This window comes from Electrona antarctica, assembly GCF_951216825.1.
Source record: "Electrona antarctica genome assembly, chromosome: 14".
Taxonomy (NCBI): Eukaryota; Metazoa; Chordata; class Actinopteri; order Myctophiformes; family Myctophidae; genus Electrona; species Electrona antarctica.
The window spans coordinates 11657461-11801639 of NC_136795.1; the positions used below are offsets into that span (position 1 = coordinate 11657461).

General features: G+C 42.6%; 2 protein-coding genes across 2 annotated transcripts; one reads left to right on the plus strand and one right to left on the minus strand.

The window, feature by feature from the left end:
* Positions 1–5833: 5833 nt before the first annotated feature.
* On the plus strand, positions 5834–76036 carry LOC306936684 (ras-related protein Rab-26-like; the record flags this gene model as incomplete). The annotated part of the gene is made up of 9 exons (XM_079520286.1): positions 5834–6010; positions 11412–11522; positions 45783–45824; positions 50607–50673; positions 57007–57059; positions 72257–72322; positions 72718–72774; positions 75422–75498; positions 75937–76036. 9 exons carry the CDS (start codon positions 5834–5836, stop codon positions 76034–76036), a joined length of 750 nt encoding a protein of 249 aa, XP_079376412.1.
* Positions 76037–94433: 18397 nt separating this feature from the next.
* Positions 94434–101908, minus strand: LOC306936916 (FAS-associated death domain protein-like). Its single transcript, XM_079520582.1, has 4 exons — positions 101778–101908; positions 100649–100678; positions 100145–100171; positions 94434–95035 (listed from the first exon to the last, which is right to left on the minus strand). Exons 1-4 carry the CDS (start codon positions 101875–101877, stop codon positions 94752–94754), a joined length of 441 nt encoding a protein of 146 aa, XP_079376708.1. The 5' UTR covers positions 101878–101908; the 3' UTR covers positions 94434–94751.
* Between the last annotated feature and the right edge of the window lie 42271 nt (positions 101909–144179).

Here is a 144179-nt window from a genome sequence, read left to right on the forward strand (position 1 = left end):
TGACTTAAATGCACACATTTTCGCTTGGCAAATGCAGACCGTCTGACATGTTTGATAATATCACAATTGTTTTATTTACTATGTATGTTAACCACATACTGTACATTTTGTTTAACCTTGTTTAAAATAGGATATCTACAAGATCACAACACTCCTTATTTGTTCAGAATCGGTGGAAAAAAATGCAACTTAATCCAATGGACATCGTCTCTGTATATCCAAAACTGTTACTTTTCAGGATTCAAAACTGTGTACTCAAATGTGCTACTTTTGATACTTTTGTGTGGCGCTGTAGTATGATCAAGTAATTCATTAACAAAAAATAAAAGCCTCTTAAAAAATAATAAGAGGCTTCAGCCCGACAGCAGCTATATTTAGGATACCCAACATTTTAATTCTCCTCACATCGCTGAAACTTTGACAAATAGAACACATTTGCATGAATCCCAGACAGTGATAATGACCATAACATATTCATATTGATTTATATCCTACATCTTTTTCATGAATTATTTACATGTTTTTTGGGAAAACTCGTACGTACGGTGGATGTAATGAAATTAGCTCACTTTGGTATTGGTACTCACTCAGTAAAATCCTCAATGTTGATTTAACTCAGCAAGTGTACAAATGCAACCAAATGATGTGTGAGTTAAAGTAGCACTGGGGATTTTACTGTGTAGTAGAGCATATCATGTTTTGATCTAAGGTTGTGGTCACACTGAACTTTATTTCTGCCATATGCGGCGAATTCTGCCAAATGCATTTCAATGAAAACGGAGTGTTTTAGCGGAGATTTGCGAATGGCAAAACTTGTTTATGTTGACGATCTAGATCGAGTCCATCATTTAAAACAAATGACAAGCTTTCTAATACAAGTTATCTTATTTTTCACAGGTGGCGTTTGCAAGTGAAATGGACGAGTTGAGTTGATAAGGTGGAACATTAATGTCATTCTAAAATACTTTTAAGTAGCAAATGTCATTTGACTTATAACCATATATTTCCATATTTTAACCTTAACTCACCCCAATCATTCATTGTTGGATTTCAATTAAAGTGCAGTACAGCTTGAGTTTTTTTGTCTGAATTTAGCTGATGCCCGGTTGGTTAACATTTCATGGATGTTGCTCATCTCAAATCCCTTCTCAATTATAGAGTAGTAATTCAGCACAAAATATTTATTATTTTCCACCTCGTACGAGATAATGAAATTATTTTTTGTTGGTCTTCGGACGACAAAAAGAAAATAAATGTACAGTAATTCTATTCAAACCTATAAGTCTAAGCAACAATACAATGTATATTGTAGTCCTGCTCATGCTACAATAAATGCACAGTCAATGATATTCCCAAATATGTATTACATTATGTCCTCTGGCACATTCAACAATTAAAATCTCTGTTTTATGCAAGTCATCCTCTCCCCCCCCCCCCCCTCCCCTCTTCCCTTAGGACTGAAGATGTCTCAGAGAGCCAGACCGTTCCATGCAGTGCCAGTCTATCAGTGGTCACTCTTGCCAAAGGCTGACAGGCTGGGGTGCAGGCTGGCAGAATGCCCCCAACCCCCCCTGCCCCTCCTCACACCACTTGGCCTGTGGGCAGCTGAGGAGATAGCGGGCCCAACGCGCTGACAGTTGCTGGGCCTTTGGTCATGCGGCTGGCCATGGGCTTCTGCGCACCATGCATCAGGCCCATGCTCAGGGCACCTGACCCTGGGTAAACTGACAAATGCCTGGCCCTATAGGGCCCGCCAAAAGCATGGTGTGTGTGACCCAGGTTTAGTTTAGTTGTGACCTTTGAGCAGTGGGCGCACATGCCGTGCGTCCAAACATAACCACACACTCTGTCTGCCTTATGTCACCATCACTTGCATCAAGTTGAACAGTTTGTTTAAGCACTTGATTTGACCTAAGTTAGCGAGTTCCAACCTGCAGGCTTGGGCCCACCGGTGGGCCATGAGGATATTGCAAGTGGGCCCCCAAATAATTGCAAAACACTCAAGACTTTATTGATAACATTAGTATAAAATGAGTAAATAAAATATTCTACTGTATAATACCCTGAACAATTAGTTTTCATTGTGATAGCGATAAATAGGAACTTACATACTGCATTGATCCATTGATCCAACTAGAACACAATTGATTGATCATTACAATATAGATGCTCTGAAAATGCACACGGTCCAATATTATGATCACTTAACACGGCAGCTGAAAGGCTGGTCAGAATTGCTTTCAAGATTTTCAAGTGGGCCCTGGTCCATAAACGGTTGTGAATCACTGACCTAAGTGCTTTGCTCTCATACGCCCTCATGTCAATGTGTGCTTGCAATATTGTCATGGAAATGGCATGGACATGGCCACTTATGCTCGAGGCGGGGCTCACGGAACACTGCGTGTTGTAATTCATTCCTAATTAACATGTTGAAATCATGCAATTTGAATCGTTCTTTGTCCTCGTTGAATCACCAAGTTTCCTTAACATACAACGCATACAACACCACCATAACTTCCTGAATGTTCATTCAACTCACTGAACTCAGAGTGCAGTCAGTGCAGTAGTAGTGGACCCGTGATATGCTGTGAGTGAGCTTGTAGATCTTTATTCGCTATCTTTAAAAAAAAATATATATACTGTATATTCTTTGCCAGTAATGACATGCCCAACATTTTTTTTGGTAAATGAATGCCTAATAATATTTATTGTACAAGATTGTCATGCTAAATTAGTGGATTTATTTTATCTACAAGCTTGTAGATCGGCTGTTTTCACAATTTCATTTCCAAGAAAAAGAAACATACAGTATGTACTGTACATTACAAGGTTTCCACCAGACAGCAACATGGTATATGTAACTGCATTATGGTCTTATGCTGGGCAACACTCTCACTACTACGCATATTAAATTCATCTTGACAAGGCTGTTAATTTCTCTGAAACCAGGGGTGGATTCCGGGGCCCTCCCCTACCCTTGTGCCCTATTCCCTCCAAAATGCCCAGCTGTTGCCACGGGAGACAGCTGCGTTGGGAGCGAAACCAATCTCAGCTGTCGAGGAGGGGAGTTGTTGGCGGGGTGTTTGACAGAGTTTAGGGTCTGCAGTCCCTCGGGCCAATGTTGTCTGAAAATGCTGACGGACAGCAGTTTTAAGGATGAAGACTGGAGAGTCTTTCAGCTGTCTTTATGTTTACAACCAAACCCGCTAACTTGACCACTGAACAGGGGTCATCACTGAGGCCAACAGAGAGGGGCGTACCCTCGCGTTTCTATAACGCCTGATGTGGCACCGCTGCATACATTTGTTGCATTCTTTTTAATTAACTTTTAGGGTTAGAAAAAAAGAAAGGGAGAACGGGAAATCGATTTTTGTTTAATGTTAGATTGCCTACCTCACTGCCTACCGCAAGAATATAATAATTCATATTATATGAAAAATGGACAGTGGTTTTATAATAGAAATTCACATTGAATAAACCACAGTACGACGCTCCGTTGCGTTTTGCAATAAGTCCTAACCTAACCTAATACAGTAAAGGTGCTACGATACAGCATTGTATTTTGATGTCAATGTTTGCCCACACCTCCCCTTATTGTTCACAGTTCATGACCCATGTCTATAATTTGTGTTATGGTTCAGCAACTTATTATACTGCAGACCGAGTAAATTGTCAATCTACTGTATTAAGTCTGCCCTGAAGGACCCAGAACAGGTTATTTCAGTCTAGACCCTGCTATCCTTCATGCCACACTTAAGGGTCTGAGCAGAGGTCGTACCAACATCTGGATTTGGCATTCTGTTGTGGTTATAAGAAGCCCTGTTCCATTTGCTAGACTACAATGTTTGAGCATATTCTAATGAGCTCATGGCACAAGCACAGGAATGCACTTATCATAACATGTTTTGCATATAGGCCTAGTTAGTGTAGATTCAACTCCCCCCCGCGCGCACGCACGCGCACGCACGCGCACGCACGCACGCGTTATAAAACTATTATAAAACCACTGTCCATTTTTCATATAATATGAATTATTATATTCCCGTGGCACGCACACGCACACGCACACACACACACACACACACACACACACACACACACACACACACACACACACACACACACACACACACACACACACACACACACACACACACACACACACACACACACATTAGGGCCAGGGTGTGACTACACTTTTTTCATGACTGAATTTAAAATCATCTCCATTTGCTGTTCCCCTGTAACCCAGACTTTCTATCTAATGTCTCCCTCTTGTGGAGATCAACGTACATCACACCACCCGCTGGTCCACCTGTGACTTTGAGAAATGTGGAACATGTCTCTTGCATGCAGGTTCACACATGAACCAGTTGAACAACCCTTAAAACCACAGCATGCCTATTCTGGAGGGAACATCCGCAAAAATAGCAGATCTATTCTACAGTGAGCTTCTAGATCAGCTATTTCTGGCAGAGATCCGATTTGGTGTAGACACCGGCCACCGGGAAGGGACTGGAAAACGCGGTCCAAGTAGGCTTAGCTATAGCTATAGCAGTTTGTAACTCAGGTCCGTTTTACAGAGGAGAGGGTATAGTGGTTAATGAGCTTTCACGGTTGACGGTTCTGATATTTATTGAAGTATCTGGTAGCCTACAGTATAGGCTATTTAAACAGTAGACTAGACTCCTCACTCCTGCCTACTATAGTCTATAGTCTATCATGAATTCATGATTGAAAAGTAGCCAAACGCATTTGATTTCAGCACCATGAGGAATGAACAGCGACACAAACGCGCCTGCACGTTAGTTTGTGCGTGGTAAAGGTCTTTGTGGTGATGTAGCCTATAATTTGAGTCAGTGTGTAGCCTACACTACACGTGTAGCCTAAGTATAACCAAATGCCCCAACTTTACTCAACTGAATAATAGAGTAAATTTAGAGTCTGTTTTTATCAATCAGCAGCAGTTGGTATACTCTTCCATTGGATACTCTAACTTGTCTGTCTTACTTTTAACAAACGAGCAGTTGAGACGAATAACAGTCTAAGACCATAATATCCATATCCATAATCCATAATGTATAAATGATGGATACAGGGTCAGGACAGATAGGCCTTTTCGGGGAGGGGTCAGAATAAATTATGGACTTAGACTGTTATTCGTCTCAACTTCCCGATGCTATTATTGCTCATAAGCTCAGTATATTTCCCCCTGGGGAAGCGGGGAATCCGTCTCGGCAGTGGTAGAGGAGATTTTAGCACATGAATTTACGGATTGCGGCTTTAACGCTGACTGGGGATTTTACGGTTTACGTTTTGAGCCACCTCGCACCGCCAGTTCACATGCACTCACTCGACTCAATGGTTTACCATAGCTGCGCTCTGTGCGCTCTGCGCGCGTTTGCAAATGTGGAGATGGTTGAAAAGCCAGTTGCAGCTGATTCCTGGCACTACTGATGATAGTTGAGGCTTCGGCTGTGGTCCTGAAGGCAGCAACGTGTCAACAGAGAGACGAAAGCGAGACAGATCAACCGATCGAGTAGCCTAAAAGGAGGCGACGGGGCATTTTTCTTCTTCTTCACATTTTGGCGATTCGATCACCTCCACGTGTATTATGATAAAACGAGGATGATCAAATTCACGTGCATGTGAAAAGGTACTACAACAATTAGAGTTATAGGCTACCCTCTGCTCAACTTCTGGACACCCGAGACTTAAATTCAGCTGTTGTTTTTTTTAAATACTGTGAGTGAGGTTTTTTTGTTTTTGTGTTTTTATTAGGCTACTATTGGAAAATCCATCTCTGACCAGCGTTCATAATCGTGTATAAGAAATGTCTCGTAAGAAGACTGTCAAAGGCAAGCATGCCAACAGCAGCCCCACAGCAGCAGGTAAAGCTAACGGTGGAGTGAAGAGCGCGTCAGGAAGCCTCGTCCAAGCCAACGGTGTGGTGCACCCCAGCAGACCTTCCCTGAGCAACAGCAGCGAGTTCTATGACATCGCTTTCAAGGCAAGTAATATAGTGATTGGAATCTAAACCCTTTTTAATTGGCAAGCCATTAAACCACTTAAATCCTACTGTATTATTGGGGGGACATGCCATGGTTGCCATGGTGTGCTCTTTTTATGCTCTACACAAAATCTCTTAAGACAGAACAGGAACCCCTTTTGGGGTTCTCTAATTATTTCTAAGTACAGCATAAGAAACATATCGGCCTCAGTCTTAAATAACAGCTCACACTATTTTTTTTTTTTTTTAAATTGCGATTTTTATTTTTTTTAAGATATTTTTTCTGCTTTTATTGATATAGTATCAAGTGGAGATATAGGAAAGAGGGAGAAGGGGAGAGGCATGCAGCAAAGGTCGTCATGAACGGGACTCGAACACGCAACGTGCTGTCAGGCCAAAGCCAATACCCCCAGGGACCCCAATCTATTGTAAAATCCTGGGAATTTAACTATAATGGGAGTACAAATGGAACCTAAATAATGGACCCATGAGTGCATGTGGAGGTACACATCTCTGAGTAGCCTATAGGCCATCTATTGGCTCCTTAACACAATCAGCGCCGGGATATCTTTCAAAATAGCAGCTCGGGGTGCTGCGCAGATATGGCAGCTTTTACTCTGAAAGCCCCACCCCTTCCATTCCGTACAAAAAACGGGAGAAATAATGTTGCTTGCTTACCTCGCTATGATTACAATAAAGTCGCTCGATAATCCCTCGCATTAATATTTTAAACGAGAGGCATGTTGAAGTCAGAAATGAAGAGCTTAGTATATCCATCTGGTTTGATTGATTGATTGAAATATTTATTAACACAAACTCAATACAAAGACTGTTAACTGTGAGTGGACGACCCAATTAAGCATTACACTTGTTTACAAGAGGGTCCACCATGTTCAATTCATCAAAACATTTAGAGACGTACAAATAGACACTTCTATATAGTCAAAGAACAGAACAGGAATTCATCATAGAGGTAAAAAGGGAAAAGAGACATATACAGTGAGGGGAAAAAAAGGGGGGGAGGGCGGTGGGGGATTCAGATTTTTACGGGGGCCAGTTTCGAATTGCAGCCGTCCATAGGTGCCCTTTGAGAGCGGTTTTGAAGGAGTCAAGGGATTCGCATGTCTTAATGACTGTTGGTAGGGCGTTCCACATTTTGGTGGCATAGGAGCGAAAAACCACGGAGAGCTCCCTAGATTAGGAGATATGATAGATTTCTGAGCAGTAAACAGGGAAGTGAACGGCAGCGCGCATGCGTGAACAGCAAGGAGTATGGTGCAGAAGGAGAGGCCAAACCCCCAAAAAAAGAAAAAAAATCTGAATATTTTTCTTTAGTTTGTGAGGACGTGTGTACACCTCCTCACAATCCATTGGTTGGATTAGCTAGGACAGCTCCACACGTCCTACGGTCTAAATGGGTTAATCATTTAGCTGGGGAGCCTCTGTATACCAGTGCTGTATCCATTGATTACCTCCTGGTTTCACTGAGCTGGCCCGGAGGTTTTATCCCCCTCTGTCATTATATCATACTCTGTAGAGCAGTGGTTTTCAACATGTGGGTCGGGACCCCCAGCGACATGGCTGTCAGTTCCCTCCTGATGTCACGTCGCAGTCCCAACGTCCTCAGATTGGACTGAATCGCTGAAAGTTTGCATAACGTCTTCAGACTAGGACTTAAGTCTAAGATATACATAGGTCTGTTGTCTCTTCCGAGGAGGAAGATACGATCTCCCACCATGCAACAGTACATCCTAGACTTCGGACACGGGCTTACCCCCTTGGGCTCAACCTTCTTCCAGGAGAAGTTCTCTGGACTGAACTTCCGCAAATCATTGAACTTCAATATGTACAGCTCTCCATTGTAGGTGAAGGCTGAATGACCGCATCTCCCTCCTTCTGGAAAGAGCTGTCCAGAAGGTGTGTTCAGCCAATGGTAGGTCTCTGTGTCAAACACTCTGATGTTGGTGTCCTGGTGGCCTATGCCTCCAAATACAAACATCTTTGTCCCGATGACGGTGGCAGAGTGATGTGTTGAAACAGGTGTAGTTCCTCTGGTGTTAATCAAAGACCAGACCATGGTGGTGGTGTCCAACTTGTAGGTGTCATTAGTGCATCTTTTCTGGGTCCATCCTCCATGGATGTACATGACCTTTCCAAAGAGACAGGCTGAGTGGTGCCTCCTCCCCTCTGGTACAGTCCCAGAAACCTGTGGTTTGAACCATCTGCGGGTGTCGACATCAAATGCATAAAGATGGTTGTAGTACTCCTGTTTGTTGATCTTGCAAGTATAACTCCCTCCCCAGATGTAGACAATACATTCTATTAGCACAGCCGTGAAGCCCTCACAACTGGAGGGAACCTCACAGTGACGTTCATTTCCAGCTGTCACTGGGGGAGGTGTTTCTGGGGTCAACTTACTCCAGTTGACCCTGGGGGACACTGGGGGAGGGATCACTGGGGGAGGTATCACTGGGGTCAACTTCCTCCAGATCAAAGACACTGTGTTGAAGACGTGCACATCAATCTTCTCCTCGTCGCCACAACAGTCACCTCCAAAGGAGTACACATAGTGTCTCACTCTCACAGCAGTTTGAGTGGTTGTCTCTGGGCCTCTCAGACGCAACTCCCAGCGCAACATCAGTCACTATGATAAATCACATTGGTCAATCATATATTATTAGTCAAGTCCTGCTGTGTAAAAGCATGACATATATGTCTTTGCTTATATTGGTTGAGAGGCACAAATGTCATGCAGAGTTTGGCCAATCCGTGAAACCGGTGGTTTGGGTTGACCAATCAAGGAAGCTGATCTAAAGGAAAGTAAGCCCTGCAGCCCAGCTCTGATTTTGGGGCGTCTCCTTGACATGAAAACGTTTGAGAACCACTGATTTTCAGAAAACCGTTCAAATCGGCCTCAGGTCTTAATTAAAAGTGTAAATGTGTGAATGCAGAACAAGTGCACATCATGAACACAGAGGGTCTAGTACTATATATGGCCTAGGATTCACATGCAGTGATGGAAAAAGTACTCGCGTATATTTGGTGTTATGACTTATTTATCACAAAGTATACTTGTAACCTCTCTCACTTTCTGGTCTTATATGTAAATTATATAAAATCAAATCACACCTGTGTGAAGTGAGGGGTGCTCTTATCATCATACATCGCCTCATTCCGACCAATCACAATTTCACATCTCCCATCATCTCATTCCGGCCAATCAGATTAAGAATTTGTGTCCTCACCTTCGTCTTCAATGTTTGTGTTTACGCAATGTTGGTGTTTACACAAACCCTCAGAGCTGGACATAGGAGGGGCTAGCACCCCTCAACAATAGCTGATCTACAAGCTCGCATGCACCTCGCAAATGCAAGGCATTGTGAGTTGTGAGTAGATCAGCTATTTTCACAATATTTATCTGTGGAACCAAGTCATAATAAGTGTATTTCCTCAACTCCTACAATTCCAAGTGCTTGTCAGGGTGGGGGGTCCCAAGTTCAGAATGTGATTATTTTGGGGGGTCCCCAGTTCAGAATATGATTATTTTGGGGGGTCATGGCCTGAAAAGGTTGAGAACCACTGCTTTATAGAGCAAGTTATTGTTCACCATGCACCTTGCTGTGTGATGTAATCAATTTGAATCTTGCCAGTGAATTTTACTGTCAATTGTTCATCTAATAATGTTTTTTTTAATTAATCAGACATTTTCACACACATGTGTGTTATTGCTGATTGGTTGAATGCACTTATTGCTTGACAAAAATAATGTGGTGAATTAAAATTAGATTTGACATTAAAGGCAAGCAAGCACAAATTCAAAACTAAATCAAAATAACAAAAGTGCTAGGTTAGAGTTAGAGTCTCTCTCTCTCTCTCTAATCAAGCCGTCAATAGTTTTTCCACTCAATGTCCAGAGAGGAGCTTACAAGCGCCATAGATCAGACCAGAGAATACACAGCCTTATCAGCTAATGTCTTTCATTATTCCCAAAAGAGAAGTACAAACAGACTTGATTTGTAGGACAGTACACCGGACGCCGCTGATGGATGAGGATTGTGTTGGGCGAGAGGGTGATCTGTACAGTGTTTATTTTATTGCATGCCGCTCTTACGCAGTCCGTATATCATTCCCACACCGGCCAGCCAGCCAGCGGCAGCGCAAGGCAGGCTCGGTGATTAACAAGGACAGACATGGCACTTCCTCTCTACATCCTCCTCCCTGCCAGCGAAGAGAGAGAGAGAGAGGGGTGGGCGGGGGGGGGGGGGGGGGGGGGCTAAGAAAGTATATAGAAGAGACAAGAAGCTTGAAGGAAATTGGAGGAAGCAAGCGAGGAAGGAAGTGGCCTCAGATGTTCAACATCTGTCTGCGCCGGTGCCACCTGCTTTATCTCTCTCCGGCAGAAAACCTACAAGCTCACAAAACACGTCGAACTCAGACTTTATTATCCCCCTGGTCGTGTTTCTGTCTCAGCTAACCTTGTAATAACAGTAATCATATCATATCGGGTCTTTAACCACATGAACCATAGCATCCCTATTCTAGGCATGTCATAATAGGCAAACATACACTAGGCGAATACTCGGCTTGCAACCACTGATCTTGTAGACCGGGCTATTTTGGTAAAGATATTTGGTAAAGATATCGGCTATTTCTGTATATTATTATATTTGGTTTAGAGTGAAAAAAAGAGTTAACCAAGTACAGCTGCAACTCAGGTCCGTTTTACAAAGTATTTAGTGTTTAAAATTAAATACATGTAGTTTGTATAAGTGCATGCTCTACAGCATGCACTTATACATCCATGTCCACACACACACACACACACACACACACACACACACACACACACACACACACACACACACACACACACACACACAACAGTACCAGCACTAATTCTGTTGTAATGGTCCTATAATGATCTAGTTTTAATGAGGTCATGATAACGAGATAGTGATATCAAAGCATTAAGTAAATGACCAGATGTTTGATGAAGTCTTATTAACTTAGGCTTCACTTGCAATAGTTTGTTATGTCTGTGTTGTTTTTATTTTTCCACTTTGATTTGACACCTATAACTTCATCACTGTGTACACAGTGAATCCCCACTGTTGTGTTAAAGTGGACACAAATAATGGAACTGTAAGGGAGTTGAATGAACACAAATGTTACTGTCTAGATAACGACACAAAAGTAGATTAATTTCATCAACCAAGGTCTTATTTGGCCTGTACTATAATGCTGTAACATAAGCATTCCACTCTCAATCGTTTTCATTCTAGTTTTGGAATGAGATTTTTAGGCTAATGTGTTTAAAATGACTGAAAGATCGTATAACTTGACCGTACTGTACTATATGCTGTACCCAACTGAATCATTTTGTTTGGCCTTTGTGGTCCAGGTGATGCTGGTTGGAGACTCTGGCGTGGGCAAGACATGTCTCCTAGTGCGCTTCAAAGATGGAGCCTTCCTGGCTGGGAGCTTCATCTCCACTGTGGGCATTGACTTCAGGGTGAGTTTAAACCGACTAAGTGTGCACGCACGACTTATGTAATAGTCTCTGTGTCAATATTGTACAATACAAATTAGACCTACTGTACCTAGCAATGCTAAATGGGCCTGCTGGTGCAATACCCAAACTCTGGGGCACGATAGAAAACATAAGGTGCACTGCCTAGTCTGCTGTTTTGTCATATTGACTTATTATTTAATTGCACTGTGGCGCTGCACTGTACGACATAACACAGGTTTCCCATTCTCCACTGCAGAATGTTTGAGCTTTATCTCACCGGTTTAAAGTTACGCACATCCATTTTGCAGCAGGTGCAGGACAACATAAGACACACACACACACACACACACACACACACACACACACACACACACACACACACACACACACACACACACACACACACACACACACACACACACACACACACACACACACACACACACACACACACACACACACACACAGCCTTCATACAGCAATGCTGATACAAAATTCATCACTAATTAACATCAAATATCTATAATAAAATTGACATAGGCAACACTTTCAGAACTCAAGTTTGTGATGTCAATGTCAATATACAAATTATCATTCAATATACACAACAGCAACACAGCGAAATATTATTGGTGAATCAACAATGATTCACCAGGGTCGGAGACACTCTGCTGCGCGTCGTGTCTCACTACGCCTCTCAGCCATTAAAATACCCGGTAACCTGAGACCTCTTATTGCTTTAGTAACACACTAAACAGGGCATCAGTATTGGAAGAGAGTGAGGTGAGGGAAGATAGCTAGGGATCAAGGAGACAGGGATGGTAGGGAATTGGAATTACAGCACCGAACCGATTGCATTTGAATACAAGTAAAACTGCAGGTTCACTCATTCCATGGAGATGAAGGCTGGTCTGAGGTCTGCCCTCTGTTGTAAAGGGAAATGCTCCTATCAGTATGGCTTTGATCAAGGTTATCAATGCTGTGACCGAGTCGTATTCCCTGGAGGTCGAACGTAGCAGGCATTATAGCATGCTGCTTAACTGAGCAAGTGGGGGGTGAAGGTCAGTGCAGACAAACAGTAAAGTTGGGGGGTGGATTGAAGAAAGAGTTGGCAGAGAATTTGATCGCTGCATGGTTCTCAATATTTATCCATGGGGTCCCCAGATTGACATGGCATAGTAGCGCTCCAACACAAACACTCTGACATGAAGCTTCAACTGACACAAATCAATGTTTGTCCAAAACACACAATAACTCTCCCACCAACGATATGTGTTCATTTATCTTCAGCCATACAGACTCCATTTGACACAAATCAACACCACTGCTGTTTGTCCAAAACACACGTTTCTACTTCCCCACTTGTCCTAATGTTAGTAAAATAATGAACACATCAACATACCTGCAAGTTTCCTTCATTTTATTTCCTTCTCTTGTAACCGGCGGGGATGCGCAAACAAAACAACAAAACAAAATAATGTTGACACGTGACTCTGCTACTACCAGACCGGGGGAGACGGGAGAGAGAGGGAGGGGCAACTACAGCTGTGTCTGAGCAGAGCACCGTGGTGGAGGCAAGCAAGTTGCATTGCAGGAGGAACGCGTTCAAAAAAGAAAAAGGGGGCTTGCTGCCTCGCTAATTGTGTTGCCCTACGCATAGTGCGTAGTGCGCGTATACCTAACGACGGGGCTGTTTATGGCCGATATGGCTAATTCCGATTATGCTACCGATGAATCGTGCATCCCTAGTTTCCATGGTAACTTATGTGGCATTGCTTTCATGAAACCGAATCAAGCCTCAACATATCCAGGTTAACTAGCAAAATTAATCTGGCAAGATTAACCTGTTTTCATGAAACCGGTTAATCACTGATCCAATATATTAAAACAGGATATCTGTTAAATCCCGGTTTAATCCCTAATCCAAGTTTCGTGAAACAGGCCCCTGGTGAAGGTTTTCCCAAATTCTGACTTGAATGAATAACAAACCACTAGCATACTGACTCTCTACACACAACTCTAATGAAGAAAACATTTAGCTTTGTTCAGTGCACGTGCAATCTGTAGTACAGCCAATGTCAGTTGTCAGTTGGAGTTGCCATGGTAATAGGCGACTAGGGGTCTGCTTAAAACATATCGTCGGGCAGAAACCTTGTATCTCCATATTTCAACCTTTTATGTATTTTCTCGTGTCCCACAAATGTTGCAAAAATATAGTTCTACAAGCTCAAAATGTGTCGCAATGTCTGCAAGGTTTATAATGTAACCAATAAAAAACGAGAGCTTGTGACTAAACAATAAATGGATCCATTGAAACACACTAAACACCCTCCCCCCGCCTCTCAGTAATGTTTTTGGACATACTGTACAAGGTTTCCACCCGACAGAGACGATATCCTGTGATTGGCTAAGGACTAAGGAGTGGACGATCAATGCCTTTGTTGCCTGATTGCCTGGCTCGTGAAGCACTCGACTCATAACAGATGGAGCCCTATGAGTGATCTCCTGCCTCCATCAGAAGGCCTTAAGCAGCAGTTGAATGGCAGAGGGTGGGCAACGGGAAGTAAATCTCTCTCTATGCTGCCATTGACATTTCTTTGTTCAAACAGAGGTGCAAGGGAAACAGGCCTGTGATGATTTCTTTACTCTGTAGCTCAACACTTGACGCTTTGTCATGATGACGTCAAATGTTTAAGCTTCCTCCTACGGGTGCAACCACACATTCGCAGCGCCTCCACACACAGTCAAGCGGTTTCAAGTCCCATCCACTGCCATTATAAGGGGAAAAACGGAAACGCTTTGCCAGCCTTGCCCACGCTACAAGTTGAAGCGGCACACTGGTGTGAAAATGCAGCAACCAGCATAGTTATATGGCAACCAGCTGCTTAAAGCCCCGGAAGTGACGCCTGGGCTAGCGTTTTTGAGGGGCACTAGCCCCTCCTATGTCCAGCTTTGAGGGTTTGTGTACTGTAAACCCAAACATTGTCCTAACACAAACATTGAATGCCATTGACAATGAATGGCCCGTTTTGAGTGTTTGTGTAAACACAAACATTGAAGACAAAAGTGACTGGAATGAGATGATAAGAGCGGCCCTCACTTCACACGGGTGTGATTTTCTTGAAGCCACTTGACGCGAATGTCTGGTTGCACCCAAACACATACGATTTGGAGGCAGATAAAGAATCACGTCTTATATGAAAAAGAAATATTATTTAAGCTTGTAGATCTGATGTCTTTGTGGCTAATGTTAAACCCTATATACTTTGTTGACCGGAGTCCCCCAGGGATCCATACTTGGTCACTTCCATTTTCCCTCTACAGTACACCAAAATAGCCTACAAAATTGGCTGTTGCAGAGCTTCTATTGACCAAATGTTCACCTATTATTGCAGAATGTTCGGCAATTGTCTGTTTCTCCTTTATTGTCTCAAAATGCCCCATCTCTCTGAGCTCTAACCACCCAGAGTGATTTAGCTCTCTTTTTATGGATTGTTTTTCTGGGCTTCATTTGAAAAACATGTAGAATAGGAGAACTCCTCTTAATTAGTGAAAGTCAAGGTACGCTGTTTTCTCTTCATGGAGTAGAATGTCACAGGGGGGGGGGGGGGCACAGAATTAACTCAGAACTAGAAGAGCAAATGTTTCCCAAACTGTGGGCCAGGGCCCAGTGGTGGGCCATTAGGATATTGCAAGTGGGCACCCAAATAATTAGGAAAACACTAAGATTTTTGTGGTTATATAATATTCATTAATTAAAAACTTTACGTAAAAGTTGAATTGATCTAGATTCTAGATTAAAGCACGATGCGCCGAACGATGTGCAAGCACACGTGTCATGACAGAGAATACATTAAGCATAACTATCAGCTTCAGGGGAAGTCTGCTTATTACTAAGCAGCCTTGATTGTGAAAATGGGTCATATTGGGTCAAATGGGTCATATTGATAAAACAATATAAAACAATACTGGCTTGATTTCTGGTATTCATGAAGCCTATTTTCTGTGAATAATTGCCTTTTTTCAGAGCTTGGCACCGGATATATCAGTTTAAACAAACATAATTAAAATAGATATATTTCTCCCTTGTTACATTTGCATATACCGTCAGTATGTGCAGTATATTTTTGCATAAATAGTGTTATTAATACCCTGCATAATTAGTCTTAGTAATACCCTGATTTAATCATTTATTTTTAAATGTTAAATCTACTCACAGTTGAGATAATAAGGAGCTGGCTGCTGCATATACTCAACAGGACCTGTATCACTATTTTGTAGTACTTAAGGTACTTTCAGACGGGCATCGATTAACGCAGACGTTGTCGCCTGGATCAACGACAGTTTGCTCCAGGTCTGCTCAAGAGGGGCACGACAATGCAAGTGTAAAAAAGAAGAATCCAGGTTTAGTTAGTCGCGGGGCGTGTGCATGTGCGCGACAATTTCACAGGACCGCGCCCACATAAATACGCTTGCGTTGTCGCCCTCGACTTCTCTGCGCGAAAAAAAAAACGCAGGTCTCATTGAAAATGAATTACTAGGCGCGTTAAACGCTGCCTGTTTGAAAGGACCACTATTTGCACTTTTCTGTTCTGTTTTTCTGTTTGTTTTTTTTCTGTTCTTTTCTGTCCTGTTCTTGAAGCAAAGACCTTGAAACGTTTGACCCCTTCTATTCAAAATGATTCAATCATCCCCTTGAGAATTATTACTGCATTGTGTGAAGAGTTCCCATTACGCACTCACAGTTACTATTACTGCTAACCCTAACACTGATACTTTAGCCTATCTACAAGCTACGCAATGCATCGCGATGCAACATGCTTGTCATCAGCTTCTAGATCGACCATTTTTGGCATGGATCGTCACATGCATGGCCTAATATACAGTACATCATTATACAGATCTTACAGTGTAGGATTATGCACCAGCATCTCTACAATAACCGGGCACTCTTTGCTGAAGGGTAAAATAGCCATACCAATCCATTACCCCTACTGTGACACCTTCAGAGCCCATCCAGATGTCTTGAATTACGCAGTCCATCGACACTTCAACACATTTCAAGCACTCCATCTCAATATGCTGCATGCCTTACTGCATCTTCCACTTTCAGTGACCATTTGAAAACGTCCACAGCTTAATTGCTCCCATCCATCATAGTTTGAGATTGATAAATGCTACTGTCATTTAGCTTTTAAGCCTATTATTTCGCATTTTAACATAGAATCAGAATAAACTGTATTAGCACAGGTTTTCAAGTGTTAAACAGTGGGTGAAATTTGTTTTTGTGCAAGCTCCATATTTTTTTGTTATTTCCATAAGAGAAAAGAAGAAGAAGCAAGGGAAAGAGGGAGAGAGCTTAGAGTATATATTAATAGAGACGGCACCCGGAGGAAACCCTGAGGCCAAATGGACATCGTTTTTTTGGTATTGCAGCGCTGGCCCAAACACATGAACGCTCTGGTCTGTTGACTATCATTGCACACATTCATGATGACACGTGAACGCTGTTTCATACATGAACGCATGCAATGATAGTCAACGGTAGCACGTTCATGTGTTTGGGCCCAATCCATCCCAGAATGCACTCTGTTCCTACCCGGAAGGAGGAGTGAAATCGCCTCATGCGCTTTTGAGCAACTTAATGCAAGTGGATGGGAGGAGAAATCCGGTGCCATCTCTATTAATATATACTCTAAGGGAGAGAGAGATCGCTCCCTCAAGCCAAGTTTGAAGTCGGTCAGTCTCATATATGCACATGACCTATTATGTCTGGGTTATAGTGATCCTGCCTACAGTATATGGGTGTAAGGGGTTTGTTAAATGGTTATGTCTGAGTCAGGACCCTTTTCCACCGGGGTGGAACCGGTTCCGTTATTTTTTCTCGCCTCATTTGGTTCAAATCCCTAAAAGTTGGTTCAGATTTGCCATCGACCATTAGTGGACATTTGACCTGAATTCCCCTTTCATTAAAGGGGAATTCAGGTCAAATGTCCACTAAATCTTGTCCCCACACGTCTCAAGATTTGCCATTGACAATGAACAGAGAAATTAGGTCAGACTTTGAAACCAGATTTGAAGCCAAACTAGTCTAAACAAAATCACACCCGTGTGAAGTGAGGGGCTCATCATCATACATCATCGTGCATCATCTCATACTGGCCAATCAGAATGCCTGTTGCCTGTTATTAGTTAGCTCATTTGCTCGTTTACATATGCGTACATTTTCCCTTCAATGTCAATGGTGTTTAATGTTTTGATGTTTAATTTACGTCATATTTAGCGGAATTCTGACCTAATTTCTCCGTTTGCCATTGTCAAGGGCAAATCTTGAGACGTGTGGGGACAAGATTTAGCGGACATTTGACCTGAATGTGTGGGGACAAAAGCTGTATAAAGAACAATCACACCCGTGTGAAGTGAGGGGCACTCTTATCATCATACATCATCCATTCATTGTCAATGGGAAATTAATCTTTGTGTAGGACAAAAATAGACGATTTGCTTGTCCGGAGGGAACGTTGGAGGGGATAGCGCCCCTCAAGTGTCATGTTCTTCCAGAAATAAGTGTGTGTGTGTGTGTGTGTGTGTGTGTGTGTGTGTGTGTGGTTGTGTACATGTGCGTGACGATACTTGTGAGAGCCAAATGTCCCCACAATCAATCCATCCATCCATCTTCAACCGCTTATCCGTAGTCGGGTCGCAGTGGCAACAGCTCCACCAGAGAGCTCCAGACTTCCCTCTCTACGGGGATCCCGAGGCGTTCCTGCCAGATTTTTGGAGATATAATTCCTCCATCTCATCCTTGGTCTGCCCGAGACTGTGTGGAATTGTTTTTCCAGGTTCCAATAGATTAGTTATAATAGATTAGTTACATAAATAAATAAGAATATCTGTACCACACACCTCAAGGTAAGCCTTGGGGTCATCTGTACTCTGTGAGTGGACCTATAGCTCCTAGCTGTCACCATTATTCTTCCCCTGCCCTGAGCGACAGGCTTCCAATTTGAGCGGCCGTTTCATTCCAGTCACCCACGAGAGAGGATAAATAATTAAATAATAATGAGCGAGGATAAGAAGCCAGATATCAAAAGATCTGTTGCATGATTTGCATCGGTATGGTAATCAGGTGGCTTGTCTGTTTCCGTTTAATACCTGAGGAGGGATGTCAAGCGCTCTCATAAATCTTTCATAATCTCTCAAAAAATGATCGTTTTATATTTTATCCTGATCCTAAATGGTAAAAATGGTAAATGGTGCATTTATATAGTGCCTTTATCCAAGGCGCTTTACATAGATTGTGCATTACATTCACCCATTCACACACACATTGACACACCGATCGCAGAGGAAACCATTAGGGGTTCAGAGTCTTGACAAAGGACACTTCGACACTATACCTCTGGGGGAGCCCGGGGTCAAACTGGGAACCTTGCGCTTCCCAACCGGCCTCTCTACCCCCGAGCCACCGCCACCCCGATCCTGATTCTAATGTCTCCAGTCCATTTTGTCTGTTTCTTTGTGAATTATGACCATGCCTTTGTACACGGCCGTGCCATTGGTTGTCAATTGCTTCTAATGAGCTTTGTTTGATGGCGAGTTTGGCGACTCAATGCGGACCCTATAACCCAGAAGATCCTAAACAGCGGCTGACAGTAGTCCCGCACGCGCACTTGAAGAGTATCGTCCCATCAATAAAGTCCATGCTAATAATACATGTAGGTGTAGGAGGCATGGGTAGGAGGTGTAGGAGGCATGGGTAGGAGGTGTAGGAGGCATGGGTAATCGTGATTGACACAATGTGAGGTCTCAGAGTCAGTATGTGGATGCCAGAGATACAGCAACTGACAAGTGTCAATGAGGGATAAGAATGCATTGGCATGGCAGTGGCTTTGTGCACGTTTATTGTGCGCGCGCGCGTGCGTGTGTGTACACACATGCCCATTTAGTTGATGTGTCTGTTTGTGTTTAAGGGATATCTCAGATTGATATGCATATTTATTTACTACTGACTTCAGTAACACTTCTTGCTCTAGCCTATAGCAGTAGGCTATACTCAATTCATATTTACATGTTTGCTGCACTATTGAAGTTGTGCTCATGACCTGAGCACAGATTGCACAATAACCTCCCCTGAAGTAATGTAAATACTGTACAATCACATCTTGTATACCAGTGGTTCTCAACCTGTGGTAAGCTCCCTCTGGTGGTACACAGAGGAATAGAAAAATTGACAATGTAATAATATCATATAATAGTTCTCACTGCAGCTACATCGAAATATGATGTGTGTCATGCTGATTGTGACAGAGGACCCAACAAACGGCATCCTCATGACATATCAGACAAAAAATAAAATAAAATAAAAGTTTCATCATGAGTCAGATCGGCGGTGCGCCGTTGATGTGAGGACTGGATAGCGACCCGAACGATATGGTATAATACATGTGAAATGAGGACTATAGATGTGCAATAGGCATAGTAGTTGTAGAAAAACATGTATAGCACAGATACTATAGCAGCACACGAGTTCGCTCACCTACACTTGATGTGCCTGTTTACGCTGTAAGGGCACAGACTACAGAGGCCTTGGCCTGTCTTTACTTTCTCAGGTTTCACACCTCAATGAAGGTGAGTTGCTGAGGCGAGTACTAATAGCTGAGGTGCCATTTTGACTCACAGCGGGGCAGCTTCAGAGTTCAGACATCAGAGAGTTGGCTCAGCAGGGATGGCTGCAGACCAGAGGAGGTGGCGCTGGCATTGCTATTTTCTCCTTCTTGGCCCTGCTGCTGTCAAGCCTTCAAGGATGGCTCTCGGTTGTGTCCGTCCCCTTTAATCAAACCCTCATACTGTCTACTTCGTAATTTGAGGTCCCCCAGGGCTTTATACTATACTTGGTCGGCAACCTTTTTTACCTCAACATCAACTTTCCTACAAGCTTGCAACTCGTTGCAAGCGTATATAGTTGGGGAGGAAGTTTTAGGGGGCGAGCCCAACTCGTTTGCGATGGTTTTTGAAAACCTTATGACCATACCTAACACCATGCCAAAAATCTAAAACAGAAAGTAGCTCATAACATGTTTACGGTGGATTTTTGTGAAACAAAAGCTTTGCAGATTGAAAGAGGATAATTCAAGCTTGGCATACAGCTGCAATGTTGGCGAGTTTAACGTTGTTTAATACAAGCAGATCGCAGATGCAAATTGGATGAATGGGGAGTCAATGGAGGGTATTGCAACTCTAGATTCATCCCATTATTAAAAAAATCTAGACTTGCAAATTGCGGCTAACCTTCAACATCAGCCACAACACACATACTGTGGATCCACACCAGTCTTCAAATGAACATTTGGAATTGATGGCCGTTATGTCAGAGCCAAAAACCTCTCACTTTAAAGAACATGCGGCAACCTCACACATAAATTAAGTCAGGAACCAGAACCATACGTTCAGTCATGAACCAATACAGCACAGCTGTCGCAACTCACAACCTTCCAGTGCCACAAACAGTCACTAAACATGTTTCATTGACACGCAGTTATTTCCCAAAATGACAGCAATAGTACAACAGCTTGAATCACATTAGTATACTACACACAACATACAACACAAGCAGCAGCAAAGGAAATAAATAAACAAGCAGCAGCAGCAAAGGAAATAAATAAACAAGCAGCAGCAGCAAAGGAAATAAATAAACAAGCAGCAGCAGCAGCAAAGGAAATAAATAAACAAGCAGCAGCAGCAAAGGAAATAAATAAACAAGCAGCAGCAGCAAAGGAAATAAATGTGGTGAATTATGAATCCATAATTCTTCAATATCTCATGTTCTCTTACAAAATGTGACATGTGTTTACATGCAGTAGACCTATTTTAGCTCATCCTATTTGGAGGTGTCGTCCGAGATGCTTGTCTCAAACTTCAAGCACTTGGCTCGGGACCCCCGGGGTGTGGATGGCTCTTCAGTGCCTTTTGTTTGAGTTCAGTTCCTGAGATCCTGGTTCACACCTAGGGCCATCAAATGCTAAACATGGGTTCAAAGTGGCCACTCAACAAATGGCTGATCAATGCGTAAGCTGGGGTTGACTTCAGGGGAACAGTGAACACGCCTCTATTCTCACCTCTTGTCTGTGGAAATGTACTTAAACCGTTAGATTTCTATGTCAAATTGTCAGTCGATCCGAGGCCGTGAGGCTGGAGGAGCCTATGCCATGTCTTGCTATGCTGTGTTGTCGAAATAAACATCAAGGAACATCTAATCTGCTGTCTGCTGCCGTCTCACAATTATCTCCGCTCTCCCGTTTTGGTTAAGTTTGTATGGTCTCGTGTCCAAAATACACGACATGTGGTGCCTAGAAACCGGTGTCTATGGTGCGTTCCAGCGCCAGACAGGAAGAATCGGCGGCTTTTTATTCAGTCTAATCAGCGAGTTTTTGTGGAAGACGGCAACGACGGGTTCCAGCGGAACGAGGACGAGGATGACGACGGACCGCCGCGATGGGGAGTGTTGCGCTACGGGGACATGCATCGCCGGGGCCAGCCGCTGGACGGGTGGACAGCGGTGCATTCGGCGAAGCGGACAGCCACACGGGAGGGGCCTTTGATCATCACCTTCTACGCTGGGGACGGCGAGCGGAGGAGCGGTGCAGCACGGCACGGGGGCACCAGCGTTCCAGGGGGAGAGGGGATCGCTCATCCCGACGGGGAGAGGCGGCCACTCGACGCTTGGCGCGGCGGCGGTTTCCACTTTCCATGGCCGGCTGACGACTCAAGCTGAGGGCCTTCACGGACCTGAGCAGGGGTCTGTGATGAAGATGTTGCCTCGTTTTCCCATCTCTGTTGTTTCAGAGCTGGGAGGGGGGGGGAGGTGATGATGAGAGAGTTTGCTTCGAGAACTTTCAGCGACAAACAGCGGTGAACTTTTTCACAACTTGATCCGTGGCTGAAGCGAACTTTGAGGTAACGGAATGCAGCAAACAGAAGAATTTCCTTTGTTCATACGGAGGGGAGATGCACTTTCCTTCTCTCTGTTTACAAAATTGTGCGTCGTGTTTGTTTCAACATGAAAAAATAGGCCTCATGTTGGTATGTTTTTGTCGTATAATTAGGTAAGTTGGTTCATAAGTAGCCTAATTGTGAATCAAATAGGTGTTTTCCTTGAGACGTGAAGAGAATATTAATTAGTTAAATATTGCTTAAACTCTGGCCTGTTAATGTATTTATCCTTTCTTATTATTGGTCAGGGTAAGTCCGGAAGACTTGTTTTGATTTTGGTCCTGTGAAACTCCAAAGAGAGAGTTTCATGTGATTTGGTGTGTATGTTCTATATACCTTAGTGGAGCAGAGTTTTATTTAAAGCATTATAAACGTATAGATATGTTATGGCACGTCCTAAAATTCCTGAAAGCGGCAATGTCTTGTTTAAACGTCAGCTAATTGTAACTTACTAATCATTTTCCATTATTCATTGTTTAAGATTACTTGTCAGGATAGTACAGTTGGCAGTCGTTTGGTGCCGACAGTGTTAAAAGTCAGGATAGTGATTCAATTACAGGGTAATTAATTGGTAGTCGTGTAGTGCCGACAGTGTTAAAGAGGGTTTAATTTGACTCTGGTTCTCTAGGGCTTAAAATGCGATTTTCTTTGTTTGTGCGCAGACGTACAAACTGAGATATTGGTCTTTGCTTTTGTCGAAGTTGACGAGGTGACGGCAGTTTTCATGTTCATTGTTCTGTAACATTTTTAGCCATAAGAGTTTGGAATAACACAAAGAGAATCCTCCACTGATACGAAATTGTATTTGAACTTACTGTAATGGAAACCATTTATGACTTATCCACTGATACGAAATTGTATTTGAACTTACTGTAAATGAAATCATTTATGTCAAGTTGTGTAACCTTAAATGTCTGTGTTTGAAAACCATGTTGGGGTAAAGCTGTTATTCTGGTGTCTTAAAATGTATTGTTAAGCTGAGGATCAAGGGGGGTGGTAACTGGTAAGATAATTATGGTTTCATATTTCATAGTGACAGACTAGAGTTTGTCAAAGGGGGAATGTGGTGAATTATGAATCCATAATTCTTCAATATCTCATGTTCTCTTACAAAATGTGACATGTGTTTACATGCAGTAGACCTATTTTAGCTCATCCTATTTGGAGGTGTCGTCCGAGATGCTTGTCTCAAACTTCAAGCACTTGGCTCGGGACCCCCGGGGTGTGGATGGCTCTTCAGTGCCTTTTGTTTGAGTTCAGTTCCTGAGATCCTGGTTCACACCTAGGGCCATCAAATGCTAAACATGGGTTCAAAGTGGCCACTCAACAAATGGCTGATCAATGCGTAAGCTGGGGTTGACTTCAGGGGAACAGTGAACACGCCTCTATTCTCACCTCTTGTCTGTGGAAATGTACTTAAACCGTTAGATTTCTATGTCAAATTGTCAGTCGATCCGAGGCCGTGAGGCTGGAGGAGCCTATGCCATGTCTTGCTATGCTGTGTTGTCGAAATAAACATCAAGGAACATCTAATCTGCTGTCTGCTGCCGTCTCACAATTATCTCCGCTCTCCCGTTTTGGTTAAGTTTGTATGGTCTCGTGTCCAAAATACACGACATAAATAAACAAGCAGCAGCAGCAGCAAAGGAAATAAATAAACAAGCAGCAGCAGCAAAGGAAATAAATAAACAAGCAGCAGCAGCAGCAAAGAAAATAAATAAACAAGCAGCAGCAGCAGCAGCAGCAAAGGAAATAAATAAACAAGCAGCAGCAGCAAAGGAAATAAATAAACAAGCAGCAGCAGCAGCAGCAAAGAAAATAAATAAACAAGCAGCAGCAGCAGCAAAGGAAATAAATAAACAAGCAGCAGCAGCAGCAAAGGAAATAAATAAACAAGCAGCAGCAGCAAAGGAAATAAATAAACAAGCAGCAGCAGCAGCAGCAAAGAAAATAAATAAACAAGCAGCAGCAGCAAAGAAAATAAATAAACAAGCAGCAGCAGCAGCAGCAAAGAAAATAAATAAACAAATAAGGTACCCACCTTGAGCCGTCTTCTACTTGACTTCAGTTTTGTAAGTTGTGATGGCCATGCAGGGTCAAACTTTGGAACCCATGGATGGAGAGATAGGCCCCCCTCTCTCTAGTTCCTCGCCATCCTCCCCAGCCTCATTCATTCTCCTGCCTGCCATCTTCCCACTCTTAGCCTAGCCCCCAATACAGACGCTTGTTGGTACCATGATATTTAGCATTGCACATAGCATTGTGGTATAGTGGCCAGGGACTTCTGTAGGGAAGGTATTTAGCATTGCACATAGCATTGTGGTGTAGCACAGTGGCCAGGGACTTCTGTAGGGAAGGTATTTAGCAGCATGCACATAGCATTGTGGTATAGTGGCCAGGGACTTCTGTAGGGAAGGTATTTAGCATTGCACATAGCATTGTGGTATAGCACAGTGGCCAGGGACTTCTGCAGGGAAGGCTTCGATGTCCAGAATTCACATGATGAGCCCTCACATGATGAGCCCTTGCGTGAATCACAGTCATCACTATTGTCAGTCATTCGATGCATTTGAGTGATCTGTGACAGTTAAAAATAATGAGAAAACAGAAAGGGTCACATTGGTCTGCCTACTTCCCTACATCTCCTAACCTGACTCCGCCAGATGGGGCAGCAGAGAGTACACTCCCCAGTGTACTCTCTGCTGCCCCATCTGGCGGAGTCAGGTTATACATCTCCCTCCACACAGCTGATTCAAATGAATGATCAATGGCTCTTGACACTGTCTTGCTCTTAGCTGTAGCCATAGCTGTCCTGTGTTTCATTCTTATTGGCTGGTGTTGTAAAAAGTGTTGCCAGAGAAACAAGTGGCCAGGTCTGTCCAAAAGAAGCAACTATAGACTAAGTTTTACTACTGTACTTTACATTGGCTTTTCGAATTACAACATGTTGAGAGGTTGTTGTAGATTTGCTATTTTCAAAAAATATTGTGAAAAAAGTGAAATATTTTGAATATTTTTGAAAAATGTTATTAACATAAATGTTGTATGGGGCTATCTGGCAAAATATTTTCAGATGGAGGTTAATTACAAAAACAACATTAAGAAACAAGCCTAAATAAGCAACTACACTTAAAGGACAACTTTAGTTATTTTTTTCCAACCAAGGTTCATGTTTTAGATAAGTAAAAGATGAGGGTTACATTTTTTTCATTTGTTGCTTTCTTTCGTTTTAGAGATTTTGGCTATTTTTGACAGGGCGGGGGCATTCGAACATGGGGCTAAATATGTATTTTTTTTTAACAAAATATTATAGCAATTTATTTTTTATTTTTTACTATAGTCCTACTAGATGCCATAACATTACACCTGGCCACAAAAGATCACGGGATCTATTGAAAATCCCATCTGTTCTTGTGCAACGTAGCTAGAATCCGTACAATACTTTCACTTCCCGATGCCGAAACGCTTTCATCACCTCAAGAATAGATTACTGTAACGCCCTTTTCTCCGGTTTACCATCAAATAATGTTCTTAGACTAGTCCAAAATGCAGCAGCTAGAGTACTCCCCAGAAAAAGGAAATTTGACCACATCACACCAACACTCATAGCACTACAATGGCTGCCCATACAGGCCAGAGCCGACTTCAAGATATATCCTGACCTATAAAACCTTAAATGGAGCCATGATCTTACATGTCCAGTTTAGTAAAAATATGCATCCCTCCAAGACCACTACGCTCTCAGGATGCCGGAAAACTTACAGTCACAACACATAATAAAAGAACGGTTGAGGGCAGAGCATTCACACATCGTGCCTAGGGTTGGGATTCGGACCCGGGTCCATTTCAGACCCGGTTCCGACATTGCGGATCCGGAGCCGGTTCCATCGTTTCTTTATTAACGGTTCCCCAAACGGATCTCATCAGTCGTCATTTAGCTCCGCTGTGTCTGTGTGTGCATGCATGCGTGCAAGCAGAGCCTGGGGTGACGTCACCCCACCTACACGAGTGAGTTAGGTCGGGGTACGCCCACTCTTCTGTGCATTCAGCGACCGGCGCGGAGCGAGTGGGACAGTATGTCGCACAGATTTCCAAAGTGTGGTTAACAGAGAGGGAAATGACTGAGGCTGAGCACGCAACGTGCAATAAATGCGACGCTATAGTTCCCTGCAAAGGTTGTTGCAACTTGTACCAGTTGCACCACGTCCACATTGAGGAAACATCAAAATCAATATGCCTACACGAGTCCACAACTCACGAGAATAATCTAGGCGCGTTTGTGAGCCATGCGGAAAGCCGTGCCCGCTCTCCCCGCAGCTCCACCACAGCTGGCGGGGGACGATCTGATGCAAGGCTGGTTTACTTTCCCCAGGCTAGTAACGTAATAGAAAATAAAAACTACTAACGTCTACAGAGCTTTTCATTAGGCGTATTGTACAACTGTTGTTAATGGTGTTAATTTAGAACGCCAATGACTCGATGTCTTTCTGTCTGATATTTTATGAATCACGTTAACTATAGAGCCAAATCAATTTGTCTGCACTTATTTTTACAATTTATAAGCAACTCAACTGCTTTTGATTTGGCTCTAAATTAATCGCGTGACTGTTGAGAGCCCAGCGTTTAGGTGCATATCTCCATAGATTGATACTTTATAAACAGTTTGCAGAAAAAAGCACAGGAACGTAGCCTACAGTTCAATACAAGGTCTGCTAAGAGGATTTTATAATCCAAGAAAGCACTATGGCTTGTTTCCATTAGGGTAAGGGGTCCTTCATATTAAATTAATCTGAACATTAAGACAACATTTGTCACCACAACAATATCATTATTGCAATGTGTACTGTATATTTAATATACAGTATAGAAATTGCAATATATATACACAGTACAAATTGCAACAATGATATTGTTGTGGTGGCTAGCTGCTGGCAGCAGCTAGCCACCACAACAATATCATTGTTGGTGGTGGTGGTGAAGTTTAAATAATAGTGCCACCTCATAATTGTAAAGTGCATTTTCAATAATTGAATGAATTAATTTGTGTTTATTATGTACTTGGTTAGGTTAGTTATAATATAAGCATAATCTATGACAGAAAAAAAAGGGGAAAAAATAATATTAGGATCCGTTAAGGGAACCGTTAGGATCCGGAACCGTTAAGAGGGATCCGGGAAGGATCCGGAACCGTTAAAATCCTAACGAATCCCAACCCTAATCGTGCCCCCTGTCTCTGGAACACTTTCCCTCAAGATGTCAGAGATGCAAACTCCCTGGACAATTTTAAATCAAGGCTAAAAACACATCCGCCTAGTTTTATTTTTGATGATTTATAGCTATAGCTATTTTACTATGTTTTACTATGTTTTCTTATTGCTATGTTTTGTGTCTTTGATATGTTTTTGATGTATCGCTGCTGTAAAGTGCACAGAGACCCCTTGCGTGATTTTGTACTATACAATAAAATAAACTGAAAAATGAAACTGAAACATTGATATGTTGTATACTAGCCCTTACCCGTTGTTAGATATTGCCCCCCCCCCCTTGTGGCCACATGGGGTACTGCGCCCTGGGTGTGTTTTCGCATTTTTAATTCACTAATAAATTCATTATTAATAATTAATGTGTAAAATCGAAAAAAGGGCTTCGTTAAGACCTCCATATTATTATGGTCAATGCCTGTGTGAAAAGCGGGCGTGATTGGTGCAGGCAGTGAGGAGATACGGCAGTGTTTCTGACAGACACACACACACACACACACACACATTCAGACATTCAGACATTGTCAGAATTATAGTATGATGATGATGATGATATACAAATATATGTGCATGAATGCATTTTGGTTATAGGCGATTAGGCACTGCAGTATAAATACACCATGTACCATTTTATGTAAATGCCTCCTGCAGCCTACACCGTGTCCGTGTCTACTCTGAGGCTGACCTTCCCTGGTCAACACCATGGGCTGCCTGCTATGTTCCACCTCCAGGGAGTAAGACTCAGTCACAGCATTATGAAACAAATAACAAATGCCTGGGTAGTGTGGGTACAAAGGCTACAACAATATTACCGTATTAGCCTTGATCAAAGCCAAAGTATGATAGGAGGATTTCCCTTTGCAACAGAGGGCAAACCAAAGACCAGCCTTAATCATCTCCACTGCCGTGCATGGTATGGGAATTGGTTTTCCTTTTTACTGTACAAAGCCATGTCTCCTTATATAATAGAGACCTTTTACAGAATGCTTGGAATGCTTATTTATCTACAATGTTAGAAGAAACAATGGTTGCTGTGCAATAATTATTGCTATGCATTGATGTAAAGAGAGAGAGAGAGAGAGAGAGAGAGAGAGAGAGAGAGAGAGAGAGAGAGAGAGAGAGAGAGAGAGAGAGAGAGAGAGAGAGAGAGAGAGAGAGAGAGAGAGAGAGAGAGAGAGAGATAGAGATAGAGATAGATAGTATATAGATAATATACCACTGCTCAGAAAATAAGACATTACAAGGCAGCCATTCTGTAAGAAAGATAAATAATATACAAACTTTCTGTGCAAGGCCTCTACACAGCATACACGTGTATTTCTGTTTAAGTGATACCACAGCCCCTGAGGCTATCACTGTCCAGGTATCCTTCATTGTCTACTCTATAGGGTGAATAATTATAACTGACTGCACTAAACTGCATGAACCTGTAATGTTAATTCTGTTGAATAATTCAAATATCTGTGGTCTGTGGTTGATCAGGTAAGCGAGGCAGAAGCCATCATTGTGTGTGTGTGTGTGTGTGTGTGTGTGTGTGTGTGTGTGTGTGTGTGTGTGTGTGTGTGTGTGTGTGAGATTAAGCTTGCAACAAGAATTGGTGTGGAGAGCTACTGTATATGGCAGAGAACGTGTCATTAACTGAACTACAGATAGGAAGAAGCAGCTGTCTGTTCTGGTCTGAATATCCAGGGTTAGAGACTGTCCAGTTAGTGTAGGGAAAACACTCACTTGCACGCACATACGCACGCCCACACACACACACACACACACACACACACACACACACACACACACACACACACACACACACACACGCGCAAGCGTGCGCACACACAAACACACACACACACACACACACACACACACACACACACACACACACACACACACACACACACGCGCACACACACACACACACACACACACGTGCGCATGCAGAAACACACATGCTTGCTACACTTCCTCAAAAATATAATGGAGGCCTGGGCCGTGGCTCAGCGGTCCAGGCACCTTGGCTGGTAATCCAGTCTGGCAGTGTGCCGCGGGTTCGACTCCCGATCCCGATGGCCCTCACTGCATGTCAGCCCCCCCCCCCCCCCCCATCTCCCCACCCCCTGCCAGCCTACCCTCCATCCCTCCATATAAAATAAATAATTGCAAAACCTGCCTTTGAGCAAGCACCATTTGCAGGGTTTTGTCATCATTGTCATCTGCAAGTTAATTCACTACACACAGCTATAAGAAACATTTTTCAGTTTTCTTTCTCTTCAAGACAAATGATGAAGGGATGTTACAGTATAAGGCTAGATGAGACTGATGACAGTGATGAGACAGTGATGAGACTGATGACAGTGATGAGACAGTGATGAGACTGATGACAGTGATGAGACTGATGACAGTGATGAGACTGATGACAGTGATGAGACAGTGATGAGACTGATGACAGTGATGAGACTGATGACAGTGATGAGACTGATGACAGTGATGAGACTGGTGACAGTGATGAGACTGCATCTGGTTGCTATCTGTTTAATATTGTCACAGCTGCATCCAGTAGTGTTGCTGTGACTGGTGACAGTGATGAGACTGCATCGTGTTGCTATCTGTTTAATATTGTCACAGCTGCATCCAGTAGTGTTGCTGTGACTGTGAGCCCAGGTGGAATTATAAGAATCATTGCACCAGAAGTATTTTGTGTTTTTTTTTGGTCTCTTCCTACAAAATATTTGGGAGAGGCGCTTAATTCTGCGTGGCTGGAGATAAATCACAACCTGAGATACTGTTTCTGTCCCGTACTGGGTGACACTCATTGTCAATGAAAAGCACACACTATGAGCGTGAGGAGGACACAAACCATGAAGTAGCACAGTGATGCTGGCATTCGACAGGCGTGATGCCGGCTAATGAGTCAGGAGAACACACAACAGGTCTCTCTCTGTCTCTTGGAGCCAAAACTAATACGTTATTACTTTTCAGGAAGTCGAAAAAAGAACACGTGTTACGACGGATTCAATGTAGTTTAACTCGCTGCTTTTTGCACTTTGTTGGTTTATTAGTTAAGTAAAGTTATATTTAAAGCTGAACACCCACTGCCTCAACCAAGGACAGTTCCCAGAGGAAGCGCACCTGCTTTTCTTTCTTTACCTGGATTCAATGTAGTTATTATTGTAGTCACATGTTGTTAATACTTTTCATTGGTTCGATACAGTTAAAAACAACCCACAGACAGTTGAATCATCTTTCTTTAGCATCTATTGTTAACTATGTCCCCATTATGTCCTATTCACTAAAAGTATGAAAAGAAAACCCTGGTAAGTCTTCGTCCATAATTTGTCATTGTGTGCGCCTATAAAATATTGGATGGGCCCTGAACCATTGTTTGGCAAGAGATGAAAAGCTGACAAGCAGCAGCGCCAGCATGCGAGCGAACGATAAGACTCCATCAGAAAACAGAACAGTGACAGCGACTACAAGCCAAGATTAATCTGTCCTCGCTGAAAACGTCCACTCCCCTTTGATGCCTGTTCTTTGCCCATCATTGTCATTGACAGCCCTTGACAATACTGTAGGGCAACAATACTGTAGGGTTCTCAACCTTTTCAGGCCATGGACCACCCCCCAGCTATATTCATTGCAGCTATTTTCACCGATTTTGCCTCTTTCTTATATTATTTGAGAACATGGCCAATGTTTGGCCAGTTTTTATAGCATAGTTAGATGATTACCTTTGATGCAGTAATGGTCTTTTTTCTTTCCTTTCTTTTTAATTTAATACATATTTTAAAATGAAATTGTCACTTCACTGTCATCTATGGGAGACCCACTGCTGTAGGCAACAAAGAGCACACACCGTAGCTGACTGACTGACTCTCGTTTCACCATCATTTGCTCTCCTGCATGCCTGCCTGCCTGCCTCTCTGAGTGGAAGCAATTAAAATGCCAAGCATAAACACTCCAGTGAGCAACATTCATGATTTTTTGTTTTTTTGCTTTTTCTGACAGTGAAATGAATTGGATTAAGATGAGGTAGAAGCTTTCAAACCATTATGCTATTGGGTGGTGTCCCTTTATGACTATCTCGAGGCCACATTGCCAGCTTTTCATTACTATGAAAAGCTGTTGTTGTTGCACAGTTTGTTGTTTGTTGTTTTAGGCCAACTATGGAAGAAAGATAAAATACAAATTAAGGCGCAGAACTTGAACTTGTTTATAGGCGTAAAGGTTCCCACACATTTCATAAGAAAAGGAAAATGGCAATCACTTCGCAGAAGATATCAAATCTCCAAATGCTATCAAATACGTCCAAATGAAATATGTGAGAATGGAGTTGAGTTAGTCTGTACAGTAGTTATACTGTACATAAAGTGATGGTGTCAGTTTAATTATAATTGAGTGCATTAAAAGTCATTTTCTCTCTCTCTCTCTCTCTGTCTCTCTCTCTCTCTGTCTCTCCCCCTCTCTCTCTCTCTCTCTCTCTCTCCCTCTCCCCCTCTCTCTCTCTCTCTCTCTCTCTCTCTCTCTCTCTCTCTCTCTCTCTCTCTATCTCTCTCTCTCTCTCTCTGATTTTCAGGCTGGACATGTACTGTACGTGTAGCTCCAAGAGTCTACAAATGGTTGAAATGGAACCGAACTGGTTCGATTTGCCTTACCCCTTATCATAACTAAAGTCTTTTGCCATGTTTTACTATGTCGATGTAGATCAGCAAGTTGAACAATTTCAATTTTTTTTTTCCAAAATAGTAGAATATGGCTAATAAGTTTAGGGATAAGGGGTAAGGCGGCGCACAAGATATAGGGCTATTAATCTCTAAGCTTTGTGCCAAGCTTGGCAGGAATGATTGTGTAGAACCGTGCTTCTTATCTCTGTGTCTCTGTGGTTCAGTGTCTGTATGCTTGTGCATGCAGTGGTATTAAAAGTATTGGCATCAAAATTTAAAACTATACCTTTTTATTAGAATTATTTTATCCATACATCTTCAACCGCTTATCCGTAGTCGGGTTGCGGAGGCAGCAGCTACACCAGAGAGCTCCAGACTTCCCTTTTTTAATCTTTTGAAAATAGCAGATCTACAAGCTCACTATGCGACACATTGTGAGCTTGTAGTGCGTGCGTGCGTGCGTGCGTGTGTGCGTGTGTGCGTGTGTTGTGTTGTGTTTGTCTTTTGTTTTATCATTTAGGGTCACGATTCTGAAAAGATTCACAGAGCTCCAGACTAACCTTTTCCACTTATAGGGTGCAGCCAACCATACTGGTGAATACTTTGCATACCGGTAATCTAGTTTTGCATTCATATAAAGAGTCACCTGAGACTTTATGTTTGGAAATTATTTGAATCAGAACATAATAAGTTTCTCTGCCACATCATATTTTTTAAAGAAAACATAGAAATGTTATCAAATAATATCAGCATGTATGCTTGAACTTTGTCTTATGTTGTATTTAATTGTGTTGGGTATTTGACCATGTGTTATTATGTTTAAACTTTATACTGCTGCACAACCAATTGCCCCACTAGAGACAGATTGCATAGGGCTACTGACATCGGTATTTGAAAACAGTGAGCAGACATGCCAATGTTCTCTGTAACTGTAACTGTGGTCAGAGGTGAACAATGGTCAAATAAAAGGTGTCTACCTTGCCGTTTCCCTAGCTACGGAACGGATTCTGAGCAAAGCCATTGATTTATTTTAGAAGCCATGAAAGCCATAACAAAAGTCAAACTTAACTGGAGTTTATATCAAATACAAAGCTACATTCTTCTCCATAACGTTCCGCTTGTTTAATATCTTAAAGATGGAGTGCCACAATTTTTTTATTTTTCCAGTTTTTCATGTGTCTATGAGGTGACGGTACTTCATTAGACACCCTGGAGTCATTTTTATGTGCAATGGTGTATTAACTTTGTATTTAGGGTTTCTTCCTGGAGGCTGAACCCTTGACAGTCAAACGGGCCAATGAAATAAACAGTAATATAGTGACACCACACAATCAGCTCCTCCCCTAACCCCTCCCCCTTTATCATACAACTACAGCTGTGGGTGCGGCTTCAGTTCAGGTGGATCACCACCCATCACCACCCACCAGGCAAACCAGGCATACTTAATGAACTGGTGGGCGTGTCCACATAAAAGCATGATTTTAACAAATACTGTACACTTTTTGGAAAAAGTTCTTCCTCCTTATATTATAATAATACCTGATGATCATGTTTTAGGGTGGAAAAAAATCGTGGCACTCCATCTTTAATTAATATTTTAGATTTTGTGGCGGCTTTCTAGCCAGCAAAATGGCAGAAGGGCGATTCGACACATACCATCAGAGACCTAACGTTTATCAGCATCGCCTCGCTGTGGTATAAACATACAGTAAGTGTGTCCCATGTTAGAACCAATTCAACCAAATAGGTCTAGAAGGAATTAATGTGCATGCAGTCTGAATGCTGCTGATGGTCACTTTGAAGAAGGAATGAATGTGCATGCAGTCTGAATGCTGCTGATGGTCACTTTGAAGAAGGAATGAATGTGCATGCAGTCTGAATGCTGCTGATGGTCACTTTGAAGAAGGAATTAATGTGCATGCAGTCTGAATGCTGCTGATGGTCACTTTGAAGAAGGAATGAATGTGCATGCAGTCTGAATGCTGCTGATGGTCACTTTGAAGAAGGAATGAATGTGCATGCAGTCTGAATGCTGCTGATGGTCACTTTGAAGAAGAAATTAATGTGCATGCAGTCTGAATGCTGCTGATGGTCACTTTGAAGAAGGAATGAATGTGCATGCAGTCTGAATGCTGCTGATGGTCACTTTGAAGAAGGAATGAATGTGCATGCAGTCTGAATGCTGCTGATGGTCACTTTGAAGAAGGATTAAAGGATTGTTTTTACGCGTTTCATCATCTGATGATGAAACTGCAAGCAGGGGAGTTCAGGTAACGAGAGGCCAGTGAAGTAGGAAAAACACGACCTTCAACCACAATGGCTAAGTGCCAATACCAGTGCCGGGGGGGAAGCCTAATGATCATCATACAAAATGCATGCAAGACTAGTTCATGTACAATACTTGTTTACACAACTATTTAATTACTAAATGTCGTGTGTGTGTGTGTGTGTGTGTGTGTGTGTGTGTGTGTGTGTGTGTGTGCGTGCGTGCGTGCGTGCGTGCGTGCGTGCGTGCGTGCGTGCGTGTAGCCTGGCATGGCCAGACAGATATCACTGAGTTACAGATATTAGTCTGGAATCTCTGTGTGGAACCTGCATTTCCAAGGAGTGAATACAAATAAAAACATGCCTCTGGTGATAAACCCAGTCCATAGTTGCATATTGATTGGTGCCCCACAACTTCAGGGGCAGGGAAATCCAATCACAACCGAGCAGGGCTAGTGTGTGTGTACACTTGTATTATATATTTATAATGGATAAATGTCCCCACCACAAGTGTGTGCGTGCGTGCGTGGCTGCGTGCGTGCCTGCCTGCGTGCCTGCGTGCGTGCCTGCGTACCTGCGTGCGTGCTTGCTTGACTCACCTCTGCTTGGGGCTGCATTTGTAGTTAATAATGAAATGCAGCTGTGCCACCTGCTGCCATAATGTCAGCAGGATGTAGAGAGGCCGACCCCAAGGAGAGAAGCATGAATATTTAACAACAGAGAGAATCAGTCGGGGGCTGAAACTATGGGAACAGGTGAGCATGGCAAGTGGACGACAGAGAGAGCGAGACAGAGAGAGCGAGAGCGAGAGAGAGAGAGAGAGAGAGAGAGAGAGAGAGAGAGAGAGAGAGAGAGAGAGAGAGAGAGAGAGAGTAGGGCTGGCAATATGACTTCAAATCAATATCACCATTATGTCAAACCTTTTCCTCACTTTCTTTAACGTTGCCAATCAGGACTAGGTCCCGACTAGGAGCCAAAGTCGTCATTAAATTTGAGTAAGACATAAGTGAAAAAACAAAACAAAAACAAATAAATCACACCCGTGTGAAGTGAGTGGTGCAATTCCGTGTGGAGGTCGACGGCGAGTCAGTCAGCCACAGATTATTCACTGACTGGATCATTTCCACACCCACAACCACATGCATATCATTGTCGGGTGGAAACCAAAACTGTTGCTTTTCAGGAAATGGGAAAAAATAACCTAACCAAATGTAGTTGTTCTTTAGTCACACGCTCTTGATCGTGTGGCATTTTCAAATGTCAGATACAGCAGATCTACAAGCTTGCCGCGCGACATGTTGTTAGCTTGTAGATTGGCTAGTTTTGCTGCTTTTGTGTGACACTGTTGTATGACAAAGTATAGGGCATAGATTTACGAAACAAAAACAGTTTTTTTGGTTTCTGCCACTACACAGATTCATACCGGTATACACTTTAAACTGCTGCCATATCAATTTGTGCATCACCGCAGTCTTTAAGGAGCCCAGGAAGGAATGAGTTAAGGCCAAGCCACCCCTCACAACATTGTGACAAATCATTTTATGTACACAGTAAAATCCTCAATCGGTCCATTTGTACACTCACAAATGGATACATTAACAGTGATCATTTTACTGTGCACTTAAACACTAAAACCATGAAGACTAAATATGCAGTCAACAAATAAAAACTAGACTAAAATATTAGGGAGTCATTTTAGTCATTTTATGTTTGGTTGCACTCGGGTATTGTGCTTTGAAAATAGCAGATCCGCCAAAATACATTTTTCTCAACTTAAATCAACTGTAGATTTTGTCAACTAAAATCACATGGTATTTAGTCGAGTAAAACTAGACTAAAACTAAAACATTTCAGATGGCTAAAACTAAATGGGAATTTTATTCAAAAGACTATGACTGAATCAAAATTTGCTGTCACAATCAACACTGCTAGAAACCATGATGGATCCATCCAGAGTTTATTAACACCTGTCATAGATTCCTTTCTCTGGTGGCTGGTGGGGTGACATGATTTCATGACTCCCCAGTTGGTTCCCATGCTGAATCAACAAGCTGAAGGCTGAAGTTACCAAATTTAATTGGCCTTAAAATGGTTTATTATTATCAACTTAATTTGAAAAAAGCCTTCATTTTATGTTGGTCAGTGTGTGCTAGTTTGTCATTCTGACTAAATCCAAAAGATGAAAGCATTAGACATCTAAAATGGATAAACAGGACAGGTCACAATCTAATTTGAATCTAATGTGTTGATGAAGAGAGAGAGAGAGAGAGCGCAACAATAAATGTTTACCGTCATTCAACCAGTGCGCTCTTAATATTAGCCAACGCAATGTCAATGAAATGCACGATTAATGCTGGAACTAGCAGATCGACAAGCTGTGTGCGACTGTGCGTGCGTGCGTGCGTGCGTGCGTGCATGCGTGCGTGCGTGTGTAACTTACAAGGTCCATTGCTTTTTCTATTCCTCCCTGTCCTCAGATTCACCGGTTCACCAGACTGAATAAGTCGATAGCAAGAATGTTCCGGCTCTCTGTGCGGCTGACTGTGCAGTCAATAGCCATTTTGGACATCGGTCTGGGGCTTTATTAAGTGCAGAACAGCCACTAAGGAGTGCAAATATCGATTATTGGGTTCATTTTGGATAAAGATAATAATACAAAAAACATTTGAAATGATGTGGACTTTGAGGATCCAGACAGAAATAGCATGACTCAGATGTGGATCTGAGAATTCATATAAGCAGCCTGCGACATTGGCTGCCTATGATGTTAGTCGTCAATGACGTATATGACTGCAACTTTGGGCAAGGTTTCAGCCCCCTTGACTTTCATTATCTTATGTTAAAATTGACTAATGGGAGGGTGGGCCAGCGGGCCGGCGGACCTCTGACGTCAATCTGATTCAGTTATATAAACAAACCACGGCCTCTAGTGAAATTAAGTTTCATAATGTATACTATAAAGAAGTATACAATGTAGAGAAAAACATATTGGAAGTACAAATTCTGTGGCCTACTGGCAGTGTTGTGCACAAGAAATTTGGCACTAAGCGAGATCAGCTCTGGCCTCTGGACAGCGTGCACACACACACACACACACACACACACACACACACACACACACACACACACACACACACACACACACACACACACACACACACACACACACACACACACACACACACACACACACACACACACACACACACACACACACACACACACACACACACACACACACACACACCTTGTCCATTCATAAGGTATGCCAATTTATATGTAGTTTTCATCTCTAACTTGATTGTAACCTTGACCTTCCAAAAATGTACCATGTCCTTGGGGCATGCAGCCTTGTGATAATTATCTCGAGAGTTTGTAAAAGGTAGAATATCTCAAACTTCAAAGATGAATAAAATAATCAAATTTCAACCATCTGGCTTACATCACAAGAAAGAACATCAAAGATCCTCAGGCGTTTCTGCATAGAGCCATCCTCAGAGAGACTGTTTGCCGATTGCATTTTCTGTGATGGGAACAAAATAAATATGCTACATGTAAATGTATTTTGCCCTCGACTTGAAGTTTGAGATGTGGCACCTTCACCCTCATATCTTTTGGAACATGTTTGTACTGGATAACGGGTTCTCAGCAGTCCGCTGAGAATACTAATGTTGAAATATTAAAAAAAGGCAAAAGGTAAAAAACCTATAGCCGTAATGGAGAGTGTACAGAATAGGAACAGAGAATAAGCAAGCAGGACATACAGCATACGACACAGAAGTACAATATGTGCAAAGTACATTATGGTTCAGGGGGCACAACAAGAGAAAGAATGATCGAAAGCTCTGTTGTGACAAAGAAATGGTTGTTTACAGTTTTGTCCTTGGGGGCTGTGATTGTTTTTACTCTACTGTAGGTAATGGGAATTGGATAATATAAGACTGCTTGATTAGTTGGGCAAGGCCATTTCCAAACTTTATATAATGAAGCCAGAACAGAGGCCATCATGCCCAGAGGACGCCGTCTGCATCACGAGCCACAAACTAACTTTTAGGACGATCAGCAACTATACATGAATTCTGGCCAGTTTGTATGCAACAGGTGGCATGATGTATTGATGAGTCTCCTGAATGGGGATTTATCATTACCACTGTGTGCACCTATGCCAGGGATTCTAATACAGTGGTGGAAAAAAGTACTTATTTTTTTTACTCAAGTAAAAGTATCAATACTGCAATGTAATTACTCTGTTACAACTTAAGCAAAATACCAACGTATTGGTATAAAAATGTAATTAAAGTACCAAAAGTAAAAGTAGCCTAGTCATTACGCAGAACGTTTTCAAATCTATAAAATGTATAACAATCTTTCGAAAATAGCAGATCTACAAGCTCACAACGAGTCACATCACGACACATTGTGAGCTTGTAGATCGGCTATTTTCAAATAGCCAAAGTATGTATACTGTAGGGCTGAAGTTGTTAAAGGGACACTTCACCATTTTTGCAAAAATATATATGTTAATGACGTTTAGAAGATGTAACACTTTCCTGGGGGTCTTTATGTGTGTAATATGAGGTTTTAGATATTTTAGATTTTAGCAGTGAGCCCAGTGTCTCTGATGTCATGGACACTGGGCTCACTTCCTTCCTGGACTACAATTCCCATAATGCTTTGGTGCACTGCTCCTCCTTGGATAGGGGGAGGTCTGTTTTACTGAGACAACATGTAGTCCAGGAAGTAAGTGAGCCCAGTGTCATGACATCAGACACTGGGCTCACTGCTAAAATCTAAAATAAACCCACATATTACACACATAAAGACCCCCAGGAAAGTGTTCTAAATCTTCTAAACATCATTAACACATATTTCTTTGCAAAAAGGGTGAAGTGTCCATTTAATATATATGTTTTGCAATAATAATCCAAATCTACAATAGTAACTAGCGATTAAAGACAAGTTTTCAAATAATTGTAGTTAAGTAAAAGTACAATATTTGACTCTTGATATCTAGTGGAGTATAGTACTGAAATTGGGAAATACTCAAAAACTTTCCTCAAAATGGTACTCAAGTACAGAGTAAATGTACTCAGTTACTATACACGGCTGGTCTCCAGTGTATTATTTGTTAAGTTCACTGTGCGTAGGGGATTGGACAATGAAAAGTTGCCTTGCTGCTTGTTGCCTGCTGACCATGCTGCTTGTTTCAATCCTGCTGACCAAGCTGTGTTCAGGGTCTTCTCACAGGGCTGTGTAATGAAGTCCCTTCAGTGGTTCACATTTTCATGTCAAGGACAAGGACCACCATTTGAAAATATTGTGCGTCAGCGACTCCCGTATAAGAGAAGATTTGAGTAAAACAAAAACAAAAAAACATGTTCACATTATTTTGTCCAAGATTTTTCAAAACATTTCAAAGCAATGTCATGTGATGCGTTGTGAGCTTGTAGATCAGCTATTCTTTTAATAGGTTTAAAGAGGTTGCACAGATTTGTAATGCTATTGTTGTAATGTCATGACTCATGAGAGGTAGAGCGCACTAGTTCAGAACAAACTCCAGGGTTCCAATGAAATAAGGTTTACTTAATGAACTCAGGCCAACATGAGGGCAATTCACAAAATCAGAGCATACCAACTTACACGCACCTCGACAGTGGGTGCAGGGCCAATAAGGCAATTATGGAAGGAGGTAGGGCCCGCACACCATTCTTTTGGTAAAGAATTACTTCATTGAATTAACAAACGACAACGTTTCGATCTTGATAGATCTTCACAAAATTCGTTATTTCGTGAATTGACCTGACAATTCACAAAATAACATCTCCTGAACGGAGAATAATGATCTTTAAGTCCAAAACAATGTACAAACTACTACTTAACATAAACACAGTCCTTTCGAGTCCTGGGGTCCATGAGCTCCTTCCATTTTTTTCCCAAGTGTCAGAGTTTGGGAGTGCTCGTTGGATATCACTCAACAGCCCTGCGTAGGCCTACCACCTGTTTTGAATTGGCACATAATGCAGGAGGCAGCAGGAGTTTGCTTTACTAAAAACGAGTGCTTCCAAACTCCAATACTTTGAAAACCTGCAAGGAATTCTTTGACAGGAAGTAGCTCATAACAAGTCTACAGTGGATTTTTTATGAAACAAACACTTTGCAGATAGAAAGTAGCCTGATTATGGGCAGGGGTCTATGGGCTGGATCCAGGCTATAGATAGAAAGAGGATAATTCAAGCTTTTCGCACAGCTGCAATGTTGGTGAGTTTGACGTTGTTTAATACAATCAGATTGGACTTTTCTGTTTGGATGAATGCGCTGCCAATGGGAAATTGCATCTAGTTAGCGCCTTCCCGGCAAGTTGGCCGCGGTCTGCATAAGGTCAATGTAATTTAGTTTCCCAGCTCTACCTCAATCAGGTGCCTCAAGCACCTACACCTGTGTGTTGAGGCCCTCTGGGAGTTGTAGTTGTTGCTACTGTGGCTGGGGCGACTGTGGCTCAGGAGGTAGAGCAGGTAGAGCAGGTCGTCCAATGATCCATGGGTCGGCGGTTCGAATCCCGGCTCCTCCTGTCTACATGTCGAAGTGTCCTTGGGCAAGACACTGAACCCCAAATTGCTCCCGATGTGCTGGTTGGTACCTTGCTTGGCTTCCGCCGCAATCGGTGTATGAATGGGTGAATGTAATGCACAATCTATGTAAAGCGCCTTGGATAAAGGCGCTATATAAATGCACCATTTACCATTTGCTACAGCGGGCATTTTGTGTGTGGGAATGTAGCACCTACAGTATCTACCACCTATCCCCTTGTGATGACACAATAAATTAATGCATTCTTCTGGTGACCACCTGTAAAGGTCATTACACACTGGCGAATTAGCGACGTGATTTATTCGTGCGAATAATTCGCCTTTTTTTAAAACCAATTGAAGTCAATGCAAGCTTCCACATCAGTGGCGAATGTGCGAATGTGCGAAAATGCGACCGGTTTCGCTCTTTATTTGTTCGCTCCGGTGTTCGCTCCGGTGTCGAATTTTTAATTCGCGTCGCTAATTCGCCAGTGTGTAATGACCTTGAACCCCTCAAGGACCGCTGAGGGTTCCCGGACCCCTTCTTTGAGACTTTGAGCCTATAAGGTGTCACGTCACTAGCTAGAAGAAGGATGAGGTGAGCCATTCATAGAGTGCAACAGCAGTGGCAAGCAGTGGGTGGAATTAATTCACATAATGACAAAAAAGGGAGGAAGGGGTAAATCTACTGAAATTGGATGTGAGTGCACGTGCGTGCTTGCGTCCGGCCGTCCATTTTAACTCGGAGAGTGTACGATGGGTCCACTCGTACATACACAGCGAGTCAAATTAACTTGCTGGATTTTTACTGTGCAGTAATTTGTATTCCAGTGAATTGGCTACACCTGCTCTATAAACACTTACAACTGTTACAGTACTCCGTCCCTACAGATATCAATGTTTTATTGGCTGGTCTAACACTCTCAGGGCCCTTCTGAAATCTCTTCACATTCTCGCTGAAAGCTCTTCATACATTTGTAATGCAAACGTTCTTGTGGCACCTCTAAGGTATAGGCTACCATTTTGATTAAAAAAAATCCATGTTAGTACCTGATGCCATGTTCTTTCTGTTCTGTATTAGACACAGCATGAGAAATTACGATAACCTAATACAGGGGTTCTCAACGTTTTTGGCCGGGGACCCCCGGAAATGCTTTGGCAATGTCTCGGGACCCCTGCCCCGCCCCCTCCCGACCCCCAATATAAATTGACTGCTACAATAACCTTAACCCATTTTGGGCGGGAACCCCTTTTGGTGTTTTAAGCATTGTTATAATTTAGCTATTTAAAAATAGCAGATCTACAAGCTCATAGCGCGCCACCGAGTGGCGCGCTATGAACTTGTAGGTCTGCTATTTTTGAAAAATCGTGAAAATAAAATTTAAAAAAATATATATATATATATATTTTTTGAAAATATTTTGGGGACCCCTCAAAATAATTTGGCGACCCCCCGAGGGGTCGCGACCCACGGGTTGAGAACCCCTGACCTAATAAGTATAGGTATAACCGTATAATGGGTCTCACTGGTTACATGCCGGATGATGCCGGCATTCGAAAGCCCGATATTCCGACGCACCAGCATTCCAATTCGCCCACATTACTAACCCTGTCCCTAACCCTAACCCTAACATGGAACGCACACGGAAGCCACGTAATCGGAATGGCGGTGCGTCAGAATGCCACTCTGTCCCCGGTCAGACTTTGCTCACATTCCTGGCAAAAGTGTATAACCTCAAACAATGAAGTGCTAATTTGAATCATTTTAGTCAATGTTTATGTTGTTCATGGTATGTGTTCTGATTGTTTGATCACAGTACTATCAAAACTCTAATAGTAGCCTAGCTGGGGCCTTTAACTGAAGACAACCAGGTCTTAATTGAAGACCAATGAGTCTAGGAAAGTGGCAGGAGACAGTTTTAGAAGAAATCTCCATGAGTAATGGAGCTGTTTTCTGTGTTGAAACGCTTAGAGATACTAGACCAATCACAATTCAGCATTGGTTCTCAAGCTGGCTATTCAGCCACAGGACCGACACTGTTCCTATGTTGTCATCATATGCTAAACCCATTCCTTTGCTGCCATGTGGATATAATAAAATGAGTTTTGGTGTCCTTGGCTGTATATCAGGCTAATTTCTGCCCTCTGCAATCTGACACATCTTTCAGCAAGTCTGCTGAACCTCCCCAAGAGCAACCATCAAGGCCTGGGCCGTGGCTCAGTGGTCCAGGCACCTTGGCTGGTAATCCAGTCTGGCAGTGTGCCGCGGGTTCGACTCCTGATCCCGACAGCCTTCATTGCATGTCACTCCCCCATCTCTCTCCCCATTTCCTGTCAGCCTACTGTCTGTCCCTCTATAAAAATATAAAATAAAGGCGTAAGCCGCAAAAAAACCATTAAAAATAAAAAAAAGAGCACCCATCAATAGCCACTTTTCTAGGTGAGTGAACATTTGTCAAGTCAAGTCAATTTGTACATTTGTACATTTGTACATCTATAGCACATTTAAAAACAACCAAGGTTGACCAAAGTGCTGGACAGCATAAGAACAAAACATATACAATATAGATGCACAAAAAGATACAATAAAACATTTTTTCACGAGAAATACAAACAAACTGTAAAACACAGCAACACATAGTTAAAAGGGGAGGAGGGGGGGCATAAGGTATTTAAAACGCCAGGGAGAACATTAAACGAGATTTAAAAATGTCCATAGAGGGTGCAGCTTTCACAACTAGTGGCAGGGCGTTCCAAAGTCTGTGTGCAGCTACTGAGAACGCCCGGTCGCCTTTTGATTTCAAGTGAGTGGGAGGGATCTTCAGGACCATCTGGTCTGCTGATCTGAGTACCCTAGTGGAGTCGGGGGGAGTGATGAGGGCAGATATATAGGGAGGTGCCAGGCCATGAAGGGCTTTAAAAACATTAAAACCTTAAAATGTATTCTGAATTTGACTGGCAGCCAATGAAGGGAAGCTAGGACGGTGGTGATGTGGTCTTGTCTACGGTTGCCGTAGAGTAAGTTGCAATAGTCAAGTCTTGATGAGATGAGGGCATGGATGACTTTTTTCAAGTCAGGTGTGGAGAGGAAGGGCTTTATTTTGGTGATTTGTCTGAGATGGAAAAATGACCCTTTTACTACGGCGTTTATCTGTCTGTCGAATTTAAGGTTTGAGTCTAGTATGAAGCCCAGGTCTTTTACGTATGGTTTGCATGAGAGTAGTGGACAGAGGTGGGTTGCAATAGTGCTGGTTTTGTGTGGGGGGCCGAAAAGGATAACTTCTGTTATGTCGTCGTTGAGCACAATCAGATTGGACTTTTCTGTTTGGATGAATGCGCTGCCAATGGGAAATTGCATCTAGTTAGCGCCTTCCCGGCAAGTTGGCCTTGGTCTGCATAAGGTCAATGTAATTTAGTTTCCTCAAGCACCTACACCTGTGTGTTGAGGCCCTCTGGGAGTTGTAGTTGTTGCTACAGCGGGCATTTTGTGTGTGGGAATGTAGCACCTACAGTATCTACCACCTATCCCCTTGTGATGACACAATAAATTAATGCAGGTGAAATGACATGTCATGTTTTCTGATGATGGGGCCTAAGGGGAGCATGTATAGGGAAAACAGCATGGGACCAAGAATCGACCTCTGGGGGACTCCGCATGAGAGGGGGGCAGTGGGAGAAGACCCTTTAAGAGGTCTTATTCTATAAACTGTACAAGTGGATAAATAACAGTTTGTTATCTAACATGGAAAACTGTCATCCTGTACAACCCAGAGTAATGCCAAACCACCTCCTTGCAATCGATGGCAGAAAATATAGGCTCATTCATTAATTCCCTCTGTCAATGCAGACCTACCTCTGCCCTGAGACACTGAAAAGGTGTGTGTGTGTGTGTGTGTGTGTGTGTGTGTGTGTGTGTGTGTGTGTGTGTGTGTGTGTGTGTGTGTGTGTGTGTGTGTGTATGGGGGGGGGGGTCACCTGGAGGAGAGACATGCAATATTGATGCAAGGAAGAGCAGTGGAAAGTGTGGAAGGGAGATGAGAGAGGAAGGGTGCATGTGTGATGATGAAAGTCAGTTTCTGATCAGTATAAATTATCAGTGAAAGGTGTTTACAATACAGGTGCACAGACTTCGTCAGTGGCGTGCACAGACATTTAGAGGGGCAGGTGCTCAAGTGAAAAAAGGGCACTTTGTGTAGCGTGTGGAAGATTTTGGGGACTAAATAATATATTAGAATATTTTTATCAAGAATTGATCAATGTCACCATGGTCCACATACTGTACAGTGTACACTGTACAAAAAAATATGTTTTTATTTTTCAAAAGGGCACATTGCCAAAAGGGCAAGGGGTGCTCTAGCACCCCCTAGTGTCTATCTGTGCACGCCACTGGACTTCGCTGTACGCAGTCATTTTGAACTGAATGGATGTTTTATTGTGAATCAGGGATTGCTAATCCAGCATAATCGCTGATGTTTTCTCTTAATTTCTTCTCTGTGTCATTGTTTTCTCAATTTCTAGAATAAAGTCATGAACATCGACGAAGTCAAGGTGAAGCTGCAGGTAAGAGATCTTATGGTAATTTTCATCCCGTCGATCATTCTCAATACATTGCGTTGCTTCACTTGCTGGCATGCTATCTGTAAGAGCAAAATTAATGTCCAGGCCAAATCAAGCAGTTCCCAAGCCTTCTAAAGCCAACCTTCAAATCCTGTTTTCGAATCCTGTCTCCTTAACCCCAGAAACCCACAGGACGCAATGCAGCCCAAGGGTTCTCAAAGTGTGGTCCGGGGACCCTTGTGGGTTCTTGACTGGGTTCCATGGGGTCCCCAGCTAAATGATTGATAGTTAGAAACCAAATGGAACCTTACACGTTTGTCACTCTGAGAGTGTGCAAACTGGACTCTGTCGGAGTTATGGGGGTCCATGCCCCTAATGCATACCAGTCTGCGGTTCCTTGAAATGAAAACGTTTGAGAAACCATGAATTGTATAGCCTAGTCTGACTTACCTATCTAATCAAACTATATGAAATGCTGCTCCTATGTCCGCTTTATTATTCTGTAATTTTCAGTTAGAAACAATAATACAGCCCCTAAAAGTTAATTTAGGCTTTGTTGATCATGGACCAGTCTTTGTTTTGGCCGCATCTCTCTCCTCCAGCTCACACTGCATTCAAACATACACGCCCACTTGCATGTCTCACTGTGGTTTGTGTATTTGTGCCTAACTGAGCTGGTAATTATGTAAATAGTCCCTAATTAACTTAATTAGAGGCTGACAGAGGTTGGTGGCGCAACTTCTCCTTCTTGTGATTAGGTCTATCACGAAAACACTCATTGCACAGGGCAGATAAATTATGCATTCTATACTGGCAATGCAATACTCAAAGAACTATTGACAATGTTAGATATTGGGCCATAGGAAACCTTTGGTGTGAGGTGGAGACTGATGGTAATAAACTACAGAGAACTAAGGCCCAGTGAATCTTTAACCTGGTCAACTTAAACCAAACCCTTCTCTCCATGAAGGGTTTATTGTGCTTTATTTGACTCTGATTTCATTCCATATATGTTTCAAAGGACACACTGATGATGAACAAAATGTACAAAGAAATGACTGACAATGACCGGTGCCAATAATCAATATAATTACTATGGCTAAAACATGCTAAGCATGCATCTTTTGTATTTCAAATTAGACCGGTCACAATGTTTGAGATAATCTTTTATTTATTTATTTATTGCATAATGATAATCTTTTCTGTTATGACTCGAGTGTGGTGTGACCCAAAAGCACAACAAGGAGAGGCAAAGCAGAGTTAAAGCCTCCTCGGGCGGATCTTTTATTCACAAACACAGGGGGCACTGAGAGGCCAGGGATCCGTAGGCTGCTCCACAGAGCTCGGGTCATCGGAAACTGGAGAGGAGAAGAGAAGGGGTTCACAGAGGAGAATATAATGCACAGTAATGGCGTGATGTTTAACTGGCTAGCTCCAAACACTGAGAACCATCTGGCTGTCTAACATTACCAACCTATACTGGTGACGAACTGGCGCCGAGCTTCAGACAGGGCTGGCTCTTGTAGACTCACCAGCTGATTGCAGATGACGCTCAGGTGGGGAGGTTGTAACTGGGAGACAGATGTGTTGAGAGGTGCTGTGGACTGCTCTGCGTCCCTCTGGTGGCGCTGAAGGTCACAGAGCACCCACAGCACACAGATGTGAAGTCGAAGGGGGGTCGAGACGTAACACTTTTCCATGTTAAAAACATTTCATATAGCCTATTTAAAAAAACAAAATAAAATATATTGGAAATGGCAGATCTACAATCTCTTTTTTCTTCTTCCAAGTACAACGGGGGACTTAATTTAATTTTGTATATTTTTCTTTTATTTGTTTCTAAAAGGTTGACACATTTCAGAAATCGAAATAAGGGACACTAATTACGGCATAATACAAACACAACAGGTCTTACACCTGCATTATTCATAACATAATCACAAGGAAATGCAATGCTTCAGCCATTCCACACATGTATTGTATGTTTTGTAGTTTGAAATTGTCAAATGTTTCCAAAGTATGAAAAAGTTAATAAAATAATGCTTTGGGAAATGAAATAATGTGTATGTAATGTAAAGTATATGCATGATTTGAACCTGCTAAATTTACCCTTCAACGTATTGTATATTCCATAATGACATCCACAAGTAAGAGTTTTAGGCATTGAATGTCAAATGTTCAAGCATGTTCAAATCGTGTATACGTTTCCTTATTTCAGTCCATTTTCCAAAGCATACAGAATTCAAGTGCCTGCTCTTCCTTCTGCTTCTGGAGTTTCAGCGACCGCGCTCCTAGTGCCTGCCTTATCTCAGGCGTGCGTGCCATGCATGCGTCTGTAGTTCACGGACCTCGAGAACTGTCCAACTGGCCCAACTTCAAACACAATATATGGGCATATATAAAAGGGAAGCAGACACAGAGAGAGAGAGAGACAGACAGACAGACAGACAGACAGACAGACAGACAGACAGACAGACAGAACGGGCACTCAGTCCTACTGTAAATTGGATCAATAGTCAATTTGTGGCCCAGCATGCAGAGAACGAAAGGGGGGAGAGATATTTTTCATCTCCTTTAAATGCCATTCCTCATTACTGCCACAGGGGGTCTTCTTTCATGCACTGGCCCCCCCAGGGTGGGGCTTAGGAAGAAGTACTGGCATCAAAGCTGATGAGAGAGAGGGAGAGAAAGAGAGAGTTGACATGTTTCATATATAGACAGGTGAGGTCTCATGGCAATTCTTTTTTTTTAAGATATTTTTTTGGCTTTTTGCATTTATTGATAGACAGACAGTGACAGGAAACGCGAGATGCGGGGGAAGACACGCAGCAAAGGTCATCGGGATCGGGACTCGAACCTGCGACACGCTGTCAGGCTTACCAGCCTAGGTGCCCAGACCGCTAGGCTGGTCCGGGCCCTCATGGCAATTGGAACACAAACCTGGGTAGTGCAGTCAGCTCTCTCTTTCTCTCTGATGAAGTGATGCAATCACTTCTGCATTCAACTTGGGGTTGAACTGTTGATTCAGAGTGATTGGCCATATAGCACAGCTGAGCTCACTGATATAATATTCATGTTCAACATTGTGTAGCCACTGCACTGCCTCCAGCAAGATGGGGAGACATTAAGGACACAGGCACTCTGCAGAGCCAGCTCTCATTGCAAGTCTCAGGGTGTGCACAACGTGTCTAGGTTTATTGTCGCTGTCAGGCAGAAACCTGACTCAACTTATGTTTTTGTTTTGTTTTGTTTCGTAAATGAATGCTTTTGCTTGGCCATACAAGAGTGTTGCACTAAAGTAGAGAAAATAGCCAGGGTAGAGAGTGAGAAGAGTGTGGTCTACATGTATGTATACACTACGCTATGCGGTCATCACATCTAAGGCTCTATTTTCGTCCATGCTTTGCCTTTTTTTTTACTATTTTGAAAAACATCTTTGAATAGCCAATCTACAAGCTCACAACGTGTCGATGTAGATTGGCTATTTTAATTATTCAAAAATGTTTTTCCAAAATAGTAAAAAAAAAAAAAGGCAAAGTAGTTTAGGAATAAGGGGTTTAGCATGGACGAAAATAGAGCCCCTAGGGCTCCATTTTCGTCACCGCTAAACCCCTTATCCCTAAACTTCTTTGCCTTTTTTACTACAGTATTTTGAAAAACATTTTGGAATAGTTCAACTAGAAAATCTACATTGACACGTTGTGAGCTTGTAGACTGGCCATTGATGTATATTTAGCACCAAGTTACCCAAATTGTGTCGTTAGCAGTGATGGTCGTCGAAGGAAGAAAGGAGAAGACCAGCAGGTTGTCGTCACATTCTGATCAGTTTTATTGAACAGAATAACTCAGTACAAGGCTTTCCACGGGCGGAAGGCCCCGTGGAATACATGAAGTCACATCATAGCTAATCAGTGTGGACTCTGCTAGTTTCACAGCGTCTGCAGTATTTACTAGCTTCTAAGTCCCGCCTCCCTAGAAACTCACAGGATCTTCCGGTGGAGGGGGAGGAGGGACACAGAGCATACAGCTCATGTAACACTCTATAAGTTTTATACCAAATAAGACTAATTCAATATCTATACTATATATGAAGTATGCCGAACACATGTAATGAAATTGTTCAAACTATATTGTTAACCAGTCTAAATGATTAAGCACAAATACACAGTGTAGATTCATCAATTCTGGAGCAGAGAGCAGGAAGCTCTCTGCAACACACACACAGCTGTTGGTTTAACAGTTGGAGATAGGAGCTGTTCCTATCATTAGGTCAGAAACAGAACCCCCGACCCCCTGGGGTGCCTGGCCGCATTCTTAACAAAAGGCTTTGTTTTTACAGACTGGCTGTAAATAGCTCTAAGCCGTTTTTACTCTGTGCTAGTCACCAAGTTTCAACTTACAGAGCTCCTCTTGTGTCCTGTGCAAACTGACACTGTGTGTCAACTGTCTATTAAAATATCAACTGATTGATATATACGTGTCCATGTCTATAAAATATCCATCACCATTTTAACTATTCAAAAATGTTTAGCAAAATAGTAAAAAAAAAGGCAAAGAAGTTTGGGGATAAGGGGTTTAGCATGGACGAAAATAGAGTACTCATTGTACCCACCTGTCTGTGTGCCCATACTGTATATGGAGATCCATGATCCACAATGATCCATGATCTATATATACAGTATGTATGGGCATGCTGATATGATATGGAGATTCAGATTCCTGATGTCATAAGTATATATGCACTATTCTAATTAGCCAGGATCTTTCTTCTTGCCTTTTGTGCAGATCTGGGACACGGCTGGACAAGAACGCTTCCGCAGTGTTACTCATGCCTACTACCGTGACGCCCATGGTGAGACACGCACGCACACACGCACGCACGCACGCACGCACGCACGCACGCACACACACACACACACACACACCTTGTGCATACAGCAGCACTGTCTTCCACATTAAAAGGCATTCCATGTCACCCATCAAGCATGCACTATACAGATAAACATTGTTTTAAATATATGTCAAGGTACATCATCATTCATTTGCGTGGCTTTGTATTTTTGTTCACAGGTGTGAACGGCTTCATAGAACATTAAACGTTTCCTTGCATGTTCCCTGTGTCATTTAAGGCATGGATACCCATCATTTTTTGTCTTTAGTGGTTGCGTGAGAGGCACAGATGACACAATAAAAGGTATAACATTTGCATTTGCATTTGTTTTTCGCCCATAAAGCTACTACTGAAATGGAGTATATGGAGGTTTATACTTAAGCACGATGCTCTGCATCGAAAAGAAATGTCTAGGTGTTGACTAGATCAGTTATGCTTCCACATAGACTGGCCCTCAAGGACAACACACCTTTACATCCTGAATTACTCATAACACGTGGGATGTGTGTGTGTGTGTGCGTGTGCGTGTGCGTGTGCGTGCGTGCGTGCGTGCGTGCGTGTGTGTCTGCACTTTGGCTATTAGTGTGTGCGGCCACTTGTATATACCTTTTATATTGTTCTGCCGTGGACCGGCACCACTACAAGGACTGCACGGAAGCTTGCCAAGTTTCTGCGTGCGTCACAGAAGGGGACCTTCGGTATAGGCCAATCAGAGGCAATGTGAACAATTTGCTTTCTCATGCCAATAGAGCGTCGCAGTCCCGCCTCCTACCCTGGACCAGGAAATGAAACCCAATGCATTATTCTCATAGACATTTTTTAAAGTATTTATTTAAAGACGGTTACGCCGCGGACAAAGTCAACAAAGACAACTCATGACAACACAAACAATATTTTGGACCAAACAAATAATTACAAAGAAGAAAAAAACGGCAGGTTACAACACTTTTTTTGTTGTTTTTCTTCTTTGTAATTATTTGTTTGGTCAAAAATATTGTTTGTGTTGTCATGAGTTGTCACGACTCGAGTTGGCTTTGTCCGCGGCGTAACCGTCTTTAAATAAATACTTTAAGAAATGTCTATGAGAATAATGCATTGGGTTTCATTTCCTGGTCCATGGTAGGAGGCGGGACTGCGACGCTCTATTAAAGCTCCTTTGGATTGAATTGATAAGTCCCGGAAAAGAAGCGCTGTGATTGGCCAGTATACAGTAGTCACTTGAGTCAAGTTGAGTGGCCGCGATGCAGCTTGCCTTCCGCACTTCCACTTGACTTCCGCCTTACAGTGCAATACAGGTCGCTCCAATGAACTGCAGCGGCCAATGAGGCGTCTAGGTTTATCTATGTATGCGCGCAGACCCTCTTCTTGACAGTGTCTGCGGGCGTTTCACGGCAGCGGGATGGCGTGCATCCTGTCAGCGCGTTGCGCTCGGTGCTGGAGAGAATTGTCGCTCGTGCTCAATGGCTGCCATCCTCCACTCTAACATGAAAGGAGACAGCAGGGTGCTTAGCCCGGGACTTTTAGGTGTCACCAGTAACCACATCACAAGGAGGGGAAGATGGATATATTGTGAAAATGTTTGCGCTTCGACAATAACAAGGCTGGCTGCCGAATGTGACATCTAGTTTGTAAAAGCAAGCGCGGATCGCTTTTTCAAAAGCCCTGAAACCAAGTTTCCGCCTGTGCCTCTGGTGGTTGGGTTGGTGTGTGGGATGCGACTGTGCACGTGTGTACATACTGTTCGAACCTGGCATGTTTTCTTGCATGCCTGATTATATGTCTGATGGTGTGAGTCATGTTTTGGCTGCTAGCCTGTCTATTTATTATTTATTTTCATTCATTTTTATTTTATTTGGGATTTTTATTTGGCTGAGAGTGTCGCAAAAACAAGTATTATATCTGGGAAGACATGGAGGTCAACGACAACTAGGTGGCGGAGGCATACATCCGCAATGCAGTATTTCAATTCTTTATCTTAAAATGTGTTTTTTGAAAGTGAAAATATAGTGTGGACATGCCGTCAATCTACTTGGAGGGGGACACAGCTTGCACATTGGAGGGCTCCAATAGCCACTTATTTATTGTTGCACAGAAGTGAACAAGAAAACAACATGTAAAGGAGAGTATTAAAACAAAACGTTGACGCCGTCAGGTGTCTCCAAAGAAAGACGAGTGGTGATGGGGGGGAGAGAGAGGGAGATAAACTGAGAGAAAAAAGACAAGATTTTTTTTCCCGTAAGAAGCATTAAAGGTATATTCAGTGATTTGACTTAATTCAAATATCACTTATTTTTCCTTTTTTTCTGGATAATCCTCCCTACTATAGAGTGTGCTGACCATATAAGGAGTTCCTCCCTGTCCCCAGTGAGCCCCTGGGGTCAAAAAACCCTAGTTTTGGTTTGGGCTTTGGGTGGCAAAGCCTTCATCCAATCAGGATGAGAGGGGCCTTCCTCCAATCATGATCGAGTGGGGAGGGCATTGGTGCACGTGCTGTTGGTCTGTTGTACTTCCCCCACTGTAGAGCGTGTGCATGTGCACATCTTGTTACCGGGTGGACCGTTTTTTTTCCCAAATCACTGAATGCTCCTTTAAGTGGTCAGATGGGTGGGGTCGCAAACGAAACGCTTTCAAAATGCTCAAGTGGGCCCTGACTGGGAAGAAGTACAGTATAGGTTCCGGGTTAAGTCCCATGCGGTTGCTGCTGCCTGCATCAAGCTTCACTGAACTTCAGCCAGCAACAAAATGCTCACATAAAACGCCTCTTGCCGGTGGGCAGCGCTGCGCTTTGTGTGCTTTACATATTGCATTTTTTGTAGTAGAAGAAAAGATGACGTGACCATCAACTAAAGAGCATTTTCTTTTCTTCTTTGTGGTCATTTTTCAACCGTATGTGAAGATGAAACAACTATTTATGTATGAGGACAGAGAGATGAGTGATGGAAAATAGAGGGTAGGATGTCCTGAGGCTAACCAGAGGAAGAAGGCTAAAACACTTCCACTATTTGTTCGCGCCCATCCAAGGCTACTCTGTCAGCACCAACAGCAAAGCATTGCAGCACAGATAACACCGCAAGCGTACACACACAAGTTGTCTCTCTCTTTCTGTCTCTCTCTGTCTCTCGTCATCTCCCTCTCCCCTCCCGTTCTCATTACCACGTGCACACTAACCTGCACATGAATACGCTTTCTACCAGATTGTGCCCCACCGTTTCATGCTCACACTCTCTCTCTCTCTCCTGCACAGCACACAAAGAAGAATGATAAATTGAGCCGGGCATTGTTATTCTGTGGACAGGGTTATGGACCCTCTATCCACAGCTGATGATCAGCGTGGGAGTATATGCTCTGGAACTGGCTCTCAAAGAGGAATGATTAGAGTGTTTATTTGTGTACTAAAGATTATATGATATCATCACATGGGGGGGGGATAACAAAATATCAATTAAAGCTTATTATTTTGATTGTGTCATTGTTCTTTGTCGTTCTACTCTCCTTACATACATGTCTACATTGGGTCTCCATTTTCTTCTTTACCCCGCCGCTCCCGTATGGCTCTCCCATTTCTCTCAGCATCTTTGTTGCTGTGTATATCCATTTCTGTGACCAGATTTGACTGAGAGACTGCCATCGCGCAAATTCCAGCTTTTCACCAGAGGAGAAAAACTTTTTTTCCCCCCTTTTTTTCAAAATGAGTTAATAGCATAGGCAGACTCTTCACATACTAGACAGTGTCAGAGCTGAAATCGACATGTAAATATGAAATAAATGCTTAAACATGTAGCTAGGTGTAATGTTAGAGACCACAGAAGTGAACCTTTCAAGCCTGTTTTCTCAACTCGCTGTTTTCTGCAAGACATTACTCTATAAGCCATATCTCCAAAACTGGTGGGTCAAACTGAACAACCAATATGTCAATTTGAAGCTATGATTCCCTGCTTTCATATTACATGAAAAAACGAAAATTCAAAAAAATCCAATGGCAGTCCCTCAGTCAAATTTAGTCACTTCTGTTCTCTCTCACTTTCCCATTCTGTTTCACGTGTGCCGTGACCATATTCTCACCTCCATTTCCACTGTTGTTGTCGCTAAGGAGCCACTACCATGCCTCCAGCGAGGTTTTTGGATTATTAGTCTAATAATACAGCAATTTGGAAAGACTCTCAGCTGCACACAACAACATCTGCAGGTGATCATTATTACCGATAAGAGAATGATCACTCTGTGTAATGATTTGTTTTGTATTTTGTATTTTCTCGCCGGAGGTGGTGTTGATTGATTCCACAGTGAGCTGCCTTAAAGAGAAACTCCACTCTGGGTCTATGGAATTGTTTGAAAATTTCCTTCAGAGTCAAACGAGGTCGTTATTGTCAATCCAGACATTCTGTATACCGGTAGTATAATCAATACACCCAAACCAACTCTTCTATATAGTGGTTCTGAAACATTTGCATTTGATGTATGTACTGTAGTTGGCCACAGACCCCCAGAATTTGTGCCAGGGACCCACATGAGGATATTATATTTTTTATTTTATTGTATACAATTCCAAAAGATTTCAGACTTTTTATCATTATTTTTTCAGCTCTACGATCTTTTCTCATTTCTAAATATATATATATTCAGTTGTATTTGATTTCATTAATATACAATTTGTGTTTTTTTACATTGCATTTCAGACTTTTACACTATACATGAATGTTGAGTACTGGTGTTGTTGTTTTGCTCTGTATCTGTTCTGTAATTGTTGTCATGTATCTGTTGTCTGTCCTGTCTTATGTGCAAACTTCAATAAAAATACTTGAATAATAAAATAGGGCTAAATGCTGGGGACCCCCTAGAATCCTCTTAAGGGATCGAGACCAATGAACCAATGTGGTGAATGATTTAATGTTGTACTGCAGTGGAATTTCACTTTTAAACAGTATGAATGGGCCCAACAGAATATGCCTAGACACACGCACGCATGCACACACACACACACACACACACACACACACACACACACACGCATGCACGCACACACACGCTGTGCTATCTGCACCAGCAGTTTATAATCTCTTCTTGATATGATATAGATAATAGCCTAAAGACCTTTAAGATACATACAGTACATTATCAACATGTTCAAAAGTGTTGTGAACATTCGGTATGTACTAAATTAAAAAAGACAGCTGGTGTTTACATTTGAAACTGTGTTCCTTATTTTGGAAAGATGATGACTTCTGCTCTGTTACACTGAACAGACCTTCTAAGATGATACAACACCAAGGTCTATCTTTTAATGAGCCGAGGCTGCAGTGATTTGAACAGGGTGCTCTCAGGCCAAGAGAGAAGACAGCAGGCCAGCAATTAATGGATCATTTTATTTCCACAGGGTGGTTACATGGTTATATAATGTCTCAGCATGTAGCGCAGCATGCTTCTCAAAGTGCGGTCCGGGGGCCCCCAGAGGTCCTTGAGGGGGTTCCAGGGGGTCCCCAGTCAAATTATTGATAGTTAGGAACTCCTGGGGGCGGGAGTGGCTCAGGGGTAGAGTGGCCAGTAGAGAAGCCGGATGGGAACCATGAGGTTCCCAGTTCGAGTTCAGAGTTAGTGTCGAAGTGTCCTTGAGCAAGACACTGAACCCCTAATTGCTCCCCATGTGCAGGTTGGTGACTTGCATGGTTTCCTCTGCCATCGGTGTATGAATGGGTGAATGTAATGCACGAACACATTTAGCCTATGTGTCAACGTACAAGTGAAACCTAATGGTCCATCAGAGTTAAATTAACACTGTTAATACTACAGTGAATTTTGGGCGTCCCGGAGATCAAAATGGTATCAAATGGGGGTCCATGGCCCAATGCTTGAAATTAAAATGGTTGAGAATCACTGCTATAGCCGTAAAAACCTTCTTCTATGGGGGTCACTGGCACAAAACCACTGAGGTAGAGCAGTTTGGGAATCAGGCGGTTTCTGGTTCAATCCCTGCTCCTTCTGGTGTAATTTATTTCATGTGAGAAAGAAACTGAACCCCTGAGCCATGCCAAGCTCCAATCTCCATCAAGCAGGTTGGAGCATTGCATGACTTTGCTGCTGGTGTGTGAAGTTGTGTATGAAATGGAATAAAATAATTTGGAATAGAAAACGCCCCTATATATAAATGCAGATGCATTTAGCCTACCAAAGCCTTCTTCAAATGAATTCAGGAAGCAATTATGAGAGCTGATAGCTGACAACTCTTCACGTCATGGGTTTTGAAGAATATGCTTTTCTCTCAATGTCTTTGTTTTTTGTCATCTCTTCTTTTCTTAGCTCTACTGCTGCTATACGATGTCACCAACAAAACATCTTTTGACAACATCCAGGTAGGATAATTGTCAGTAATCACCACAAATACAAAGCTGCACCCTGCATTCCGTATGCTTTTCATGCCGTATCCAGGTGTGAAACCTGTTTACCCAGTGTGAGTGCTGAATGTTTAAAAAAAAAAATTGTATTCCCATACATTGACATACATACAGATTGGCTCAAAATAATGTCTTATTCACACCGACACACACACAAAAAAAGTTATCGCTGTCGGAAAATTACATCTCTTTCTCTCTGCCCCCCACCCCCACCCCCGTCTCTCTTTCACGGTGCCATGATTGAGTGCACAGACACGCACACAAATTCTCCCTTTCTGTCTACTGCGGTAATGATATACACAGTATGTCTTGCATGCAGGGAGATGTGTACTTTACTGTGGAATTGCTTCCCACTCGTCCTGCGGTGACCCTGACCCACTCCAGTTGAAAACACAGTGGGATGAATATGAATCAGCCTTAGGGGTGGGAGGGGACACACAGAGTAAAAGGTCCAGAGAAGCGAGAGAGGAACACAGCAGGGTGGGAGAGGAAAGAAAGAAAAGCCCCGATTCACATGCTTGGTCGCACGGCGGTGACGCACGCTGAACATAGCCAACATAAGCGGCGACAGAGACACAGCATTAGGCTGAAAGAGGGATAGGAAAGAACCGCGTGGCGAGTGAAACTGAACGCGCGGCGATGGCGCCATGCAGGCTTGCACGATCTTTGTGTGCACGATCTTTGTATTTTTTCTGTTTTTCATGTGTCTATTTTTCAGCTACCTCGACCACGTGTGGTTGTTATGTGCAATGTTGATGTCTTCCCTTTGTATTCAGGGGTTTCTTCATGGGGACTGAAACCTTGAGGGTCAAAAGTGTCAATCAAAAAACTGCCATTTTGTGACATTCCAAAATCATCATATGTACCACAACAGATGTGGGTTTGGGCAACAGGAGGGGTGGGTCGTGGGGAAATGGGGGGGGGGGGGGGGGGTAGCGTTAGTTCGACGTCCCAATAATCCGACATTACTAACCATACCTTTAACCCTAACCGCATGCGGAAGCCACGGGCAAGTCTTTTTTTTGCAGAAAATAGCAGATCGACAAATGCAACGCGGTGTGAGCTTCATGGCGATCGATTGGATATTTTCAGCTAATAAAGCTGGTTAACCTGAGGGTCCAACGGTTGGCATGGCAACCCTCTGTGGTGGTGGTGGTGGTGGGGGGGGGATTGACAAGCTTTTAGAGCTTGTTCCTACTGTGTCCCTGAGGGACGGACGGTTGATCCGTCCATCCATTTTAGTCTGACGTCCGGTCCATTCTTCCTGTTTGTTTTTTATTTCTCTCTCTCTCTCTCTCTCCCCCCTCTAATGGTGTGTGTAGGCCTCCAGGGAGAGAGGGGACAGAATATACAGTCGTTCAGTGGTTCTCAAAGTGGGGTCCGGAGAATCCCCAGGGGTTTCCTTGAGTGGGTTCCAGGGGTCCCCATGCAGCCAAATGAGTTATCATCGCATCACAATCCGTTCAACCACTTTAATCCTAGTACATCAGCTATTCTTTGAGTGGTGAAGCCACTCCAAGGAACAGCAATGTGTGTCCCCCTTTTTTTTTAAAGTGTAATAATTATGAAACATTTTAACAACACAAATCTTTTATGGAGGTTCCTCTCCCAAAATATTTACAGATGGGGTTCTGTGGCCAAATATATTGAATATGTCCTTGACGTGATAAAGTTTGAGAACCACAGAGTAGAGTAACCGTGCTGTCCTGTTTTGAGCAGTGGTGGGAAAAGTATTAATACGTATTTGGTATCAACTTAAAGTACCAAACGTAGAAAGTACTCATTATGCATAATGTCCCGTTTCACAACTTTTACAAAATGTATACAAATCTTTTGAAAATAGCAGGTCTACAAGCTCAAAATGTGACGCATTGTGAGCTTGTAAATCTGCTATTTTGTAAATCGACTATTTTCAAATGGCCTAAATGTATAGGGCTGAAGTGGTTAATGTATGTAATAATGTATGTATTCAAAGAATTATAGTGGAGTAAAAGTACGATATTTGCCTCTGAGATGTATAGTGGAGTAGAAGTAAAAGTACAGAAACTTGGAAATACTCGAGTAAAGTAATAAAAATACTTCGAAATTGTACTTAAGTAGCCTATTGCACTCGAGTAAATGTACTTAGTTACTTTACACCACTGCTTTTGAGCCATCTTCTTGGGGTGTGCTGCTCACTTTCAGATGTGGCTAGATTAGATGGAAGAAAGAACGCAGCAGACAGGCTTTATACTGAAGCTAATCCATGTGTGGCAGCAGGATGATTAATATCCGCTCATAATGCACTCTGACAACACCGACACGGGTTCCAGATTAGAGGAGACAGAAAAGTGGATAAGAATTACCTGGTCACTCATGAAAAGGAAACCATTCATTAGAGCCAGTTTAACCCATTAAAGGCCTGACGTCGAAATAAAAAAAATGTCCGCTCTGAAAGAATATATACATATTCAAAGATTTGTGCCGTATTTTTACGATTTTTCAAAAATAGCAGACCTACAAGTTCATAGCGCGCCACTCAGTGGCGCGCTGTGAGCTTGTAGATCTGCTATTTTTCAATAGCTAAAGTATAACAGAATGCTTGAAACACCAAAAGGGGTTCGCGCCCAAAATGTGTTATGATCGTTCACTGTGGATCACATCCCATCTCTTTGTACGGGCATATAGGATAATATTAGATTTCCTACCGAACCCATTTGACCCACTGCTTCGACCGGCACGCTGAATTTATAGCTCAATCATTAAGCTTTGGTCTTCCGGTCTTCTGCTGTACATGGCAGTATACCTTTGCTTTCTTTTAATGGCGTGGTGCATGGTCCCTATAGAGCGTTGCAGTCAATCATTTGTTGTCATGATTTGTCACGACTCGAGTTGGCTTCGTAGGACGCTTAAAAGGTCTTTAAATAGATACTTTTTGAAATGTCTATGGGAAAAATGCATTGGGATTCATTTGCTGGGCCTGGTGTCGTCATGAAAGTGGGCGGGACTGCGACGCTCTATAGGGGTCGAGCTGCCTAGAAGAGAGTTCTGTCTGTCTGTCTGTCTGTCTGTCTGTCTGTCTGTCTGTCCTTCCACGTCCGTTTGTCTGTCTGCCCGTGTCCGCATCCCTCCATATTTGGCCAAGCTAGACAGAAATCCACAGGAAAGCTTTCGCTGTTAGCGGATTCTGTCTGGATGTATTTATTTGAATGGCAACCCCTGGATTTACATATAGTTATTTGTTGTCAAAAGAGATTTTACTGCTTCGCTTATGTTTTGGCTAATAGAAAATGCAGAGTATGTTCCCGGCACATACATTTAATCCCAGTAATTTGTAACCATTTGAGAAGTTCTGTCATAGAGAAACCTGGTGAGTGGTGTGAGTAGAGAAACGAGCACAGGGTGCAGATAGAAAGACGTAAATATGCAGAGAGCACCACAATGGAGATGAAGTGACAAGGATGTGCAGAGAGCACCACAATGGAGATGAAGTGACAAGGATGTGCAGAGAGCACCACAATGGAGATGAAGTGACAAGGATGTGCAGAGAGCACCACAATGGAGATGAAGTGACAAGGATGTGCAGAGAGCACCACAATGGAGATGAAGTGACAAGGATGTGCAGAGAGCACCACAATGGAGATGAAGTGACAAGGATGTGCAGAGAGCACCACAATGGAGATGACGTGACAAGGATGTGCAGAGAGCACCACAATGGAGATGAAGTGACAAGGATGTGCAGAGAGCACCACAATGGAGATGAAGTGACAAGGATGTGCAGAGAGCACCACAATGGAGATGACGTGACAAGGATGTACAGAGAGCACCAGTGCACCACAATGGAGATGAAGTGACAAGGATGTGCAGAGAGCACCACAATGGAGATGAAGTGACAAGGAGACTAATACATTATTACATCGTCTCAGTCGGTTATGGAAACCTCATATGTCCAAAACCTGCTACTTTTCAGGATTCAAATAAAACAAAGCACGTCTCCAGCTTGCACTCGCAGATGATATCTACTACTTTTGATAGTTTTATGTGATGCTGTGTATACGAGAGTAAGTAGATATCCAATATAACAGCGAGCCAGACTTAGACTTGTGTTCATACAATTGAGAGGGGTGGTGTGAGCATGCATTTCTGTGCACTTGGAAACTGCATTATGTTTGCCCTGAAAGCAACAATGCACATTTGAATCAATAGGAGGAGCTCCCCCTCCCACCCACTCACACAATGTTGTAAGGCCTTTTTATACCCTGCCACTTATTGTCACTTTCATGAATAAAGAACATGTCAGTCACATGTCACTCGATGACAGTAAAAATAGACGATTAAGAGCTGTGGCAGAGCGTGAAATGGTAGCTTTTTAAAAGCATCTCTTTCGACATTATAATCCCCATGCCCACGCGCTCTCTCTGGCTCTGTCTCTCTCGCACGCACGCACGCACGCACACACGCACACACGCACGCACACACGCACACACGCACACACACACACACACACAATACGCATCAGAGCAGAGTCATCATTTTAGGGTGATAAATGTAATCTACAAGTACACGTGTGGAGATGCGGTTGTGCATGAGCTTGTAGATCTGCCATTGTTCACCATTAAAGATTTGTTAAATTGTTTTCCCCAAAAATGTTTCATGCCCAAAATAGACACCAGGAAAACATGGATGGCATGGACTGAGATTATAGACTGTAAAAATAAAAAAAAACAATCTGATTGAATGATGCAGATCTAAAATCAGATTAATCTACCAAAAAAAGACAACTCAAGAGAGCGCGCCTACTGTACCTGCTTGTCTATTTAAACTTATCTGCCTACCTGCTCATTCCTGGCTTCTCCCCTGCTGTGCTGACGTGTGTCGCTTGCTAACCTGCTGCTCATGAAGTTTTGCAAATCCCACCACCTCCCCAGCATCCACCTGTAGGCTCTGTTTCTACATCCCCCTGGGGGTCTTAATTCATTCTTCAAATGTCCATGCTACAGGGAATGAATAGAGACAGAGCACTGATGCCAAATTTTGCTCAATAAATATATAATCAAAATTTATTCTAAAGAGTTGTCTGACTGAAATACACAAACAACTGAATTTGAGGTTAATAGGGGATGGCAACTGCCATACCCCGGGCACCCCAGGTGACAACCCTGCATCAGAGAGACTGAGGCTTTGCCAATGATGGTCATGCTGTTACCTCTGGGTACACTGCAGTGGACACTGGACAGGCATTTGATCAATAAGGGTCCTTTAGAACAAAAGGCTCTTTGAGAGGAGAGACTCACTTCAAAGTCACTATCTGCTCTGATAGATGACAGGACAGGTGCTCAGATGAGGATACCATCAAAACCAGCGTAACCACTTTAACCACATTTTATACTTGGGCCATTCGAAAATAGCTGATCATCATCAGGTATTTTCGAAAACACAAGCTCTTTTCCAATGAGGGTCCATGGACAAAAATTATCCGTAGAATGCGAGCTAGTTCAGGCAGAATTACTCGAGTTTACACACATGACATACACATTACTATGTGGGTATATACTATACAGTGTTCTGCAAGTCTCATACGTTTGTGGGTCGGGTTGGACGGGTTATTTAACACTTGTGATGTCCAGAACGTCCACACACGTCTTATCAAATAAAACGGGTGCGTCTTTTTTTATTGATATAAAACGGGGTCGCTAAAATCATTTTTTTGGAAACGCCCATTGCTAGGCTAATTTCTGACTTCATGATGCATTTCGGTTACAATATTAACGAGAGATCAGACTTATACTATCACAATGTAGTAATGGAAGATTTTGGGGGGAATGGGAAGGCAGGCGTTTTCATAATAAAATCTCCCTCCTCTGCTTGGCACTCTAGCGCCTTTATTCTGAAAGATTTGTTGGCAACAGCAGTGTTAAGCTCGTCTGTGTTCCTTTTGCGTACCGTATGTGAATATGCATCCGTGGTTTGTTGTTTGTACCAGTGGGCTCTATTAGTTCTGTTCCCCATGGAGCATTATCTCCCTGCTCTTAATGGTTATTGATGGTTATCTAATTGTGCTGAGCAGGGAGAAAAACAATGTAGCAGCGCCTGAACACCAAAATTAAATATGATATATCCACAGTCCACTCTGTTTATTCACATTCCATAATACATATTGGTTCATTCTATTCGTGAGTTATCGGACTGAAATATATAAATTTGCAGGGTCCTTGACATAAACTGCTTCAGAAGCACTGTTATTTCAAAGAGAGTGGAGGAGAGAGGCAATTCTAAACTGTTTGTTTCCCCTGGAGGCAAACAAACCATAACTCCGCAGAGTGCGGACAGACACACAGTTTGACATGTCTCTCTTTGTCATCTTTGCCCCCCTTTCCTCTGTTCATTCTACACTCCATTATCCTTCAGTCAGTGAACACTGTACTGCTGCCTATTACTGCAAGGAGACACACCGGCAGGCTACAGCAGATGACTCCCAGTGCACCACCGCTGGCTAACAAGCACTAATACATGTTAATGAATGCTAATGGTGATGAATGCCCCTCTGAAGCTGTAGCAGCAAATCTTTCACTTCACCGCTACTCCCCAGAGTGCTTCCGCCCCTCCCACGCGAGATTGTAGTGCCGCGGCGCAACAAGTGGTAGTGAAAATGATAGTAGTAATAGTAGGCTAATAATAATAATACAAAGTGACAGTCAACTTCTCAATGCTTGTCGCAAAATTGTGCTAATAGTGGTGAAAAAAGTTAATCCCACAGTCTTTACTGACATGCAAGGATGGCAAGGTCTACTGAGTTAAGCGTAAAACACACATTTTGACTCAACGACCTACGGTTCAAGAGTCACATAGTATAGCTATTATTATTATTATATAGCTACTGTACCACACACACCAGGCAGACTCAGACCTCCTTCGCATTCTGACTTTAGTGCAATCTATTAAAGGCCTGCCTCCCAGGACAGATGCATTCCCAGCTATTGTGGGAAATATAACGGCTGAATGTGAAAAATAGCCTATGAAATCAATAAGACAATTTATTAGTCAAAGCTTACAGGCTCAAATTATTCGAATAATACATACGTTATTCATTTTATTGGGCACTCTTATAGTACTACCGCTGTCAAAACCTTTCCACATGGGCTGGATTTATTTAGCTTTGTTGAGTAGAAGACGGAACATTGCAGGATCACCCTGATCCATCATCACTCATGTGCACTTTGTTTCCTAAGTCTTTGATATCGTCACACTGAGTTTGTTACAACTGTTCATTACATGGCTTGGTTGAATGCTTGATTCTGATTAATGGCCAGTGACATTGGTCCTCATTCACAAAGGAGAAATACGCCAGAGTGTAACGGAAGCTTAACGGAAGCGTATACAGATGCGGGAAATTCCGTCCGATCACGCTACGTTGTTTTGCCGTGCAATTCAAAGAGCGGCGTGTACCACAGGTACGCAGGTGTATGTCATAAAGAATGCGAGCGGGTGCCAAATGATCGGAAAATCACCCGACAACTTCATTTGCATTGATCCACGCCCCATTTCACACCATAAAAGGCGTCAAGCATGACTCAGCAGACAGCAGTAAAAAAAACAAAAAAGAACTATAGGCCTTACAGCTCAAACGAAATAGAGGTCCTCCTGACGGAATGCAACAAAATAATGATATTTTCCAGTATAGTGGCTTCACAAATTAAAATAAAAATGATTGCTGGAAAGAAATTAGGCTATATTATGAAATTAAAAGAAAATGATCTGACCATGTCAAGCCGGAGCGACGACCACCACCTGCAGTCTCTTTTTTTACATCCATATACCATTACATTTGTGCGTGATTCTTTATATTGTCTATAGCCTACCATTAAACTATATAAATCATTTTCCCAAGCTTACAAAACGGTGAACGCTGCTCCGCACCGCTGCAACAATGTCAAGCTGACTTACGGTATAAAATGCAGCTTGGCCATATTTATTTAAGTTCGGGACCAAGGCAGCAAGCTAGCGTATACTTGGCAATTATATTATAAAGCCTTTTCTTTTCTATTGAACAATTGCTCACTCACACCTTTGCAGAGGTAAAACATATATCCGATATTTTTATCAGAGCTGCATTGATTCATGCGGGGAATAGATTAATATCATCTCACTGTCATCTGTCTGAATGCCATGTGGAGAATGGATTTGTTCTGATCATGGACACGTAGGCATAGGCCTATAGCTATTTAAAATTTCAACCATATACGGCGGGTAGCCTCCTCTTTGTCAGATCTAAGTGCAGGTTCATTTATGATGATGTCGTCACGTCATATTAAAATGATTCGCGAATTTCGCGGGACATTTGGCACCAAACTTGATTGATCTCATCAATGTAGTAGCCTACAGCCTAGCTATAAGTTCCCCATATTATAATTAATTAAGGTGCACTGGCTTAAAACTATGACTGGCCGAATTGCACGCGCTGATGCAATAATGTGGACTTCTATTTTTTTATAGGGCTAATTAGCCCTCGTGACTGCTGTCTGTCTGTCAGACCGGCATGTCTGTGAACCATAGAAATAATCTGTTCTGTCCGGGCCGGGCTCACCGCACCGTTATATTCATTTTCCAATGAATTCGTACAGTGCAGAATGCAGATAAGTGTATGTTCTTATTATAATTGTGAGTTTGTTTTTTAACATGCAGCGCGAGTCCGCGAGAGCCGATCTACAAGCTCACAACGCGTTGCACTGCGAGTAGAAAGCTGTCAAGTGCAGCGCAATCGCGCATGCTAGAAATATCCTAATAAATAAATAAAAAGGTGTCGGGTTTGCAGGGGCAGTTTCTGTATGGGACTCTAGGCTAACCTGCCTCTAGAATGCATGCATTTAGGCATCCAAGTGATACTTGGCTTTTATATAAGCTATCATTTTTGTATGTGCTGACCAATGTTTTGGACACATTCCTACATATTTTATCTGAGATTTGGGGACTTTTAATTGATTCAGAATGAAGACTAAAGCCTTCTGAATAAATCTACGCAAGCAGTACACGACCCTCTGAGCTGGCGCAGCTTTTAGCGGAGATTCCGACCATCCGACGTCACCGTCAAGTTCACGTTCAAGTTCATGAATTCCCACGTAATGTGGGAATCCACGTAAATGCCTGTCCGCTCACGCTCCGCTCACGTTACGTAACGGTATGAGCGTAAACGCCGTTGTGAATGAGGACCATTGTGTGTAAAGTAAACACAACACATTATTCAAAACTGTTTCCCATTTGTCTAAACTGCAACTTTTTGAACACTGGACTAAAGAAGAAGACCTTTCTGTTAAACATTGCTGTGCCTCAGTTGTTTCAAAGTCTAGACAAGACTTTCACTTTGTCTCCTGGTGCTGTCCTTAACTCTTTGAGAGTTTCAAGGATTTCTATATAGTTTTTAGACTTCTCTATGGCAGAATGGCGTTTTTGAATGATTTATTGAAAATTCTCTGTTGTGAATGTGTGACAACGAAAGACCTTCAGAGAAAGCTTGGCTTGTCTGCTTCCAGGAAAAAAATGAACTGAATTGATAAAATGTTTAGTTTTTGTGTTGGAAGCCATTTAAAAGAGCCTGCATTTACACTGGGTAGTGTTTCTAGGACAACAAAAAAAGTTATGCCCGGTTGAAGTTTTATTTTCTAAATAACTTTTTTTCTGCTGGGCGTACATAGCCATGCAATATCTCATTTTAAAGGGTGAGTTGTCTAGTTCAATTAAAATTAAATAAAAAGTTTCTCACATGTACCACTGTAGATATTTTGCCATCTATAAATAGCATGGTCAGTCATGATCAATCTGACCTATCCAGCTAAAAGTCCCCCTAGCTCTGAAATGGAATATCATATAAACTAAATTCTTTTTTGGGGTAAAATTAGACATTCTAACGCACATTTTGATATATACCATGTTTACATAGTCTTACCAGTACCTTGTCTATTCATGCATGTATCTCAAAAACCTGTTGTGAAGAAACAGTTTTGATAAACACATCCAAGGACATTGTTTTGATATGACTTTGTGCCCATGATATGTATCAAAATATAGACTTGAATGTATACTGTATTATAACAAAAAATTGGGTTCTTACCATCTACCGTTACAGAGTAAATCACAGTTGAAACTCGCTTAGTCAAACCATAAACCTCAGAATAGTGAACAAAATAGCCATGACAGGTCTAACTCATTGTAAAAGCGTCTTTTATTTTTTATGACTACTAACATAATACAATTATAATAAATATTACAGAAAATAAATAGGCCTACATACAAAACAGTTGTCCCCAAACTCCCCAGTGTCCCCAAACCACTGCATTCCAGTTGTTCTTGACGGTGTGTGTGTGTGTGTAGGCTAAATTTAAAAAAAACAACAACTGAAATGAATGAATGCATCCGGTTCAGTGTCGGAGAACTCCATCGCAGTCTTGACTCTTCGTCTTCATCATCATCCTCCTCCTCCTCCTCATCTGATGTCAGTTCTAAATATATAAAAATAAACATTTAGCTGTAGTCAGCCCGGCCAATGGGGGGGGGGGGGACGTAGGGACAATGACAATGAAATGAAAGGAGGGAGGGAGCAGCGAGTCTCGCTGTAAGCACTGGACCAGGGCTACTCCGCCTGGAGAAGGCGACTGGGACGCGTATGGATCAATACTACTACCACAAAACTCGCTCAAATAAATAGTACTGCTTTCAACTTTTTCTGCTAGAAAATCGCTCAGGCGAGACGGCAAAACAATAAACTATGAAGACTCCCTCTGCCCCCACTGTTCACAGGGGGTGGGACCAGCTTCCAATGGCAACACGTACACGTGTGTCACGTGACACGGGTTTTCTGGGTAATGTAGTTGGAATATAAGCTCAGGAATTTAAACAGCGCTTCGGAGCATATTAATATGTTTAGATTAATCAAAAACTAGAAAGACGCCAATTGGCGTCATTGATCATTTACGGAATTCTGATGAAGACGCCAATTGGCGTCTTTCACCTTCTAAGGGTTAAAGGAACGCACTTCACCCCTTTTGCAACCAGATCTTATTTTAATTATGTTTTGGAGACAATAAACACTTTCCTGCAGGTTAACCTCCCACGGGGCAGCACACCTAAACCTAACCTTAACCCATGTCTAACCAATGACTAGTCTAAACTAAGTATGCACCCCAAATACAACGAGCCTGGGCATTGGGGTCAGGAGGTAACAGGGGCACGGCCAAAAAAGTTTGGGAACCGCTGAGCTAGAGACAGACAGACAGACAGACAGACAGACAGACAGACAGACAGACAGACAGACAGACAGACAGACAGACAGACAGACTCTTGAGCATGTGTATAAGTTAAGTAGTAGTCAGCATTAGAGTTCTCAAGTCTGGGTGCTCATTGGGAACATGACATAAATATGCAGAAGCAAAATAAAGCGCTTTACATAGATTGTGCATTACATTCATCCATTCACACACCGCTGGCAGAGGAAACCATGCAAGCCACCAACCTGCACATCGGGAGCAAAGGGGTTCAGAGTATTGCTCAAGGACACTTTGACACTAACTCTGGGAGAGCCTGGGATCGAACTGGGGACCTTACGGTTCCCATCCGGCCACTCTAACCCTGAGCCACTGCTGCTCCATAGGAGTCCTGTCTACTGTGACAATCAACGCCATTGACCCCCGTTTGATACAATATTGTTTATCTCTGGAACCCAGTATACACTGAAAGATCACTGACTATCAATAGCTTGGGACCCCCTATACTCAAGGACCCCTGACCCCACATTGAGAAATACTGTGGTTCTGTATTGTGTTGCTGTATTTTAGCATTGCAAACATTTCCCCTGTTGATATTGATTAGATGCACTATGTGGAAAAAACATTGAGCAATCATTCACGCTGACATTTCTCTGCAAACACAATTATGTGCTATAGGGAGAAACAGAAATCACAGATGCTTTCGATATAATGGAAATTGGGACGGAGATTAGTTTGTCTGGGTTTCATAGAGTTTTAAGTCTGGGTTTCACTGGGTGGACAAATGAACCTAAAAGGATGATTATGTTTATACATCTCTTTTTGCTAGTTTTTTTTGCAGTAACAAAGTACATTTACTTGAGTACTGTACTGAGCAAATTGTTTGAGTATCTGTATAGAGGGTATGCGTGTGACATCATCATCAAACCAGGAAGTTATACAGGAATGCCTACTGAGTGGCTAAAAACTATACTTTCTGGCCTTGACAGCCCATGCATCCAAACAGAAACGTCATATGTAATTGCATTAAACGACATTAAACAATGTTAAACTCACTTCGCCTGTCACTTTGCCACTCGATTTCCCATTCACTTTATGCATGCGCATACCCTCTATATCAGGGGTTCTCAACCCGTGGGTCGCGACCCCTCGGTGGGTCGCCAAATTATTTTAGGGGGTCCCCAAATTATTTTCAAAATGTTTTTCAATTTTATTTTCACGATTTTTCAAAAATAGCAGACCTACAAGCTCGTAGCGCGCCACTCGGTGGCGCGGTATGAGCTTGTAGATCTGCTATTTTTCAATAGCTAAATTATAACAATGCTTAAAACACCAAAAGGGGTTCCCGCCCAAAATGGGTTAAGGTTATTGTAGCAGTCAATTTATATTGGGGGTCGGGCGGGGCGGGGGTCCCGAGACATTGCCAAAGCATTTCCGGGGGTCCCCGGCCAAAAAGGTTGAGAACCCCTGCTCTATATTGTAGGCTGAAGCGTTATTCATAGTATGGATTTTCGGTGTTTTTTTAACATGACGTCACGAGCCGCGGTGAAGAGAAAACCACAGCCACCGCCCCAGCCCTACTCTCTGTTTTTACTCACCACCGCTCAATGTTATTTCAGCTCCGGTGGTCACCTCACCACCGAAGATCCAGACTATGAATGAGCCTTCAGTATTTGTGTTTTTTTTACTCCTTTTTTTGTTCACTCCACTACATTTCAAAGACAACTATTGTGAATGAATCCCTTAAGGACTATTTCAAATATAGTAAAAAACAGTAGATCTGCAAGCTCACAATGCACATTGTAAGCCTGTAGATATGTTCATTCAAATTGATTTTCTTTTCTTTTTTTGTCTGGAAAAATTTAGGGGGGAATGGACTTTTGAATACTTGGGTATTTTTCAAAGCAAGTACTCCTGCAGTACTTTAACTCAAGTGTAGTTGACAGACCAACTTTCACGATTTGACTCAGGTACCGAGGTGGAGTATTTTTTGGCCACTGGTGGATATGTGGCTAATGAATGAAAATTACATCTGCAACTCCTTTTGCTACAGTTTATGGTAGTGTGATGCAAGGTGAATGTTCAGAGATGGATTGCTTTTTTTTATCTACACCATAACACGCTGCCAGTGGCATTTGGCTACCTGTGCATTTGGCCAGAGATCCTAGTATTATTCTTGAATAAAAGATGAGCCTAGGCTGGGTCCCAGGGCCGTGGTGGTCAGTAATGCTGTTTCAATTGCTCTAAGCCAGGTTGGTCTCTGCTCTAAACCCTGCGGTTCTGCAGGGCTGGCCCTTGGCCCCCGAGGGCCAGATTGCAACTCTATCGTCTCTGTCGGGTGGATACCTTGTATGTTCAAAGATTATATGTAGCTTGCGATGTTAGTTCCGTTGTTTTTTTTCAATCGCACAAAATTAAATTTGTTTTAATTTTACGATCTAATCTAAAGATGGGTGTATTTGGTTACAAACTCTATATATCATTTAGCTGCACGGGGACCACCTGGAACCCCCTCAAGGGCCACTGGCGGTCCCCAGACCACTGGTTGAGAACCACTGCATTAGACGGGTCAGAGTGTGAATTGAGGGGCTATAGTAGTTAGTGGGAAATGCTGAGGTGAGATGGTTAGAGTTCGATTGGTACTGTATGTGGACGATCATGTTTGTCAGTGATATATGGTCACTATTATACAATTAGAGATATTATTGCACCCTAGGCAGTAACAGCATTCCATAGATCACTGTAGAGTTACACAGTGCACATTTCACACATGCACTCTCACGCGTGCACACACACAGCCACACACCCACACACACACACTCATGCACGGACGCGCGTGCGCGCACACACACACGCACGCATGCACGCACGCACGCACGCACATGTTCAAAATCACTGTGAAGACAATAATGATGCATTGTGTTGAGATGAAGGGTGTTATTTTGGCAGTGGCAGAGAGATCTCTGTCCCTGTTGATTAGGTGTACTTCTTTACATGGATGGATGGAGTGTTATTGCTGTCACAAAGCCAGCCAAGGTCGTAATGATGTGGTATTGGTTGAGATGCCATTTCACGCCGTTTCTGAACATGGGGTTGAGAAACTACCAGGGGTCCAAATTGGACCGTACGGGTCTGTACCTGAGTGTTCCGTTTGTACACTGTCAGAGTTAAATGAAAACTGAACATTTGACATTTGAGTGTGTAGATTCTGGTCCCAAAGATGAAAATAAATAAAAGGTTCCACTTATACACTCAGAGTTACTGACCTGTAAGGGTCCATTTGGACCCCTGGTGGGCTCAGGGTGAGAAGAAGCTGTGTTCCAGTGGAGCCAATGCAGTTTAATCACAAGCTCTTGTTAATACTTTGCTTTGGTTAAAAATGTATAAAATCCACACAGATGTAACCACTTTCACTTTCAAAACCTTTCAAAAATCTCTCTCTCTCTCTCTCTCTCTCTCTCACCTGTCATTGATTCTCTGGCGGTGTCCTTTCCATCTCCTTGCCCTCCCGGCAATTTCTCCTCACCCTCCCACCTGTCTGCACTCTGCAGTCTTATCTCCTCACCTTTCATTCCTGTTCATCTTCTCAATGCCTGTGTCACTTTCACCCTCTGTCCCTTCATATTATTGAATTTAATATGTCCCCACACGAACCGGTCAAGTCCCAGATGAGATGTTCTTTTTCTCAGCCATTCTTTGAGTTCTGCATATTGCATTTTTGTCTCTGCGGAGGGGCTTTAGGATTAGGATGTACTTTATTATCCCCGCCAGGCCAAAGGCCTCCTTTTTTTTTTGCTCCTGTGAGTCTGTCTGTCTGTCTGTCTCGCCCGGCAAGGAAGAACCTTTGTCAAACACCTCACATATTCTAATCTTTTCTAATCAAAACTCTTCTCATTCTGTGTTTTGCTGTGTTATCTCCAGGCATGGCTGACTGAGATCCATGAATACGCTCAGCAGGATGTGGTGCTGATGCTGCTGGCCAACAAGGCAAGGCGTGATGGGAAATGTCTGTGATTTGAGACACAAAGTCAATGAAGGCACAAACATATCTGAGCATCTGTAGGAGACAGGCGACGGAGCGCTATCACACACTTCAGTCACAACTGAATACCCTTCATATCTCTGCACAGCATAATCCTCTAAGTTAAATTACTGTGTAGCTCTCAGTCGATCACAGAAATGCCACCTGCATACTTCAATTTTTATAAGACCCTAATTAACATGCTAATACCTTAATCCGTGACACATTAAAAATGCAGCATGCGTATCAGCTCTTAGCATTAGAGCAGATTTAGGAGCATTAAACAACAATGTAAAGTCAGGGCAAATGTCATTGTAACATTAACATTATGTGGATGAATGTGTGTTCCCTTTGTCATCAGGCCGATGCCACGCATGAGAGGGCCGTAAAGAGAGAGGATGGCGAGAGGCTTGCCAAGGTGAGGCCATGGGTACTGAGCTCTGCTGCAATGCTTATGAAACAAACTAGGGTTTTGGCATACACAACCAAACACTCACTATAAAAATATAATGATGACTATAACTAACTATATTATTCACCACTGTTGTCGTTATAGTTGTGTGAACTCCGTCTTCTACTTGAGTTATAATGATTTTTAAAAGTTTATCTTGATAGGGTTAGTAGTTTATAGGGCTACAGTGTGGTATAGAACTTTGTGTGGACACTGGACAGCCCACTAGGGACTGTAGGTTAACAATACAAACTGTTCTGCAACCATTGCACTTTATTTGGCCACCATCAGCACAGGGCCATTTATTTTGTGCCACTTAACAAGCATGCTTCAATCTCTCTCACAAACTGTGAACTCAACATTTTTGCCTCTTTCTTATATCGTTTGACAATTTGGCCAATATTTGACTGTCACAGTTTGTAGAAGATGTTGTAGGACCCTGCAAGCTCATGAACTAAACGCAGGAGATGACATATCTTAAGTATACTAATAAAATACAGAATGTAACAATGACACAACTTAAACACTCATACAGTACACTTATGAACCAGCACTGAACACAGTCAACACACACAGAAACAGTCTATACACTCACCAGCTCGTCACCAAACCAGGCTCAGCTGGTCCTCGCAGGTGACAGAGAGCAGGGCAATCGCACTCAGAGGCAAACATTCACATGGGCCAACTATAGATAATAATAATAATAATAATATTTGACTGTCACAGTTTGTAGAAGATGTTGTAGGACCCTGCAAGCTCATGAACTAAACACAGGAGATGACATATCTTAAGTATACTAATACAATACACAAAGTAACAATGACACAACTTAAACACTGCAAACTGAACTCTGGAAAACATAACAGAGAACCTGACATACAGTACACTTATGAACCAGCACTGAACACAGTCAACACACACAGAAACAGTCTTTATACACTCACCAGCTCGTCACCAAACCTCGCAGGTGACAGCAGGGCAATCGCACTCAGAGGCAAACAGTCACATGGGCCAACTGTAGAGGAGGCCGTGGTCATGACATTGACCAGCTATTATAAACTAGTATAGTTTGTTGATTAGTATTACATGGTCTTTCCACATTTTCTTTGTTTTCTTTTTGAGGTATTTAAAAGGTCTTAAAAGTCATTAATTTGTCTCTTCACTGTCACCAGGGGAGTGGGGAGCTCTCTAAAGTCATGTGGGAACCATGACTGAAGGGGGTTTTCTGTGAGATGATGGACATTGCATAGGAGTAGGACAGCAGAAAGTCTATTCCTTCAGCCCTGTCAAAATCACTATTTGATTTTGTATGTCTTTATACTATTACTATTGATTATATGCCATTCCAGGAATCTGCACTGTTGGCAATAGTAGTAGATAAATGTGAATCCCAAAGGCCATACATCTCAGATGTTTTGCTGGTCTGCAGATAACAGGTTTTTGACATCTTGCTGTGTAGAACCTGAGTTTAAGGTCTTTCAGAGGATGTACTGTGCGCCACTGCCATCTGTCCCGGTCCATTTCACAGTCATAAGCTCACAGATAAATCTCAGTGCAAAGCATAAATGCAATCAGCAGAGACATTTCTTTTACCGTTATCCTCACCGGCTTTTTGTCACATAACTCAATAGTATGCAACCCAAATGCATTCCCCCCCCGGCAACAGATGCTTTAAAGTTACTTAAGGCTCAGTGCCGGCACAAGATAAATATCATATTTGGCTTTGTTATTACCGCAGGTTCAGATGAATAGAGCATGAATAGAGCATGAATAGAGCATGCAGGCACTGTCTGGGAGTCACTTTATCTCGTTCAAGTTTGATTTAGCCCACTAAAACAGGGAAAGTATCTGATCCGTGTACATTTTAGCATCGTTGGCTATTCAAAAATAGCAGATTTGCTATTTTTGAACATTTTCAGAAAATCTTGAAAGTGTGAGAACTACTGATTCAGAAGGTATTTGTAGAATCGGCCTCAGGTCTTACTGGGTTAACCTAAATAAACAATTCAGTGCATTTCTCATGTGAAGGTCTGCAATAGGCTACTTCCCCACAGCCCTATCATCTCACAGTCTGCATTTCTTTCGTTTCACTGCCTGATAATGAGAATAAATTTGGGAGTTAGCGGTCTAATGAAAGCTATTCATCAGAATAAGTACGCTGGTGTGTTTTTTTTTTGGTAAAAGTGTGGGGTTTTTTTTATTTTATTTTTATTAGATGCAGTTGTGAACAATAGCCAAGTAAGATAAAATACATATCCATTGGCCAATCAAATGGTTCACTGCAGCTCAACAGTCAGTGTGAGGGGTGTTCAGGAGATATCTGTGAGCTCTGCGTGTAAAGGCTTGAAGGCCATTGTCTGTGATGGAGTCCACCACATGCTCTGGTAGGCTGTTCCACACCTGGACAGCAGTGTGGAGAAAAGTTCTGTCCAATGTCCGTGTTTTGGAGCCTGGGGGGGTCGAGAGCATGTTCTGGTGTGGCTGTGCATCGGCGGGTGTTTCGCCGTCTGGTGTAAGGTGGAGGGAGCATGTCCTCGAGGTCCCTAGGGCAGTGGGGGGTGTGCATTTTGTTTAATTATATCTCCCTTAACGAGCATTGTTACGACTTCCACAGGAGTGTGGGATCCCCTTCATGGAAACCAGTGCCAAGACAGGCCTCAATGTGGAGCTCGCCTTCACTGCTGTGGCCAAGTGAGTATCTGTCCCATAAGTTCCTCTTTGTGCCGCAGCTGTTAACTCTGTAGTCAGACAAACAGCAACAAACAGCAACACACACACATATATATATATATATATATATATATATATATATATATATATATATATATATATATGTGTGTGTGTGTGTGTGTGTGTGTGTGTGTGTTATGTGTTGCATCCTCTGCCTTGAACATTGCAAGACACAATCTTTTCATCTAATTAGCCCTTCACTAAATCCCACCCTAAAAAGCGATTGTCCAATGCCAATCCATATAGTTTAGCAACGGTTGCTATGCAGGTCAAGCTTTCTTCGCTGCTAACGTGCCTATTGGACAAGGATGGGTTGGGGAGGGACTTAGTGAAGGGCTAATTACTCTATTGTAGACCTGACAAATCTCCTCCATGGCTCTCTTTGTTTTGACCTCCCAGGGAGTTGAAGCACAGGTCCATGAAGGATCCCAGTGACACGTTTAAACTCCAGGAGTATGTGAACAAGGAGATGAAGGGCGCAGGCTGCTGCAGATCCTAGACCTGTTCCAGTTGCCGCCTGGGCCTGTGTGTGTGTGTGTGTGTGTGTGTGTGCGCGCGTGCGTGCGTGCGTGCGTGCGTGTGTCTTTCGTATTCATACATGTTCCCATCCTTTGATGATGCTGGCTGCATCTGGCCTGAGATAGGGATAAGAAGTCAGCGAGGTCTTTGGTCTGTTCCACCCATTCTCTATCTACTGTTATGTCTGGTGACATAAGTGAATGGGCTAACAACTGGGTGGAAACGATTAATAATTTATAATTTTCAATTTAGGCATTTAGCAAACACTCTTAAGAGATAAAGAAATGTTAATAATATCATTGCAGTACCAATGCAAAGACTTAAAGGGCGGTCCTTCATATTGGTTTTAAAAACATTACGCATATGTATTAGTGCTGGTTGTCTCTGCCATTTAATTCAGATTTCCCCAGGCCTGTTTAGATATCTCTGGCCTCGGTAACCAGGGCTTTTATTTTCGTTCGCGTTCGGCTCAAAAAATGAAAGCCTGGGAGAACGTGACACATTTCCTGGTCTAGGAAAGTAGGAGTGAACTGCACTGTGAACTACAGTGCAGAGGGGCGTCAATTTCCTCCCCTGATTTCTACCAGGGAGGGGAGGGGCGGAGGAGGGCAGGGGTGGGGGCTAGGATCGGTGAACCAATATTCCCCAGCGCAAGTCTCAGCTGACCCGCCCCTCTATAAAAACACGATGGCTAGGATCTCTCTAAATCATCTGTCTACACCGGACTATACACGTTGCATAAAGTGCACCGACGTATATTCTGACCCACCTCCTTCTGCAGTTGTGAATGTACATCCAGGCTTTATTTTGTATTACTATTTATTAAATGAGACTGACTGTAGGATACCATTTTACTATAGCAACCCTGGTTGTTCCACATGTCTGGTGATTTTATTTAAACCTTTACACTTGATCATTTTGCATAATGTATTTTGTATCATTGACCAGTCAATATGGGGATGAACGTCACGTGCACTCACAGCACAGTATTGTGTTATACAGTATAGTCTGCACAGTACATGGTTCAATATTTGTCATTCAAAAGGCTCCTCCGAGCCGCCTCAGCTCACCAGCATTACAGCTCCAACAAGCATTTTCATGACAAGTTTCTTAGTTATGTGTCAAATAAATGTACATGGCTGTTTTCTATATAAAGACTTGACATAAATTATATTACCGTTTGATGTAAACAAGCCAGGTGATACTCTAGATTAGAATACATTTGAAGCAACTTTGAAGTATATACTGTATGTCTAGGTCAGTGGTTCTCATCCTTTTTAGAACGTGACCCCCCAAAACAATCATATTTGAACTGGGAATTCTCTATTGTGGAAATAGCAGATCTACAAGCTCACAATGAGGCAAGAAGTGTCCAGTGTTTACAGTATAGTTTGATGATTACTTTTGATGCAGTAATGTTCTTATTATTTTCTTTGGTGAGCCCCCCAAAATCATGTGGGTCCCTGAGAACTACTGTTCTAGGTTCACCTATCGTTTTCAGAACCATAGTTGGGCTGTAGATTCACACAGGTTCAGGTATGTTGTACATTTAGCCAAAATACTGTGAGGCTGGGGGCATGCAATCCCCCTTCCTTGAGTAAGAAATCAAACTTAAATACCATACTAATGTGATATACCGGTAACTATATACTTTGAAGATAGTCGATAGTATACGTATACGTGTATATTTTGGAGGAAATTGTCATTTCAAATAACACTGTAAACGTACTAATAAGAAGAACAACAACAACAATATATTTTTCTGCAAATATTGGAATGCTTTATCTGTATGAATGATGTGTTGATTACATGTTGTAGTCACGATACAGAGCTGGAAATCTGCAGACATTATGAGAAAACCACAGGATAAGCATAATTGGTTCACCATGCTATGAGAAGTATTGCACAGCATCAAGGAAACTAATACATAAATGAGTTAACTGATTCTTGTTTGTAATATATTAAATGTTGTATCGTTCGTATTGCACTAAGTTGTACAAAACATTGGTAGGCTGCTTTATTCCTTGCTGCGTATTTTGGGCTTCTATATTTTTAATATATGGTAAGGGTTATATAGTACTTTGTTTTGCTGTCTTCGTCCAGTGTTGTAGTATTGCCTGTTATATAAAACACAGGTTTCGTGGGATTCTAGGGTTGCCAACTGTCCCTTGAAATAGAGAGTTGTCCCTGATTTGTTTTTTGGACATCAATCAATGACTCACATCTTACAAGTTCAAACAGCTACATAATACTATAATACAGGTTGTTAATATAACTGTACACTAGTGTGTGTACAGTGAGATTTTTCTGGTTGTCCCTCATTTATCTTCGAAATAATGGACGCTAGGGTGTCCCTTATTTGAATATCTGGTATTTGGCAACCCTAAATTATTTGGGACACATGTTTAACTATATTTCTCCAGCGACTCTCAAGACTCAATGTTTACATGCTGTATAGTTCTTCAAACATGATGTTGAGGTATTGTATTATTGTATCTCTTTGGGTTTTATTACATTTCAGCGTGATGGAGTTTATTGTCAATTTATGTTCACTAATAAAGAAAGTAAGCAAGTATGGGCTGGAGTTTTTCCCAATGTTGTGTTATAAAATCTCATGATGTCCCATCTCTATTAAAGGCACTATGCTCATCTGCACTGACTATGTTCAAAACTTTACCATTGTCGCCCTCTGCTGGAAAAAAAGAAGAATGGCAAGAAAGTACTGAATGTTTGCATTTGCAATCAGAAAATGTTTCATAGTTTTCAGAGAGACAGAGAAATACTGGCAGAAACATTGTAATTTTAATTTCACAACATCTGCTTTGTTATGTTCAACCCCGTTTATAAAACACAACAAATAATGACGCTCTCTGCTAAGCTACATGTAACATTTGTAACCATTATTAATAAATAAAATCACTGATAAGTATACTACTGTATGTATACGGATACATATGTGACGAAAATAATACATCCACTTAGGTTTGATATACCGTAATTATAATATCCTATTTTGGCCTCCCCTGGGAGCCAGGTGAGAACTGAGAAGACTTCATCTAATGATAAAACTAAAGTAATTAATTTGGGTATACCCACTAAAATGTTATTTGTAGGTAGGTGTGAAGTAGCTGTTTTTTGTGGATGTGGATTTCAAGTAGTATTTTTACTAAGTGGATACAAAATGACAAGGTGGCTTCAAATAATACCTTTTCATTTAAAACAAATACAAAATAAATATACAAAGCACTTTTCCCTCACATCACACAGCAGCAGCAGCATATCCCCAGTCCTACGCAAAGTGTCCCTAATTCAAACACACTCTGGTCAGGACAATACAACTGTTTTCAAGTAAGTAATTCACATCAAGCGGCAGATAGAATAATGACATACATTCATAAGAGTCCCAAGACATGGAATAAAGAGCTGGTGGACTCCAGAATGACGAGGTTGGCACATACGTACAGTAGCTGACATGATGGGAGCGGAGTTGATGAAACATTAGTAGTTGAAAACTACAGTTCGAATCTCAACATTCCGGCCAATCACAATTTGCGTCCTCACCTTCGTCATCAATGTTTGTGTTACGCAATGTTTGTGTTTACACAAACACTAAAATGTGTCCATTCATTGTCAATGGCTATTCTGCTCTTGCTTTTGGTCAGTTTAGCAGATAACATGATGAGAGCCCTTGAATAATAAAGACCCAGGAGACCGGAGTGTAGTACAAGGTATTTTAGTTAAAGGATCTTTTAAAACATCTTTTTGTAAAACTGTGAAAATAAAACATAAACATATACAAATTACATTCAGTACATAACTATACACAACATACAATATTGCACATAGCTACTATATAAGACAAAATGAGAACATGAACAATGTTATGAGGCTTGCAGGCCTACTTAGCATCCAAGCTAACACTGATGCAATGCCACTAGTAGCTTCCAAAAATAAACACACTGAAGCGGTCTTAAACTGAAAATGCACTTAAGTCAAATATATAAAATAAAGTAGGCTATGCACTTGCATATTACATTCAAATTAAACTTACAGGTTTAGACCTTCAAAGTCCACAAAGTAGTAAGCTTTGAAACTGCGTAGATATCTATTCTACGTCTGAGCAGACATGGTAACGCCCCATCACTTTTGTGCTGACCTCATCACATTTAATTGTGATGACGGCTATGGCCGTTTTAGGCCAAGGGGTGTTTTTCGTGCAAAACAAATGCTTGGAATGCATGAAAACCCCCTAGTTTGACAATTGTCACATGCTACTTAAAGCATTTGGGAGATTTTGCCTTATATTGGTTGTCTATGGTGTGGTATACAAAAATGGCCATAACTTTTTTTCGCAAGTGAATAGAGAAAACACAAACAAAAAGGACGGCATGACATCACAGGTTAATCCTTAACCGTTGAGCTTTTGGGCCTGTGTCTCCCCGGCTATTACGGAATGCGTTACCATGTCTATGCTCGGACGTAGAATAGATATACGCCCCGCCCCCCCGCTATTCATTTCAGTGGAAGAACCATCTACTTGTGTGCAAACGAGTGAAAACCAAGGCCCAGTAAGGGCCGATTCATGACGTCATGTATGACGTTTGAGGTCCGGGCTATGAGGTCCGGGCTTAATTTCCGCTCACTCGAGCCATTGAGTTATAATTGTACTTCCGGCAGTCTTCCGGGTGCTTCAAAACGCCACTGAGCAATTTCCACTGAAATGAATAGCTTGTGATTAGTCTAATTTTCTCCACCTGTGTCTTGTGAGTCTCCCAGCCAATCCCTGTGTTGATATGTCAGTTGTATTCACCCCTGGTATTTTTGACCTTTGCCTGTACCTGGACTTTGATTACTGCTACTCCTCTTGGTTGGTTCAAATACTTTAATTTGAACTGAGCTGCCTCTCATCTTGCACTTGCATGGGTCCTCCTGCACTTGGGTACTACACTGTCTTGACTCGAACCGTGACACAGAAGAGAAGAGAAGAGCTAGAAAACATGGCCAGTTTGGAGGAGGTGTGTACTGATTACTGAACTGAACAGTGTTGATGTCGTAATACTATGACGAAAAATGTTCGTTGACTACCTTTTTTCACTGCCTCATCCTCTGGACACTCCCAAGGTGTCAACTCCCAAGTTCGAAACGCTAACGACCTCGTTTGACTCTGAAGGAAATTTTCAAACAATTCCATAGACCCAGAGTGGAGTTTCTCTTTAAGGCAGCTCACTGTGGAATCAATCAACACCACCTCCGGCGAGAAAATACAAAATACAAAACAAATCATTACACAGAGTGATCATTCTCTTATCGGTAATAATGATCACCTGCAGATGTTGTTGTGTGCAGCTGAGAATCTTTCCAAATTGCTGTATTATTAGACTAAAAACTAAACTGTTCGATCCTGGCATGTTTTCTTGCATGCCTGATTATATGTCTGATGGTGTGAGTCATGTTTTGGCTGCTAGCCTGTCTATTTATTATTTATTTTCATTCATTTATTTTATTTTGGATTTTTATTTGGCTGAGTGTCGCAAAAAAAAGTAGTATATCTGGGAAGACATGGAGGTAAACGACAACTAGGTGGCGGAGGCATACATCCGCAATGCAGTATTTCAAATCTTTATCTTAAAATGTGTTTTTTGAAAGTGAAAATGTGTTAGTGTGGACATGCCTAAAGAGTTAAGTCTTAAAAAGCCACAAATGACCCAGGCTGGACCATCAGAGAGAACGGAGCCAGCAGTCTCACACCGCCGCCCGGTGACAACACGCGGCGTCCTCCGCGTCTGCTCCGACAGCGGACGTATACCGTAGGAAAGTCGCCGACTCTGGTCTCTCCCGGTGACGCTGCACCCTCCACACTCCACAGCCGCTCTCATGGGCCTGGAAGTCCACACACCGCTGCCCCGATGGCGGACCGACACACCGCAGGGAAGTCACCGGGTCCCACTGCCTCTCCTCCCGGCACCTGTTCACGGGAGGGGCCGTCAGGCAGCGTGGTCGCCGGTAGTAGACTACGTCGCTGAGTAGCCTACATCTTGACATGATATCCTGACACACAGCCACCGCCACAGGAGTTGCAAAAGTTCCAAAAGCTGCACCCACTGTTTCTATCCATTTCAGAACGAGCTGATTGCGGAGGAGGAGATGGGGGAGCATCTACAGTACTCGTGTGCTTAGTACCCGCAGCTACAGTACCTGTGTGCGAAGTACCCGCAGCTCGTCCACCGCTAGGAGTGGGAGAAACCTCTGATGTGCGAGCAGTGTGGTCTACACTTCAGAAACAACGGCAAGTTGAAGGAGCACATGCGCATACACAGTGAGGACAAGGCAAGCCATACACGTGCGATAAGGCATACAAGCACCCCTCTGCTCTGTGCAAGCACAGGAAGAAGCACTCTTCAGCCGACGGCTCTGACCAAATTTAATCTTTAATTCTTCCCAAAAATGTTCACTGTTCAACCACCAAACAGACTAATGTTACCATTATACATTTACAGCCACTGTAACGTGTCCAGTACCAGTGTTGATTTTGACAGCAATTTTTAATTTTAGTCTCTTGAATGGTTTTCATTTAGTTTTAGTTACCTGGTTTTAGTGTTAGTCTAGTTTTTGGGGGTATTTTGTCCCCCAAATTGACACTAATTAGCTCAAGAACCCACAGTTTGACATGCAAGTCTACGGACGCCCAATTAATTAACTTAAGTACCAGTGTTGATTTTGAGGGCACATTTTTGTTTCAGTCACAGTCTCTTGAATATGATCAGGTCTCTGCTGAGGATTTAAAACCAGCGCACGCGCACACACACACACACACACAAACACACACACACACACACTTTACTATACTATACACTTTACTATATATCACTCTGGATTAAGAGCGTCTGATAAATGCCTACATTGTAAATTGTATAATATGTGCCTGTTTCTATCCATTACAGGACGAGCCGTTTGTGGAGGAGCATCTACGCTACCCGTGAGCAAAGTACCCGCAGCTCGAGTACAAGTGTAAGAAGTGCAAGAAGTGCTACGACAATCCGAGTTCTCTGAAAGCGCACGAGGTCGCCCACCGCCATCAGAGGGACAAAAATGTGAAGTGCGATGTGTGTGGTAATACCTTAGAAACAACGTCAACCTGAAGGAGCACATGCAAATGCACAATGACAGCAGGCCATACAAATGTGAAAAAAAAGATTGCGACAAGGATTACAAGCACCGCCAAGCTCTGAACAAGCATATGAAGACGTGCAATCTTTAATTGTTCGTGTTGATTTTGACATGTTTGACAGTTTGACATGCATTAGTCTATGGACGCCCAGCCCAATTAATTAATTAGATCTGCTATTTTTGAATAGCCAATGCTAAAATGTACACAGTTCAGATACTTTCCTTGTTTTAGTGGGCTAAATCAAACTTGAACGAGATAAAGTGACTCCCAGACAGTGCCTGCATGCTCTATGGGGGGGATTCATCTGAACCTGCAGTAATAACAAAGCCAATATGATATTTATCTTGTGCCAGTCTGTGTGTGCCGACTGTGTTCAGTGCTGGTTCAAAGTGTACTGTATGTCAGGTTCTCTGTTAGGTTTTCCAGATTTCAGGTTGCAGTGTTTAAGTTGTGTCATTGTTACTATATCTGCCATACAATGTCAGTTTAGAGTAATCTTTTCTATTCTTTATTAATATAATGTAGATTTGCCTTGAACTTGCGTTTCTGATGGATTTGTTAACGGAAGTAGCTAATACAGGTGATTTCCGGTAAATTACCATATATGGTCATGTCCTGGTAGAAGCTCACTAGCCCAGATCATGTTTGCACCTCCATGAGAGGGCTGTTTGTAAGGAGCGTGGTGTCGCTGGCAAGGTATGTTGTCTCAATGTCCAGTCAACACAAGTTTTGTTTTTGAGTTGTGTTTTATGTTTCAACATGAGTTTAATTGGATTGTTTTTTGTTAGTTGTTTGTTGTGTTCTTTGGGCTCCTACTGCACGCATTCCCTTCACTGCACTATGCTGCCAGTGAGGTACGGTAATTCCATGTATTTGCTTTGTTTTCTCAAGTGTTTCATATGTGTTAAATGTTTATGGGTTTCTGATCGTCGTTTGTTTTCTGTGTTTTGCACAGTTTGACGCTGGTTTATGACCGTTGAAGTTGGTCTAATAAACTACCAGTAAAGAGAACTACTGACTTGATCGTTCTTGAGTGATGGGAGTGACAGTTACTTTGTGTATTTTATTAGTATAGTTAAGATATGTCATCTCCTGTGTTTAGTTCATGAGCTTGCAGGGTCCTACAACATCTTCTACAAACTGTGACAGTCAAATATTGGCAAAATTGTAAAACGATATAAGAAAGAGGCAAAAATGTTGAAAATTGCCGATCTACAAGTTCACAGTTTGTGAGAGAGATTGAAGCATGCTTGTTAAGTGGCACACAATAAATGGCCCTGTGCTGATGGTGGCCAAATAAAGTGCAATGGTTGCAGAACAGTTTGTATTGTTAACCCGTGTACAAAGTACGCGCAGCGCAAGTACCCATGTGAGAGGTGCAAAAAGTGCTATGACAATCTTAATGCTCTCCAAGCGCACGAGGTCGCCCACCACCGGGAGAGGGACAGAATTGTGAAGTGCGACAAGTGTGATATCATACCTTCAGAAACAACCTCAAGCTGAAGTTGCACATGCAAAAGCACAGTGAGGGCAGGCCACACAAATGCACCAAGTGCGATAAGGATTACAGGCACCGCCAAGCTCTGGCCAAGCACATGAAGACGCACCAATAATTATTAATCTTTAATTGTTCCAGTGTTGATTTTGACATGTAAGGGATGCCATTTGAAAACGTGTGCCTAAGAGAAATGAATATCCCTGCTATGTTGTGTCATAATCTGGCACATTTGGCCAGTTGTGTCAATATCTAGTATACTTGTATACTTTCCTTCGCTTTAATTGTGTTAATAAATATCGGTTTTGTGCTGGCCATCACAAATGGTAGATGCCATGGACACATTCACAAGTACATTATAATATTTCAAATGTTTTATGCTGAAGAACTCTGGAATCTACACCTGATGGTGCTGAATTTGTATCAACCTAGTATTTACAGTATGTTCAAACATTTCAGTGTTCAGTTTTGTTTGCTTCGCTAAGATCTATGCCAAATAAAATGAGAATATTTGTACACAATGTCGAATGATTATTATTAGAACTTCATCACTATTCTGTGACTGATGAAAAACATTATACGCCTAATACACAAGGCCTATATAATATTTCTTTAAATCGTGCTAACATGTATCGAGAACCGTTTGCCCCACTGATCAGTAGTGCTATTTTTACATTACATTACTACATCATCTTTTCAAGAAGTATATATTTTACTAAACATAGCCTTAGCTTAGAGCCTACTATATAAAAATGACATGTACTGTCTGTAGTATGTTTACATACCAAATAAATGATCAAATTGCTAGACCAAATCTTCCAGTATCTTCAGAATGGATTGACTTTAAAATGCTCCCTGATGATTAATTCCCCCCTGACATTGATTTTATTACTTGTTTAACAACTTCTGAGTTTTATGTGCATTTCCATTGGGTAAGATACCTTTTGTGGCGCTTCTGGACAACCGTGGATCCGACCGTCTCGACACGGGCACTGCAATCCCTGTGGGGGTATGGAACACGTGTGTCGAATTTGAAGTCAGTGGGGCGAACGGTTCTCGAGTAACGTGGATTACAGACGTACGTACGCACGCATATGAGACTTTGTGCATTTATAAATACTAGAGCGGTGCCTGTTGGAGCCTCTACAGCGGTGCCCGTTGGGCACTATAATAATGAATGACATATTTATAGCGCTTTTCCAAATGCTCAAAGCGCTTTGGTTCATTCATTCATACATTGGGAGGTGAAGCGGCGAACAGTCGACGCCAGCGTCCTCACTTCCCTCATTCACACACCAATGGTGGCAAGCTCACACCGACCAACTCATTGGAGGCAATGTAGGGTTCACCGTCTTGCCCAAAGACACTTCGACACCTACTTGGAACGATGCGAGTTGGAAATGTATGCCCCACCCAGATATTATGTCCGTGCCCCTTTTATGCCCATATATGGAGTTCTTCAGGTATGCCCAAATATGGAGTCTATGCAGACGTCAGAATGATGTCAGAACAGGCAAGCTCCATGGACACTGGGGAGGGGCCCTGTCCAAAGCCTGGGCAGAGGCCTTTGTGGGTCGGTTCTGGACAACCGTGGGTCCAACTGACTCAACACCGGGCACTGCACCCCCTATGGTGGTGTGGAATGCGTGTGTCAAATTTGAAGTCGGTGGGGAGTCGAACATGGAATTCAGACGTACACACGTACACACAGAGACAATGAAGTATAATGTTACTTGACATGTCATAAAATTATGCCATATTATAAATAGATTATAGTGCTGATTATAGTTATGTTTATAATGTATTATAGACATGGGCTTCATAGAAAGAGTTAGCAGATTTCTCTCTGAATTTTGACAGCCTAGACTTTGCTCTAAAGCTTTATTTTTATGAAACAGGAAATCAAGTAATAAATAAATAAGTAGAGTTAATGAATAATATTTAAATTAATAGTTGATTTAAATATAAATATGATTTATTAAAAAATATAGCCTGACATTATTAAATTCTCATTACCGAAACAGACGTTCTCTCTACCGCAACTACTTAAAAGTGTAGCGGTATATGAGAATGGGTGTTGCGGAGGATGAGAAACATTAGCATGTTTTGCTAACAACAGAGAAGCCATGATGGCTGAGGCATTTTTTACTCAATGTACAGAACTAGATGTAACCCTTGTTCACCTGTGAGCCATCTATACCATCAATATCTGGGGTTCTATGCATCAATTCTCTAGGTTCAATAAGGAGATTGGTAGTAGAACTCTGTATAGAGCAGTAAGACCTCCAGCACACAAAACACACACACACCGTGATTGGAAGATAAAACAAATATTTATATTTATGGAGTTTGTTCAGTTTCCTTTCTTTTGTTCACTTCCCTTTTGTTTCCTCAATTATTTTCCAATTAAGTCTTCACATCGAGATGTAAACAACACATCAACAAATAAAATAAAATACAATAAACAATTAAATAAAAGGAGTGCACACCGGATGTACACTAGGCGCCCAAAATATTGTTCAACCAACCTTAGGTTCCCTAAAACCTTCAAAATGTCTCTTATTTAGTTGGGCCCAACCAATGTAATACTGAGAATACAAAAATAAAATAAAGTACTCCTTGTTGTGGTCTCTTGGTTTAACTGTCCTACAGTCCCCTTGAACGGCTCAATAGCTGGACAGGGTGATGTCTTCCCACGTGGTTGATGGGTCCGAGGTAGGTTCACAATGAAGCAGATCCACTTGTCACCAGAGAGAATCCTCCCTCTAGAAAAACCAGCCTGCACACAGCCACAGTGTGCAGAACAATTATGATATAGTCTCAAGTCTCTTGTTTCCCTTCATATTTCAATTTATTCCATACTGGCCTTTTACTCTGTTTTCAGCACATTAGCCTGCATAATTCCTGTTCTGTCTATAGAAGTGTCTATTTGTACGTCTCTAAATGTTTTGATGATTTGAACATGGTGGACCCTATTGGAAACAAGTGTAATGCTTAATTGGGTCGTCCACTCACAGTTAACAGCCTTTGTATTGAGTTTGTGCTTGAAATGTACTGTAATTCTGCAAACTGTTAATAAATTCTTCAATCAATCAAAAAAACCCAATCACATACATTGACTTGTGTGTTGTGTTTAGCTTAGCATATAGCCACAATCCAGCAAAATCATTACAATGCACTGAATATATACACAAAAAACGATTTATCCTGACTGGTTTTTATGTTGTGTTATCTTTCACAGTAGCAGCATTACAGCAAATATCACAATATGCCACTAAATAAACGTCAATGTTGAGCAGTCAACTCACTAGGATAATCAATGAAAATCACACAGAAAAAACGCCAACTGTGGCTCTGTTGTCTCTCTTTCTGGCAAGCTGCCGACTCCTCCTGTCCCACGTTTTATGAAAGTTATTCACCTCACTCCTTCCACTATATTTTGTCACAAATCTCACGGAGCTCTGTCATTAAATCTGTATTCAGACTGTTTCATGTCATGTGCTCGTCACTCTCTTGCTCCGGTGCAAAACGAAAGTAAAAAGTACACACGTTCCTTCCTGCCCCTAGGGACCGTCTCTGCTGTGCTCAGGGAGCGTCTACAAATGTCTACATTTAGGGACCGTCTGTAAATTAGTTTGAATAAATAACTAGGGTTACATAGACATTAATGAAGTATAGGCTATTGTCACCCAAAAAAACCTTTCTAACTATTTTCTAAATGTGGAAAACTGCCTGTTAACCAATGATAACCAAAAACGTTCTGACAGACTTTTTTAACAGATTTTAACTTCACACTGGAGATCTGCTAAACTGGTAGCCATCTTGAATGTACTGTCAGATGTGTTGAGTCATTCAAACTTTATTTGCAATTCTCTGTGTATTTAAACAGTCCTTCAAAAATGTAGCGGAGGATGAGAACCGTGACCATGGCCGACACCTTTTTTCCCAATAAATATTTAATTGAAATGTGTTTTTTTCTAATGAATACATTTTATATTTTTACTAAACATAATGAATAATGTGAATTCAGTTTGAGTAAAATCCATATATCTTATCCAATCTTTATGCCGCGTTCACACCAAGGAAGCTAGAAGCAGCTTCTCGCTTCGTGGTCCCATGTTATCTCTATGCAGACCAGCTTTTTCGTTTTGAAGCTTAGGGTGAACAGCTTTTTTTTTTTTTGCGTGCTTTATTTCTCGTGAAAGCTCATCTTTGACGCAGCTTTTCAAAGCTAGATTCTGGCTTTAGCTTCAAGAAGCTGCTTCCAGCCAATCAGAGCACAGCGTGGTTTGAGGAGGCGGAGTTTAGCTCATTTGACAAGGGCAGAAAAACCTCCGAGCGAGCTGACCGCACCGAGATCGAATTAAAATATTTACTTTTTAAATAAGGGCTGTATATGTAATATGAATGAATATTTGGCAAGACCATAGCATATTTATGGAAAGAAATAAAAGTTTATATGAGCAACAAGTTGTCGAAGCGGTGAAAACAGGTTGTGTTCCGTCACTTGCGAGCCAGTTCTCTCCCAGTGGACTGGCACGGTGGCTGGGGAGAAGTGCCCCTGCAGTCACCCCCCCCCCCGGTTCCCACCGACCGGAGAGGTGAACAACTGAACCCCGTCGCTGACGCTGACCGTGGACTAAACACACACACACACGGTTTATACATTAGCAGATATAGATAGTCTATAGACAAAGAACTAAACAATATAGTTAAAACCGTTTTTCATGTCGGACGGACCCCTGTCTTTATCCCCAAACTCTCCCCGGGAATAGGGGACTCGGGGAGGGGATGAGCAGCGCGCTCTTTCGGTCGTGTGCACCGCGTGTGTATGTGTGTGTGTGTGTGTGTGTGTGTGTGTGTGTGTGTGTGTGTGCGTGCGTGCGTGCGAGAGAGATCACAATCCATCAGTCAGTGGTAGCTAGCTGTAACCTACATGTTGAAATTAATTTGGGCACCGTCAATCATACCTTTGAAAAATAATGAATAGCCTTTATATCAGTTGTATGATAATATGTGAACATCCCTGATCGGCTGATCCGACCTAAACTGAGGACTATAAATGATAATTTGCAGTGTGATCACCCCCACCTCCCCCCCAAGGCTCAACCCCACCCTGAATTGTGATGACGGGGTGTGTTGCTGGCTGCAGGGGGTCTCGTTATTGGACCTATAGCACCTGAACACACCCCTGTTTGTGGAACAGTTTGCAGACCTATTCCAGCAAAAAAAAGTTTGGGGGAACAATAAAAATGGAGGGCCAAGGAAAAAAAAAAAAAAACAAGAGAAGGTGGGAGGATCAATTGATAGTGGCTGTCAGCCACTATCAATTGATCTATGACAAGAGTCTCGTCGACTTTCGAGACAAAAACAAGAAGGAGAAGGCATGGGAGGACATCGCTGCTGCGGTTGGCGAGTCAGGTCAGTTCAAATATTAGCAACAATGCTATAGTTAGCGGTTTTCTACCTCGGACGTTGGTACCAATGTAAACATGCTACTTGATTTATGAAAACAGACAGGTTGTAATATTTTGGAAGTTTGATCTAAAAAAAATACTGATCTGCATCAAAGTGCTTGTGATGCCATGTACTGCTTGTGGAAGACTAGTACTACAGTACAATTGTATCTGACTGAACTAATAATAAATCATTTTCTGTTAAGATGAATGGATAGTTTATTTTCCATCTGCAGCCATCTGGCACTAAGCAACATGCATATTATGTACTAGGCAATGCATATTTTCTGTGTAATAACACAGTCACCAGTCCTTTGTGTTAGTTATAGTTGGATGCTCATTGCTAATATAGAAATAACAAATTAGCATTTATCATACAATATAGAAACCTGAAAGCAGAAATGTATGGGAAGCCGTTTAGGCCATAAATGCATAGTCAACTCGCACATACATGTATACTTCTCTTGCATATTGGTACTTCACTTGCACATACATGCATATTTCACATACACATACATACTTCACTTGCACATACATACATTTAGGTACTTCACTTGCACATACATATATATTTCATTTACACATACATACATACATACTTCATTCGCACATATATACATACTTCACTTATACATACTTCATCCGCACATATATAAATACTTCATTCGCACATACATACATACATACATACATACATACTTCATTCGCACATACATACATACATGCATACATACGTGTGTGAGTATTTCTTTATGTGCGGCTGCGCAGGACTATGTGATGTGTGTACATGTCTGAGTATGAATGTAACAGGAAGGCACAATGCCTGAACAGGAAGCTCGATTTCAAATGAAAAGCTTATGGAAATGCAACAGGAACAGGCCCCTGTGTCTGCCCAGTGGCTCCCCAGTGCCTCCCCAGTGCCTCCCCAATGTCTCCCCAGTGGCTGCAGTTTCTCCCCAGTGCCTCCCCAGTGCCTCCCCACTGCCTGCCCAGTGCCTCCCCACTGCCTGCCCAGTGCCTCCCCAGTGTCCCCCAGTGTCTCCCCAGTGCCTCCCCACCTCCCCACTGCCTCCCCACTGCCTGCCCAGTGCCTCCCCAGTGTCCCCCAGTGCCTCCCCAGTCCCACTGCCTGCCCAGTGCCTCCCCAGTGCCTCCCCAGTGTCCCCCAGTGTCTCCCCAGTGCCTCCCCACTGCCTGCCCAGTGCCTCCCCACTGCCTGCCCAGTGCCTCCCCAGTGTCCCCCAGTGTCTCCCCAGTGTCTCCCCAGTGCCTCCCCACCTCCCCACTGCCTCCCCACTGCCTGCCCAGTGCCTCCCCAGTGTCCCCCAGTGTCTCCCCAGTGCCTCCCCACTGCCTGCCCAGTGCCTCCCCAGTGCCTCCCCAATGTCTCCCCAGTGGCTGCAGTTTCTCCCCAGTGCCTCCCCAGTGTCCCCCAGTTTCTCCCCAGTGCCTCCCCAGTGCCTCCCCACTGCCTGCCCAGTGCCTCCCCACTGCCTGCCCAGTGCCTCCCCAGTGTCCCCCAGTGTCTCCCCACTGCCTCCCCACTGCCTGCCCAGTGCCTCCCCACTGCCTGCCCAGTGCCTCCCCAGTGCCTCCCCAGTGTCCCCCAGTGTCTCCCCAGTGCCTCCCCAAAGGCGTAGTTATGTCTTTAATGTAGACGGACCCCATATCTGTTCCTTCAACACAACCCTCATTTCCGTGACTCATAATGCAGCAAACAAAGGCGTCGCCGTGCTGTGGAACATCATTAACATTTAGGTCAGTGAACGCCCCGTCGGACCATTCCTTAACACTGGACCCCTGCAGCCCAGTGAGGTCCTTCGAAGAGAAGCGTTTCAGTGACTCCTCCATTTGGCCCTTGGTTTGGTCTTTACACATCAACACCCTGAAACCCAGCGAGCTGAATGTACGTGCCAAATCATCTGCAGGGGTGGAAACAAACAACCTTGATTCAAAGGCTTCAACCACCAAACATTCAGAGCATATAGTGTTTACTTTTCACGAGCAATTTCTGACAAGTACAGCCATTGAGTGATCTTCAATTTGTAAATATGTAAGAAACGATGAGGGATAGTATCCAAACAACATTCATACCAGCATCCTTGTCTGTTCCATTTCGTTTAGCTTCAGGATCCTTAAAGTTCTCATTGTTCATGATCACACAGAGACCTGTAGGTTTGCTGTTCAACTTGTACATCTTGTCATCTGGGTGGAAAAGAAAAACACATTTACATTCCCAAAGATATAACCAAATATCGTTGAGATATCAAGGTTGCCAATCCCACACCTTATTGCCACTAGTATGACATAGTACACAAATCAATTCCTAAACCACATGACACAGATGCAGACAATTAGTCTGTCTGTCTGTCAGTGCCTTCCCTCTGGTCTCTGTTACAGGCCATCAGCTGTGATCTGAAGATCTGATGTGTGCACGCATTTGAAGAACGCACACACTTACACCATGCAGAAAATGTAGTGTGAAACCTGCCATTGACAGAGTTAACGCACATGTCGACTGTGGCTGTGGCTCAAGAGGTAGAGCAGGTCGTCCAATGATCCATGGGTCGGCGGTTCGAATCCCGGCTCCTCCTGTCTACATGTCGAAGTGTCCTTGGGCAAGACACTGAACCCCAAATTGCTCCCGATGTGCTGGTTGGTACCTTGCATGGCTTCCGCCGCAATCGGTGTATGAATGTGTGTGTGAATGGGTGAATGTAATAATATAGGCGCTATATAAATGCACCATTTACCATGTCAAGGGAACATCTCCATACATGCGCATAAAATTGTTAACAATAACAATGACTTGCGCTGATAATCTGAGCACACAAACACACTGGTATCTCCATGACGGGCATGTGACGTGCTTATTTGTTTATTGTTTAGGGCTAAAGACCATTGGAATTGCATTACAGCAACAGCAACACATATGGTCAAGTATTGCAGTGTTTGGAACTGCAAAAACAGCAGCAACATAAAAACAGGACGCTCAAATTGAGACATTTGAAAACTAAAAAGTCGATAAAACAACAGTTTAATGAAAATAACGATGAAAACTAGGAATTTTCAAACCCCCATTGGTTTAGCCCTATTTCAAAATGGCACAGACAACGTCCTGAATGAAACGTCGTGACGCATGTGTAGGTAGAAGAATCAGCTTATTGCGTTGATCAAGAATCAAGGATGTCCTGTCAATATATGGAACATTGCGAGTAGGCCTACTCTTAGCATATGAATACAGAATACCCAATACCGGAAGTAACTAGAAAGGCAAAGTGTGGTTGCCGCAGTGGCTTACATATGCCCCTCCCACTGATATTGCCAGCCAATTACAATGTCAAGTCACCCCTGCGATCATGCGTAAGTAATTCGAGGGGATTTAACCCCCCAAAAATAATGTTTCTGTAAAAAACGGTTACATTCTTCGCATTTGCGGCGCCCCCTATGGATGAAAATAGAATCGCTTTTGGCTTTTGGTTGATTAAACCACCCGCGACATCTGATTCAAATTTCGGATGGATTGGACATTCCGTTCGTGATTTTAGGCATTTTTTGTAAAATAGGCCCCTCCCACTAACTTCGGACGACCATTTTGGCCGAACCATACGGACAAAAAAAATTCAAAAAATGTGAAAAAAAGGAAACGCGGTCCGATAGGTCCAGAGATCATGTGTACCGATTTCTGTGAGATTCGGACAAAATCTGTAGATTTAGAAAATAAAAGTGTGTTTTGAAGAAAAAAACATTTTGATTTTAAGACCTACGGTTCAAGAGTTATAAGCCAAAACGTAAAGTGGGCTGTTATAGCGCCACCATGAGGCCGACTGATAAGTTAATTAATTTTAGTAAGTATTATGAATTTACCCTCCAAGTTTTGTAACTATATCGCTTACGGTCTCCGAGAAAAAAATACTTGAACGTGAGTTTTCGCATTTTCCCATTCATGTCAATGGGGAAATGTAATGCACGAATAAATTAATATCAATTAAACTATACAATATTTCTCTTAGCAATGAGCAAGCACACGATTCCCGATTTTAGTGCGGCAAAGTTTGTCTTACTCCAGTAAAATAATAAAGTGTTACAAGTACCACACTAATAAGGAGCACATGGAGCACACAGGCAGTTGAAGCCTTTTTATTGCAGGTGCAGACTAACAATTTGGATGATATTACAACTTCTTCAGTGTCAAACAAACAAACAGGCAGTGGTTATGACCTCTATCGTCTGCATTCCAATTCCAATTCCAATACAGAATGTGTGGCTGAAACAGATTTTGCAGCCAGTTAGAAATCAAACTACAATATTACATCATCAAAATACTCTTCAAAAAAATACTGCCTTTGAGGGCGGATTCTGTTGAAGCTGGGTCTTGAAAGCCTGGGTACCGAGGCTATAGCTAGACAGTTGTGTTGGGAAAGCACACACTCATTAAAAGGTACAGCTTTGCTTGAATTAGAGGCTTGTAAGTTTATTGTTTTTGGTGAATTTGTTGTTTTTTGGAACCATTATTTTTGAACGCCTTGAAGAAAGAAATCTGCATAATTGAAGTGCCCTCATCCAAATAACTCATTCACACTCCTTCCTCTAGCAGGAAGTCTATATCATCGTCTTCTAGGTCTTCGTCTAACTCTGCAAGCTTGGCGTGTAAGTGGGCAGCTGTGGCGTTTTTCCTCTGTTGTTTTCTCCAAAGGCACAGCATTTGATAAACTCTGTCCACGTGGTCCCGTGGATGGTTCTCCTCAATCTGCTCCAATTTATGCCCGCTGATACCCAGCAATATGCCAATCTTCCTCCATGCTTTTCCAATTTTATTAGCCACCTGCATCAGCTGCTTCTCTGTGACGATTTTGGAGTCTGTGAAAGTGTGGGGGAGTTAGGGAATTATGGTACCACGTTTCTACAATGGACCTTATTGCAGATCCAATTTTACACTGAGTTACACTGAGGATTTTAATTGTGATAGGAATCGTTCATAGTGTAAGTCTTGATGTTCCTTTTCCCAGTGTAAAGAAAAACAGGTCGCAGCCCAATTTACGTTATACAAATTATGACCTAATAAGCCGTTATTAATAATGTGTTCATAATTAGAAATAATATGTGTACATTAGGGTCTAATAAGAAATCAGATAACAAAGCCTATAAGAGTTATTAGTTATTTATGTTCTTTATAATGCCTAATGTTAATATTATTTCGGTTCCTACTGTAGCCTACTTTTCCACTATCCTACCGTATAGCCGAAGGGTTTAATTAGAATAATGTGTTCTTCATTAGGCCTTCATTTCATTGTATTACCATGAATTACATCAAGTTACTACATATAATTATGACCTAATTGAACACCCCCCGAACTCCTTCCCCACCATCGTCATGAGATTATATTGGCTTCATTAGAAATAATATGTTCTTATTAGGAACACATTACCGCTCTTTAGGAAAAACAGTACCGTAAATTATACATCAGCAATATTCCGTTAATACCAGTAAGACGCCTGAGGGCGATGGCCATATATGGAGTGTGTCTTGAGTGTACAGGGTCATATGGAATGTCAGAACAGGTCAACTCCATATATGGAGATCTAAGGGTGGCAGCGGGGGCAGTGTCTTGAATGTACAGGGTTTGATCAGGGCCCAGGTAGGGCCGGGCCTTAATTTTCGGGCCTGTTGAGAAATCTAGTTTTCGCCAGCTGCCGCTCGCGGCTGCACAAATAACTTTGGGGCGGGCCCGTCTAGAGTTTAAATGGACAGGTATCAGTCAAAAGAGACATCGAAGAGGAAGGATGGATGGAGAAGGATCAACATATGGAATGGATATAACAGGTTCTGACATATATCCATATACTAACACGGAGTCCGCCAGAACCGTAGTAACCGTAGGATTAAATTAATCGTTTAGCCTTCCAGAACCGTAGCCTACGTTTTCCAGGGTTTAAATTCTTTAATCCATGTTTTGATCCAATCGAATCGTTGGCTGCAGCTCGTTAGCATAACAGTCAAAGTGGGACAGTGGCCGCGGACATTTTGAAGATGTGAACGCATCCACTTTCACTCTATGTGCTGCTTTCAGCGGCGCAATGAATGATACTCGCGGTCGGTTTTGTCACCACCGACCGAGAGAACAACAACCGGTCAAGACACCACACACAGCATTTTGTCATTGTAACATCCGGTTACGGATATTTGGCTCTTCAAAATAAGGGTTGCGCACGATAAAACCTTGGCAATGCGCGATAGATAGATGAATTAATCCTGGCGGTCAAACGGTAATATTGATGACATCAGGGATCTCCATATATGGGCTTAATTGCGACAGCAGGTCGCATTTACTATGACATCCCTGATGATGCCACGAGACCCCTGGGTAAAGGCATGTCATATGAAATTGGTAGGATATTTTCAAGTGTACAAGCAATTAAAAACAATGTTGCAAGTTAGATGCTTAAGCCATTTAAACAGTGCATGAGCACCGGTAGGCCTATAGATGCGAGGATTTGCGCTGCCTGTGCTGGAATCCTATGGCTGGAATAGTTTCATGACATGGAGAGGCATTTGAGGGAGACTGCAGTGCTGCAGCTAGAGAGTCATGTCTCCCAACGGGTAGGCTATACTGCAACCTACAGCAGGCCCATGTCTTTCTCAAGTTACGGTATGTGCAATCTCCTCATCTCGTCCTCGTTTAAAGATAAACCCAACGTGTCGCTCGAATGTCAAATGTGCCGAGCCAGCGCAAGTGGGGACCGCATCCGCATCTATAGGTAGGCTAACCCAGCCAGCCCACCACCACATAAGGTTTAGGCTGCACATTCATTGACAGCCCAGCCACTGCAGCGAGGGGGTGAGGAGGGCAGCGAGGGAGTGGGGGAACAAGTGTTATTGTCCCACTTTATTTTTTACTTCTAGTGCAACCCCAAAGTTTGCCAGTCTACTTGCCCCACAGTTTTGGCATCACACAGTTGAGTCAAATTCACCGGCTTCATCTGGAATCGTGCGGTTGCTTTTTGCTAAGAGTTTAATAAAATTTCCCCCATTGACCCACTCACATTCAAGTATATTTTTCTCAGAAACCGTAAAGGCTAAAGTTACAACACTGGGAGGGGAGGTTCATATAATTACAAAAATGTATTACAAGAAAAATGCATCGGCCGGCCTCATGGTCGCTCTATAACAGCCCACTTTACGTTTTGGCCCATGAACCGTAGGTCGTGAATTTAAAACAAATATTTTACCCTGGATTCCTTGGGGCATATGACGCATCCCCATGTGTCAGGATAGATTTTCCGCCATTTTGAATTTCCTTCGTAACCGTTTGTTGCAAAAACATGCTTTGTGAGGGATAAATCCTCTAAGGATAAATCCCCTTAAATTACTTACACATGACACCTTATTATACACATCACAGGGGTGGGTTACTTGATCTTCAACAAGATGGGATGTTTCAGAACATCATAGAATGTTCAGATTGCTTTTTTCCCCTTTGGAGTTATTTTATCAAGCAGCATTCATATTTGAGCATTACAGATTTCATTATACTGCTCCTGTTTGAGCATCCTCATCTATTATAAGCTGAACCTCTGTGACGTGCTGAATTAGGGCATTCCTTCACAAATTCAGCTTTCATCATGTCTGTCAAAAAAGACTATTATGTTACTTGATTTCTGTCCTCAGAAATGTGAAGGTGCATTGCACTTGTTCAAGTTCAATATTGACTGAAACAAAAGGACATCAAATAAAAATGCTCTCTTTGCTCATTGAATTAGTAGTTCTAGTAGTTTGATTTCCGCGTCAGATATACAGGTCAGAGACAAGTCCGTTTTCTTACCTGCAGTTTTACCAGGTGTGTCCACACCTGAGACATTTGGAAGAAAAGATAAATTAATTTCATGTTCCTAATGTGAAGAAGGCAAGCAGCCTCAAATGGCAACAGTAGACACAATGTACTCCTTGAGAAAATTGTATAATCTCAGGGAAGAATCTGAAAGTCTGGGAATCTTAAGGTAAAGTTACACTGCACTTGTACAGGGTTTGATCAGGGCCCAGGTAGGGCCGGGCCTTAATTTTCGGGCCTGTTGAGAAATCTAGTTTTCGCCGGCTGCCGGGCGCGGCTGCAGAAATAACTTTGGGGCAGGCCCGTCTAGAGTTTAAATGGACAGGTATCAGTCAAAAGGGACATCGAAGAGGAAGGATGGATGGAGAAGGATCAACATATGGAATATACTAACACGGAGTCCGCCAGAACCGTAGTAACCGTAGGATTAAATTAATCGTTTAGCCTTCCAGAACCGTAGCATACGTTTTCCAGGGTTTAAATTCTTTAATGCATGTTTTGATCCAATCGAATCGTTGGCTGCAGCTCGTTAGCATAACAGTCAAAGTGGGACAGTGGCCGCGGACATTTTGAAGATGCGAGCGCATCCACTTTCACTCTATGTGCTGCTTTCAGCGGCACAATGAATGATACTCGCGGTCGGGTTTTTTCACCACCGACCGAGAGAACAACAACCGGTCAAGACACCACACACAGCATTTTGTCATTGTAACATCCGGTTACGGATATTTGGCTCTTCAAAATAAGGGTTGCGCACGATAAAACCTTGGCAATGCACGATAGATAGATGAATTAATCCTGGCGGTCAAACGGTAATATTGATGACATCAGGGATCTCCATATATGGGCTTAATTGCGACAGCAGGTCGCATTTACTATGACATCCCTGATGATGCCACGAGACCCCTGGGTAAAGGCATGTCATATGAAATTGGTAGGATATTTTCAAGTGTACAAGCAATTAAAAACAATGTTGCAAGTTAGATGCTTAAGCCATTTAAACAGTGCATGAGCACCGGTAGGCCTATAGATGCGAGGATTTGCGCTGCCTGTGCTGGAATCCTATGGCTGGAATAGTTTCATGACATGGAGAGGCATTTGAGGGAGACTGCAGTGCTGCAGCTAGAGAGTCATGTCTCCCAACGGGTAGGCTATAATGCAACCTACAGCAGGCCCATGTCTTTCTCAAGTCACGGTATGTGCAATCTCCTCATCTCGTCCTCGTTTAACCCATTGATGCCTGGTGCAACCTATACGCTGTTCTACCTTTGATGCCGGCGCGCTCTCTGTGTCTCATCAGCTATTGCTATACATGTAGTAACATAACTATTTAAAAAAAAAGATTTTGAAGGATTTCAGAAACCTTAGGTCAGGCCCTAGAAGGCATTCCCAGATTCGGCCTCTAAAGTTACAACACTGGGAGGGGAGGTTCATAATAATTACAAAAATGAATTACAAGAAAAATGCATCGGCCGCGCTATAACAGCCCACTTTACGTTTTGGCCTATAATTCATGAACCGTAGGTCGTGAATTTAAAATAAATATTTTACCCTCGATTCCTTGGGGCATGACGCATGTGTCAGGATAGATTTTCCACCATTTTGAATTTCCTTCGTAACTGTTTGTCGCAAAAACATGATTTGTGAGGGATAAATCCTCTAAGGATAAATCCCCTTAGATTACTTACACATGACACATTATTATACATCAACAGGGGTGGGTTACTTGATCTTCAACAAGATGGGATGTTTCAGAACATCATAGAATGTTCAGATTGCTTTTTTCCCCTTTGGAGTTATTTTATCAAGCAGCATTCTTATTTGAGCATTACAGATTTCATTATACTGCTCCTGTTTGAGCATCCTCATCTATTATAAGATGAACCTCTGTGACGTTCTGAATTAGGGCATTCCTGTTCTTCACAAATTCAGCTTTCATCATGTCTGTCAAAAAATACTATTATGTTACTTGATTTCTGTCCTCAGAAATGTAAAGGTGCATTGCACTTGTTCAAGTTCAATAGTGACTGAAACAAAAGGACATCAAATACAAATGCTCTCTTTGCTCATTGAATTAGTAGTTCTAGTAGTTTGATTTCAGCGTCAAATATACAGGTCAGAGACAAGTCCGTTTTCTTACCTGCAGTTTTACCAGGTGCGTCCACACCTGAGACATTTGGAAGAAAAGATACATTAATTTCATGTTCCTAATGTGAAGAAGGCTGCTTGCCTTCTGTTGCCTCAAATGGCAACAGTAGACACAATGTACTCCTTCAGAAAATTGTATAATCTCAGGGAAGAATCTGAAAGTCTGGGAATCTTAAGGTAAAGTTACACTGCACTTGTTAAAGTTTAATAGCACTGTTGAATGAGAAAAATATGAATGATGATTGTTTTATAATTTTTTCTTTTGATATATCATTATACTCTTTTGTGTTTTATTTCAATTGCATGTTATGGTAAACAGTAATTTATGTATATTACTGTCTGGGTGCTCTATGAATACAATTGTCTTACTATTAGGTGTACAGAATGTGGGATTTATTAATTTTACATCAAGCATGAATTTGATCATTGTCCATTTCAATATTATTTGATTTCAGGGTCAAATATAGACAGTAGGAAATACAAGTAAAGTTCTTACCTGTTGCCTGAGGCCTTTCCACACCTGAGACTTTAGAGAGAAAACAATAATCACCATCAAAAGCTGGGTCAAACACTAGATTACTAAAAACACAATCTTTGAAGAATCAGATAATCTGATTTAAATGTTAAACTGTATTCATCCATTCATCTGTTACATTTTAAAAGACTGCTAAAGACTCACCTGTTTAGTCAGGCTATTTAGTTATTTGTTTTTAGGTCCTATTATTATTAATTTGTCTTTTGTTTTTAACATTGATAAGCTTTTGTGTTTTATTTCAATTACTGGTAATGCTATTTAACAGTTCACTAGTAAGATACCACACCTCTACTTAAGTTTGACAATTTTATTGAAACAAAATCAGATGAATGTGGAATGGAATGAGGAGCTGACGGGCATTGTTGCTCTACTCTGGGTGCGGTCGTTCGTCTCTGTCCCGTCACTGCCCTGACGGGATTCCTAGACTCCGAGAATAGACAGAACGAAGAGCGTGAATCGAGGAGGAGATTTGGGCCATATCCACTTGCCCAAATGTACGGCTATCACCGTTTTTAGGCCAAGGAGTGTTTTTCATGCAAAACTAATGCTTGGAATGGATTCAGAATCATGAAAACCCCCTAGTTTGACATGTCGCATGATGAAATTTAGCCTTATATTGGTTGTCTATGGTGTGGTATACAAAAATGGCCATAACTTTTTTTCACAATATTTCCGGCAGAGCAGACCTCTCATTCTGTGGACCTTTGAAAAACACAAATAAAAAGTATGTCATGACATGACAGGTTAATCCTTAACCGTTGAGCCTTTGGGCCTGTGACTCCCTGGCTATAGAACGGGGAGTGGCCGTGATAAGAGGGCAGAGCGTGGTCTCTACTCCTGAACCTACCTACAGTACATGTATTGTAGGCTATGTGTAAGGTATTACTGTCTGTGAAAGGCGCTCTATAAATAAAAATGAATGTGTGTGTGTGTGTGTGTGTGTGTGTGTGTGTGTGTGTGTGTGTGTGTGTGTGTGTGTGTGTGTGTGTGTGTGTGGGAGGTACTAGGGTGGTCTACTGTAGATTCAGAATTATTGTACCAGTCCGACCTCATAACCTGTAAACATGTACTGTATCCTCTCTTCACCTACCTCTGGGTATATTTTCCAGATCATTTGCTAGATCATTCCTCTCGATCTTCCTCAAAGCCTTCATCACGATCTCCTGAGCATCCTTCGGGTATTTCTCCATAATCAGGTTGACAACTTTCTGCTTAGTATTAGCCTCCTCCAATGCGCCCGCTGCTAGTGGCCTCCTCAGGTTGCCTACAATGTTTTCAGGCTGTTGCAGATGCCACTTAAACAACTCTAACTGCGCTGCTGTCAGCTCGTCCAGAGTTTCCAACAAGGTAAGCTTCTGACCAGACATGGTTGATTCCTAGTAGCCTACAAAACAGAGGATGTTAACGTGTTAACGTTTCATTCTCTTATACTGCTTTAAGACTGAACACAAGCTTGAGTTGAAGTTATTGTGCATGTTAGAGAACACAACAATCTAGTCTACATTACCATCTTCCATGGTTCTAAAAACAAGTTACTGAACAAACACGCACGAACGATGTGAGGCCTACTATCAAAATCTTAGGATAGAAATTGTATTATGCCATTTAAACAGTTTTGTATTTATTTTTTAACCATATGGGACGTCACACAAACTTTGGTTCTGCCTATATATTCAATGGGAACGGAGCATTTATTTAATTATCTTATTAAAGTTATACTCTTTTCCCTTCACTCCATTGAGTACAATATTGATCTTAGAATTAATCCATCAAAGTAAAAATACTTACGTTGTCTTTTGCCAATTTCTGAAGTTAAAATAAATCTTCCTTGCGTGTGCTCTGGGTCAAGCCTTATGAAGTCTTAAATGAGCAAGAGTTGATTTCCAATAGGCTACACCCCATTTCCTGGTTTGTGTTTGTGTGTGACAAAAGTCACAAAACGGAAAGTGAAAGTATTTTGCCATAATTACTACAGAGTACAGAATGTTCAGCAAATGTGTGTATGCATGCACGTGTGGCTCTCATTCGAACACCAAGAGATTCAGGATTCAAGGTACAAGGTTGTACTTGATTGTTACATCTTGTGTACAGTACATAAGAGTAAAACTTATTTTGGTTTGACTTCCTTCAAACAATGCAGCAGCATAGAGCATAACAACAGTAGAATAATGATGAAAAATACATAAAAAGATACCAGCAGCAGCATTTTTTTTTCTTCCCCAGTAGCTGCTACCTAACTTTGTGCAAGCAAAGTTCACAGTGTATTCTATAGTATGTACAACAGTATATTCTATACACCTCAGTGTGGTATGCTTCTGTGTTCTCTTGTGCTCTTCTGTGTTCTCTTGTGTTGACTGCACACAATTGACCACAAATAAATAGGCTCAGGGAACAGGTGGTGGTCACTGGCACTGCCCTTGATTGGTTCGTCTCCTACCTCACAGGGAGACGGTTCTCAGTAGCCGTGGGCCCCCATGGGTCAGATTCTGTCCCACTTTCATTTGGGGTCCCCCAGGCTACCAATAGGACAAATTATTACTTCTTCTAATTAGAATCACTAGACCTGTACGTGCCCGTCGGCCACCGGCCTACTTGGGAACGATGCAACTTTAATATTGGGAACCTAATAATACCCGTTGACGTTGTCAACTTGTCATAGCACCCGTTTTAACCCTTTTGTGTCCATACTTATGGAGATCTAGTATGCAATACCTGTTGTCATACCACCCATTTTAACTGTCTGTCTGTGTCCCACATGAGATCTCTGTATCTGTCTGTCTGCCTGCCTGTGTATGAAAGTGGACTGGTTAAGTAAGTGTGGGGTCGCCATGGCAATCAATTGGCTGAGGCAGAGGCTGGAAATTGCACAGGTGAATGGATTTAGGCTAATTAGGCCCACTGGCAGAGCCTGAGCAGTGCCTTTTGTGGTGGTTCTGGAGAACTGTGGGTCCGATACCGGGCACTGCTCCCCCTGTGGGGGTGTGGAACGCGTGTGTCGAATTTGAAGTCGGTGGGTCAAACGGTTCTCGAGTTACGTGCATTACAACCGTACACACACAGAGACGTGGCTTCATTTATAGTAGGATGTGGATATAATCTTGGTATAAGAATGAAAATACATCGCTTGGATGCACCTGGGACGTATCCTCAGTGATGTATCCCAAGGTCATCGGGGTTTCGGGTCTCGCGAACATCATACCCCTCACTCGGGTGACCCAGCCGGGGTGATCAAGTCCCGACTTACGTCCCAGTAGCTACCCTCGATCAGACCCACTAGGGAAAGACCAGGGCCACACAATCCGTTGGATCCACTCCGGAACTACTCTTGGTATATATACCAGGTGCAGTATTTTTATTTTTTCCCCCAGTAGCTGCTACTAACTTTGTGAAAACAAAGTTTACAGTGTATTCTATGTACAACAGATTACCAATTTTTTTTTTGGACTCTGTCCCAACTCTGTCTGCACCGTGTCCCCCCAGTGCCCCCCCAGTGCCTCCCCAGTGCCCCCCCAGTGCCTCCCCAGTGTCTCCCCAGTGCCAGTGTCCCGCCAGTGCCTCCACAGAGCCTCCCCAGTGTCCCCACAGTGCCTCCCCAATGGACCCCCAGTGCCTCCACAGTGTCCCCACTGTCCCCCCAGTGCCTCCACAGTGTCTCCTCAATTTTTGGGACAGAGTTAAAAAAAATATATATATGTGGCAGCGGTGGCCGAACGGATTGTGATTGTGATACCGGAAGGTCGCCAGTTCGAATCAGTGGTCCAACACGTTAAAATTACCACCGCTGAGTGCCCTTGAACAAGGCATTGAACCACTACGATGAAATGTTCTATGAGCAGGGCCTGGCTGGAAACAAGTTCTTGAGCTTAGCCCAGATACCCTGGGTAAATATAGTAATCATTTCATTTCATTTCATTTAATTTCATTTCACATATAAAAGTATGTTATAAAAGTATATAAACATGTAGGCCTATAGTAATAAATTAGCATAATTGGCTAAATATTCCACAACACAAGAAATTACTATAACTTTGCTTTACTTAACTTAGAAAGGTGAGTCTATGTTTGTGATGTATAGAAATTCATCTGTTACCATGGTGCAATCATGCCACCTTTTTAATTTGCAAAAGTCGAAACTGCATATTGAGCCTATAACACACAGTTATGGCTTCCCCCCAGTAGGCTACCTTCACATTCAGTAGATCCTGTGATCTTCTGTGGCCAGATGTAATTTCGTGGGGTATATTAGGACTATAGTAAATAATAAAATAATAAATCGCCATAATATTTTGTAAAGAAATACATATTTAGCCCCATGCTCGAATGAAAAATGAACACTCATCTTATACTTTCTCTAATAACAACCTAAAACATGAACCTTGGTTGAAAAAAACTAAAGTTGTCCTTTAAGTTAAATGTATTTAACATTTAACAAAAATGTATTTAATTATAATAGTTTAGTCCCTACAGCTTCTGAAACAAGCTGTCACATATTTTTAAGATGTAGCATTTTCATGTAAAATAAGCCACCTGATCAGCTTGATCAGCTAAGATGGGCCACCGTTTTTTTTAGCCTATTAGCTCCTTGCTTTTCAAAGTTGAACAGCCAATGGATGCACATGATTCTCGCTACAAGTGTACTTGACATAAAACAGTCTATGGTTGTTATGGCGGGACTCGGGAGATGCAATGCATCACATCTTATGATGCAACAGATGCAATAATATCAGTCATATATGACTACTCAGGGTAAATGCCAGGTGAAAGCAATCTCAGTTGTCAATGATAAGGTTGACAAATCAATAAAAAAAAACAATGGTGGCCTTCATCACGTATAATGCTGATGATCACGTATACTGCTTAGCCGACTTATTTTTTTTATGTTCAGCTAAAATGGGCCACTCAAGCTGCAAAGAAAAACAGTCATTTCTGATTTAAAATAAATCACACCCGTGTGAAGTGAGGGGCGCTCTTTTCATCGTACATTATCCATTTATTGTCAATGGGAATTTAGTCTTTGCTCAGACACATGACTTAAATTCTCCTTTCATTGTGAATGGCATTTAATGTTTGTGTTAGGACAAAAATCGACACTATAGCTGAATATAGGAGGGGCTACCCTCAATAATGTCATTAGCCCTACATTGTATTAATAAAACCAGTAAGACGCCCTGAGGGCGAGAAGCGAGCGTGCATGCATCCGCCTGTGTACTTGACATAAAACAGTCTATGGTTGTTATGGCGGGACTCGGGAGATGCAATGCATCACATCTTATGATGCAACAGATGCAATAATATCAGTCATATATGACTACTCAGGGTAAATGCCAGGTGCCAGCCCTTAATTTTTGGGCCCATTGAGAACTTTTTGCTGGCTGCCGGGTGTGGCTGCACTAATAACTTACCCAGGGGGCAAAGGGGGTTGACCTGCATTTGTCATAACATACAAAGTTGTCCACCAGAAATAATATCTATGACCCACTAGGATCACAACCTATATGGACAACCTGGTCAATTGTTGGGCGAAAGTCCAATATGGCCGCCCCAATATTAGCCCCTATTAGTTATAATGGGGGGTGAACAGGGCAATTTTTTTAACAGAGATATTTCCACGAAACTTCACAGGTTGATCAATAATATGAATATGAACATTTTTTGCATTGAAAGTTTCCATGAAATCCAATATGGCCGCCACAATATTAGCACCCAGAAAATAGGTTTGGCTCGAACTTCTGAACCAGATGAGCTATAGAAACGCAAACTTGGTATCTATTTAGGGGTTTCTGACCATGAGATACTCAATGGAATACCTATTCTTATTATTGGGTGTGTCTGGACCCTTATTGTGCATATTTACAAGATGGTGGCTACCCGAAGTAGTGCTTTTCCATGATTTCTACCATTACTAAATAGCTCGAACTAGTGCTGGTTGTCTAGGCTAGGACCCGCTGCAGTGGTGTCCGATCCGAACTTAAACCGGGATGTTTAACGACGCTAATTGGAATGGTGGTCTTCGTAAAGCTATGCAAGGTATTTGGGTTGTAAAGCCAGACACCTTGGTTCGTATGTGTTGACATGTTCTTGATCTTGGATCTTGTGTCTTGAGTCTTGTCCTATGTGCTGTATCCTGAATCCTGCGTCTTGCTTGACTGCTGTAGATTCTGAGGATTTGGGATCGTTGGAGATACCATGTGCGTTGCTTGGTAACTGAGGTTTAGAAGCTGGGAGCCGCCTTTTATGTTGTGCAAGTCTAGTGTCACGATGATGTCACCACTGTGTATATCCATCTTTGGAGTTTCTACATTAATCTGATGTCAGCTCTGGATATCGCCGTTGTCTCCATATATGGGACTATAGGTTATCCCATATATGGAGCTCTAAGTGAAAGCCTTAGCAACAACCATGATTGTTGACTGTTTTAGCAAACACAAGCAATTGGCTAAGATTCATGGCACAGAAGGGACATATTTTCTTGAGTTTGCATATTGTCAAAATGGCTGCAAACATGAGACATTACATTTCCTGTCAGATCCTATTACACAGGGGGCAAACCACGCCTTGTTTTGGATACCTGCATTTGCCATAACGTCAAAGGTTGTCCACCAGAAATAATATCTATGACCCAATAGAATCACAACCTATATGGACACACCGGTCAATTTATTTGCTGGAAATCTAATGTGGCCGCCACAATATTATCCCCCATTAGCCTAATGCGGGTGAATAGGGCAACATTTTTAACTGAGGGATATTTCCACGAAACTTCACAGGTTGATCAATGATATGAATACAAACAGTTTTTGTATTGCAAGTTTCCATGATATCCAATATGGCCACCACAATACTAGCACCCAGAAATGGGTTTGGCTCTAAATTCTGAACCAGATGAGCTAGAAATACAAACTCATGGTTTCTTCTAACCACGAGAGATATATAAATATTTTAGCCATAATTTCCCTCTATTAAGTATGTTGTTCTGGGGTGTTTCTTTGCAGAAATACATCACTCTGGCTGTATTTTGGTTTTGTTCTGCTGTTTCTGTTGGCATTTCCTCTGTTTATGTTGACATTCATCCCTGGCAGGGACGTGCATTGCCAAGCGGGACATCCCTTCCTTCACTAAGTATGGATGGTCTCTCAGTGACGGGAATGCAGTCCCCTGTCCATCTACAGAGCCAGCCTGGCCTATGTCAATGAACAAGACAATGGCTGGGTTTCCCAAACAAGAAGAGGTGTAAGAGGTGGTTCTACACATGCTCAGTTGCTCCTCTAGGCCGCACACAGAAGCCTGTGAACATAGACATTTTGTGCATAGATGTGCCACGCAATGGTAGGCCTCAGGCCTGGTATAGGCCTCAGGCCTCAGGCTTGAGGCCTGGTATGGTAGGCCTCAGGTCTACCATTCTGAAATTTAATTTAATAATATTTGGACTGCTGGACAGCTGACAGTAGGCTCTCTTTACTCTTAGGCAAGCGGAGACAGTGCCCGCTTTTAAAAACACATCTATATGTCAAGTGTTTTTCCTAATTTCAGTTTTATATGTATGTGTGTATGGATGTATGTACACATGTATATGTTTGTATGTATGTATGTATGTATGTATGTATGTATGTATGTATGTATGTATGTATTTGGTTAAAATGGGTAAGGTTTTAAAAAAGGCAAAAGCATGCTCTGTTGCACTGGCCTAAAAGTGGGTCCTCTAAAACTGCTCCAACTTCTGAGAATGTGTGTTTGGTTCATTAGCCACCAGATGGCATACCTTATAAGTATGTATGTATGTCTGTATGTCTGTATGTATTTAAAAGGGGGGCTTTTTTGTAAAATCCCAGCCTACAATACCTTAATATATTTAAAATCCAAAGTAAGGTTACCAGTGAAGGGCAACCTGCCTATTCACTGGGGACTATGCAAGGCAGAGGCGTCCACCCCCCTGAGTCCAAGTTAGACTAGACCGCATACCTAAACCATGGTCCGAACCCATCCTCTAAAACACAATGGTAAAATGGATATACTTGGTAAAAAATGGACATTAATAAAACAACCTAAAAGAGTAAAAGTTCACAGCAAGGCCTGGATACAATTTATTTAATTGAACAGAAAGATGAACATAAAAATGAATGAGGTGTGAGTGTACTATGTGGGTGTTTGATAGTCAGCTTCTTTCATTTAGACCAGTGGGTGTTACTGTTTGCAATTTATTAATCCATCTATGCTCCATTAGTTTCCGCTGTCCACTGGTCCATCGGACTCCACATTCCAGACCTGAAACGATGAGGTTAGCGATGGGATGGGATTGAAAGTGTGTGTACAGGGTAGTGTGTAGGTCTGCTCGTTTGATGTGATATAGGTGTTGTTTGAGGCGTGTTTCTAGTGTGTGACTGGTTTCTCCTATGTAATGTTTATGACATTGTGTGCAGGTGATGATATAAACTATATTGGGGGTGGTCAGAGACAGGGGATCCTGAATGGGGGAGGAAGTGTGACTATGGGGGTTGTTGATGAATTTGCGGGGCTTAAAATGGAGTGTATGTGGCTGTGGGGGCTTGGGAGGTAAAGTGGAGAATGTGGAATGCACAAGGAGGTCTCCCAGGTTCCTGTTCCTTCTGAGTGCAGAGATGACCTGATGTGTTTGTAATGGGGGGTAGGATTGTTGTGTAGTGGCGAAGTTCTGTTTGAATTTATGGTGTAGTGGTTGGAGAGTATGTGAAAATGTAGTTATGAATGGGACTAGTGTTGTAGTGGTAGAGGAGCCGGTGGACTGTATAGAGTGAGAAGAAGAGTTGGAGAAGGGAGGACATAGAGGAGAGGGTAATGCGTGGGCCCCGTCCAGGTCCGTCCCTGTCCGCGCGCCAGAGAGAGGCCTCTGCTCCTGCTGCATGCTCTGATGTTGCTGGGGAGGAAAGCTAGGGCTGAGGTTAGGGTTAGAATTAGGGGTGGGAGGGTTAGGGGTGGGCGGCAGAGTGTCCGAGAGTATGTTGGTGGAAAGTGACCAGGTGGGGGAGAGAGAGGCCAGGGCATTGCTCTTGATTGTCCGCAAGAACCTTTTGCTATAACCTCTCCTACGGAGGACTGTGAAAAGTGTGTGTGTGGCCTGATTAAAATGTTCCCTATTTGATGAAATCCTGAAAAACCGAATGATTTGTGATTTGATGATTCCTGCAAAGGTGTGCTTTGGGTGGTAGCTGTGTTTATGGAGTAGTGCGTGTGTGTCTGTGTCCTTAAAATATATTTTTGTCAGTAGTCGTTTATGTGTATGATCTATTGTATGAAAAAATACGGTGGTGTCCAGGAAGTTAATCTCTTGTTGGATGAATGATGTGTTTGATGGTTATGGAAGCATGGTGTGTGTTCAAAATCTGTAAAAATGCATCAAACTGTTGTAAGGTGTGTGGCCAGAGCCCTATGATGTCATCTAAAAATCTGAAATACATGGTGGGTTGTAGTGGACACTTTGCCAAGGCCTCTCTCTCCCACTCACTCATGTAGATGTTTGCATAAGCGGGTGCAAATTTCTTGCCCATAGCCGTGCCCTCCATCTGTAAGTAGTGTTTGTTATTAAAGGTGAAATCATTGCAATTGAGACTGAGTTCTAATAGTTGTAAAATGGCATTGTCTGGTCTAGTGTTGTCCGGGTGTGTCTGGAAGAGATTTCTAACTGCCTGTAAACCAGTGGCTGTATGTATGTTGGTGTAAAGGCTGTCAATGTCTATGGTGAAAATGTATGTGTGTGGTGGCACGGCTATGGGCTTGATTTTTTCTAGGAAATCATATGTGTCTCTTAAATAACTGGCGTGTAGAGGGGGTTGAGGAAGTGGTCTATGTATTGTGCTATGTGGTAGGATTCACTGCTGCAGTCTGACACTATAGGTCTGCCGGGAGGCACCTCGAAGGGAATAGTCCAAGTCTGGGGATCCTTGTGGATTTTGGGTAGTAAATAGAATATTCTAGGTCTGGGGTTATCCGGTCCATAGAGGAAGTCGCGTTGTTTGGATGTGATGTAGTTTTGGTGATAGAGTGTTGTAATGATTTGTCTGAATTTGACCTGAGTCTGTGGCTGTATGCTGGCTGCTATGTGAGTGTAGTATCTTGTGTTGGATAGTTGTCTGTTGGCTTCATATGTGTATTGGAAATTATCTAAAATTACTATTTTTGAGCCTTTGTCAGCTGGTTTAATAACTATTTGTGTGTTGTTCCGCAGTGTTGTGATGCTGTTCCGTTCGTCTGTGGTCAGGTTGTCAGGTCTGTCTGGTGATGGGTGGTACTGATTGAGTGTATGGTTATCTAGCTGTATGAGGCCTCGTATCCTGCCGTCCACCTGGGAGAGTTTTGGCTCCCAGGTGGAGGGCAGGACAAAAGGTGTATGTCCGTCTGTCTGTGTGTCTTTGAAAAAGTCTATTAATTTAAGTCTCCTATGGTATCTGTGGGTGTCCCTTCGAAGTGCCTCCCAGTCTGTCCCCGTAGGTCGAGGAATGTAGGCGAGGCCCCTCTCCAGCAACTGGGCCTGTGCGGCCGTGAGACGGACAGACCTGTATGTATGTATGTATGTGTGTATATATGTATATGTGTAGATATGCTTATATGGAGGTGTGATATATAAATACAATTCATTCATTCATTAAAAAAAAAATTTGGTCAACAAAAAACCATACCAAACCATACCAGGCCTCAGGCCTGAGGCCTGGTATGGTATGGTAGGCCTCAGGTCTACCATTCTGTATGTATGTATGTATGTATGTATGTATGTATGTATGTATGTATGTATGTATGTATGTATGTATGTATGTATGTGTGTATATATGTATATGTAGATAGATAGATAGATAGATAGATACGGTCCGTACAGGAAAAAGGATTACATACAGACGTACATACATTAATATCCACTAATCACTAGTGGTACCGAAAAGGTGAAGGCAGAAGCCGAAGCTTATTGCGCCTACCCTTTATGAACATAACTCAAATTACACTAATCAGAGAATGTTGTCAGACATGGATTTCATTAAAGAGAAAAAAAAACATTAGATTTTGGGTGAAATCACAGGGGTTAATCACAATGGAACGAGGGAAATAAGTATTCGACGCCTCATATCATGTGGCTATTTGACCACAGGATATGAAGTACACAGGGACAAACATGATTGAAGCCTACAACCACACTCAGCGGCTACTTGGCCGCAGAGTATGGTCCCAGGCTGTCTATATATATACATATATAAACATACACATATATACATCTATAAATATATACATATATCTATACCATACATATATATGGTATATATATGTGTAGATATGCTTATATGGAGGTGTGATATATAAATAAAATTCATTCATTCATTAAATAAAAATGAATTTTTGGTCAACAAAAAACCATACCAAACCATACCAGGCCTCAGGCCTGAGGCCTGGTATGGTATGGTAGGCCTCAGGTCTACCATTCTGTATGTATGTATGTATGTATGTATGTATGTATGTATGTATGTATGTATGTATGTATGTATGTATGTATGTGTTCAAGTTTATTGGTCATTTAAAATAAACACACCTTATACAATGTATTCGGTTTTTTGTTGGCAGAAGCCTCAGCTTATAATGCCTGCCCTTTTAATATTCAAAAAAGCTATAAAGTATGAAAATACAACAGAAAAACAAAGAACAAACAAAAGCAAAACAAGACAAACTAGAAAAAGTGGTTGTGGCCTCCTGGTGGCGCTATAATAGGCCAATGTGAAAAGGGTGCCATTTCTTCATACGCCTTTGATGGCAATTGGATGATTTGAGGCATTTTGTTCCAAAAATGTGTTTTGCAAAAATCAACCTGTTGGTGGCGCTATAACAGGCCAATGTGAAAAGGGTGGGATATGTTCCTCAGCCTAGTAAGAAAATGTGTGAAAGATTTCACGTAAATTGCACGCTGCGTTCATGATTTGAGGCTTTTGTTCAAAACGGGACAATCTTGCAAACTGTGAAAGCCAATTATAGCCAATTAGGATGGAATATGAAATATCGGACAGATCCGACTTGCGCACATGACCATAGAGATACTGTGTAACGATTTGTGAGATTTGTGGACAGAATCTGGAGGAGTAATATCCAAAAATGTGTTTTACAAAAGTCGGCCTCCTGGTGGCGCTATAAAAGGCAGATGCGGAAAATGCAGGTCAAAGGTTTGTCCTTGGCCTCTAGGGAGTGTGCATGCAACGTTTCACGCAGATCGGTGCATTTTTAGGTAAAACATGTGAAAAGCTGCCTCATGGTGGCGCTATAACAGGCCGTTCTGGAAAATGTGGGGCAGAGGTTCATCGTTGGCATCCAGGGAGTGTGTGTGCAAAGTTTGGCATCGCCCGGGTTAACGGTGGCGGAGATTAGCTGGTAACAGACGGACGGAAGGACGGACGGACGGACGGACACACACACGGACGGAGTGCAAAACATACTCTCTCCCCATGCCTTCGGCCTGGTGGAGACAAACATAACAAACCTGTAAAAACTATTGCCCGTGTACGCAGTGGTTATTCCCAAGTGTGAGGAACTACAGGGCTGACAAGAGCCGTACAGCCTAGTACACCCTATTCTAGCCTATTCCAGCCTAGTATAGCCTAGTACAGCCACAAATCCCCCCCTACAGGGCTGACAAGAGCCTAGTACAGCCTATTAGTAGCGTAGTACACCCTATTCTAGCCTTCCCCAGCCAGATCCAGCCTAGTATAGCCTAGTGCGTGCGTGCGTGCGTGCGTGCGTGTGAAGGCTAGAATAGGGTCTGTCTGTCTGTGTGTCACGCTGTCACGCTTCCCGCGTTCGCGCGTCTTACTTGTGTAAAGTCTATCTATCTATCTATCTATCTATCTATCTATCTATCTATCTATCTATCTATCTATCTATCTATCTATCTATCTATCTATATATTTGTGGAGAGTGACTGGGTGGGGGAGAGAGAGGCCAGGGCATTGCTCCTGATTGTACGCAAGAACCTCTTGCTGTAGCCTCTCCTTCTGAGGACTGTGAAAAGTGTCTGTGTGGCTTGATTAAAATGTTCCCTATTGGATGAAATCCTGAAAAACCGAATGATTTGTGATTTGATGATTCCTGCAAAGGTGTGCTTTGGGTGGTAGCTGTGTTTATGGAGTAGTGCGTGTGTGTCTGTGTCCTTAAAATATATTTTTGTCAGTAGTCGTTTATGTGTATGATCTATTGTATGAAAAAATACGGTGGTGTCCAGGAAGTTAATCTCTGTTGGATGAATGATGTGTTTGATGGTTATGGAAGCATGGTGTGTGTTCAAAATCTGTAAAAATGCATCAAACTGTTGTAAGGTGTGTGGCCAGAGCCCTATGATGTCATCTAAAAATCTGAAATACATGGTGGGTTGTAGTGGACACTTTGCCAAGGCCTCTCTCTCCCACTCACTCATGTAGATGTTGGCATAAGCGGGTGCAAATTTCTTGCCCATAGCCGTGCCCTCCATCTGTAAGTAGTGTTTGTTATTAAAGGTGAAATCATTGCAATTGAGACTGAGTTCTAATAGTTGTAAAATGGCATTGTCTGGTCTAGTGTTGTCCGGGTGTGTCTGGAAAAGATTTCTAACTGCCTGTAAACCAGTGGCTGTATGTATGTTGGTGTAAAGGCTGTCAATGTCTATGGTGAAAATGTATGTGTGTGGTGGCACGGCTATGGGCTTGATTTTTTCTAGGAAATCATATGTGTCTCTTAAATAACTGGCGTGTATAGTGGAGAGGGGGTTGAGGAAGTGGTCTATGTATTGTGCTATGTGGTAGGATTCACTGCTGCAGTCTGACACTATAGGTCTGCCGGGAGGCACCTCGAAGGGAATAGTCCAAGTCTGGGGATCCTTGTGGATTTTGGGTAGTAAATAGAATATTCTAGGTCTGGGGTTATCCGGTCCATAGAGGAAGTCGCGTTGTTTGGATGTGATGTAGTTTTGGTGATAGAGTGTTGTAATGATTTGTCTGAATTTGACCTGAGTCTGTGGCTGTATGCTGGCTGCTATGTGAGTGTAGTATCTTGTGTTGGATAGTTGTCTGTTGGCTTCATATGTGTATTGGAAATTATCTAAAATTACTATTTTTGAGCCTTTGTCAGCTGGTTTAATAACTATTTGTGTGTTGTTCCGCAGTGTTGTGATGCTGTTCCGTTCGTCTGTGGTCAGGTTGTCAGGTCTGTCTGGTGATGGGTGGTACTGATTGAGTGTATGGTTATCTAGCTGTATGAGGCCTCGTATCCTGCCGTCCACCTGGGAGAGTTTTGGCTCCCAGGTGGAGGGCAGGACAAAAGGTGTATGTCCGTCTGTCTGTGTGTCTTTGAAAAAGTCTATTAATTTAAGTCTCCTATGGTATCTGTGGGTGTCCCTTCGAAGTGCCTCCCAGTCTGTCCCCGTAGGTCGAGGAATGTAGGCGAGGCCCCTCTCCAGCAACTGGGCCTGTGCGGCCGTGAGACGGACAGACCTGGACAGGTTCAACACATTGGAGTGGGGGTCAGGTGCTAGTCGGAGGGACTGAATGGCTGTTGGAGGTTGAGAGGAAGAGGAAGAGGGGAGAAGAATGGTGATGGGCGGTGTGGGAGAGGGGGGAGGGGGGAGGGGGGGAGATAGAGAGGGAGGAGGAGGAGGAGGGGAGCCTGTTGGGAACAAGGTAGGTACCAAAGGGAGAGGAGAGGTAGGACAGGAATCCAGGTTTCGGCTCCTGTTTAGGGAAAATTTAACTGTGTGCACCAATGGTTAAAAATTGTGACTGCTGTGGTGTGTGTCCAGTGTATGTTGTCGGGTTCTGTGTGAAACTGGCCGGGGTCAACTGGTGGAATGTATGGGAAATGTGTTGATATGTACTGGTTCATGAGTGTGATGTTCTTTTTCTGGTTGGGTGTTAGGAACTGGGAGAAGTTGATGAGGGGAATACGGATGGTTGCGTTCGGAAAAGTCCGTTGTTCCTCCTTGTGCATTCCATTCAGCTGCCTATAGGAGGTCTGGTCCGTATCATTGTCCTTGCAGTTGATGCCCACCGAGAGAATCACTTCTTCTACCCTGGGGTGAACCTCCGCCTTTTCAAAGACCTTGGTCATGTGGTTGAAGGTCGCCCCAGGGTAGCTGTCTATTTGCATAATAGTGTGGTGTGATGGTGGGATTCTATTTAAATTGGAGTCCCCCAAGAGGGCCACCGGCTTTCGGACCAAAATGTTCCAGTCCTGCACCTTTCTCTTAGGCCTGGCCTTGTGATATGTAGGTATGCAGGGAAGTGCTGGGGCCGGAGGGGGTGGTGACGTGTGTGGCTGTGAGGCGCCAGTAGTGAGAGGCTGCGGGATCGGGTGGTTCTGACAGGGTTCAGAGGGGCCTGTTTGGTCACGGTTGTTGCCGTATAGTGGCCTACTCATCATTACCCGGGATAGGGTACCGATCCCGCGCTTCACACCGGCGCCTCCTGTGGGGGAAAGGGAAATGGAATTTAATTCAATGACTGATGTTGGGGTGTGCTGGGGAGTGGTGGGTGTGGTGGGAAGGACCAGTGAGGTGGGTTGGAGTGGGCTTGGGGCTGTGGACTCCTCACAGGTGGAGTACTCAATGGGTTGGAAACGGGGAGAGGTTCCAGTGGTCCTGTGGGTAGGCTTGGGTGTCGAGGAGGCAGAAGGGAGGGGATGGGGTGAGCTGCCCGCCACCTCCACCTCCCGAACCCTGTTAGGGGGTCCGGGTGCAGAAGAGGAAGGCAGTGTAGAGTCCTCCGGGACCGGGGGGAGGGGGGTTGTAGGGGTAAACCGGGAGCTGGTCCTATTGGGTTTTGCTCTCTGTGGCTGGGGGGGCGCCAGAGGAAAGGCCTCCGGACGTTTCCCCAGGGACAGCGAGCATATGGGTCTGGGTAGTGGGCGGGGGGCACTGGGGATGACAGGTCGCTTGTCTGTGGGGGTCCTGAGGAGGGGTGGACTGGCCGGCCGCCTGGTTGTAGGGATGGTGAGAAGGGGTGGGATGGAAGGCGTTGGGAGTAAGGCTGGCGGCGAAGTGTTCCTGCCTAAAGGAGGGGGGAACACTTGGGCTGGGGTCCTAGGGTGTGGGAGAAGGCCAGGCCGAGCACTAGCAGAGCTACTGGGAGGTCTCGAGTGAGGTGGAGGGGGGGGCGGTGTGTGTTGTTGAGAATGTGTTTGCTTGTGTATGTATGTTGTAACGGTTTGTGTGTGTGAAATGTTGCTGTGTATGGAGTTGTGTCGGTGCATGTTGTCTGTGTTGTGCGGTTGGTTGTCTATGTTGTGTGTGTTGTGTGGTTGGCTGTGTGTGTTGTGTGTGTTGTTGTGTGGTTGGCTGTCTGTGTTGTGTGTGTTGTGTGGTTGGCTGTGTGTGTTGTGTGGTTTGCTGTGTGTGTTGTGTGTGTTGTGTGGTTGGCTGTGTGTGTTGTGTGGTTTGCTGTGTGTGTTGTGTGTGTTGTGTGGTTGGCTGTGTGTGTTGTGTGGGTGTCTGTATCTGTAGTATGTTGCTAACCCGGGTTAGGGTTGCATTTGTCAGTCTCTGGGTGTATCGTTTATGTGCCCATCCTATGGCTATGGTATAGGCCATAGGGTTATGTGGGTGTATGTCTGGTGTGAGTGTGTCTATGGTGTCTGTGTAGTGTGTTTGTAATATATGCATGTTTGTGTTCATCCAGTGGTGTGTGTTGTGGGCCACCTGCGTGGTGGTGGTCTCAGTGGGGCAGGCAGGCTTGATGAAGGTGGTGAGTTTATTCACCTGTCTCATCATCCCAACAGGGAAGGACCCTGTCTGGAGCGCCCTCTCAGCCACCCCTCCATGGTGTACAGCCTGAATTAATTTAAAATACAGTTTGGCTGTCTGCCTAGTGGCTTCATCGGGAGGGTGACCAAGGGGGGGCTGGCTGTTAGGTACAGGGTGATGGGGTCGTGTAGTGGGGGTATGTGAAGACAGGGGTATAGGGGGATATCTGTTGGTGAAGGGTGGTCTAGCTACTTGGGCATATGTGGGTCTACGGGGAAATCTGTGTGCAGAGGGATGTTGCATGGTGAGGGTGGTGGCTAGGTCCTAACAAAAGGGAATGGGGTTAAGTGAGGAAGCACTTCAATCAACAAATTAAAATTAAAAACACAATGCCATATGAGGTGAGCAGCTGTAGTGTGTGCTGCCCAGGGTTGGGCCCTTACCACCTTTCGCTGGATGCGACTGGACACTGGAGCCTCTCCCGCTGTGGGTTGGACAGCTGCTCCTGCAGGTGTTGACGGCTGCTGGATCTGAGGGCTCAGTGGTGGAGATGGTAAGCCGTCTCAACTACGGCATGTAGTTGAGACCAGGTTTGGGCCCCCCATATAAAAATTGTATTTAAAATCAAATGTATTGATTAAAAGGTGCAACCAAGACTTAAAAGCAAAGAAAACAATAAAAGGGTCTACTCTAAAAGGTCCTGACGTTTCGCTGTCTTGCAGCTTCTTCAGAGGAGTTTGGGGCAAAGAGAGAGCCAACACCCTAAGGAAGTTAGAAGTAGGGTGGTGTGTTCTGTGGGTGGAGCTAAGTGTGGGGGTGTCCAAGGTGGTGAGGTGGTGGTGCCATGGTATGGTTGGTCTGGGAGTGAGGATGGGGGGGTGGATATGAAAGTGGGGGGGGGGGGGGGGGGGGGGGGGGGAATGGTGGGGGTTTGTTTATGGGGGAAGAAATAATAATATAAGGGCTATAGTATAGCTGCACTGTATCCCAATGATAAGATAGGATGATAAAGTCAACAAATAAAATAATACAATAATAAAATAATAAAATAATAAAATAATAAAATAATAAAATAATAAAATAATAAAATAATAAAATAATAAAATAATAAAATAATAAAATAATAAAATAATAAAATAATGATAAAAGCAATTAATAATGGATAAAATAAAGGGAAGGAATGGAGAAAGGCAGAGGGTTAGTGGTATATACCCATGGAACAGGAGTATTATTATGACCTGGAGAGAGGGCTATTTGAGGGCACCCCATCAGAGGAGCCCCCTGTAGGACAACGAGACAGGCAAAATCTAGGGTTATGACAGAGGGGGTACTCGAGACACTCCCAAATATGCTCTGTGTGTACAGTGAGGACGGCTGATCCTCAGCCTTATGTGTCCAACCGGGGGGACTCCAGGATTCCCTCAGTGGGCCCCTGGTCCACTATAGGACCAGCGGACAGCGGAAACACATCCCTAAAATAGTGCTACCACACAATAAAACAGGTTTTGTTAAAACAGTTAAAAAGAGACCCCCAGTGGCACTGGCCTTATGTATTTGGTTAAAATGGGTAAGGTTTTAAAAAAAGGCAAAAGCATGCTCTGTTGCACTGGCCTAAAAGTGGGTCCTCTAAAACTGCTTCAACTTCTGAGAATGTGTGTTTGGTTCATTAGCCACCAGATGGCATACCTTATAAGTATGTATGTATGTCTGTATGTCTGTATGTATTTAAAAGGGGGGCTTTTTTGTAAAATCCCAGCCTACAATACCTTAATATATTTAAAATCCAAAGTAAGGTTACCAGTGAAGGGCAACCTGCCTATTCACTGGGGACTATGCAAGGCAGAGGCGTTGTGTGTGTGTGTGTGTGTGTGTGTGTGTGTGTGTGTGTGTGTGTGTGTGTGTGCATGCGAGTGAGGAGCAGAGTAGCTTTGCTCAACTTGATTTATACTTGTATTCTCCACTCTGATGAAGGTACATGTTCAGGGGTCATCGACATGCTGTGGTATACATTTTTGTCAATCTAATTATTTTGCCACGGACATACAAAATGAGTGGACAATAATATTACCAGAAACACATAAAGAGTAGTTGGATCTACTTAGGACCATAATAGTTCTGCAACTCTGAGAGTGTACAAATGGAACCAAATGGACCCTTACACCCATAAGCGTCCATTTGGTTCCATTCGTAACCTCTCAGAGTTAAGGGGGTGCTTACAAATAAAACATTTGAGAACCACTTGTACTAGTTGGACTCATAATGTATATGGAGATCTCTGTATCTGCCTGTCTGCCTGTGTCTGAATAGTGAAAACTGACTGTGAAAAGTGTACTGGTTAAGTAGGAGGAGCAACAAGTGTGTTTTGGAGAAAATTCAAAATGGCGGAAACTCTATCCTGACGGAAATGGGCGTGGCCTATATGGTGAGATGCGTCATGACCCAAGGAATCCAGGGAAAAATAAATTGAACCTATGGTTCAAGAGTTATAAGCCAATACGTAAAGTGGGCTGTTATAGTGCCACCATGAGGCCGACCGATATAATAGCACGCACGCACGCACGCACGCACGCACGCACGCACGCCCAGTATACCCTAGACGTGGGTATACTGGGCTGTACTATAGACTACTGGGCTCTAATAGGCTGTATTCAGCTCTAGTAGGCTGGACTAGGCTCTATTAGGCTGTACGAGACATTACTGTACTATAGCCTAGAAATGTTCATGTAAAACTATTCGCCGTGCACACAAACTTATGTAAAAACTATTGCCCATGTACACAGTGGTTAATTTCAAGTGTGAGGAGCTACAGGGCTGACAAGAGCCTAGTACAGCCTATTAGAGTCCAGTACAGCGTAGTACACCCTAGTCTAGCCTATTCCAGCCGGATCAAGCGTAGTATAGCCTAGTACAGCCTGTACTAGGCTCTATTAGGCTGTACGAGACATTACTGTACTATAGCCTTATTAGCCTATATGTAAAACTATGTACACAGTGGTTAATCTCAAGCGTGAGGACCTACAGGGCTGACAAGAGCCTAGTACAGCCTAATGGAGCCTATTAGAGTCCAGTACAGCCTAGTAGACCCTATTCTAGCCTTTCCCAGCCAGATCCAGCCTAGTATAGCCATCTAAATGTACGTGCGTGCGTGCGTGCGTGCGTGCGTGCGTGCGTGCGTGCGTGCGTGTGGTTCTCAAATGTTTTATTTGTAAGCACCCCCTTAACTCTGAGAGGGTACGAATGGAACCAAATGGACGCTTATGGGTGTAAGGGTCCATTTGGTTCCATTTGTACACTCTCAGAGTTGCAGAACTATTATGGTCCTAAGTAGATCCAACTACTCTTTATGTGTTTCTGGTAATATTATTGTCCACTCATTTTGTATGTCCGTGGCAAAATAATTAGATTGACAAAAATGTATACCACAGCATGTCGATGACCCCTGAACATGTACCTTCATCAGAGTATAAATAAAGTTGAGCAAAGCTACTCTGCTCCTCACTCGCATGCACACGCACGCACGCACGCACGCACGCACGCACGCACGCACGCACGCACGCACACACACACACACACACACACACACACATGCCTTCTCTCTCTCTCTCTCTCTCTCTCTCTCTCTCTCTCTCTCTCTCTCTCTCTCTCTCTCTCTCTCTCTGTGTGTGTCCAACTGAACATTTTCTGTTTATATCAAGTACTTCACACTAGCTCTCTCCCCAAATCCAAAATACATTTATTTTCCATCCTGATTGTCACTCAAAGTTTACTAATCAAAACTGATTATACAACTGTAACCATCAAAGCACTCAACATGTAATGGTATGTGAGGGCGGGTATCAATAAATTGATTAATAATTGGGAGAGCTGTCGATTAATCGATTTGGCTGATGGTCAGTTTTTGGCATCCCTAACTAGGAGGGGAGGGGTCATAGTTAGATGGCTGACACTGTGTACACGGGCAATCGTTTTTACATGAGTGTGTGTGCACAGCCAATAGTTTTACATGAATATTAGCACATTCTACTAGAGCCGAAAACAGCCTATTAGAGCCCAGTAGAGTCTAGTGCAGCCATGTACACCCATGTCTAGCCTAGTCCAACCTAGTGGGAGAATAGACTTGGAGAGGGGGGTATTTTGGTGGCTGTACTAGACTATACTAGGTTGGATCAGGCTGGGTAAAGGCTAGAATGTGGTGTACTAGGCTGTGCTAGACTCTAATAGCCTCTATTAGGCTGTACTAGGCTCTTGTCAGCCCTGTAGTTCCTCGCACTTGGGAATAACCACTGTGTGCACAGGCAATAGTTTTTACAGGAGTTAGTGTGCACGGCCAAACATTTCTAGGTATAGTACTATACTGCCTCGTACAGCCTAATAGACCCTAGTACAGCCTAGCACAGTCTACTAGAGCTGAAAACAGCCTATTAGAGGCCAGTAGGGTCTGGTACAGCCATGTACACCCACGTCTAGCCTAGTCCAGCCTAGTGGGAGAATAGACTTGGAGAGTGGGGTATTTGTGGCTGTACTAGGCTATACTAGGCTGGATCAGGCTGGAAAGGGCTAGAATAGGGTTTACCAGGCTGTACTAGGCTGTTGTCAGCCCTGTAGTTCCTCGCACTTGGGAATAACCACTGTGTACACGAGCAATCGTTTTTACAGGAGTTTGTGTGCACGGCCAATAGTTTTACATGAACATTCCTAGGCTATAGTACTTTACTGCCTCGTACAGCCTAATAGAGCCTAGTACAGTCTGCTAGAGCCGAAAACAGCCAATTGGAGCCCAGTAGAGTTTAGTACAGCCTTGTACACCCACGTTTAGCTTAGTCCAGCCTAGTGGGAGAATAGACTAGGATAGGGGGTATTTAGATGGCTGTACTAGGCTATACTAGGCTAGATCAGGCTAGAATAGGGTGTACTAGGCTTTTGTCAGCCCTGTAGTTCCTTGCACTTGGGAATAACCACTGTGTACACGGGCAATAGTTTTTACAGGAGTTTGTGTTCACGGCCAATAGTTTTACATGAACATTTCTAGACTATAGTACTTTACTGCCTCGTACAGCCTAATAGACCCTAGTACAGCCTAGCACAGTCTACTAGAGCTGAAAACAGCCTATTAGAGGCCAGTAGGGTCTGGTACAGCCATGTACACCCACGTCTAGCCTAGTCCAGCCTAGTGGGAGAATAGACTTGGAGAGTGGGGTATTTGTGGCTGTACTAGGCTATACTAGGCTGGATCGGGCTGGAAAGGGCTACAATAGGGTTTACTAGACTGTACTAGGCTCTTGTCAGCCCTGTAGTTCCTCACGCTTGAAATGACCACTGTGTACACGGGCAATAGTTTTTACAGGAGTTTGTGTGCACGGCCAATAGTTTTACATGAACATTTATACGCTATAGTACTTTACTGCCTCGTACAGCCTAATAGACCCTAGTACAGCCTAGCACAGTCTACTAGAGCCGGAAACAGCCTATTAGAGGCCAGTAGAGTCTAGTACAGCCATGTACACCCACGTCTAGCCTAGTCCAACCTAGTGGGAGAATAGACTTGGAGAGTGGGGTATTTGCGGCTGTACTAGGCTGGATCGGGCTGGAAAGGGCTAGAATAGGGTGTACTAGGCTGTACTAGGCTCTTGTCAGCCCTGTAGTTCCTCGCACTTGAAATAACCACTGTGTACATGGGCAATAGTTTTTACAGGAGTTTGTGTGCACGGCCAATAGTTTTACATGAACATTTCTAGGCTATAGTACTTTACCATCAGTCCTGACCTTTGACACGATAGAGCAGGCTGCACTAGGCTGGACTAGGCTGGACTAGGCTGCACTAGGCTGGACTAGGCTGTACTAGACTGGACTAGGCTGTACTAGGCTGCACTAGGCTGGACTAGGCTAGCCTAGCCTCGAGAGGGTCCACGGGAGGTCACTAGATCAGAAACGTTGTTTCCCATAGCATACTGTGGGAGGTGTACACAGAGCACAGTTCTAATAGTTTTGGCTCATAGCCTGCCACCCTGTGGAATTATGCTTGAACTGCAAGATAGGACCCTAAAAATGTAAACAAAGAGAAAAAAATCAGTGTGGGTCATCCGTTGGACTGATGGGCGAACAATTGGTGTCCACGTGAAGAGTCGACATGTAGAGTCTGCCCCCTGAATTCTCACGCCCCCACAGGCCGCACGGTGGTCCCGGAAATTTGGCCTTGTGTACCGGCCATAGTCACTGTGGTTCGTGCACACAAAACGTGATAAATGTAATAATAACTAGAAAAAGTGCCCCTCGGGGCACAGGTCTCCACCAGGGCAGGTCAGGTTGTGGCCTCCTGGTGGCGCTATAATAGGCCAATGTGAAAAGGGTGCCATTTCTTGGATGATTTGAGGCATTTTGTTCCAAAAATGTGTTTTGCAAAAATCAACCTGTTGGTGGTGCTATAACAGGCCAATGTGAAAAGGGTGGGATATATTCCTCAGCCTAGTAAGAAAATGTGTGAAAGATTTCACGTAAATTGCATGCTGCGTTCATGATTTGAGGCTTTTGTTCAAAACGGGGCAATCTTGCAAACTGTGAAAGCCAATTATAGCCAATTAGGATGGAATATGAAATATCGGACAGATCCGACTTGAGCACATGACCATAGAGATACTGTGTAACGATTTGTGAGATTTTTGGACAGAATCTGGAGGAGTAATATCAAAAAATGTGTTTTACAAAAGTCGGCCTCCTGGTGGTGCTATAAAAGGCAGATGCGGAAAATGCAGGTCAAAGGTTTATCCTTGGCCTCTCTTTCACGCAGATCGGTGCAGTTTTAGGTAAAAAATTTGAAAAGCTGCCTCATGGTGGCGCTATAACAGGCCGTTCTGGAAAATGTGGGGCAGAGGTTCATCGTTGGCATCCAGGGAGTGTGTGTGCAAAGTTTGGCATCGACCAGGTTAACGGTGCCGGAGATTAGCTGTTCACAGACGGACGGAAGGACGGAAGGACGGACACACACACACACACAGACGGAGTGCAAAACATACTCTCTCCCCATGCCTTCGGCCTGGTGGAGACAATAACAATAATAATAATAATAATAATTTGTGTATGGAATGATGCGACTCAGACCCTCTATAGACTGCTTCTTTGTAATATTTATACATAAATTAATAATTGCAGTTGTATATATTTAAATGTATTTAATGTTTTGGTTTTAATATTTACTATTACTTATTTCTAACTAGGATAATCTAATGTTTTATATCTATTTATTGTCTCCACCAGGCCGAAGGCATGGGGAGAGAGTATGTTTTGCACTCCGTCCGTCCGTCCGTGTGTCCGTCCGTGTGTCCGTCCGTGTGTCCGTCCGTCTGTGAACAGCTAATCTCCGGCACCGTTAACCCGGTCGATGACAAATTTTGCACACACACTCCCTGGATGCCAACGATGAACCTCTGCCCCATAATTTCCAGAACGGCCTGTTATAGCGCCACCAGGAGGCCGCTTTGTGCAAAACAAGTTTTTGGACAGTACACCTACAGATTTTGTCCAAACATCACGCAAATTGGTACACAGTCTCTCTAGAGCCATTCAACGAAACGCGTCTTTCAGATTTTTCAGACTCCTTCTTGATTGGCTAAGATTGGCTTTCAAAGTTTGCAGGAGTGCTCAGTTTCAAACAAAATGCTGCAAATCATGGACACATCGTGTGATATCTGTGAAATTGTGCACGCACATTCCCACTAGGCCGAGGAAGAAATGCCACATGAACATTTTCAACTCAGCCTCATGGTGGCGCTATAACTCGCCGAAAAGTGTTTTTACCTCTAACTGCACGGATCTGTGGATAACTTTGTATGCCAACTCCCTAGAGGCCAAGGAAAAACCTTTGCCTGAAATTTTTCACATCTGCTCTTTATAGCGCCACCAGGAGGCCGACATATGTAAAACACATTTTCTAATATTACTCCTTCAGATTTTATCCAAATTTCACGCAAATCGGTACACATGCTCTCCATAGTCATGTGATCAAGACGCGTTTGTTTGATTTCTCATGATCCACCTTCATTGCCTACGATTGGCTTCTAAACCTTTCAGGAGTAGCCCGCTTTGTACCCGCTTTGTACAAATGGCCACAATTACTCAACGCAGCGTCCGATTGCGGTGAACCTGTGCATGCATATTCCCACCAGGCCAAGCCGCGTCACACACACACACACACACACACACACACACACACACACACAACTCAAAACAATGCAATTACTGCATAAATTGCATTATTCATATTGTACTCTCATCATCTGTCTGTCTGTCTGTCTGTCTGTCTGTCTGTCTGTCTCTGCCTGACTTTCTCTCTCTCTCTCCCTCCCCCTAATGGCGGTATTATGGTGGTGATGATTGCATAGTATATAGTATCCCGTATGCGTGCATTCGAGCACGTGTGTGTGGGTTAAGGTATTTGTATGTATATGGGTGTGTGTATGGGGGAATACACATGCATACAACAAATCATAGACAATATATTCATGTGTACGAGGCAACCACTTTGTGTACGTGTGTGTGTGTGTGTGTGTGTGTGTGTGTGTGTGTGTGTGTGTGTGTGTGTGTTTGTTTGTTCATGTACACACACACACACACACTAAGGCTGTCCCCAAACATTCAAGGTTCGAATGTTCGCTCGTTAGGGTTGGCACGTTTGTTTTTTTTATTTTTATTTTTTTATTAAATAAAAAATATTTCCCTTTTTTTATTAACTCGAAAATATATCTCGGCGAGAATGCGATATGAGCATGTAAAAAAAAGTAAGTTTCTAGTGCATTCCTGTCAGAGGGTTAGGGTTATAGGGTCATTTTTTAATGAAATATCTCCTAGTTCTGCTGTCCCATCTCCCGTGCACATTAATTTGCTGATTGGCCTACAGCTGAGGTGATTGACCTTTCTCACCTTGTTCTGTGAGAACAAAAGAGTTCCATTGAATGGAATGTCTGACGTCTCTCTCACACACACGGACACACACACACACCAGCATGATCGCTGACAGGGGAACCGTTCTTAGCAGCCATGATATATTAGCATATGTGACTAAATTTGACTGAGGGACTGCCATTGGATTTTTTTGAATTTTCGTTTTTTCAGGGAATCATAGCTTCAAATTGACATGTTGGTTGTTCAGTTTGGCCCACTAGTTTTGGAGATATGGCTTATAGAGTAATGTCTTGCAGAAAACAGCGAGTTGAGAAAACAGGCTTGAAAGGTTCACTTTTGTGGTCTCTAACATTACACCTAGCTACATGTTTAAGCATTTATTTCATATTTACATGTCGATTTCAGCTCTGACACTTTTTTCAGACATGCTCTAGTATGTGAAGAGTCTGCCTGTGCTATTAACTCATTTTGGAAAAAATGGCAGTCTCTCAGTCAAATCTGGTCACATATGCTCTCTAGCATCACATCACAAAAAGCAGGGAACTCTGATCATTGTTTCATCATTGCAAAACGGATACACAGGTGGAACAAATAACGAGCAATATACGCTGTTTTAGCTGCCTGCCAGCAAGCTCACATGAGCTTGCAAATCAGCTGTTTTCGCGGAGCCACTTGACGGTGTGTGCGTGTGTGTGTGTGTTGGGAGAGACGAGAGAGATTGATAAAAAGCAGGGGAGACGCGCTGCGCTCTGATCGAGACGGATATCTCAAAGGTTATTTTTTAAATTAATTAGAAACAAATGGTCCGGATGTTCGCTCGAACATTCCTGCCGAAGTTCGAGTCCTACAAAAAAGGGCTAAGGTACAGCCTTAACACACACACACACACACACACACACACACATGCTTTTTTATGTGAACACACATACACACACCCATACACACATATATATAAACACACACACATATATATATATATACACAGTACACACATAATAATAATGACAATAATAATATTATTGGAATTATTGAGAGCAATATTAATATTATTTGGGGGTAAGGGTTAATTAATACTAGAAAACTGTCATCATTTTCTCATCAATCATGTATCAATAAATCTGGAAATGCTTTTTCTGTCAAAAATCAAACGTCCAGCATTGTTTTTCTTTTCACTCCATTTTATAAGTGCAACAACCCTGAATCTTGTTTTCCTTATTTTGGCTTTTGTTTTCCTTTTTATGTAATAATTCAGTAAATTGTCAATAAGGTGGGCATAATAAGCTTCGGCTTCAGCCCTTTCCTTTTTGGTCAATTGTAAAACACAAACCTTTGTATATTGTATGTACAACAGATGTGATAAATGACCGAGACAACTAAACTAACTAACTAACTAACTAAGTCAAAGGTGTTTAATGCCAATATGAAAGTTTATTCCAGTATTGTTTGTGGCATACAAGTTAGTGAAGACAATTTAATCTGAAGTGCTGCTAAGTGAGCAGGGCTGAGCAGGAACCTAAAACAAAGAACGAAGCAACATTTACCTAATACTTTATCCACAAAACACACAGCCACACAGAGCAAGAGGTGTGTGTGCTGATTTCACAACCTGCGTTGACAAAAAAAAAAAAAAAAAGAAAACAAGATCACACTCGAGTGATTTAAAACTGATGTGTTCATAGGCCACGCACGTACACAACAGAATCTAACTCCCGTTTTCGGTGGAAAATTCCTGATGTCTGACTTCCCAGTAACTGATCATCAACACTAGTTGTCAGTTACATCAGGTGAGGACGGCAGATAGTTTGTTTGCTTTAATGCCAACACACATATACACGCACGCACGCACACACACACACACACACACACACACACACACACACACACACACACACACACACACACACACACACACACACACACACACACACACACACACACACACACACACACAGACTTTTAGATTAGATTTTAGATTATGTTCCGGGGTTTTGATACATAAAGCATGATGAAATGTTGAATGTTTTGCCTTCTATAGGTTGTTAATAGTATGGTCACATATTATGCCAATCCTGAAAATTGCTCAACATATGCAAGTTAGCATCCGGCATTTTCTACATGCTGGGGACCCATACTCAACAACAACATTTATAACACTAGACCTGTATGTGCCCGTCGCCCACCGGTCTATTTGGGAACGATGCAACTTGGGAGTTTAATAAACGAAAGTCCGAAAGGTAGATTCTATGGTAGATCCTACCTTTTCGTGAGAAGTAGGCCTATTTGTGTTTGTGAGAAGCACTTGTTTTCGTGAGAAGCATTCGTGTTCGTGAGAAGCATTCGTGTTCGTGAGAAGCATTTGTTTTCGTGAGAAGCATTGATACTTTTTCTTCCCATTGTTCGAACGGCATGCCTTGGCTTGGCATGGCAAACCACACCTATTCAAGCTACCTTTTGCCAAAACTAAAACTAGTTTAGCTGACGTAGAACGTCTCTATAATTATGATACACAGCCACAAATCCCCTCGACGTTGCAGCTAAGTGGCCCTCTTGCAATGGAAGCACCATCTGTAGCTTCTGATCCAATTAGTGAAATCCAAAACCCCAGTGTTGAATTGATGATTTGATCTATGTTGTCTATGTTAACACTTTGATTGCTACAGGATCTCGGCAGGCCTATTTTGATGTTGGTAACGTTTAACATTGCACAAAGGCCTTGTTCGGGGGCCCACAGCAAAATGTTCTCTTATAGCGAGAATCACACGCATACATCAAAAGAAAGCTGAACTTGTCCACTTCAATTTAAAAAATACATTTTGATTTTACCATGTTCCATTCTGGAGATATTGACCTTTTTGCACCATCTTGAACAGCGAGCAGAGTTATGGATGGTTTAAAGTCAGAGACATTGACAGGCAGATATAAAATTGAACCCAATAAATATCCTATACATCCTATACACCGAATGAAAGCCCTGGATGTGTACTTTTACGAGGAAAACAGTATACATTGATCCCATCTACAGTTAGACAGTAATTGGTTATTGAATGCAGCTTGTGCCCACCAGATAACTTCAGAGAAGACATGGACGTGAACTCCTCAATATTCACAAAATAAGGCCTATAGCGACATATAAATACTATATACCGTATGAAACAGAAGACTCTCTGCTTTCATAAGAAAAAAACTTCTACTGTAGTAATAATAAAAATCACACCCATGTGAAGTGAGTGGTGCAACTCTGTCCCATATTCTGTTCTCTGCTTATTCAATACAGCTCGCTATATACGGACTGAGGCAGAAAGTCATGTAAACCTTTTATTTACAGTTTGGTCTGTAAACTTCTACTGTAATAATAAAAATCACACCCCTGTGAGAGAGAATATCAGTTTCCATTACATATAGGACAGACTGACTGGTGTGGCCTTAAATGACCTGGCGGTGACATATGGTGACGCATCGACTTTGTCAGTTACTGGGAAGTCAGAGGTGAAGAGATTCCACAGAAAATTCTCAAGAAGGGGAAGGAGGTGTACCTGATTGTTGGGCTGACAACGTGCCATGGCTAACTGCCAGGCCACTGTGCTTTCTGCTCTACAGGGGCGGATACACCTTTTCCAGCGAAAACAGCTGACAAAATCGTTAGCAAAAAACAAGGTTCACTCCTAGACTTCATTCCTATGCCCAGCCTTTATTGTTTGTTTTTGTTTTTTTAACAAAACGCCCGTGGCTAGGGTTAAGTCATCATTATCAGGAAATGCGCTCAGAAAACAGACCTGTATTGCACGGTAAACCTACTTGAGTTGTTTTTTCAACTGCAAGTACAGTGCAACTCACGTCTGTTTGACTAAATCTAGAGGGTCTACGTGATTATACTGAAGTGCTGTTGATAAATTAAAAAATATTATCTGTATATAATGTATTCTGAGGCACTGCTGGACTTGTGCCACGGCACCCTATAGGGTGTCACCCATTCTGTATGGAGACTTACATAATGTAAGTCTGACATCATAGACTCCAAGTTGGCTATAGCATCAAGCACTATAGCCAACGGTATAAAAGGCAACAGAATGTCAGTGATAGATTTGCAACAAAGACCCCCAGAATCCACCCTCAGACCTGGAGGACCCTGATGAGGACCCGAGTCTTAGTGCTTTTTCTGGTTTTATCCTCTTAGCAGTTATTGTATTGACCTGTACCTTCCTTGGACTGTACCCACTCTGCAAACTGTTAATACAATTATTAAGGGACCAAGAAGTCACGAAGTGACTTTGGTCACTTATTAAGGGACCAAGAAGTCACGCAGTGAGTCACTTATTGCTTTTGTGTTTATTAGGGACCAAGAAGTCACGCAGTGACTTTGGTCACTTATTGTTTTTGTGTTTATTTTTCTTCTCCTTCTTCTCCTTCTCCTTCTCCTTCCGCCAAAAATAGCTGTTCTGACTGAATGGTGCAGTCGGTTTTCGCGAAACGCAGTAATCTGGTAGAGGGCCATGCCAAACGGTGAATATGCGAAGCCCAAGACGATTGGCCAAATGGTGGCGCTATAGCGCTCAATTGAAAATGCTAACTTTGAACGTGCATAGCTCATGAACCGTTTGACCGTTGGCAATGACACTTTGATACCCATATGCGTCTCCTCATGCTGAACAACTCTCGCGTTCTGACTTTTGACCTCTGACCTTTAGATCACCCGCCATTTTGAATTATATGATCAGTACTTCTTCTCCTTCCGCCAAAAATAGCTGTTCTGACTGAACCGTGCAGTCGGTTTTCGCAAAACTTGTCAACATGATAGAGGACCATGCCAAACGGTGGCATCATGATTGGCCAAATGGTGGCGCTATAGCACTCAATTGATGCAAAACTTGCAAACTTTGAACGTGCATATCTCATGAACCGTTTGACCGTTGGCAATGACACTTTGATACACATATGTGTCTCCTCATGCTTTTTTCATGTTCTGACTTTTGACCTCTGACCTTTAGATCACCCGCCATTTTGAATTATATGAAAAACAGTTCAAATGTAACTCCTCCCAGAATCTTTGCTCAAAATGCACGAAAACTTCTACACGTGAACTTTGGACCTATACGGACCAATAATCGTAGCACATTTTTTCTAAGTGAAAAAATGAAGTTTTTATGAACCAATGAAAATTGCTGGTTTGTGAAAATTATTCTTCTCCCTCTAATACACACATATGCTTATGTCACTTTACTATGCGAAGCCCATCACGATTGGCCAAATGGTGGCGCTATAGCACTCAATTGATGCAAAACTTGCAAACTTTGAACGTGCATATCTCATGAACCGTTTGACCGTTGGCAATGACACCTTGATACACATGTGTCTCCTCATGCCGAACAACTTTCGTGTTCTGACTTTTGACCTCTGACCTTTAGATCACCCGCCATTTTGAATAAGCCTATCTCACAGAATTTCCCCGCCCCCCTAAATACGCCCCCTTTCGGGGTTAGTGGTGATAGCGTGACGTCACTCCATAGACGCTATACATGTTAAAAGAGGTTATTTAAGAAGTCTACAACTTTTGTTTTCTCAAGGTAAGGTTTGTTCTATCTGCTCGACCTGATTTACCATCTTGTTTGCTTCATAATAATATTGGTCTGTCACATTTTTACATTAGAAAATGTACTTAGATTCTCCAGAGAAAAAAACGTGTAAATGCCCATGTTAAAGTCACCACTATTTACCGGAAGTGGGCGTGAAAAACGGGCTGTGAGATAGGCCTATTATATGAAAAACAGTTCAAATGTAACTCCTCCCAGAATGCTCAAAATGCACGAAAACTTCTACACGTGAACTTTGGACCTATACGGACAAATTATCGTAGCACATTTTTTCTAAGTGAAAAAATGAAGTTTTTATGAACCAATGAAAATTGCTGTTTTGTGAAACTTCTTCTGCACCTAATACCTATATGAATACTGAATGATGTTACTGTTTAGAATGAGTCAACTGACTGTGTCTGCACAGTGCTTTTTGAAAATATTCGGATACATTATCGCTTGCAGCAGGATTGTACATGAAGCTGAGTTAGAATTGCATCCATTCCCTTCCATTTTCTCAAGTTTTCTCTCCTTTTCTCTTCTTTCTTCTCTTTTCTTTCTCCCCCCTTCTTCCCCCTCCATTTTTCTTATTCCCCCCCTCTTACAGTCTAGTGTTCCCCAGCTTTAGCTCAGTTGGTAGAGCTCGTGCCTTCAGACCACAAGGTTGTGAGTTCAAATCCGGGTACCGACAACTCAGCTCGTCAGTCATATTGTCTCCACCAGGCTGAAGGCATGGGGAGAGAGTATGTTTGTCCGTCCGTCAAGTTTTTGGACAGTACACCTACAGATTTTTTCCAAACATCACGCAAATTGGTACACAGTCTCTCTAGAGCCATTCAACGAAACAGGTCTTTCAGATTTCTCAGACTCCATCCTGATTGGCTAAGATTGGCTTCCAAAGTTCACAGGAGTGCTCAGTTTCAAACAAAATGCTGCAAATCATGAACACATTGTGTGATTTCCGTGAAATTGTGCACGCACATTCCCACTAGGCCGAGGAAGAAATGCCACATGAACATTTTCAACTCAGCCTCATGGTGGCGCTATAACTGGCCGAAAAGTGTTTTTACCTCTAACTGCACGGATCTGTGGATAACTTTGTATGCCAACTCCCTAGAGGCCAAGGAAAAAACCTTTTCCTGGAATTTTTCACATATGCTCTTTATAGCGCCACCAGGAGGCCGATATATGTAAAACACATTTTCTAATATTACTTCTTCAGATTTTATCCAAATTTCACGCAAATCGGTACACATGCTCTCCATAGTCATGTGATCAAGACGGGTTTGTTTGATTTCTCATAATCCACCCTCATTGGCTACGATTGGCTTTTAAACTTTTCAGGAGTAGCCCGCTTTGTGCAAGCGTATTCCCACTAGGCTTTGGAAGAAATGCCACTTGACAGTTTTCAAATCAGCCTCATGGTGGCCAAGCCACCCGCGCGCGCGCACGCACGCACGCACGCACGCACGCACACACGCACACACACACACACACACACACACACACACACTCACTCCTGGTGGAGACCTGTGCCCAGAAGGGCACTTTTTCTAGTTACCATTGATTTAAACATTTGTTTGAATTTAGTGACTGGTGAGCACATTTTCAGATCCTTATCCAGGCTGTTCCATAGACGCACCCCTCTTACGGATAAGCATTTATCTTTGATGTTGGTTCTTGCGTTATTTCTCTTAAATATACCAGTTCCCCTGAGTTTGTACTTGGTCTCTCGTGCTTTGAATAGCTCCTGCATGCAGGGTGGAAGAATATTGTGGTGGGCCTTGTACATTATTATGGCAGTGTTTAGATCAACTAGGTCTTCTAATTTTAGGGTTTTATTTTTAATAAAGAGTGGATTGGTTGGCTCTAGGTAGTCCGATTTATTTATTAATCTTATGGCTTTTTTTTGTAGCAGAAATACAGGATTGATGTTAGTTTTATATGCACTCCCCCATACTTCCACACAGTAAGTTAGGTATGGAAGTATGAGGGAGCAGTACAGCAGGTAAAATGAACTATGGTTGACAATGGGTTTCAATTTGTATAGTATGGCAATTGTTTTGGATATTTTTGACTTTGTGTTATTGTCTCCACCAGGCCGAAGGCATGGAGAGAGAGTATGTTTTGTGTGTCCGTGTGTGTGTGTGTGTGTGCGTCCATCCTTCCTTCCTTCCTTCCTTCCTTCCGTCCGTCTGTTACCAGCTAATCTCCGCCACTGTTGGCCCGATCCATGCCAAACTTTGCACACACACTCCCTGGATGCCAACGACGAACCTCTGCCCCAAATATTCCTCAACGGCCTGTTATAGCGCCACCATGAGGCCGATTTAGGCAAAACACATTTCTGTAGATTACTCGTACACATTTTATCCATACATCACACAATTCGGTATACACTATCTCCATAGTCATGTGATCAACACGGATCTGCACCATTTCCCATCTTCCTTCCTGATTGGCTAAGATTCGCTTCCAAAGCTCACATGATTGGTCCGTTTCGAACAAAATGCCACAAATCACAAACACAGTGTGCAATTTCCGTGAAATTATACACACACATTTCCACTAGGCTGAGGACGACATGACACAATTTATTTTCCAAACCAGCCGCATGGTGACGCTATAACAGGGCAATTCCTGTTTTTACCTAGAACTGCATCGTTCTGTGTACAACTTTGTATGCGCACTCCCTAGAGGCATGGAAAAACATTTTCCCTGCATCCCTCCACATCTGCCGGTTATAGAGGCCGATTTCTGCAAAACACATTGTTTACAGATTTCATCCAAATCTCATGCAAATCGGTATACATGATCTCTGTAGTCATGTGATTGATTCTACACTGATTGGCTAAGATTGCCTTCCAAAGTCTTCAGGAGTGGCCCGTTTTGTACAAAATGCTGCACATCTCCTGCTCATCCAGAATTCTATCCTCAGAGATGCTATGAGTGATCTGACTCTGCATTTCCTCAACACAATGAAGAAAATTGTTGCAAAAAACAAACAAACATGTTTATATCACTCCTAAACATTTTGCCAAACATCACACACACTCCTATCCTCCTGGTGGAGACCTGTGCCCAGAAGGGTTTATTCTGCATTTGAGCCACGGACCACCATTTGATGGCATTTAGCCTCTCAGACCCATTTGAGCCACGGACCACCATTTGATGGCATTTAGCCTCTCAGACCCATTTGAGCTACGGACCACCATTTGATGGCATTTAGTCTCTCAGACCCATTTGAGCCACGGACCACCATTTGATGGCATTTAGCCTCTCAGACCCATTTGAGCTACGGACCACCATTTGATGGCATTTAGCCTCTCAGACCCATTTGAGCTACGGACCACCATTTGATGACATTTAGCCCCTCAGACCCAAAACTTTTAATATTTTGTTGTCGGATAATATTTGGTCCACAAAATAACAATTCTTCTACATTCTCTAATTTGTGTAGACTTCTTGTAAATTAAATAATGCAGATGTTTAACACTAATGGAACACTTGGAACACAGCATAAAATGAAACCAAATGGACCCATTTGGTTTCATTTTACGCTCTAAAGAGTTAAAGATCTATAAGGGTCCATAATTTTGTCACCAACTCTCCGTCATTTAGCTGGGGACCACCTGGAACCCAGTCCCCCCAGGGCGGACAGTCTAACCACAAGGCCACTGAGCTGGTATTGATTATTGTGTTATCTCCTATCTATATATTCTAGTTTCTCAATATCAAAATGTGTACTACGTAATTTACACACAAAGCTTCACAGTCAGTCAGCCCATTTCCCAGAAAAGAATCCCTGACAAACAACACAATTGAAAGTAAAGGTGTGTCTAGCATGTATGAGTTTATGTGCTGAGCTACTCTTTGATCTGTTGATTCTGCAGTTAGACAGTCGATAACATGGTTTTATCTGATAACTATCTCAGACAGGTCTATGTACAGTATGGCGCAATGTTTAAGATTTATGGGTTGATTACTTGTGTCACACACACTTACAATACAGCAGTGAACAGTGTGACCACTCTAAAAATCATTTGACCTTTGAGGTCTGCTGGCCAGCTGCTTTTGACTGACCCCCATCCAATTTAAGATCTAGAGGTGATCGTGCCTTCGCTGTTGCAGCACCCATTCTCTGGAATAGCCTCTTTTTATATCAAAAGTACATTGAACTATTTAAGTCTCTTCTTAAGACTCATCTTTTTTCTATGGCTTTTGATCATTAACCCATTCAGCGCTATCATTTATTGAAAAATTAGGATCTAATTCACGCCAGCATTTTTTTAATTTGAGCTCTTATTTTGAAAAGCCGCCATTTCCGCTCCACAAGCAGTAGTCAATTTACAATTTACAATTTACAATTTAGGCATTTAGCAGACGCTCTTAATCCAGAGCGACTTACATTAAGCAAGAACAAAAAGCATGGGAATACATCACATATGTAAAATGCATTTATCGTGAAACATGCGTAAGCTAAGAACGTGACTAGAACATATCTATATAATGACACTATACATATAAACTATAACTAGAACATATCTATATAATGACACTATACATATAAACTATACATATATGCTATACTATGCTGTACATATATACTATGAAGTGCTATGACTACATACAATGCACTTATTGTGCTGTCTACATGACATGCTATAAGTCTGTTTCAAATGCTATATAAGTTAGGAATTTCCACAGAGCTGTGCGGGCCTTGTTTACATTCTGAATCCTGACCGGAGCTCCGGAGAGCTCTAGATCGTCAGCTCTGTGCCGTCAAAGAAACGCTGTTTTGACCAAAAATGCCATCTGGGACAAGGAATAGGAGATACAGGCGATTGAAAGAAAGGGATAGAATGGATTCTTATGGTGCCGATGATCTAAGATGTGCGACGGAGTCTTGTGACAACAACAGCTAGCTACCCGATGCTAACGTGAGTAGCATTATTGGCCGCTCAAATGAATCCACTATAAAAACTCAATTGCAGAAGGCCTTCAGCAATGGCGCCGAAACGGTTAATGATTTATTTTTAACTGTTTAATTTCTTGTTGGTTTGTGGGTGCACATTCATAATTGTTTTGATGTTTTGATTTAATATGCTGTTAAACTGTTTCTAGATATTATTGTGTAAAGCACTTTGGTCAATCTCGATGGTTTTAAATGTACAATATAAATAAAGCTTGATTTGATTTGATTTGATTTGATTTGATAAAAAATACATTTATGGTGGCACAGTCGGTAGTGCTGTCGCCTCACAGCTATAAGGTCCTGGGTTCGATTCCCGCTGGTGACGCTGTGGGCGCTGGGGGCGTGTTCTCTCCTCCTCGTCATCAGTGCCCATACCCGAGGCGGGGTTGGCGAAAGGGCCTTTATGTGTGGAGTTTGCATGTTCTCCCCGTGTCCCCTAGGGTACCCTCACAAAAAACATGCAGTAATCCTGGTCTCTAAACTACCTCCCCCTGGCCAGCCGAGGCACCTGATGGAGGGGAAAGGAACTGGTCGGAATAACGTGTTCCTTCCATGCGCTATGTACAGTCGGGGAAACTCTCCCCTGTCAGGTGAAAAGAAGCAGCTTGGACTCCTCATGCATAGAAGGAAGCATGAGGTCAGTCCCCCCCACCCTCCGCTGCCCCTCACCCACAAAATCGAGGGATACAAATTAAACGAAAAAAATAAATAAAAATACATGAATGAGTTTGTTTTATGTCGAGCTACTATTTGCACACTGCTGATTGTGCAATAAGACAGTAGATACAATGATTTTATATGATAATGGTCTCGTACAGGTCAATGTATCACTATGTACAGGCCTTAAACACAGAACTCCACACACTATTTGGGTCAGGAAGGCTAAGGGCCTTACTTTCGTCTGTGCCTTTTTACTGCCGTACCTCCTTATCCCTAAACTTCTTTGCCTTTTTTTTCCAGATTTGCCATAACTTAAGCTAATTTTCCCTTATTAGTAGGTTTCAGGACAACAAAAGTTCTAAGTTAATTTCCTTTGTAGATTGTAGGCATCACAGTGGACAAATATATAAGGCGATTAACTTACAGAAGGTCCAAGGCAGCTCTGTTCAGTTCAAGTAGAAAATGTTTTTTTTTTTAAAACAATGTTTAAAAAACGCAGGTGAGCCTTCATCAGGGTCACACATTATTAAATAGAGTATAATCACCACTTCACCATCAGAACAGAATGCTTAATGAATACACTTTACGGGCGGCTGTGGCTCAGGAGGTAGAGCAGGTCGTCCAATGATCCATGGATCGGCGGTTTGAATCCTGGCTCCTCCTGTCTACATGTCGAAGTGTCCTTGGGCAAGACACTGAACCCCAATTTGCTCCCGATGTGCTGGTTGGTACCTTGCATGGCTTCCGCCGCAATCGGTGTATGAATGTATGTGTGAATGGGTGAATGTAATGCACAATCTATGTAAAGTGCCTTGGATAAAGGCGCTATATAAATGCACCATTTACCATTAATGAATACACATCACATGACACAATAGGAAATAGGAAAAATATCTGGTTGAAATATAGAGCCCAAATGGGAAAAATAGATAAATGGCAAAAAGGGAACCACATGTAGCCTACATATACTGTAAGAGGAAATAGCATCAATAAAAGGACAACACGTTTTAGATTATTTGTGATGCTATGCATTATGCAATTCTGCAACGCCAGGAAAATCACAGCTTGTAAGGTTAAGTTAGAGAAAGTCTCAATTTTCTATTTTAGAAACAGACTCAGGGCTAATAGTTGGGTCCAGTGTTGGGACGTAACACAACGTAAATAACGCATTACAGTAGCGCCGTTATTTTCGGCAGTAACTGTAGCTGTAACGCTTTTAAAAGAAAATCAGTAACTGTGTTACCGTTACTACATGGTGCGTTATGCCGTTATTCTTCTGTTATTTTTCTCGGGGGACTATGAGAAGAACTGTCATGAATAAATGGTGCATTTATATAGAGCCTTTATCCAAGGTGCTTTACATAGATTGTGAATTACATTCACCCATTCACACACACATTTGATACACCGTTTGCGGTGGAAGCCATGCAAGGTACCAACCAGCACATCGGCAGAGATGGGCAGTATTTGAAATACATGTATTTGAAATACGTATTTGAAATACTTTTTTGTATTTTGTAATTTGTATTTTGCTGGGATAAAAGAAATTAGATGTATTTTGTATCTAAATACTTTCAGATCTAGTATTTTCTGTATTTCAAATACATAAAATACTTTTGAATGTCATTTTACACAGCCTCAGGTTTAAACTGTAGGGGCAAAACACATGCACCCACACACCGTGGGCACATTTGAGCCGACAGGCGCGGCCAAAGGAAGCTGACTGACGACGTCTTTCCAGAGTTTTAGACAGCTGATGGATGGAAAAGAAGCTCCACCCCCGCGGCTGACTGCCTCGACTGACAGATTCCCGGAAACGCTCTCCTCCGCGGCAGTCAGCCGAGGGGGTGGAGCTTCTTTTCCATCCACCAGCTGTCTAAAAACTCGGAAATGACGTAAAATACAGCTTCTTCTGTCCGCGCATGGAATCTAAAGTGTGCTTAGGCCCACACACAACACAACACAATGTGTGATGTCACTTCTGAATTGGCTTACACTCATTGAACCACAAATGAGAGGCAGAGTAGGACGGGCCTTGAGTTGAGACTTTACCTCACATCTCCAAGTTGCAACTAAATGATTACTTGTTCCCCAGAGATAAAAGGTGTATTAATCTAAACATGATTATTGGATATTGCAAGCTAAGGCAAGCTTACAACAGGACATATTTAAATATTAGTAAAGTAGTGGAAGGTGGAGGGAGGCTTTAGAGCTCTTATATGGTCAGCTGTGTGCTGACCATATAAGAGGTCCTCCCTGTTCCTCCCTGGGGGGGGGGGGGGGGGGTCAAAAGACCGTAGGTTTCGTTTTTGGCTAGGTGGCCCAGCCTTCATCCAATCAGGATAGAGAGGGGCCTTCCACCAATCATGATTGAACGGGGCTTGGTGTGTGTGCTGTTACAGCCTGTTGCGTTTCTCCCCACTGTAGTGCGTGCATGTGCACATCTTGTTACCGGGGAAGACCGGGGGGGGTTCCAAATCACTGAATGCTCCTTTAATTTATAATCTATTCATCTTAGTCATTAGTATCTTGTTTACTTTTTTTTTTATTGTTGGTTTAAATGTAAATTGGTGGTAGGCCTAATCAATCAATCAATCAATCAATCAATCAATCAATCAATCAATCAATCAATCAATCAATCAATCAATCAATCAATCAATCTCTTTCTACATTTTGAGTGAGGAGTGACAGTGACAGTGATGAATCAGATGGCCAATTCATTCCTTTGTGGGTCCTGTTTGATACAGTTATAGCACATTGATTTGCTTAAAATATGAAGTGTATCATTCTTAATAACCTTCAATGTATTAGACCAGTGGTAACCAACCTTTTCAAGCCCAAGAGCCCATTTTATTCCCAATTGTAAGCCATGATCTACCACTAAAATTTGTTAAAAAAAAACACTTGTTTTTTGCGATGTGTGCACACATCCAGAGACTATAGTTTAAGAATAAATAACTGATAGTTATATAATTAATGCCTAAATATTAAGACAAATGTATTAGAAATATACATATTATTATTATTATCTTATTTGTTGAGGCTTTTTTTAATAAAACAAAACGCAAAGGACATGAAATTAATTGCTTATATAGCACAATATTTTGTTTCTCAGTTCGATGAATATTCACATTTACAGATGTTCAAATGACAAATGCATACAAATGCATACAGTATATATACAGTATATATACCAATAAAGCGAAAAGTGGAGATGTCATGTTTAAGATCATTGAAATGAATGGCAACAGGATAATCACGGTCATTTCTTCGAATAGAGCTCTTATGTTCACTCATTCTCTGTTTGAACTGTCTAGTAGTTTTCCCAATATATGCTAAACCACAGGGACATTTGATCATGTATACCACATGGGTTGAGACACAAGTATATATACAGAACTGTTGACAAAAACAAAGAAAAAAGAAAAAAAGTTTTCGGTAACATGTGTCACCACATATTCTCCTCACTCTCGTAAGATAAAGGCTATGTTCAAAAAGCACTGGCACATTTTAACCTCTGAGTCTCTGACCCTGAATTATTGTCATTATTTAAGTACCCTCCCTTGTTTTCTTTTAAACGAGTAAAAAAATGTAAAAGACCAACTTGTACATTCTGACTTTCAGTCCCCTAAGGTTTCACTTAGACAGACCTTATTGAGTCCTCTGCCACAGGGCAATTATCCATGTGGCCATTGTGCCCAGTGTGGTAATACACACAAGACGTCCTCTTTTAATCACCCCCATACTGGAAAGAAGTTCAAGATTAACAGCATTATAACTTGTGTCTCAACCCATGTGATATACTATACATGATCAAATGTCCCTGTGGTTTAGCATATATTGGGAAAACTACTAGACAGTTAAAACAGAGAATGAGTGAACATAAGAGCTCTATTCGAAGAAATGACCGTGAATATCCTGTTGCCATTCATTTCAATGATCTTAAACATGACATCTCCACTTTTCGCTTTATTGGTATAGAACAAGTCAAACTACCAACCAGAGGTGGTAACCATGATGTCCTGCTCAAACAACGCGAGGCTTACTGGATACACACATTGCAAACCCTCTACCCGAAAGGGTTGAATGATGAGCTATTATTAAATGTTATGCTGTAATCCATAAAATGTATTAATTATATTATTGATTTGAACTTCATGTCCAGTGGGGTACTAAAAGCACCATGTGTCTTCTTTTTTATCCTTTATGTCCACTCTTGTTTGAGTATGGACCTTTTTGACATTTATTTACTTCTTTAATTGTATGTTGCTTTCCTTATGTATTATGGCATGACTTATATATTATTCCCTGTATTGTTGTAATTGGTGACTTTCAATAATATACTAGGAATGTTCTACAGAAGTACTGCACCTTTAAGTCACATGACTGGGTTCTTCACAGCTGCTATCTGATGAATGATTACTATATACAATTTGATTGGTTGTCTAAACCTACTGTTTTTATTTAATGTATTTAATGAATGTCAGCCTATTCTCAAACTATGCCTGAAGAAGGCCGGAAGGCCGAAACGTTGCTATGACTCTTTAAAATAAAGTTCTTGAACCAGCAAGTGGCGGTGTGGGGGTCTCTCCCCCTTCCTCATGCCACAGACATACAACATTTGTGATCAATACAGATTTTGATGGCATCGTGACTACGAGCTGTGCGGCCTCTCTCCTTTCTCAGTCATAGTTATCTCCTGCGGTCAGCACCTCCCCACTACTGGTGTGCGCTCCTACCTTCCTGTTTGTGTGATCAATAATTTGACCATGAATACATAATAAACTAAATGTGCTGCACATTTTTTAAATTATACTAGAATAATACAGAAAAGTCAATTTACGGCACTTGGCCTATAATGACATGCCCAAACAAAATGGAGATGCCAGGGTTAAAAAAACCTTACGACCACCAGGTGACTATAAGACGGTCATTAACTGTGGCATGATGACAGTTTATTCCATATTTGAGGTTTCAATAATTGGGTCTCATCAGTACAGTTAGTGCTTCCATCGCATGTTACATAACATGAGAAAAGGGCCATTTAGGTGCAGAGGTGAGTGGGTGCGTGTTATATGGTTATTGTAGAGACTGCTTGCTTTTCAGAGGACAGGGTTGCTTGAGGTCATGAGGAGATCAAGTTCTACCAGTTCTACCTTATCAAACCGAAACTATTTGGTTTGGTACGGTAGCTTCGATAGTTGGTGACATCTTGATGAGACATCCTAGAGACAGTCTTAGACCTTGCATAGCTGTGATGTCATGCATGACAATGGAACAATGGAAACAGAAAGATAAGAGTCAAAACCATCATGTACATGTACGTACATGATGAGTGATTAGATAACGATAAAAAGAGCATGCCAGGATTTAAAGGAATGCACTAGTCACAACTAGTTCCATGCAAGGGCTACTGTAACCTTGATCATAGGTGAACAAGCTTCTAAGTGGAGATTGTGGAAGTTGTGCATAATAGTCAAACAAACAAACTGTCTGGGGCCATCACTGCAAGCTATTCTAAATGCACGTTCTGTGTATTGGTAGTGATGGACTGCAGTCTGACACCCGCTCACACCGGGATCTACTTGAATGGCTCGTGCGAGCTACTGGTAGCTCGCGAACCCCTGGTTGGTTACCCCTGTATTAGACATTCTGACAGGTCATTAATTTAATATTTGGCAATTAATTATGAATTTACTTATTATATACATTTTAATGAAAATGTATTTTCAAAATACAAAATACGTATTTGTATCTCAAATACATTTCTCAGACCAGTATTTGTATTTTGTATTTAAATACATTCTGTGACCCAGTATTTGTATTTTGTAACAAAATACATTTTCAATGTATTTTGCCCATCTCTGCACATCGGGAGCAATTTAGGGTTCAGTGTCTTGCCCAAGGACACTTCGACATGTAGACAGGAGGAGCCGGGATTCGAACCGCCGACCCATGGATCATTGGACGAACTGCTCTACCTCAAATCATGAACGCAGCGTGCAATTTACATGAAATCTTTCACAGACTTTCCTACTAGACTGAGGAATATATCCCACCCATTTCACATTGGCCTGTTATAGCGCCACCAACAGGTGGATTTTTGCAAAACACATTTGTGGAAGAAAATGCCTCAAATCATCCAATTTCCATCAATGGTGTAAGAATAAATGGCACCCTTTTCACCTTGGCCTATTATAGCGCCACCAGGAGGCCACAACCTGACCTGGCCTGGTGGAGACCTGTGCCCCGAGGGGCACTTGTTCTAGTCTATATGTGGTTTCCAAAAGAGTTTGTTATCTATAATGATACCCAAGAATTTGTGTTCATTGACTTCGATTTCCACATTTTGGATTGTTAGTTTGACCTCCGCGTCATCAGTGCCCATACCCGAGGCGGGGTTGGCGAAAGGGCATTTCTGTGTGGAGTTTGCAAGTTCTCCCCGTGTCCCCTAGGGTAGGTACCCTCACAAAAACATGCAGTAATCCTGGTCTCTAAACTGCCTCCCCCTGGCCAGCCGGGGTGCCTGATGGAGGGGAAAGGAACTGGTTGGAATAATGTGTTCCGCACGCGCTACGTCCAACCATGGAAACCATGGAAAAGGATCAACTTGGACACTCAGGCATGAAGGAAGCATGAGTTCAAGTCCGTTGCTCTCCCCAGGTTGGCGGAGGGTGTGTAGAACCCAGG

Excerpts from the sequence above, each read along its gene's own strand:
- LOC306936916 (XM_079520582.1), bottom strand. The coding sequence starts at position 101,877 with ATGGAGAAATACCCGAAGGATGCTCAGGAGATCGTGATGAAGGCTTTG. Across the intron at positions 100,172-100,648 it reads GGAAAGGCCTCAGGCAACAG|GTGTGGACGCACCTGGTAAA; the intron begins GTAAGAACTTTA and ends CAAATGTCTCAG. Across the intron at positions 95,036-100,144 it reads CGCACCTGGTAAAACTGCAG|ACTCCAAAATCGTCACAGAG; the intron begins GTAAGAAAACGG and ends ACACTTTCACAG.